Source organism: Rhamphochromis longiceps, linkage group LG22 (genome assembly GCF_057381845.1).
Source record: "Rhamphochromis longiceps isolate RC_006_pf linkage group LG22, R_longiceps_female_GT1.1, whole genome shotgun sequence".
Classification (NCBI taxonomy): domain Eukaryota; kingdom Metazoa; phylum Chordata; class Actinopteri; order Cichliformes; family Cichlidae; genus Rhamphochromis; species Rhamphochromis longiceps.
The window spans coordinates 25,387,908-25,532,086 of NC_140577.1; the positions used below are offsets into that span (position 1 = coordinate 25,387,908).

The 144,179-nt window shown below is 42.0% G+C and overlaps 5 protein-coding genes across 6 annotated transcripts; 1 reads left to right on the forward strand and 4 right to left on the reverse strand.

The window, feature by feature from the left end:
- Window positions 1-10,655: 10,655 nt before the first annotated feature.
- trim71 (tripartite motif containing 71, E3 ubiquitin protein ligase) lies at window positions 10,656-49,589 on the reverse strand. The gene is made up of 7 exons (XM_085395149.1): window positions 47,725-49,589; window positions 27,693-27,860; window positions 24,185-24,319; window positions 18,831-19,073; window positions 18,210-18,707; window positions 17,826-17,966; window positions 10,656-17,630 (listed from the first exon to the last, which is right to left on the reverse strand). Exons 1-7 carry the CDS (start codon window positions 48,484-48,486, stop codon window positions 17,058-17,060), a joined length of 2,520 nt encoding a protein of 839 aa, XP_085251275.1. The 5' UTR covers window positions 48,487-49,589; the 3' UTR covers window positions 10,656-17,057.
- A 4,572-nt stretch (window positions 49,590-54,161) lies between these two features.
- On the reverse strand, window positions 54,162-68,716 carry topaz1 (testis and ovary specific TOPAZ 1). Its single transcript, XM_085395150.1, has 21 exons — window positions 68,315-68,716; window positions 62,853-65,358; window positions 62,718-62,767; window positions 60,882-60,985; window positions 60,504-60,550; window positions 60,345-60,409; window positions 60,136-60,197; window positions 59,463-59,549; window positions 59,205-59,262; window positions 58,915-59,066; window positions 58,728-58,820; window positions 58,520-58,632; window positions 58,379-58,442; window positions 58,114-58,285; window positions 57,879-57,979; window positions 57,609-57,774; window positions 56,441-56,593; window positions 56,002-56,205; window positions 55,617-55,800; window positions 55,204-55,387; window positions 54,162-54,293 (listed from the first exon to the last, which is right to left on the reverse strand). The coding sequence occupies exons 1-21, from the start codon at window positions 68,607-68,609 to the stop codon at window positions 54,162-54,164; spliced, it is 4,992 nt and encodes a 1,663-aa protein (XP_085251276.1). The 5' UTR covers window positions 68,610-68,716.
- A 29,499-nt stretch (window positions 68,717-98,215) lies between these two features.
- abhd5b (abhydrolase domain containing 5, lysophosphatidic acid acyltransferase b) lies at window positions 98,216-102,633 on the forward strand. Its single transcript, XM_085396542.1, has 7 exons — window positions 98,216-98,312; window positions 99,140-99,222; window positions 99,333-99,744; window positions 99,967-100,118; window positions 101,039-101,150; window positions 101,246-101,426; window positions 101,617-102,633. The coding sequence occupies exons 1-7, from the start codon at window positions 98,269-98,271 to the stop codon at window positions 101,728-101,730; spliced, it is 1,098 nt and encodes a 365-aa protein (XP_085252668.1). The 5' UTR covers window positions 98,216-98,268; the 3' UTR covers window positions 101,731-102,633.
- Window positions 102,634-118,162: 15,529 nt separating this feature from the next.
- Window positions 118,163-137,517, reverse strand: LOC146644169 (SNF-related serine/threonine-protein kinase-like). Of its 2 annotated transcripts, XM_085395504.1 has the most exons (9): window positions 136,511-137,517; window positions 132,816-132,878; window positions 132,513-132,720; window positions 131,955-132,173; window positions 130,691-130,937; window positions 123,947-124,088; window positions 122,574-122,786; window positions 122,122-122,256; window positions 118,163-120,854 (listed from the first exon to the last, which is right to left on the reverse strand). In XM_085395504.1, exons 3-9 carry the CDS (start codon window positions 132,633-132,635, stop codon window positions 119,537-119,539), a joined length of 2,397 nt encoding a protein of 798 aa, XP_085251630.1. In that variant the 5' UTR covers window positions 132,636-132,720; window positions 132,816-132,878; window positions 136,511-137,517; the 3' UTR covers window positions 118,163-119,536. The 2 variants fall into 2 exon arrangements, with proteins under 2 accessions (XP_085251630.1, XP_085251629.1); XM_085395503.1 differs by having other exon boundaries at window positions 132,513-132,878.
- A 1,909-nt stretch (window positions 137,518-139,426) lies between these two features.
- Window positions 139,427-143,225, reverse strand: rpl14 (ribosomal protein L14). The gene is made up of 6 exons (XM_085395505.1): window positions 143,172-143,225; window positions 142,439-142,540; window positions 142,259-142,353; window positions 141,984-142,083; window positions 139,825-139,878; window positions 139,427-139,522 (listed from the first exon to the last, which is right to left on the reverse strand). The coding sequence occupies exons 1-6, from the start codon at window positions 143,172-143,174 to the stop codon at window positions 139,463-139,465; spliced, it is 414 nt and encodes a 137-aa protein (XP_085251631.1). The 5' UTR covers window positions 143,175-143,225; the 3' UTR covers window positions 139,427-139,462.
- Between the last annotated feature and the right edge of the window lie 954 nt (window positions 143,226-144,179).

A 144,179-nucleotide genomic window follows, 5' to 3' on the forward strand; every position in this document is an offset into this window, starting at 1 on the left:
CCAGGTGATCCAGGAGAGAAGAAGGACAGCTCCTTCCTAAGCGAAAATCCTTAGTGATCCTTTATGTGTCAGGAGTGTCAGAACAGCTGAGACAAAATTTCTCCAAACGTGGCATTTTAAAACAAGAAATGCCGAAAATTGGTCCACCCTAAGGATCGGATCCCCGGCACAAACAGAGTATTATAGTGTACGCTGTTAAGTGCCAGGAGGATTGCCATGATTTATACATCGGGAAACCAAACAACTGTTGGGGAGGCGGATGGCACAACACAACGGGTGGCTGTAGCTCAGGTGGTAGAGCAGGTCATCTACTGATCGGAAGGTTGGTGGTTCGATTCCCGGCTTCCCCCTAGTCTGCATGCCAAATATCCTTGGGCAAGATACTAACCCGAAATTGCTCTCCGATGCATTCATCGGAGTATGAATGTGTGTGAATGTCAGTTGTGCTTGTGCAAATGGGTGTGAATGGGTGAATGCACAAGTTGTGTAAAGCACTTTGAGTGCTCAGAAGAGTGGAAAAGCGCTATATTAGAATTAGTCCATTTACCAAAAGAGCTAACTCGTCAGGCCAGGACTCCGCAGTCTTTTTACACCTACAGGCCAGTGGACACTCTTTGAGGCATGAGGATGTACACATCCTGGACAGGGAGGAACGCTGGTTTGAGCGCGGAGTCAAGGAGGCCATTTACGTGAAAAGGGAAAGACCATCGAGGAGGGGGCTGATGTTTACCTTCAGGGGACCGTCATATGAATTTTTCGGTCACTTGGATTCTGACACCACATGAACAAACTTTTAAACACTTCAGTTTTGAGATTCTCATATGACATCATGCACACATTAGAGTTGTCCGCCATATTGAATGTGATGCAACCACCAGTTGCTAGGGAAACATTTGCTTTTGGAGGCGGTTCCTGGAGGCTGGTGGTGGACCAAAAAACCTTGTGGTCATTGCTTTGGTCGCTAGCAGAACAATCGCCTGTAATTTTTCCTTTCAGGGCAAGCAGGGCTTACCAATTATCAATTAAAAAGTGAAAGTGATATTTCCCATCCTCTTATAAAGCTTCTTGCCTATTTGCTTCCATTCTTTGCATCGCTGCCATCTTGTGACCGCAGTTCGCTTTTGTCTCTGAAAGTTGTTCTCGCCTTGGATCCTGCTGAAAACTGTAGCATGTCTCCATTTCACAGGTGCGGTAACAATGCCTGGTGCTCTCCGAGCTAACAGTTTAGCAGCTTTTCTGTTTGTTTGCACATGCACATTATGGATAAGCCTGTGGTGTTTGACACAAACTAATGGGAGGTGCGCGATGAAAGCTGCCTCTGGCTCTACTTTTACTGCTCTGAGATCAGTTACAAGTTGCACTTTGGAAACAGAAAGCATTTCCTGGTAAACAACCTTCTATGATTTGTCATCATGACATGGGTTTCTTCTCGCCAACCACCTTGGCAAACATCTTTGATGTAGAAAAGATGGAGTGTGAAAAGGTTATTAGTAACTACTTTAGAAGGAAACTTCGACGATCAAGAGGAGACATCAAATTTGAAAAAAACAAAAACAAAACAGGCGTGCTGAATAGGTCAAACCTCAGCTAGCACTTTCAGCATCTCTGCGTAATCACTCAAGTTAAAACAACTGTTTTGCCAACACAGAGATATAGATTTAGAGATATGTGGTCCTCACAGGAGAGTCACACAAACATTATTTTATAGAATATGATGTACTATAGTAGATTATACAGTTTAGTTTGTGTGTTTCAGTAGTAGTATTAATCCATATAACACTGATTTGGAACATATTCCTGCAGAATCATGTTTTTATTCTTACATTTATGTACAACACAGATCTGTGTGTGGTGAGGTTTAACAGGATTTAGATATATTTTCATTCCTATGCTTCCTCTGTGACTTTACTGCTCATAAACACAAATGAAAGAAGCCTAATCTCTGGAAAGGAGGGGGTTACATCTGTGAAGGAAAGTCAGTCATCCAAAGTCAGTCTCCTTGTGCTAAGAGGGTACGTGGGATGGATGGACAGGTAATTTGCACCGAAGAATAACTGTGCCCAGAACAGCAGGGGTCAGTGGGCTCCAACATGACTCTATGTTGCACCGGTCACTTCATGTGGTTGTCAGTGCACTGCTTTCTATGAAGGCTTGCTCAAATGTGTGTGTGTGTGTGTGTGTGTGTGTGTGTGTGTGTGTGTGTGTGTGTGTGTGTGTGTGTGTGTGTGTGTGTGTGTGTGTGTGTGTGTGTGATGCACGATGACCACGTAGAGAAGTGGTCAGCCTAGGCAAACTTTGAGGTTACAAGGCTGCTGTGAGTCTGTATTGATTTATGTCCCGCCTCACATTACTCACATTGTGTCTGACAATGGTGCAATTGTGGAGTTGCCATGACTCCCTGACAGGATGGGAGAAAGATGAAGATGTCATGATGAAATCAACATGGGAAGAAATAAAGTTCATTGTATACGTCTATAATTTACCCTATGGCTCCAGCTGCTACAGCAGCACAGTGTCTTCCACACGGCTCTATCCCATCTTCTGAAAAGAGGGGTTACCAAAAAAAAACCCAAACTACCAGGAAGGAAAATGAGCGAAAGCATGACTCAACATGTCACTTCAATCTTCCTCACTAGAAAAGGGGGCATGAACTTCTTAGGTTAGCATTCATTGAGTATTGTTGTCATCTGTGTAGAAGAGTTGGGTGAGTAAGTGTGCTCAGGATGTATGAGAGTGGGTTTGTGTGTGAGAGTGAAACTCATGGACTGTCCTGAAAATGGGTCTTTGCTTCCGTTAAGAAGGTTAGCTTGTATACATGAAATATTTCAGAGGTGGTCCAGTGCCAGTGAGTACTGACACTGTATTTAAAAGATATGAAGTCTCAAGTTTGGCATTATGGCCATCTTTGTTTTTTGGAGGGGGGAGTGAGTACATTTGGAAGAAAAGATGTCAGTTATGAACTAAGACTAGCAAGCTCGATTGGGAGTCTGTAGCAAAACTTTCTTGAATGCCTTGTGGCAATATTAACCACACAGCGAGCCCTGTTATCACATATTTGAATTAAAAACACAAATAGTCTTGAGAGATCTTAAGAGTCTTAAGTGTGGGTGACAGCAGACTGTAAGCACTTTCCTCGTAATCCAGGCAGCTAGCAGCCTCTAACAATGCAATAATGCTAAGCCACAATACTAATAAGAGCTAGCTCAAGCAGGCTTGGAGACCAGTTGCAGACCTGCTGGCAATCTGATTGCAAAGGAAAAATGTATGTTCCCCAACTGTTTGGCAAGTAGTTACTGGGGGTCGTTGGGTGAAATTAGTTAGAATAAGGGCCAAAAACCTCCTTGGGATTGCTATGGTTGCTAGCTATTTGCCAGTGTCACCTTTACTTTGTATGGAAATTGCAGATTTGTTCGCAAACAATCATAAACTAACCACTGAATTGTAAATGGACTGGTTCTTATGTAGTGCTTTTCTACTCTACCCGAGCACTCAAAGCACTTCATACAGCATGCCTCATTTACCAATTCATACAAGCTATTTTATCTGTGCTTCCTTTCTAACATTCACACAGATGGACAAGGATATTTAGCATGCAGACTGGAGCAGGTAGGGATCAAACTGTCAATTTTCTGTAGTAGATGATCTGCTCTACCTCCTGACTTGCAGGCACCCCACTGGGATTGAAACTCTGTTTCCAAAACTGGAAAAGGTGAACATTCAGCATTGTGTAACTGAGGACTGGCAATCAACTTTAATGTCAGCAACCAATCACAAAGGGCTTAAAACTTTTTGGGTATTTCAAAAATTGAGTCTTTGGGGGACTTACTCACTTTTGGAGCCAGACTCAAGTGGTTACTCAGTGAATGACAGTTTTTGATGTTTTAGCTTCCTTTTTTAAACTGCTTGTTCCTTATAGATGAGGTGGATGAGGTAAAGTCTTGGCCTGACACAAACGGTCCCAGAAGCAACCACAGAGAACTAACAGTTGCTGCATCTGGACATAAGGATGACTTTAACACCTTATTTTTAGCTCCCTGCTGAGCAAAATCTGTCTGTGCATTTCTGTCCACAGCTCTGTTCAGCAGGCATGAAAAGAGCCAACAGAGAAAAATCCAACTGCACACATTACATGACACCGCGCACAGTAAAAGATGGAGCAGACATTAGCAACTTAAGACAACGCATGAGAGCTAAATGAAAAATAAAATGGGGGGAAATGCATAAAATGTTTTTATGTCAGTCCGGTCAGGAGAAGTTTTTTGATTTTTTTTGTTTTTCCCTGCCTTCACTGTGTGTGTCTTGTTATCTGTCTGAGTGGAAAGCCTCATTATCTCATGGGCAGGCTTGTTTTCTGGTTGTCTCTGTGATGAGGCGGAGCGTAAACATTTCTTGGCTGTGAGTTGGGGTCAATGTGCTTGAAAAGTCTTTGAAGACTGTGAAATACAAGACAAAATCGATGTGCATCTTTCTCTCTCTGTGGTTTCCTCTCCCTGCCACTCGTGCCACACATCTGCCCCCTCTTTACCGCCTTCCTGACACCACCTCAACTCAGAGGCTTCAATTGGATGTGAAGGCACATAAAGGGTGGGGGGGAGGGTGGAAGGGATGGTCACATTCCTCTGGAGCCTCGAGGACGTCACGCCCGTCATCGCCTCAACGTCAAGACTGCGTCAGCTGCCAGCTCCGCTCCGTACGAATGGGGTCGGCCAAATCCGCCCACGCCTCGGAGTATCAGGTGAAAAATCAGGTCCCTCCAAGAAGAAAGAAAGAAACTTCTTAACTCATTCACAGCAAACGTAGCAGCGCATAGATGACTCAAAATGACTTTTTACCCAGTAAAGTGTATTGGAGTTATGATGCACTTTCTTCCCTTCTCCTTCCCTTTTGCCCCCACTTGAGATCATCATGACTGAGATTTGATCTGATTTGACACCGCAATATACATGCAATGTGTCTCTGAGGGTAGCCCTATGAAGCTATATAAACTTGCAGTATTGCACAGCACTACTGTGTAGTGCTGTAATGCTCACCCTCGCCCAGCCATGTGACAGAAACTGCTCATTTCAGAAAACAGAAACCAGGGTTTCCTAAAGTAGGTGTCAGAGGGGGAAAGGGTTAAAAAGAATCATTTTTAATGGGACCGTAATGGGAATGTGCTGTTGAACCTCACGTTAAACCTCCATTTTTAACTTGTTAGTGGTTTTAATGGAGCTAGCTAGCTATCTGAAAGGTCCTCATGCATTTTAATCATTACTTCAATTTCTTCATGATTTCTTGATTCGGTTATTTTTCATTTTTTCCCTCTTATTAACTACTAAAAACTGTGAAACTATCTTTCAGCTCTTTGGTGGCTAAAGGTGACTGAAGCTTTCGGCGGATTCTGGCAGAACAGTCGAGTTTGTGCCGCCACCAAGGCGAAGCAGTCTGGATCTCGGTGCTCTGCGGGGCCTTCTCAGTCTGCTGCAGCTAATTGGCTCCTCTGAGAGCCGTGTACAGTCACTCATAAACACAGTGGATGCAGAAATCCACACGAAAAACACTGACACACCAACTCAGGACCTCCCAGCCATCTGCTGGGGGCTCGCACATACAGGTGCTCCTGTTTTCCCAACTCTGAGCTCAGGAGACGCTCGGGGTCCCAGCAGCCTGCTGTTGTGTTTGATCAGTGACGCCGCGCCGCTCCTTGTCATTGTGATTCTGCAAACCTGCGGTTCACAACTCATGTCTGTCCAAACAGCTGTTTCTTTTGTAAGAATCCCCCTCTCTCTGCTCGAGGACCAGAAGAGCACTTTACACAACAAGAGAGCTCATCATCATCATCATCACTTTTATGGCCCACAGAAGACCTGCATTTCACACAGCTTGCAAACCTCATCTTGATCAGAGCGCAGTCACTGCATCAACACGGTATCATACCACAAATCCACTGTGTCATAATTAACCCACAGTGGAGCACTTAGGAAGTGAGGTGTAGCACTGCTGACATCAAGTTGTAGAGAAAGGGAACTGCATTCGACTGCATTGGATGCACTTTTTTCCATCCTCGAGGGCGAGAGAGTGGCAGTCAGAAAAACACTCCAGCTCACGGGAACTGTAGAAGAAAAGAGCCGCTCAATACAGACGTCAAAACACAATCAGATTTAGAAATGGAAAAACTTGAGAGGATTAAAATACCCTCCATTATACAGCTCACATTTAAAACAGCTGCCTTCAGGTTCAGTGGTTCCACCCTCCCAGTGCTGCACAGTGGACCTCCATGTCTATTTTTGATTGATCTGCACCATCGTTGATCAATTTTGCTTTCAGAGAAACGGCCAAAAAAGTTTAATGCTATTGTCAGACGAAGATTTTAGGCAGTTTTGTACTTAATTATACTAATAGGTTTGCTTTCCTTGCTTTTATCAGTAGTCGGGAAATTTTATCAGGTATAGTAATGTTAGGGTTTCGTTTTTTAAGGCCACAGAATAGGATCCCAGATCCAAGAAATGAAAACGAGCCTTGTCCAAAGGATGGCTGGGCTACTCTTAGTGATAAGAGGCAGGGGTGCCACCAGGGATCAGAAATATAACACTGTGCAGACATGGATCAATATTCTGCTTAGATAAATAATTTTTTTGATTAGATTGATGAGAGATGTGAAGCCATTTTTCTTCATTTTAATCAACATTATCAGGGTTTGTTTGTTTTGTTTTTAACATTGATTGGTTCCTTACACCAAAATAAACATTAACTTTTTGGAATGAAATAAATAAAATAATAATTATAATAATAATTCAATAAAATTGTGTAAAATTGTTTAAAGATTTTAATTTATAATATTTAGTATTGGTAAATATAACCTAAATAATCTTGGAGAGAAAGGTGTCTGGACCCTTTTAGGTTTCTTGAAGACGTTTCACCTTTCATCCGAGAAGCTTTTTCTGTCACGATCCTGGGTCTTATGACCCAGTGTTTTGAGTTTTAGTTCATTTTTGATGTTTTAGTTTATGTAAGCCCTTCAGGTTCCTAAGTTCATTTGTTATCATGCTTAAGTGTTTCTAGTTATTATTTCCCCCTCGTGCTTCCACCATGTTAAGTCTCCCCTGCTTTTCATGCATTTCATGTCTGTGGCTTATGTTGTCAAGTTCAGGTTGTCATGTCTATATCTCACTCTGTTTCCTGTTTTATTGTGAAGAGGTCTGGCGTTTCTGTGTTCATCGTGTTCAGTTTTACTCTCCCACTGTGACGTCATTATGTTCATGTGTGCCAGCTGTTTCCCCAGGTGTTGCCACTTCCCCTAATCACCTCCTGTGTATTTAAGTCCTCTGTTTTCAGTGTGTGATTGTCAGGTCGTCTGTTGTCCACGCCATGTTTCCTATGCCATGCTTCCAAGTTTCTTGTCTAGGTTTTTCTTATTGTTTGTTTAGATTTCCCAGTTTAGGTTTGTGTTAATTTTGCTTCAGTTTGCCTTGCCCTTTGTTTGTACCTTTTTTACCAGCCATATTAAACGGCTCGCTTTTTGTTAACATTCAAGTTTTGTTCCCTGTTCCTTGGAGTCTGCATTTTGGGTCCTTTTTCAATTCATACAGTCTGCCCTCGCCAGACTGTGACATTTTCAGTTTTAAGAGCAACTGGTGGAGAGTCCCAGATTTTGACTTTGGTGACCCACACCCGTTTTTACACCTTGGCTCATGTCGTGTGATTAGGTAGACTCACTAGAGGATCAATAGGGATTCGAAGGCCCTTCAGATATCAGTGGGCCTGGTTAAGGGTCAGGAGTGTGGGGAGATGGGAGTGGGACTGAGCCTGAGCCAGAGGGTTGATCGGTTTAGCCGGGCAGCAGGTCGGCAGATTAGTTATTTAACACTCAAATGTCCAAAGTGTCTGCGTGCTGGCTAAAATAACACAAACGTTATCTTCTGTTAGGAATGAAGCTAACTAATAAGCAGTTTCTTTCATGTGGACTTCTCTAGGAGTTTATTTTCCACCTGTCTCTCTTTTCTTTTTTGAAGCCCAACGAGCCGTCTAGGGTTTAGTGCTCGTCATCAGCTAGGAGTGCGTGCACCTGGACCAAACCAAATCGTGAAATAAGGAGGGGGTGTTAGCAGCTAACTGAATTTTATTATTTGTTGCCAAAAAAGAAAATAAAGCTAATGATAGCAAAAAAAAAAAAAAACAACACCTTTATAAGTTGAGACAGTTTTAACGCCGTCAATGTAATGGTTCTCAAATGTAACTTGATATCTGAGTCTTCCTTGTCTAATGTCCGCCCTCCCCCTGTTTACTCAACTAAGAAATGAGTCACCAGCAACATACCTAGATAAACAAGCTTGCTAGCCGTTTGCTGTCAGCGCTCCACTGTCACCCAAATATGCTTTCCATTTCTTTCTAATGAAAAAACAAACAACAAACAACAACAAACAAAAATAGCGGCTGCCAAATTGGGCTATGTATGGGCAGTCTATGCATGCATCACCCAACCCTGGATTACCTTAGTACCTAAAGGTTTTCTTAATGACTCCTTTTCTCTAAAACAGTGATTGTTTTTTGTGTACAGTCCTTTCAAAGCCTTTTCATATATTTTACTTAAATTCACGAAACCCCATCTGCTGTTTTTGGAGATAAGAGTCCAGCAGAGAGGATGTGAAGGTGTGGACTATTACATTAAAGACTAATCTAAATCTGCTTTAAGGTCTTTAATTCAAATAGACTCTAAAATGTAGTCATCTTTAGGTTTCCCCTGAGAGCCCTTAAACACAAATATAGACCATCAGCACCCTGGAGAATATGCTTAACCAGCTTATACCAGCTTTCTAAATTATTAATTTCATTTTTCTTGCTATGTGATAAAGAAAACTAAATGAGACACCCACTTGATGCACATAGGAGCTCTGTAAGAAGTAATGATGTAGCGAGACATTTCACTGAAAAGCAACATTAGAGAGAAGCTTTTTGCATTACTGATGTTTAATGTAAACTTCCAGTGGGGTGAATGAGGTTTTCGCTCTACATTATGCAATTTTGCATTAGTTTAAATGATGTATCTCAAGGAGATGGTGATTTTAGTACCATATCTTGTTGCTATTCTGACACTTCAGCTGTGAGGTCTTTTACAAAATAAAAATAATCATTGTGTGTAGATGGGGCTGCGGTCTCACTAGATGCAGTTTTCAAAATTCCACACAACACCTTAAAAAGTTCATTATGAGTTTTCCCTAGACTCTTCTTCTTTTAGCCTATTGCACATGTTTTGTAGCTATAGCTGACTGATTTAAAAGTCAGAGGCGAGTGCTTTTTGCTGTATAAAATCCAGAAACATGTTGGGAGTGTTGGTCTGTGCACGACAAAATTACTAAGATGTGGTTACTAAGAAGGTTTAAATGTTTACAACCTACCCCAGCAGTAGGCCAGGTTGTAACAAAGGATATAGTCGAACAGGTTAAAAACTTTGCAGTGCACAAATAGTCTGTGAAGTGCTGACACGATCATCGCCGGTCTGGAGTTCAGTCCTGCATGTGAGCTTGTCTCGTGATCTTGTAACTTTGAACAAAGATTTTTACCCATCGTGTCCACTAGATGGCGATGACAGCCCAGAATGCGCTAATCAAGGACCATCAACATGAGTTCCATGAGACTTTTATAACTTAATGCACAATTTTAATCAAACAATACTGCTCCATTTCTTCACATATTTTTAAACTTCTCATTGTTTCCTTACAGTGGGGACTGTAAAGCTGTTAGCAAAGAAAGGATGATTGCCTAATAGGATGAAGTGCTTGCTTCCCTCCCCCAGTGAAACCAGTGTCTGTCCAATCCAGTTAAATAGTAAGCTTGGGTGGGGCCGGGGGGGGGAATCCAGCCTAGGGCAGGTTTACCCGTTTACTCAGTTATTCCTGGAATCTTTAACTGAAACTTAAGAAACTTAACACAGACCCTTACATTCAGTTATTTAGGCTCTAAATGTCTGCTTTAATACACAGTATTATGTTGTTTACCAGCTAAAGATTTTCCAGTTTCATGACCCAGCTCGGGACAGCGACCCCAAACAAATCAAGGTGCAACAGTGGTTCAAAGTCCAGACCTCAATCTGACTGATAAACCACAAATATCAACACTGTAAAGAAGAGAGGGCCAAAACTCATCCACAACAATGTGATGGACAGATAAAGTCATGCAGAAGATTAGTTGATGTTATTGCTGATAAAGTGGTGCTACAAGCTACTGAATTGTTGGGTGTGCTTAGTTTTTCCACTGGACTGCATACACTGTAAATACCAATATACTGTCTGGGGAAGTAAGCCAGGATTGGTCGACAAAAGGCTCAGTGGACGTCTGAGCCACACCGTTTGAGAACTGCACAGAACTGGGCATGAATATTGTGTTTTTTCATTAGGAAGCAGTTGTTAGCTGTAGTGTTATCAGAGTGAGGTCTCGGTTGCAGTACTAACAGTGGTTGTGTCAAGGTTTCACTGATTATTGAATGTGTAGTGTCAAGCTTTGAAAATGGGTGGCTCACTAAACAAAAACCAAAAATCTCAAAAGGAAAAAAAATTATTTTAAAAGAATTTCACTGGGCCGGCCCACATGTGATGAAACAGGGCTGTGTGAAGCAATCCTCAAGTGTTTTAGCGTGGCCTAAGAGCCAAAAAACAAAACAAAAAACCACTCACAGGAGATTTAAGTCAAAGAAACACAACTTTATTTAAGTGTAATCAAAGAAAACCCCCAAAAAAAACTGCATAGGAAATGTTTAAAGTCCACAGAGTGCAGAGAGAGCAGCACGTGGCCGTTATCTTATAGTCTCCGATGCCTTATTTAGACTGAAGACCTGACATTTGCACTTCCATCCATTACAACGTGCATGTGTGTGCACACATGTGTAAAAACACACACACTGAGATTGAACTGATAACAACACACACTGCAGCGTGGATGAGAAAGCACCAGCAGCACCCATCTAAACTCAGCTGGCCACGCTGGCTCACCCCAGCTCTTGGACTGCGAGGAGGATACATTCAGTGGATTTCTGCACAGACGACACAGATGCAGCGCAAACATGCAGACACACGCACATGGCGCCCACTTGACACGCAACAACCAGCTGCTGGAAGAACAGGATACAGCTGACAGGACGAGACGGCTCCCACCTCGGCCGGTGGTAACACAGATTTTCTGTGGTCTCTGCCGTGTCGTGTATCTGCCACCAGCAGATGGCGCCGGCGAGTGAGCAGCAAGATGCCATTTAAGCCTTTTCTTCACAAAATACATTCTAAAAGGGCCAATGAGCATCAAGTGGTGTGAATAGTTGTACTTTTTGTTAAAGATAAAAATAAACAAACCAAAACTTGAACCAGAGGGGAAAGAAAAATAAAATCAGGGTACAAATTGAAAGCATTATTTTCAAATTGAGAAATTATTTGTTTTATATATGCAAGTGGACACACAAAAAGAATCAGACTAGTACAGAGATCATAACAGTGGGGGGTGGGGAGAAAAAAGTCACTACATTATCACTACACGATTCAATGAGACACCTGCAGCACAGCGCTGCTGAGAACTACCTGAGTTTTGTCTTTTTCCTTTCTAAACACATCCCAACCCCTTTTTTTCCCCCTCGTTCTTTTCTTAAGCGTATACAATCATTTAAAAGCAGGTCTATGACCTCGCACACCTGGCTTTGCTTTGTTCTCTCCTGTTAAATTGTGGGAGGCCAGAAATAAAATGGTAGCACAAAGAAACAAAAAAACAAAACAAAAAGCAACGCAGAGCAGGGACACAGTCGACTGATCATGTGCTCAGCGGCCATCCCTGCACGCTGTCGGGTTCGAATTCAAGAAGGGGAGGCGATTTTTTTAGTTTGTGCTGTTCCTCACACCTACTAAAAGGATTTCTCATCTTAAATTTGAGCAGGGAAGGTTTTTACATCACTTCAGCATGAAAGGACAGCATTCCTATATGCCCGCTCATATAAAGCATTTTAGAGGGAGTTGAGGAAAATTCATTACTAACGGTCGAGGGTCACGCTAGTCAAAACTCTGCCGGTTGTTTCTGTGGATTCAAAGTATGGCTACCCAAACAGTGGGTGCTTTGCAGAGCCTCTAGAGAACAGGAAATACAATCACAAAAGTCAACGGTTAATTCCATCCAACGCAATCCTAACACACACTCGCGCGCTCAAACACACACGCATTTTTGGGTATCCATTTTGGAAACACCACCCCAATAATCAGCTACCCACTCCATCTCAGTTTATCATCTATCTAAAGAGACATCAGTATAATACATAGACTTTTTAAAGCATGCAACAAAATTAAAAAAAAAAAAAAAGGTTTAAAATACATTTTTTTCCTCTTTAAGAGTGAAGACCTAAGGATCTTAAAGATAGAATTCTGTAATCTTAATTAAAAAATAAAACCCGATGCAACATGAACAAACATGTCAAAGAGTAATACTGAGAAGAAGAGGAAAAAAAATGTTCTACTTTACTGGTTGAAACTGGGTGTTGTAGTCAAAGCAGCAGTGGTTAAATGTGCTAATAGCTACATCCACAATCCTGTCATGCATTTGTTTAAACCAGTGATTCCAACCTATTTCACGATGTTCCCGCCATTCATTCGCTACCTGTAGCTATTACTACTACTATTACTACTACTACATTTTAATTTTTTTGACATTCCATCTGGCTATTTTAACTATTCAATCCAAGCTATTAGCTAACAATTTATCTGCTACCTGTACTTTTAGTCAAATAACAGATGTTTTATAAAAATTGGAAAAATAATTTTAGCTAGCAGTTTAAGGTGTCCTTTACATCCTTTGTTTACCCATTCAGTTTTATTTGTTTATCCATACTGCCATTCAACTGTTTGGCTATGGTTTTGGCAAACAATTTAACAGTTCATCCATCATGTACTACAGCCTGGTCTCGCACCAAACCAGAAACTGTCAAAGAAAAATCCCAAAAAACATAGCGGCTAATTTTTGTCTTCTTGATCGATTGTGTTTTTTTACATTTTTATTCATAGACATGAATTGTGACCGAGCGCAAATTTGTGAGTCATTTGTCAGAAGCAGAATTTTCACCACAGAGTATAATGAAACATGGACGTAGCTTTTGAATGGAAAAACGAAGCAGATACGTCAGTGCCTTAAACCTGCATTCTATCCAAAGGCCACTAGATGGCGATAGCTATAGTTCTAAAAAAGGCTTCTGGTCCTTCAGAAATATGTGAGGAAATGGCTGTCTTGTCTTTCCTCCTAAGTTTGTGCTCAGCCACCTGTCTCAAGTCATACTAAAGTCCATTTTATAAATCTTGTACATACCATGTTTTTAAATGGAGGCCTATCCGTGGTACGCTCATTGGCTAATGATTTATGATTAACTACTCGTTAGCCAAATAGTAAGATTCACAATCTGACCTGCCCCTCATCAAAAATGTGGTTTTTGCGAGATTCACATAACAGTGGATGCCATCATGTTAGCCAAGTCTATCTTTTGTATACAGTCTACGATTTTATCCAGAGAAAGTGGGTACGTGTCACCATGGAAACCAAGAAAACAAAGATTTAAAAAGGAGGTGACAACTGTGATATTCTAACCCAAATTAAATGAAATCCCATCTTGAAATGATACAAATGATGTTGAAAATCTGAAATGCAAGACTGTCTCTGGTGACTCCACCATTGATTCCTCAGAATATCCTCAGATATTTTACCCCCCCCCCCCCCCCCCCCCCATCACCACCACCACCACCACCACCTTTTAAAAAGTGGGGGAAAAAAAAAAAATCTATTTCATACAAAAATTAGTACAAGGGTAGTGAACAGTTTAAATGTGATTTTCAGGGACATCATATAACATTTAAATTATAAGTATTCATTTAAATTTGTGTAGAAACAACAGATTAAAGTTGTAACTACATTGCATGCCATTGGCCTACCATCAAGCTTTCCAACCATTTTCTCACTTTGATACTAGTTAATCATTTTGCAGCTTTTTCCGGATTTATTTTTTGTTAACTTTACACCTCACATTTCTTCATCTTCACTCGATCTTTATTGGGGAACAGGTTTTGCTCAGTTGGGAATCACTGCTTTAAACCACCAGTCTGAAAGGCTACTCCCAGAGGCTACTCCTCTGGAAGAGCCAACACCAAGCATCCTGAAAATCCACGCGGCAATATTGTGCTGAAATAAGAGGTAATTCATGTGCAGTCAAAAAAGGCGGACATGTGATGGTAACGCTTTAAAAGAGGACATTTCCTCTTGCCCTCACCCCCGGCTCACTAGAACAACTTACAAGTGGAATGGACATGTCCATTATCATCATGAGGTAAAGGTAAACGGGGCCCAGCCCTCTTAAATGCATCCAGTCAGAGGAAGAGGATTTATCCTCAGGTGCTCTGATTTAACATTTGTATCTTTGATAATAGTCCAGTGACATTAGTCGCCTACAAAGGCATGGTCCAAAAAATTTTAACTCTGCTTGGCACAGAACTATCACAAATCATTTTGGCACAATGCTTTCGTCTGAATCATTTGGTTTCTTGGTGAGAAAAAGCATAAACATACCCCGACATTTACAGTAGATGCAACAAACCAAGGGCTGTTCAGGTTTACGAGCATGGAGCGATGACCATAAAGCGCATTTCATTCAAACTTTGAACAGTACCGTGGATCTTTGGTCCTAGAACTATGGGGCATGTACTGTATTGTGCGGTATGTGAATGAGGTATAAATATCCTAGGAGGTATGCATAAATAAAAGAGTAAACATGATCTATTCAGAATGAATAACAAAAGTAGAGGTATTTGAAGGTTTACATGCACAGTAGCAACGAGTGACAAACTTGAGGTATTTTTTAAGAGTTGAGGTATATGAAACAGTTCTGAGGTAAAGGAAATGTGAGATGAGAGGATGGAAATCCTGATCACGTGCAGACAGACCTCACCTCAGAGGTGAGAGCCAGTCAGCCAATATTTAATAGTTCAAGAACTTTGCAAGGCTAAGGAAGTGGTTAACAAAACTGCAATAGTCTGGTGTTTGTGGTGAGAGGTAGATTGAAGGACAAGGGGATTCCCATAGTGCTTTCACCACAAATGAGTCTCCATCACTTTATGGGAATCTGGATATGTGCGAGGATGACCAAAGACGCTACTTTGAGCCTATGGTAAAACTGTGGCACTGCTCGATGAGCTGGGGGTGATAAATGTGAGGGGGGAGGGAGAATTTCTCTTTGGTGCAAGTATCTCCTGTACTCTATGACAAGGATCTAATTTAAAAATGCACTCACACAGGCAGTGCCTGTGTCTTAGTGGGAAGTGGAAGTACTTGTGCACCCAAGCACGTGTTCTTCTTCAAAACCCACAACTCATTTCAATGAGTGTTATCAACTTTTAGACTTCTCAACAACAATGATTATTTGAGAAATGTTTTACAATTGAGATTCTGATTTGCTTTAAAATCGCCAAATCTTCCGTTGGCCATTGTGCAGGATTTCTAACTTTGGTTGACTCTAGTAGTTATTCTGTAGACCTCCATCTTTAGAGGAATTGATCTACTAGCGTTCAGTCTGGAGGCATCTCAACTCCAAGCATCAATAAGTAGGGCCGGGCTTTGGAGGTCGTCCTCTCTCATTGGACAGGACTGAATACTTGGCCCCTGGAGCCAAAGAAAGTGGCTTTGAACCACAATGTGAATGCAGAGGATTGTAATGTTAGGCCTTTAATCTGATGTCATTAATGTCATCTGAATGGCCAAATGAGGTGTCCATTTCCGAGGCTTTCGTCACACAGCACGCCTCATCATAAGGGTGTCATTCGATTACTTAAATAACCATTTTAATTTATTTTCTTAATTAAACGTTCAGACAAATCTATTAGGTACAGATCTTGGAAGATTCAATTCTAAAATCCTTTATCTAGTCCTCCTATTGGGAGACCACACAAAGGATGCTGCTTTCCTTGCATATTACTCTCTCTTTAACTGACTGGGTAGTAATTACTAATCCAGTCAGTGGGTTAGAGGTGAGGCCGGGGTTTATGGGGTATTATTCAAAGAATTCATATCATTAGAGGGGCTATGTAAAATCTGACCTCCTGAACTTTATATTTCTACACATCAGTAAATTCATCATAAAAGCCTTAGCCAGTAAAGCTAGAGGGAGAGCCTGAGGTTACAGTTAATTAATGACCTGAGCTCATTTTAAGTCTATCAAGTTTGGCATTGCTTCACACAGACTTCTTAGGCTATCATGACACTAACACCACCACAGAGCCACACAAAGACAACGTTAAATGCGAGAGCAAAAAAAAAAAAAAAAAAAAAGAAACAAAAACAAAACAAAGAAAAAAGCAAAACTACAAACATCAAAAGACGCTATTCTACGAGTTTCCTCTCAGCCAAGCCTTCTAATTAGGGCGAATCATGCAACCTCTACAGCGGTCTGAGTATTGTCTCAGCAACAACATTCAGGAGGTTTACTCAAATTTCCAAATGCACAGAAAGAATTCTATTAATCCTGTGCAAATATTAAATGTAGAGTCTATTGTTTTTTTGTCTCTCTTAAATAACAAAGTATAGAGGTAGACTTTTCTTCTTTGTAAAACTTCACGGACAAAAACCTCTGCTTGGAGACTGTGTACATTCATAAGGTAAATGAGGTAGGTACGGAGCAGAGAGTACAAGATTTGAACAAGTGAGAAATTCCCTGAGATGTTTCCTTAAGGAGAGCCGACAGAGGATTCGGAACAGCTGAGGCAGAGGAAGGGAAATATGGCTCTTTTTCTATTGATTATCAATTTTTAGAGGTCCCCCTTTGATGTATATATCACAGGTATCAGATTTTTTTTAAAGAATAGAAATGAAAATGACAAAAATAATCTATAGTTTCAATTTCCCTTCTTTTCAGCATGCTCCCAATCATCTTTGAGCTCTCCTCCTTTCTGCCGATCCATTCTCTCTCCACCGTTTCCTTCATCGGAAAAACTGCAAAAAAAAAAAAAAAACTGCAAAAAAAAAAAAAAAAAAAAAAAGGCAAAGGTAGGGAGAGAATACAAAAAAAGGTCGTTTTTTTCCTTTTAGAACTTGAGGATGCGATTATTTCCAAAGTCAACGACCACAATGGCTCCATCGGGCGACACGGCCACACCGGAGGGGCGATCCATCTGTCCGAAGCTGCTCCCCTGCGATCCGAATTTGCATAAGAAGTTTCCGTTGGGCTCGAATATTTGGATTCGGTGGTTGCGGGAGTCGGCCACGATGATGCGGTTCTCTTGGTCCACGGCGACGCCCTGGGGACGCAGAAACTGTCCGTTCCCGGTGCCCTCGGAGCCCAGGAAGCGAGCAGACTGGCAATCTGGTCGAATAACCAAGAGGCGGTGGTTGTTGAAGTCGGTCACCACCAGGTGGTCTTCGTGGTTAAAGGCTACACCTCTGGGAGAGTCGAAGTGTTTCCACAGGGCCCCTTCAAACCCGTACTTGTTGAGGAAAGAACCGTCAGGGGCAAAGAGCTGCACACGATGGTTTCGGGTGTCTGAGACCAGGATCTTACCCTCAGAGTTGACAGCCACATCCCAGGGATAATTAAACTGCCCATTCTTGGTACCCTTTTCCCCAAACTTCAGCAGGAACTGGCCTTCGAAAGTAAACACCTGTCAGAGAGAGCAAACATTTTAGAGCCTCTTATGTTTACATGAGGAGTAGACAGAAAGTAAGCGTGAGGAGCTATGTTTTATCAAAAGCTGACTTTTTAAAGGGCTTTACCCTCCCACCTAATTTTTCTGTGAATAATGGAAAGTCAAAGGCAATTCCAGCTGTGTTGATCATCTCTAACGGGGCTTTCATACCTGCACACGGTGATTGTCCTTATCAGCCACAACAATTCGCCTCTGAGAGTCACATGCAACCCCAGCCGGACGATCAAACTGACCAGGTCGAGAACCCAGAGAGCCAAACTTATGGTGGAAGGCACCGCAAGGCTTGAATATCTGGAGAGAAAACACCGTTTTATTACTCTTTAAAAGTTTCACAGCGCTCCATACTGCAAGACTCATTCATGCACTCACGCTAATGTAAACACAGCTAATGCTTTCATGCTAAGCATCACTCAAACACCTCAAACCAAGCTGTTCCTTGTATTTTATATCTAAAATTCATGCTCACTCTTTAATTCAATAAAGTGCTATTTCTAAGTCTTTCCGTTAGTGATGACATCACAATAACAAACCTACCTGTATACGGTTGTTGCTGCGATCAGCCACCACCACGTATCCCTCCTTGTCCACACAGATGCCCCAGGGTCGACAAAGTTGACCGTCTCCCTCGCCCTCACAGCCAAAGGATGACACTTGGGTGCCGAGTGACCCATAGCTCCGCCCAGACTTCACAATCACCTTGAAGGGGCTGCCCTGGATGTGCTGGTTGCACACCAGCACGGACAGGAGATGCTCCCCCTCACATTTTGGCAGGTAGCCGACGGTGTACGAGCCATTCTGGTGATCCGTTACATCAGCTGTGGACACGTTACCATCTGTAACCGACATGACTATTGCAGACAGCGCGTCCCCACCTGAAAGACGTGGCTCGCCATCGTGATCGTATCCAACCACAGTGAAGGAGGTAGGCTTACTGCGAAGGGCACTTTTCAGACCCTCACCGTGGGCTTTGGTCACGGGGGCAAAAGCCCCACTGCTAATCAGGCCCATGGACTGGATGGCAATGTAGAGAGCCTGCAGGGACCATTGATGCAGTTAATTGAGCTTCTGTGTTATAACATTTATTTGTAAATGTGAAAATACTGAACAGTGAAATGAGGTAAGCTAAGACTGGCTTGCGATCGTTCTAATGCTGACCTGGTCTGGAGGAGTGAACATGAAGCGGTCGTCCTCTTGTGGCTGCAGCAAGCCTCTGAGGGCCTTGAGTTCATGGATCTGAGTGAGCATTCGCTCCCTCGCCAGCAACACATCCAGGTGGTGGCCCTCATCCAACACCTGGCTTACAGCAGCAATGGTGCTGTCCAGCTTGGTGAGACTCTGGTGGAGTTTCTCCACCTGCAGGTACAGAGACTTGGCCTTCACCTGGCGGATCTTCTCCACCTGCAAGGAGTTGGTATGGGTGATTAGGAAGACAGCTACAGCGAATGTTTACCCACATTCAAGAGCATCCTGTTCGACAAGATTCAACTCATTAGAAATGCACTTTGACTCACAATAGCAAAGTAGAGTCTTGCAAAAATAAATGCACCCATCAACACACACAGTTAGCAGACTTATTTTGTTTCATGGTGTCACCCCCTCTTGTTCAAAAGAACTTAAAGGCTGAAAATGAAAAAGATCATTAAGAGAAATTTTCATTTTCACCCAAAGTCCTGCCGCTCACTCGATATTTTCCCCTTTTTCAGACCGTTCCCTGTGAACTCCAGAGATGTTTCCGTGGGAAATTCCCAGAACATCAGCAGCTTCTGAAATACTCCAAAGACCATCAACCATGCCACGTTAAGTCACTTAAATCACCTTCCTTCCCCATTCCTATGCCATTTGATCTGCAGCAGATCATCCTGACCATGTCTACTAAATAGCACTGCATAACTGCCATGTGATTGATTGATTAGATGTGTGTTTTAACAAGCAGTTAGCGAGCCTAATGATGTGCCTAATGAAGTGGCCGGTGAATAGTTTCTGCCATGTGGATCAGGTCACACACCAATAATGTCTATAAATACTAAACCACTAAGTTTAATGAAGGCTAGTAATGTTACTGTTATAAGTTACTTTCAATAATTTTATCAAACTGCTAAAACTACGACTAGAAGGAAACAGATTACGCACCTTCTTATTTTCTATCATATACATACGCAGTGAAAATATCAGGTCAGTGTACGTTTTACCCTGAACCAAAAAGCTCAGTCATCAAATGCTCTAAATGTGCCGTTTCAGACAGTTTTTTCTACTGTTAGCCCTGTATGTCAGATAGGATATATAACCGTCTCAGGTACGCATCATCAGCTGTGACCAAAGAACAGTCATCTGCCTTTTAAATTTTCCATTTGTGAAGGCCAGTCAATCCAAAGAAAGTTGGCCTTAAGTCAGAGCAGCTAAACAGCTCGTTTCAAGAGCATGAACTGAGCCCCAGCATAACATACAAGATGATTATTCTGAACTGTCAAGCAAAGAGAAAACAGTCTCCTCTTTTATGAACTGAAAAACATTTTCTTTATCCAAGTAATAAAATCATGATGTAGCACATATTCTTAATACCTTTTTAGAAGACCTTTGCAAGTGAAAAACACTGATAAAGATTTGTTTAAATGTTCTAAATAGTTGCTTATATATTTCTGTTATATTTTAAATACAACATTCACAAAACATCATCATCTATGCAAAAAGACGACTCTAGTCAAGATTTCCTAACCAATGTCCAGAGACCTTTTTCCTTTGTTGAACAACAGAACACAATAAAGTGCGTAACACTGTATCAAAGACACCAGGACTGGAGATGAAAAGCTGAGAGGGGAAGAACCAAAATGATTTATTAGTTTAAAAAAAAAAATGGTGTGGTTTTTTCCACCTCTTTTTAAGTACTTTGACTCTCGTTTAACTGTAACACTGCTCCTGTTAGAAGTCATATTAGGTTCCATTAGAGTCAGAGAGTATAAAGCATTAAAGAGGGTGGTATAACCTGAGAAGCACCGACTGGGCTCTTACTTACTGCAACCCAACAAAAAAGAAAAAAAAAAAAAGAAGTAAAACACAATAGCCCGACTGCCTCTGTGGTTAGAAGGACTTCTGATAGCGGGGAGGGACCCAAAAGAAACAAAGACTCCAGAAGAGAGGGATTCTTTGTTAACCCGTGGCATAGGTGAAACTGTAATTTGCATCTGTGAGACTAGAGTTACACTTAAGAGTCGCCGAGGACAAAGACTCAAGTTGGGCTTTCTGATGAACAGACAACTAGTTTTAGTCCCTCGGCTGAATGTGGTGAAGAGAGGAATGGCTGAGGTGGTGTGCATTTCAACGAGACAGAGCAAAGCAGGACCAGCTCCTGTCCTAGTTATTCAAGTGCACACCGACTCAGTCACGTATGCAGCATGTTTACCCTCAACTCAGAATCATGAAACTGTCCACTTTCAGATATACAGTGCTGGGTGACTGAAGAGCACCTGACTGGAGACTGTTTCCTTTATTCTAGCACCACTGGGCCGGGCCCACCAGTAACCCTCACAGTGGCCAGCAGAAGACAGCATCCCTGTCCTGTTTTACGTGTGGTACGACCGGTCTGTTGGCGAATCATCCTTATGCTCAAGTTGGTTGTCGGAGCATTTGGAGAGATGTGCAACTGGTATATTGGAAGACAGCACAGGAGCCCGTTTGCATTGGTTTAAAATGCAGTAAGTCAAACATGAGGAGCTGCTCAGTGCACCCAGCAAGTTCCCCATAGTATGAGAGCAAAGTCCGGAAACAGTCCTCATAGATAACACTGGTTACATTGTTACACTGCATTTAGGTTGATGCTCATCGTGTTTTACTCCAATTAGCCATTATAAAAACCTCTTTAAATTGTGTTTTTACTGAAAAATAGTTACAAATAACCCAAATACCATTTTGTTTAAATTAACAGACACATAATGGAACAAAACTAGCTTGCAAAACTCATAGCACATCAATATTATGCTAAGGACTTCCAAAGTGTTGTGAGGATGAAAGGCTGCTATTACTGTGGTGAGGATTCAAAAAGAGAAAAATGAAAAACCACAAGAATGACTAAAACAATAGAAGAGTTTGGAGGAGCACTGTGTCACGCTCCATCAGGTCAAAATATCAGACTTAGTCATATTTCCTAAACTCGCGACATACGGACTATTTTCATGTGATTCAAATAATGATACGCATGTTGGAGAATTGGAAGCAGAGTTATCCCAGGGTGATGGATCTTCCTGTAAACCTGGGTGGCCCTGCGTCTTCTGTAGGCTTTAGGCCAAACTGTCAGCGTAACAGCTGATTTTGTTTAATTAACCAATCTCGACATGTATGCTTTCAAGCACTGCGTATTCCCCTTAACTATGATTTACAGCCCCGTGTTTAATCCCCACGGAGACTCCGCCCCAATGGGTGCTATCATTTGCATTTTCACTCCTGCACTGGTGTGCGTGAACGCTAAAGCTGAGATGATTACATTGGATATGAACCACTTAAATAACAGTTATTTTACTGAAAGGTAAAAGGAAAGGAGAAAGAAAATGGATGGAGCAAACCAGATTTTAAAAAAAACAAAAAAAAACTCCATCCTGAAGTCCTTTAAAGACTGGATGTCTAAAGTGATTGTGAATATGTCCTGCGTTAAAATATTTCTGGACTATTTTTGAACCAAGCTCCATTTTTCACATGCAAATAAACAGGTCCAGCCAATCACATTACTGCATTTCCCAACAAATGCACTCACAGCTCAAGACATGCACAGATGCTGGATATATAATGATATAGAAATGGTAACAACCTGAAATATGTAAGCGGTCATGATACAGCTTCAACTTGAAAATGGATTAATCCAGAATCTCTGTTTCTGTTTAGAAACGTCAGGACCAGCTCATCGTCACTTGATGCTGACTTCAGTGCATTTTTGAGGAAATTTTTTTATACGTTTTGTTTATACGTTACAACAAGTTTGAATCCAAAAAAATCCTGAAGTGTGGGGTGTTTTTCTTCTGTGTGTAATGTCCTTTATCCTTGTTGCTGTGGTGTTGTTGCTACAACATGACCTGTAGTTGCTTTTCCTATAGGAAGGTGTAACTCTGCGACACTGGAGGCAACATCTGAGTCTAGTTTGCTTTGTTTAAGTCCCACTTTCACAGGAAAAAAACAAAACAAAAAAACATACACTCCACACAGAAAGACCCAAGCCGGTCAGTAGATTAAAACCCAGGATGTTCTTAATGTGAGGACAGTGCTAACTAGTGGTGCAACAGATCAAAAATCTCACGGTTCGGATCGGATCACGGTTTTAAGTCACGGATGGGATCAATTTTCGGATCAGCAAAAAAAGACAAAAATTTAACATTTACTTCTTGAGGTATTTTTTGCCTGTTAAAAACATTTAACTCTAGACTCATTCCACGCAATTAAAAAAAACCCCAATATGGTACAATATAGTTCAGTACAGTCTTTGTATCTACCACTCAATTCAATTTTATTTATAAAGTGCCAAATCACAACAACAGTCGCCTCAAGGCGCTTTATATTGTAAGGTAGACCCTAGAATAATACATATCGCTCATTATATCGCACTCTGCTGTGATATAATGAGCTGTCACGGTCACGTAGCTTTTCGTTGCCCTGGAGGTCCACCCATTTGTAGTAGTTAGGGCAACAGAAGATGCCTGGGACAGTTCAGCCACAACTTAAATCTTTTCCTGCTCATACATGCTTGGAACAATCTTGCCACTAAAGTGGACGCGAACGGGATATCATAGCGTGGCTCAAGCACGTTCATCATAGTTTAAACCCCTTGTTTTGCACAACAGAATACGGCCTCCCGTCTGCAGCTAAACACCCTAGCAGCTTTTGTAATAGCTTTAGTCTGGTCGGACTGGGCAGCAAAGGGCTGCTTAAATACTGTAAACTCCTCTGCTCCTCCACTTGGACCGCTAGCGCTGGCAATAACTATCGCTGGCCATAACTATCGCTTGACAGACCCACCACACGCACCATACACACACTTTTTTTTTTCTCCCCTCGTTTTTAAATCTTCGGATCACGTGCCAAACCGTGGAGTGGGATCGGTTTGGATTACGGATCAACCGTGATCCGTTGCCCCACTAGTGCTAACCCACCACACCACCATGCTGACCATGAACAGTGACCAGTAGTATACCTTTTAGACATCCAATATTTAGTAAAGAAGTGTTATCAGTCAAACGTAGTGACATTTGGACTAATATTTCAGCTATAATAAGACAATGCACTACCGCCAATCCATTTAAAACTCAATGGCTAAAGAGGAATCAGATCCGTGAGCATTCATTTTGGACTGATTTGTTATCTTTGATGGTGTGTGTTTTTAAAGGACTTTAAAGGACTACAGATAAAAAGGTAGCCGTTTGGCTAACTCTGGCACATTGACACTAATATGTCCCTTTTGAATAAAATGAGTTCAAAGTCAGGTGTAAAAATGTTTCACTAAAGGCTGATAAATACACAAAGTAGCAGCTCACCTTCCATAGAAGCTCACACTCCCTCTCCTCCAGCGCTTTCTTGTGTCTCAGGACAAGAGCCTTCACTTCTGTTTGCACCACTTTAGCCTTGATCTCCACCTGCTCGGACATGGCCTGGACCTTGTCCATGCTTAGCTAGAGACACACAACACAAAATTGTAAGATGTGACATAGAAATGCTGTCAACTTTGGAGACAATCAGAACAGAAAAGAAAACCCAGGCTGCTATTTAAAAATTAAAAATTAAAATAAAAAAAATAAAAAAATACCACTAGCAATGGAAAGGCACAAAGAGAGGACTATAATGTGCAAATGTAGCTGTCACTCTGTAGTGTGACAAAGGGCGGGAACGTATAAAGACTGGCCTGTTTTATTAGCCATATGGGACCCAGAAACAGGACGCAGAGGATCAGGAAACATAAAAGGACACTGTATGTGACATCCAAATCAGTGCACGAGCACCTGCAGAGATTTTGTGATCTATTCTTTTGTCACATTTGGTGGTACTTTTAGAAGGGAAGAGGAAACATGAGCCAGGAATAGGAAGTCACTTCACACTGCCCAAAAATGATGCAACTTCCTACTAGAAGGGACAGACTTTGGGGAAGAAAAAAAAAAAAAAAAAAAAAAATCACATGAAGATCATGTTTGACGTGGATTTCTCCATTTGTTGAGACACTGAGGATTTAAAGTCCACAGAATGGATACTGAAAAGTATTGGAAGATGCCATTGCATGGTTAGACTGGTTAGATTAGACTAAAGTATTTACAGTGTGAATCTCTGTGAACTTAAAAGCAGTCTCATTTTACAGTCGGGCTCAACAGAAAGAGCACGTTTATAACCTGGATCAATACAAGCACTGAAAAGCAATAGCACCAAACAAAAGGTCTTAGCTTTTACAACACTGAGTTTCCCTTTGCCTCCCCCTGCCTCTCAGTTTTATCTGGCCTTTCCTCTGGCAGTTTCTGGGGGGTCAGAGGGTGATCAGGACCTCACAGGGACGAAGGGGAGGAGGGTTTAAGTCTTCCTTTGTGATATCGGCCGCAAGGATCAAAGGTCAGCTAAACCACCGCTCGCGCTCTGCAGCCCCGGTCTTAAGACACATAACACCCCCAATGCATCCCTGCAGCAATAAAGCCTGGCAGCAGGGCTCTTTTCTCTTTGGCCTGGCTATTTGAAACAGCCAGCTAAAGGGACAACTAAATCAGGCCCCCAGAGAAGAAACAGCAGGACGGGAATTCTGAAGGAATCAGAGGGGCCGACTGTTGTCAAAGTTAATAAGGAGCCACGTTGAAATTAAAATGCTACCACCTTTTTCTCACCATCTGTACATTTCTACAAGACTGATTTTTTGATACTGATAGGAAATCTATTTAACGATTTCTTTCACCCTCTCCTCTCTTAACCATCTCTGTTTCCCTCCCTGTGATTTTTTTTTTTGCATCTCCTGCTTCCACCCCTCCATCTCTCTCTCCCTCGCAGTCTCTGTGTCGCCATCATCTTCCGCATTTCTCTTCACATTCCCAGAGGAGCACAGCTTGCAGCACAAAGAGAGTCAAACTAACCAATCAAACCTTCTGAGGCATAGAGCTCCGGCCAACCAGGAGGTCACAAGTCCAGGGTTAGGGGTCAACGAAGATAATGGGTATAGAGTGGGCGGAAATTTCCTACCTCAGGGGACAGCAGAGTGTGTGCGTGTGTGTTGCCTATGCCTACGTTTCTGTTTGCACATTATCTGGCGTCAGTATTTACTCCCGCGGTGACCTGGACAAAAGTGGACAGACACACAAACACACACACAAAGCCCAAGGTGCTGCCAGACGACAGGTGGTATATCTTATGACTCAGCTACTCGTACCCCAGTGCTTCTCATGAAACCAAGTGTGTGGTGTTTGTTGTTGTTGATGATAATGATGATCCCAGTGTGTGCTGTGGGACATGACTTTTATTTCTGGCCAGGAGTTTGGCAATCTATGTGGTGACATTTCTGAATTTGTTGACATAAGCGCTGCTCACGCACCAATAAATCAGCCAAGCAGCACAAAGATACAGAGAGTGTGACAAAGGCCAAGGGTTAAAACAAACAACAAAACGAACACACGAAAAAGCCACATTTGTTAACTTGCTATTTTAAACACTGGTATCGGCTGAGAATTTCACAATCAGTGCATCCCTACAACTACCCATCCATTAAGGTACAAAGCAAGGCGCGGTCACACAGAGGTTAAGCTGGGAAATGGATAGGCGAGGCACATGCTCTACTGAATAGATAGTACGTGCCAGCAAGTCGTGTGACCTCAGCGCAATGAGCTAGTGTTTCATGTTTTGGGTGAGAGTTTACCAAAGTCACAACCACCACCCCGCCTTTGAGGCAACTTAGATAACACTCGTGTGTCTGACGTATCCCTGTGAGCCAGTTACCATTTCAAACTAACAACTAATCCATTACCCGACTTTACGATTGGCTGAGTGTTTGACCACAAGGCATTCAAAAAGGAATTTATAAACTTTCTTTTTTTTTCTTTTTTTTTTTTTTTAAACTGCTCATTGCAATTTATCCATTCTTCCCCCTACCTTAATCAAAATTTAGACTGACATGTGAATAACTGAAGATTCCACTATTACTCACAGAAAATCCTTCTGCTCATTGTTTGGAATTTTTAATGTGACAAAAAAACAAAACAAAACAAAAAAAACAAAAAACACAAAAACCCAAAACATGACCAGGCAGACTAAAGTGTTAATAAAACTCACATTTTTTCCTCCAACTTATTCATGTGTCACTGTATAAGCAGGAATTTCGGTTGGGGGTGGGGGGGCTTAGGAAGCTGCCACCCAATCTATAATTATGTAAATGAAGAGAGGTGTTGTGTGTTTGTGTGGGAGTGGGAGAAAGAGGTGGAGGGGGAGCGAGTGAATACAGGGGGGCAAAGTGCTGCACTTCTGTGAAAGAAGAGGGGAGTTTTCCTTTCTCTGAAATCCTTTAAATACCTCATCTACCCTCCCCCATACTCCTTTCCACTCCTCCTCCCCTTTGACCTTCAGCCTTATCCCCCCCACCCTCACCCCCACTCAAAAGAACTCATTCCATACAGCCCCACCCCCCCTTCTTTTAGGGCCAGCTGGAGACCTCTAACCCCTAAGGCTTCCCAGCACCAGGGACTGGTCACTCTCAAACATATTGAAGCTGATTGTCTCCCATAGGTGGTCACTCTGTCCTGAAGGGGGGGGGGGGGGGGGGGGGGGGGCACGCACAGCTGCTCTAGTTTCCACTCAGCCTCATTAGGCAGTGATAAAGGTTCATTTGGATATTTTAATCTTGGCAAGAACCTTGTTTTTGTCAGAAGTAGGACAACCTTACCTGTAAGTCCTTGAATTGTTTGGGTTTGTTGAGTTAGCACTCAAATCACGTTCTTCTGATTCTTCTCCAACACAGTGTGTTGAGTCACCTCACCAGCACCAACATACAAACAACAGAATTTATCATCAGTGAGGTTGCGGTCCTACCTGCACCGCCTGTCGTCCCTGCTGTGCATCTGCCAGCAGCTGGATGGTGATGGCCCGGCAGTCCTGAACGGCGTCTTGCAGGTAAACGAAAGTGTGGCCCATGTGACGGCCCATGCTGCACTCTCTGCAGATAGGCACCGTGCAGGTTTCACAGAAGAACAGAAACACCTGAGAAAACAGGTAGCACACGCATCGTTTCAGCTGTGCGTTCAGACATCAACATCAAGCTCAAAGGGGCCAAAGTCTGGGTGCTGACCACAGCAACTCCAGTCTCAGAGGCATGCATCAGAGTTTGAATGTGTGTGAATGTTAGATAGCTATATAGCACTTACATAAAAAAGGAAAAAAAAAAAAAGTGCTTATATGAATGGGTGAGTGAGGCATATTGTACAAAGCGCTTTGAGTACTTGGGTAGAGTAGAAAAGTGCTATATAAGAACAGTTTAACATAGGGCTTAATGCTACACACATGCTGACACATGAACCTCATCTCCAAATAATAAAATCAAGTCTTCTCTTTCGGATACTGCTAATATGGTTGTGTCTGGCAAAGAAAGCCCCACCCATCTGCTTCTCGAACCGTCGGTTTATGTGGAGCAACCAAACAGAAGAAAGCTGGCTTAAAGGGAGGGCGGGACCTAAAGCAGCTCGTTTTAGAGAGTGGATACAATGAGGGCGATGCACTGAGGTCCAGCGTAAGATAAACGAGTCTGGTTTGACTGGATGACTTCCATCTATGCTGTATTTTGTTTTTTTGCATTTTAAATCGCTACTAGCACGAGCAGCAAATGTTCAGGTGATATGCGTTTTCACGCCTGTTACTGATGGATGTTATTTCTGAAACGGTGCCCGACTCCTCATCTCAACTATAATCTGGATGCAGCGTCGGCGTTGTGTTTTGCTGCTGTGAGTCAACAAAAGGTCGACGGTAAAATGAGACAAGCAGCATGAATAAATTAAGCACCACAATAAGAGTTAGTCTCCCTCCCACACACACACACACACACACACACACACACCTAATTTAAGAGAAAAGGCTTTGAATGATAAAGAAGTTATCCATATGCATGTCCTAGCAGGGAGGCTCAAACAGAGCTCAAAACCCCTGAGCGCACTTCTCTTCTTAAACATGGCGGCCAAGAGGCCACCAAAACTCAATCAATACTCAATCTGGAAAGAAGTCTTGGGCTTGTTGAGATTTTAACACAAATATTGCTAATATGCTCCCATGTTTATCAGGATGCACCACATACAGGAGATGAGGTAAAAGCTGCACTGATCATCGTGGACAAAAATGTCCCTCAGGACAGAAATGGAAGATGTCATTTAACCTTTGCTGCTAAACGCTGAGCTTTGCTTTAAACCCTCCTGCTTGAATACCGATCGCTTGTAATGGAGGGCTAATTAAATATGCACAGGGCGTCATATCCCAAAGAGACACCAGATCAGTGGCACCCAATAGCAGGAGACCTGAGTGGATGGGGAGGGGCCTGCAATCAATTCATCAATATTGGCTGTTCCCCTGGGGAGCAGGATAATCTAATAGGACGCACACCTCCCCCTTTATCAGACTTCCTCCTCTTTCTGCCTCTGGCTGTTGGATCCTTTTCTTCTTGTGCTTTTCTTACAATCTCTCCTTCTGTTAACGTCAGTGCTTCACTTCGATCTCGGCACCACTTTGTCACTCAGTGCCTTCCTCTTCCCGGCTTTCCTGTCCCATCCCTCCCCCGATGACTTCTCACAAATTCCAGGAGCACAGGACACACAACAGCGAGGAATGCAGCTGGTTTGGAGAGGAGGGGGTGAGGAGGATGAGGAAGGTGATGTGGGGTGGGGTGGGGTTGAGCGATTGACGAATAGCTGCAAATCAGCAGTACAGGGATCAAACGCAACTCCTCCAAGTGACTACTGCATGACCAGTTATTTAATGAAATCCATGTTTAAGGCGGGTGGGAAAATAATTTTAGATGAAGACTCTTCTTATAATCATTTAGGGTGACAAATAGAGGGAATCAATTCCACTGAACACCTCTATCATCACTAAAGTTTAATATGGGTCATTCAGAAACCAATACCTCAAAGCTGTGTTATTTCAGGCTGCCATTTGTGCATGCTGTAACATGGCCAAGAGAAAAACAACAGGAGTCTTCTTTCACGGTAGCAGATCTTCGCTGCAAGGCCCTTCACACATTTTTAATCCTATCTGCTCCACACATGTCATCAACGGTCCTTGAGGTGAATCATACTCTCTCATACACACAGTGTTGGAGATTACATAACACCACCAGGCCTCTAGGAGCAAGGATCGATATTATTGACTTGCACAGAATACAGTCTCTTTAAGGCAGTGCTCTCTCTCAGCCTGCCTCTGTCTTCAGTACCTCTTTCAGTCTGAGGCAGGTTCTTTCTAGGAGATCGGTTGAAGTGGATTTGCAAGTTTTAAACTGTATAAGGACTGTGTTTTTATTAGAAATAGGAGAATCATGCCTGAGAGTTGTGGCTTTAAGTTAGGACCACAGATTGTACATGAAAGAGAGACACTGCCATCCTGTCGTTGCCCAGAGGTTAAATGCTAACATTTAATGAAACAGTGATGTGTCAAGTTATTTGCAAAGGACGGGGGTATTACACAGTCACTGATTTTAAAATTTAAAGGGGGAAAAAAAAAAATGTCAAAAATTGAATCTGCCCGAGTCCTTTTACTGCTTGTCTTCCCCCTGCTGTCTCACATTTTTCATGTCTTCTCTCTAATACCCTATATTAATAAAGGTTCAAAATTCTTCCCCTGGAGCTGTTATGGAGGAAACCAGTTTTTGTAAAAGACTATTTACTTTCTTTTTAAAAAGGAGTTTAGTTAAAAAAAAAAAATATTTACAGATGCAGCCCACAGGCTTTTGGACAGTGAGACACTCTGTAATTGTGTTTATGTACCACCACAACTTTGCATTACCTGTTTAGGACTTATGGTCATTTTTAAGTAAACAGTGCCCCAATTTCAGAGGCTCAAAAGTAACTGGCCAATTTATTGATGAGCAGTGTCATGGTCAGGTGAAGCCTGTTCCCTGGTCACCCCATTACAAATTACATAAATATTCTGAGATGACTACAGGTGTTGGACTTGTATTTGAAAGCGTCTGACTAGAACTTCAATTGCCAAATCAAAATAACATTTGCCTCGAGGCGCTTTATAACTGTAAGATAAAGGTTCTACAATAATACAGCAACCTCCAAATAGCAGACACCCCCCTATCAGCAAACACTTGGCAACAGTGGGAAGGAAAAAACATGCTTTTAACGGGAAGAAACCTCTGGTAGAGCCAGGCTAAGAGAGAGGCCATCACTAGGATGGAAAACAAAAAACAAAGCTATCAAAGAGATAGCAAAGCTTTAACAGTCTGCAGACTTTGAAAGACCCAACTGTAACATTCACTTTTCAAACTTAACATGTGCACTGGTGTTGAAAATTGTTAATAGTTGACGCGTCGTTTGAAGCTTTGTAAGATCCCAAAACATGCAGGAATAAGTAGTAGGAATTAAGCGTGTAATAACGGACTGAAACAGAAGATGGCAGCACTGCATGTACAAGGATGCCAGCTGCCGTTAAACCCCGAAAAAGAAGAAGCAGTGTCCGGTATCGTAGCTGTGTCCAAATTCAGGAACCGCATCCTCCTGTGCCCACTTTTGTAGGCCGATTACGTTACAGCGACACGACGAAGACTGTCCAAATTTGAAGACTCCGACAAATGCGCCCTTCATTTTCCCAGATTTGAAGGATAGGTCGGGTGTATACTTCGTGGCCCAACCTATCCCAGAATTCATAGCGCGGCCCTGCTCAGTTTCCAACAATGGCGGCGGCTAGTTAGTTTTAATATTACTCTTATTTTTCTTTCTGGGTCACAAAATAAATGTTTAACATATTTTCAGGCGAGAATGTAGCTGTGTAAACTTCAAATATCTGCTCAGTTTATCAAGACACCAGATATTTTCAAAAGCGCTCAAACGTTTTCGGAGACGTCTGTTACCCACTAGCTCGATAGCTAGCTGGGGTTCAAGGCTCACTAGAGCCGGTGAGAACACCGGACTCCCGGCAAATAATTTTCAAACCCACCTCCGTCTTTCGCTACTCAGGTTAAACATGATAAAAGTTACTTAGATAACTTAAAAATGTTATTGTTTGGCTTTTTTCAGTATTTTATTTGTTCCTGAGTAAATCGGTTTGGCTGAGATTAAAGTTATAGTTTTTACACAGCTGAATAAACGTCAAGCAGGCAACTGATTATCAGAAGTGTGAGATGCTCGAGAATATACTCCGGTGTCCTGTTATATTTTAGATAGCAACGAGCACACGGCTGAGTTTATCAAACTCCACCGAAACAATCAGCAAATGTCATTAAAATTTAATAAACTACCATCTTGTCTTTATTTTTAGTTAGCACATACCTTAAACACTTAAAGCTGTAAGCTAATGATAGTTATATAAGAGCAGATGCTGCTGGCGCAATAAGCTGTACGTTTTACGTCCAATGGATGCATGATCTGATTAGTCGACTAATCGCAAAAATAATCAATGACTAGTCGACTATCAAAATAATCGTTTGTGGCAGCCCTAGAGACAATTCTGACATGTCCAAAATATTGTAGATGTCACATCAGGCAGCACCATGTGCTTGCCATGAAGAAATGAGAACAACATGAAAAGATGTGAAATGTGGGTAATGCCATCAAAGTTGTAAATTCCACAGAGAACAGCCTGGAGGGGAGGCCTCGAGGCAGAGCAGACTCACCAACATTATTTATTACACACTAATGCGTGGCACGAGCAAAGGCTTCAGGCAGAGGGACATTCTGCTCGTCTACATCCAAAAGGCATGGTGACACAGAGGGTCAAGTACCAATCACGTCCAGACTGCTGGATCTTTGCACACTTTTATTGCTTGAATGTTATTTTGCTCCTATACCTTCTTGGTTCTTCTGCATTCGGCTCCACAGTTCACAAAAGCCTTGTGCTGTAATGAGAATGTTAAATGAAATGACGATTTCATGAAAATGGTAAACACCTTAGCTAACACATCATAAATACTATTATTGGGTAATTCATAATAGCAAAAGGACTAACATCAATACGCGTTAATATTAGCCATTTAATCATTAAACAACTTTAACTTTTTAACATTTATGATAACCTATGTTTACCACTTTAATGTTGTTCAAACAGGAGGTCTGACCCCTGAAATTTGCCCCAAAATCATTGTTCAGTGTTGTGAACTTCAATTTTAGCTGTTAGTATTGCTAACAGCAACAGAGGCAATCGTGGCTCAAAGAGTTGGCAGTTCGTCTTGTAACCGGAAGGTTGCCGGTTCGAGCTCGGACAGTCTCGGTCGTTGTGTCCTTGGGCAAGACACTTCACCTGCCGCCTACTGGTGAAGGCCAGAGGGGCCGATGGCGCAATATGGCAGCCTCGCCTCTGTCAGTCTGCCCCAGGGCAGCTGTGGCTACACCTGTAGCTTGCCTCCACCAGTGTGTGAATGTGAGAGTGAATGAATAGTGGAATTGTAAAGCGCTTTTCGAGACCCTCAAAGCGCTATATAAATGCAATCCATTATTATTACTGTATGAAATGTAGGCATCCTAAATCTTAAAATTATAAAACTAAAAACAAAGAGGAGAAGCTGGAGAGGAAGAGGAGTAAACAGAAACTGATTCAATGACAAAAATAAATACATAAAAAAAATTTAGTGTTGATCTTTGTAACCTCAAAATCATGAATTGATTAATACACTGATGAGTTAGGGTGTGCATTTTCACCCGAATCTGACGTTGTGTTGCATTTTTGTCTTTTTAAATAAATGCCAATAGTTTCACGCCGCAGCACCGTCACAAAGCAAAAAGGTTAACTCCTGAGGGAAATAACAGCGATGCACAATGGCTGCAAGTTCCCCGTATTTGTATTCACACAGCAGCAGGATCAATCCTGTTTCCCCTTTCCCACCATGCAATGCACTGGGAATGGGGGGAGGGGGGGGGGCACAAACTTCAATAGCCAATTTAAAAAAAAAAAAAAAAATAAAAAAAAAAAAAAAAATCACTGCATGCAGCATGCATGCGCTCCCTGCGTGCACAGCCGAGTGGGGGGAAGGGACGAGGGCCATGTAATGTCACACAGTGGTGCCACAGAAACAGGGCTGCTTGGGAAACTGAAAACAAGTTTGCTCAAAAAACAAAACAAAAAACTAATCGCGCACGCATTGCAGCAGTGAATTTCTACAGCTGCCCACTGGTACCAGACAATGAATAGACGTTAACCTGCTGGATTACTTTTACAAAGCATAGTAGTGTCAATAAAGCAGTTTACCATCACATCATTTGACCAGCCCGCAACACGCTTTATCCACAAACCAACACAAGAAAAAAAAAAAAACCTGAGTTTTTCCTGCTGCCAAGATTGCCGGGCAGAGACACTTGGATATCTGTAAACTTACGGCTTAATTCAGCTTGTTACCAGTTAAGAGACTCTTGTTAACACGACCTTTAAACTAGATTGAGATTTGAAAAGGAAAAAAAATTGTAAGAATTTATTAAATTGCACAAAAAACCAAGCAATTTTCAGACCTGGCAACCATATTTCTGTCAGCCCCTACAAAGCACTTATGTTTGACAGCTGAAATTTGTAGGTATTTGTCTACAAAGGGTGACTGTCTATGTAGACACTTTGTATATCAGAACCTCGTCTCCTCCAAAGCCGACTCAATGATCAACAGCAGCACAAGCAGAAGATTGTTGTCTCCAGTGTTGTTGACAGTAAGCAGCTCCAGCATCTAGAAGGCCGACTCACAGCCCTGCTAGCAACTGCATGTCCGCATGTGCAGCCTCCTCTAATTTGTACAAATACTATCATTTTAAACTCAACTGAAGTAAATTGAAGTAAGCTGAAGCCAGCAAGATTTAGCAAGTTTACACTTTAATTTCATAATTTTAAAAAACAGCTGTGATCCAAACGCGTTTCCTCCTGTATTTTATTTTTCCACCAACAGTGTGTAAGAGCTCTGTGAGAAAACTCATGAACATTTTAACCCAGAATGAATCTGTTTAAAGTTGAATTCATTTAAAACATCTTTTAAATGGAAATGGTTTCCAAAGTTCAAAAAGTGACGCATGAGTACAACAGGACTTGCTTGAATCATTTAAATAGAGACCTTCTGTTAATCTGTGTCATCGCCTCAGGTCTCTGTGCTCTTTTCTTCAACTGCCTGTCAACACAACGACAGAAAAGGTCAGAGCGAAAAGGAAAATTCCTAGAAGCTGATGTCACATGTCAGTGTGAATTTGTGAAAGGCAGTTTTATTCACCAGTGGAAAAAATAAAGCTTCAAGTAACCAAGTGATTAAGTAACTCACTTTATGTAATTACTATACTCAGACTGCTCATCTCTTTTTTGAAGACAACAACAAAACTTCAAACACTGCTTTTAAAGATAGTTATACTGGACTTCACTTGAAAGATGTTTTTATGTAAAACAAAGTTCAGCAATAAATATATTTCACACAATCACAAAGAGGCAAAAAAAGCTAAATAAATACTGTTGTTATCATTTTTAGAAAGTGTGTCGGTTTTAAACTTCCAAACACTTGATTACCAGTCCAGAATTGCAGCACACCCCATTGCAACACTTCAGGCAGGAGCAGACGTCAGGACATAAGGTTAAGCATGTGCACGTACACACACGAAACCTTCCTTTACTAAGACATGACTTAGAGGCCACAATGTGAAGTGCAAAAAAAAAAAGCTGTCTCAGCTACAGCAGAGGTCCTTTTTCTTCAAACAGGCTGTTACACCAGGCAGATTTTATGCATCAGTCATCCTTCAGTGAGCAAACTAACTTCAGCATGTGCTGGAGTTAAATTAGAAAACTAGAGGAAGATCAGCAGAGTTACTCCACTTATGAAAGCTTAACCAGCCAGCATCAGCACTAAGCCACTTTGGTATGTTCGGGCTGGATAATCTGAGGAATAACTGATCCTAACATTCCCAGCAATCCTTGGAAAGCCATCTGGCAGACAAAGGTCCTTCGATGCAAATCACAGACACCTACTCTTATCTTTTGAGAAAACGCTCTGCATATCTTGTTCACAAAGTTTCTCCCTCCCCTCTTTGTTCCCACCATTGCTGTCTCTCTCTCTCTCCTCTCCTCATTCTCAACACCTCGCCCCCACCCCCACCGGCCGCTGCTCCGCCCTCTTGTGGCAACCCCGGTGGCTCGCTGCCACGAACACAACATGCACACGGACACTCCTGCCGATGTTTTGAAACTTAGCCAGCTACAACACGCGGAGGGCGGTGGCTGTAATACAACGATCTGATTGGACAGCCCCGCTGAAGGAAAAACCCACAGTCAGCTGGCCTCCTTTGCATGGACAGCATGTGAGTGATTGTGATGCGCTCACTGGAGCAGTGAAGTTTAAAAATAAATAAATAAATAAACTGAAGTAATGACACAGAGACGGGGCAGATAAAAGGAATAATCGCAACAATACAATTATGAAACGCAAGCCGGCAGAAAAGAGGAATTAAATGAATAGGATGTAATGTGCAGCAGCGTTCTGCCTAATAAACAACCCACATGCTCCATGAGCCTCAGCTCGTCACAGCCACCTCTTCCCCTCTTTTTCTTAACATAAGGCTTCAACTGTTATCTTGAAAGCTCATTTGCTGGAAAATATTCACAACGTATTTAATAAACTCTGACACTGGTTACAAAAACACAATGTTCACAGTCAGCCCGCCATCCTAGCTGTTATTCAGCATTTACTTTCTGTACTTTTGTAGCCAGTTCTCTGCACATTACTTATGCTCTGATGTTGCCACCTTTCTTTGCAGTCACCCTTCTTTGGTCTCACGTCCATCATCTGATTTGTCACACACCACAACATCAGCCCTGAAAGCTGAGAGATTCATTGTGAGTGAGGCTGCAAATAATGTCACAAAGTGAAGTGGCAGTAAGACCTGAAGTGTGAGTTGCATCAAAAACTGGTGCACGTGTTCCTCAAGCACAGAGCCATCACTCAAAAACTGAAGAAGCCCTAGCAATCACCACAAATCAGGCAATTAGCTACTCTTACGTATGAAAGGCTAAGATACTAATACAGACTAGCCCAAAACTAATATTATGAAGGAAGGATTAAGACTTATTTTTCTATTTTCTTTTAAAGCTACAGCTTCCCTGCTACACATATTCTTAATATAAAACATTCAAATGACTGAAAGAAAGTCTTGGGTTATTCTGAATGTTTGTGGGGGGGGGGGTTTTCTTAAGTTCTCTTAATTTTTACAACTAATGTGTATATCAGCTTTTTTCTAACTTATTGGAAAAAGAAAGCACGTTAGTCACTGGTCAAATCCAGTTGGTACAGTACAAAGATTACTTCTTCATGTTAGCGTTGCTTCTGTTTTGGAGGCATGGAGGAGGAGGACACTTAACATCTTAATGATTAATAAACGTTCTCTTTTGTTGGAAGAGGAAACCTTTAATGTTGGAATGTGAGCCAGAGTAAGTAGCAAATGTGATTGGTTTGCCTTTTGTGTTGAACAACTCAGCGTTATCACACAGTGTTTCACTTGCACAAATGTGCAATCTTTCAGAAAAAGCAGGTCATGGAAAACACATCCAAAAGTAACAACAAAGCATGCAAACTACCGCAACTGCATCAAACACCTGCTTAAAGCCTAAAGACTAAATAAAGTGAGGTGGACAAATTATGACTGGAAGCTGTGCAGTGTTACCCAAATAAAGTCAAATGTGTTAACAACACAATCCCACCGAGTGAGGTCAAATAATGGCCAATTAAAACCCCATTTGGACACAGCCACGGAGGAGGAAGTGGCAGGCTCCAGGTTTTGAATGGGTTTTAAATCCAGTTGTCAGAGAGAATGTGATAAATGCCTTCCTTTCTATCCATTAAATTTATATGGCCCAAAGTCCTCGAATGGACTTCAAAGTCAACACACACACACTTCCCTTTAGCCTACATGAAACACAGTCACAACACACAGGAAACAAGGAATGCTTTCTAATTACTAGGCACATGTTGCACATTAAAACTCTGGAAGTCCAACTTCATATAATCCAACTCTGGTGGCTGTGTGGAAACACACACAGAAACACTAAAATCCTCTTCAGAGGATAACTACCTACAGATGGGAGATGCTCTTGGATGAAAATGCTGCTGCCACACTCGTACAGATACTTTGAGTGATGAAAAGAAATCACTCGCTCCTCAACAGCAACAGCTGCTACATCACGCCGAGGAGACTTTCTGCATCTATAATGGTCATCGTCTCTGACACAGAACAGAGTGCTGATGAGAAAGACAGGAGTCGACAGAGGAAATACCCGGTGTGTGTGTGAGTGAGAGAGAGGGGGGAGAAAGAGAACCCAGGAGGTATAAACTCAAGTTACAGGAATTCCTCTGGCCTTGTATCAGCGTCAGTGTTGGGTTAGGTTTCCTTACAAACATTCTGTGTTAGCGAGCTCTGGGAGAGGGGGGAGTAGCGCTCAGGATCACAGAGCCGAGCATGCATGTGTTTTAAGTGACCACATTCCTTGGCAGAACATGACAATGGTTCAGTAAAGTTTAACAAATAACAAGATGAACTGTGGAAAAGCCTGACAAACGCTCCTCACCAGTACTGACTTTAAATCCTGACCCAACTGGTCCCTGAGCAGATACGAGAGCACCGTCAAAGTAATTAGTTCAACTTCACCTCATCCTCATACCGCTGCACAATTTAGGTACTCACTGCCCAGCATCCACTTTGTGCCTGCTCTCAGGCTGCTCCACCAACCCCCGAGACTATTTGGGCGTGTGCTGCTGAAAAACCACGCACGTGCACAACCACCCACGTAGCTATGGCGACAACAATTTAATTTGAAGCACAGGGTGACATTCTGTGGGATTATCATACCATTATCCCTCTCTCAGACCAGGATCCATATGTATTTGGGTATTGGAGGGTGACACCACAGCAAGCAGAGGGCACTCCTTCGATGTAATCCAATTTTCCATTGCTGCTTCACACTAACACACAGACGCAGCGTGGGACACTCTCTGCACAGTCCAGATTAGGAGCAGGGGCATTTATGCTGCTAAAGTAGACCAACATATTCACTTGGCCGTCATCTATAGTGCAGCAATACCAGCTCTCCAGCCAGAAGCATTAAGAGCAATTTAAAACTCAAGTTTTAAAGTTAGATTTCTTTTAGAGGAAGAGAATAAAGTCATAGAAAGCTTCAGCCATAAAAAAAGAACTCTGGATGACCACAGTTCATTAACCCAAGTTTCTCCACCATCTTCTTGACAAGAGGATAGCATACACAAAGTCACAAATTTAAATCTTTACATCCTCATTTCGCATTTTATTTTTTTTCCTCATAAATCAATCAATATCAGCATGCTGCAGCATTTGCGAGCAAAAAGTTGATGGACATTACTGATGCAGTAACAGTGAAAGAACAGAGCTGGTTAAAAAGCTTCACCCAAGATATGACCTCCCAGGCAGAAAATATTCATATATCAGTGCATTCCTGACTGGTAACAAGATTGTGTTCTTTTAGCTGTGGAACAGCCATGTTGTACTTTTATTTGAGGTTTTCAGCCAGAACACTACAACTACAGGCGTAGTTGACAGTGCTGTGTCACTGGATATAATGCTGAGTCACTACTATTGCAATGTGATACTGCTGTTGGCACTGTTTGAGAAGATTCACACCTCAAATTAGACGGTGTGTCATCAGCACCTGAAGCTACCTGGAAAGGGAGGATGGAAAGTGCTCTTGATTTGCTCACACTCACAAGTGCTGCTGCCTGCAAACATGAATAAAATGATATTCCCTTTTTTTTTTTTTACATTTTAAATGATAACTAAATTTAAATAAAATGTTAATATTACCACATGTTTTCTTGAAATGTGGAATATCTGCAGTGCAAACCAGTTAACATTAGCCATTTGACGATTGATCAGTATCGTCATTTATAACAGCCGGTAGAAGTCAAGAAGAGTCGAGAGAAACACCCTTCAGCAATGTTGTGACAGTTGACGTTGTACAGAAGGTGCTCTTCAACTTCCTTATTGGACACATGCTTTTGGAACGCCACAAAGCGCCTTTTAAATTACAACCTACTCAGATCGACTCTTTTTCCATAACAATCGAGTACCACATGCATAATGTGCGTGGTCGTCATCATAGTAATGCAGCCGAGCGTCCTGTGATGCAATTAATATGTAACGCGAACGCGACAACAAAGGTGGACATCAAGGCGATGATATATCTGCTGCTCAGTCTGTGGCTTTTTGTCACTGTGGTGTTGTTTTTGTAGCCATTTCCCTTGTTGCCAGATTTCAAAAAAAGCTGTTTTGATTTTTGTGAACAATTCTTAGCGAGTATGCATGGACCGGTCTATCACATCTTATACTGTGTGGCCAGTTTCCATTACGGCCTACAGAGCTTTGTCTCCCATCCACAACTCTTCACTGGCAATTCCACCAGTTGGAAATCAATCAAATCCAAGCTGTAGCCAAAATACCTTAAACGAGTCATCTGTAGATTAAACCAGTAGGGTAAATATGCAAACGGCAAGAAAACTCAAGCCAGAGCAAATTAAGATTCATTATACGGATTCTTTAAAGGGGGAGAGGGGTGGCTTTCTCCATTACAGCTAATGAGGTTAAACATGAGTGAGGGTTTCAGCACGTCTCTCCAACACCATCACATCTTTTCTTACAATGCTTGAAGAGGCTGAAAAACCTGATCATGCACAGAGTATCAACAGACAGGATTCCCACTGCACGTCAGCAGCTGCCAGTACAAACAGTCGAAATAAGAAGCATCAGCTGCTTACAATTAACACCAAACCTTTACACGTCTGCAGACTGCACTGCATCATTTCTTTTAGTGTTTCTCCAAACCAAACCGCTGCCTGAACCAGTGTTCTTCAGAATGTTTTCTGGGGGAGTTTGGAAGTTCAGCACATATTATCAGAAGTCCTTCTGGAGTCAAGTTTTGCCTCTTAATGGCCATCTTGAATCTCAGAACAGCTCAAAACAGTACCTCAGTGGGCTTGCTTAACTCTTCAGATGGAACAGCTCCTAGAAAAACTCTTGAGGGCCCTCGCAGACCAAGCCAGCCTCGAAGAACTAGCCCAGGCAAAAGCCGCACATAACACCTCTCGACTTCTGCTAAGAGTTACACCTGAATACACACAGAGCCTACAGCTGATGGCCAGCTGAACGCCAGACAAACATGAATATCTGGATTTACATGAGAGGGAGCAACTAGTCAGAATATATTCTGCAGACGGTCAAGCAGAAAACCTTTATTGCTCTAGTACATGTCTATTTATAAAGGATAATTCAAATATAGAGCCCCGTGATCAGTAACTAGCTCCCATGATGCACACAATTACAGTACATAAACATCTGATTAAAACTTTGCTGTATAAGAGTATTGAGAGGCCTTTACATTCTCATACCCAGAACTGTACGAGACTATATGTGGTTTATGAAGAAGCTATACTGACTCACTGTGCACAAGTGAAGCCGTAAATGTCAGTAACTGGATGACAGAAAAAAAGATGTGAAATTTATCACTTCAGCGATTACATCAAATTATCTCCTATTGATACTTTGTTGCCAGATATTAAAATCATGTTGTCACTCTTAAAAAGGTTTCCAACTCTTAATAGATCAGCAATGATAATATGGAGCAAAGAAACCAATCCCCTACCTCAGACAACCTAAGAAATTGTCTTTCAAATGGGTTTCGTGTAAACTATAAGGCAGACTAGTATACAGGATTTAGTATAACACAAGAAACTGATTTTGATGAAAAACGACCAACTATAAAAAAGCTAAAATTGTTTCTCCCGTCAGTCAGAAAGACTAGGCAGTTGATGAAAGTTTAAGATATGATAGACACAGTCCTGGATGCTGGACAATGTCTCAGCTTTCTCAGTGCTTGCAGGCAAAGAAAGACTCGCCTGCTCCTGTGTCATTCCCTCCCCCAGGGCTGAAGCTCTGAGTAAGTGAATGGGAAATGAAGCCCTTACTGGAAAACTGAACCCACCTACTTACTGGCAATGGACAGGGGGTATGCGGGGGTAGGGGTTATTCTAATTAAAAAAAAAAAAAAAAAAAACTTAAAAAAAAAAAACTTAAATTGGAAAATTAAATTGGAAATTTGAACTGGGCTTTAGTGATTAGTTGGGTTACGTTTTTAAACACTGCCCCATTTACTTAAATTTCACACATTTTAACGAACACCGGGTAACTGAACCCCACTCACGCCAGTAAACAGCTAAAAGTAAAGCAAGAGGAAGCTGAGCTAAACAGCGCTAATGGTGGGGAGGCAAAGTCATTAAACTGATACTTTACTTGGGAGACATTACCTGTGTTGTTACATTATTGTTGGCAAAATTAAATGGCAACATTTGACTTTCCTAACATCTGTTTCAAACAGAGAGGGTTAAGGCTGTTTGTTCTCTTTTTTACCCTTCACAAGCCTCCGCCTTGTGGGTGCTTTAAGGCTGAGCACTTAACACACCCTGAGAAGTTTTTGAGCACTAATGACAGGCTTTCCCCTTAGGTATCTGGGGGGCCTCAGGCACAGCACGTAGAGGGTGAGCATTTTCAGGCTGTTTTTGCAATCATCTGTGACAGCCACCATTTCTCCCTGCTTGTCATGGATTTATTTCCTGTGACACACTAACACACAGCACAGGAGCCTTCATCACCTCCGGCAAATAAAACTGGGCTAACCACCCTAATGCTCCAAAGGCACCAACAGCACAAATACAGCTGATACGTGCAGGTCATTGGCTCAAATTAGGCAAGCCGAGAACTGGGAAAACAGCCACACCCCTAACTTTAAGCCTTAGCAAATTCTAAATATCCCCCTCCTACATTTGTTATTAAGGGTTAAACCACTCATAGAGACCAAACATGTGTTTTAAGCCAGACTATAAACAGGTTTATATTTGCTTTAAATGCATTTTAACATGAGACTCTATGAAGAGAGACTTATTTTTGGAGCTGGCCTCAAATGGCCAATCAAGGAACTGCAGTTGGGTTTTTCGTGTGTGAAATGATGGTAGATTTGTGTGTGTTTTGCTCATAAAAAGGTTCATCTTGGAAACAATGGAAACAACAGTCCCCAATGCATTTCTGTTCTTATACTCACAATTAGGGGCCAATAACTATAGAGATTGACAGACCACGTGACTTTCGCGCATTGCATGCCGGGAACTCGTGGCAAAACAATCCAAGTACCGCATCAAATGCGAGCATTTGCAGCACCGCAAAACGTTCATTCTCCGGTTCCAATACCTTCTTGCTTTTTCTTTGCTCCCCAAAAAAGTTATGTACAAAATGAAGAAGAGCAACAATGCCGGTCCGTACAAAGACAGACTTGATGAAAAGTCAAAGAAAGACACGAGGAAAAAAAAAAAAAAGAAAAAAAATCAAAGGAGTGAAAGGGTTAGACCCTTACGAGCACACAGAGTGGACAAAATACGTTAGCGTGCTGCCCAACTTTCACCACGCTAATTATACGGTTCTTGGAGTGAGTGCATACACTCATGAAGTTTAGTAACTTCAGGTCACTGCAACAAGCCCAGGTACAGTTTACCGACGGATGGGTACAGGACCTTGAAATGCACCGTGTAGAACGAAAGACCATTTTCATTTCATTTTCATTTATTTATTTAACACTTGGTACAACAAATCAAACAAACCAACCACACTTTCTATCAATAAAGCACTACAACCATGTGTGAAAAGGAGCAGGAAGAAGAAAATATTCTTATTAAACCCTGCCCCCTATCTACATTCCAACTTATATTACAAGTGGGCACCAAAAATCAGGGAACAAACTAATATTAACATTTATCTCCGGTCCTAACCCAAACCAAATGACCAATTTACAATCAGAATATACCACTCCACATAGTAACAAGGAGAAAATAAAATTAAAATAAATAAAACAAAAAATTATAATGGATCCATTTTCAATGAACTCCAATTTCATTCGCATTCTTCATATTGAGTTATCGTTTTAAGCATGTAACACTTTAAAACAATGTAAACTTATACAATTCTTTAAATTATAATGAAGAGAGTTCCACAGTCGTATACCCCTAACCGTTGGACTCATTAATCTTTGTGTAGTCCTAGCTAACTGTATAATTTTAATAATTTTGATTTTATAAATAATTTATTTGTATGTTCTCTATATTTAACATTATGAATCATTCGTATCACTTTCTTCTGTAATAAGTTTAGAGGTTTTATAGTATTCTCATATGTTTTCCCCCAAACTGCAACACAGTAACTAAAATATGAGAAAAACAATGAAAAATATAAAATGCGCATTGTTTTATAATCTAATAAATCTCTTACATTTCCCAAAATATAAATGCTTTTAACCATCTTCTTTCTAATATAGTCAATATGTGATTTCCACGTCAAATTTCCATCTACTATTACACCCAAAAAACGAAATTCAGTAACTCTTTCAATCAATTCTCCATCAATGGACATAATGACTTCATCCTCCTTTAGACGATTGCCAAATATCATGAATTTTGTTTTTGTCAGATTCAAAGATAATTTATTTACATCAAACCATTTTTTAATCTTAACATCTCAGAAGTCATAATTTCAACCAAATCTTTCAAATTCTCTCCAGAGCAATAAAAATTTGTGTCATCTGCAAATAAAATAGAATTTAACCTTTTTGATACGTCACAGATATCATTAATATATAAATATATAAGTTTAGGTCCCAAAATTGAACCTTGAGGAACGCCACATACAATCTTCAATCTTTCAGAGGTATTGCTGAGATAATGTACATATTGCAACCTATTTTCTAAATAACTCCTTAACCAATTCAATGCCACTCCTCTCACACCATAGTTATACAATTTAGAAATCAAAATAGAATGTTGTAACGTATCAAAAGCTTTTTTTTTTAAATCAACAAATACCCCCACTGTATATTTATTATTATTATGGGTTGCAGATGAAATATCGTCAATGAAAGTCAACAATGCTAATGCCGTTGATCTATTTTTACGAAATCAAAATTGATTTTCATTTATTAGTTGATATTTTTCAATAAAACTATCAAGTCTTTGCGCAAAGAGTTTTTCAAGCACTTTTGAAAACTGTGACAAAAGAGACACTGGCCTATAATTGTTAAAACTATGCTTATCTCCTGATTTATATAAGGGTATCACTTTTGCCACTTTCATTTGATCAGGAAATACTCCTGATTGTAGCGAAAGATTAAAAATATAGCAAAGAGGAATCCTTATACAATCTAAAGTCTTTTTAATTATAACCATGTCTATACCATCACAGTCAGTAGATTTTTTATTTTTAAAATTTTCTACAATTGCTACCATTTCTTTTATGGTAATATCAGCCAAGAATATGGAATTAACCATTCTATTATCTCCTTTCCAGGCTTCCTCATATTCTGGATCGTCATTTTTCCTAATTAAATTTGCTAAAGTAGGTCCAACATTTACAAAAAAGGAATTGAATTTGTTTACTACTTCAGTCTTGTCTTCGACAACTTGATTATTCTTAATAAAATAATTAGGCCGATCTAAGGGTGTGTTCTTGTTACCCAATACCTCCTTAAAAATATTCCAAATGCCCTTAATATTATTCTTGTTTTCCTGAAAAGGTTTTTTATAGTAGTCTTTCTTGGCTTTCCTCAATATTAATACCAACTTATTTTTATAAACTTTATATTTCATTTCCGCATTCTTTGTTCTATGTGTTATATAATCCCTATATAAATTATTTTTCTTTTTACACGCATTTGCAAGACCCTTAGTTATCCAAGGTTTCATATTCTTATTCTTTTTCTTATGCTTAAATGCTACCAATGGACAATCATCGTACGTATCATAAGTTTACCAGTCTCACAAATCGTCTTCATAAATACACATTCGTTAACAGTTTATTAATGGGAACTTTGAGCTAAACAGTAATTAATTAATAGTGGAAATACCTTCTGGTACACGTTACAGATATGTAGCAGTGACAATAATATTGTATGCTGTAATCGTACTGGGCAATTAGTGATACAAAAAACCTGTTTTATCCTGTGAATAAAAGTATATGTTTTTGTCAATGTACCATGGTAATAACAGAAGCGAAACCCAATATTGTGTCCAGACAATTTACTATTTATGCACAATAAACACAGGAGCATAGCGCGACAATTTCTGTTCAGCGCCAGACTAGCTTGTAACCTATATCACCAATTATGTTAAGAAAAATTACGTATTAACTGCTAAAAAACACTGACCTTTGTGGGAATGCTTGGAGCAGACTAACCTGTGAGCTGGAGTGTTATGGGACGTTATATTTGGTCGTTGAATGGCTGCAATCCAGGCCATCCGTCGGCTCTTTGTTACTTCGGAAACATGGCTCGAACAATTTCTCTTCAACGACGTAATCCGATAACAATTGATCTCTTTACCCGTCGGCTTCCCGTGGCTGACATGCGACCGCTAGTTAATAATACAACAGCTTCTTGCCATTTTTTGTTTCTTTTTATCGCTGTGTAACCAATTTCAATTGAAAGCCTGCGTGCGCTAGTACCTCTTGCCATGAGTTCCCAGAATCCTTTGCGGTTTTACCCCTGAATGACGTCACATTTTCAATCTCTATTGGCCGATACTGGCCTTATAGACCGATATTGACAAATAACCTTTACTGATGTTAGCTGCATCACATCAATCCCATATTAGTTAAAACTTGTCTCATGGCAAGTTCAAACCATAAAACAAGTCAATTACTTTTGTTATTTAACAAAAATCAGCAACAAATGACGACAAAAACAAAGATAAAAAGACATCACCATCACCTTCTGGCTGATGGTGATGACAATTTGCTTCAGTTTAGAACAAAGCAAATAGCCGTCTGGTCATGAAAGGGCACATTTTCATAAAGTCAAACCCTTTATTTCTCAGCGTTGTATTCTCAGTGTGCACAGCGAGCCTTAAGTCATTGCAAGGTTCTGTTAACAATGAATGGCATCCTGCGGCGTCTACAGCGTTTAACTGCTGGGACAAGGCTACACATGCTGCTGCAACTTAAAAGATTGATGTGCAACCCACGTCTGTTATTGGTTATGTGAAAAAATTAGCTCTGCTTTAACATTTGCAGTCTATTATTCTGTTTGATTAAGTGACTTACTAGAATGCAGGTAAATGTACCGGGTGATATTCTGCACTGGTCTGCATCTGCTGACCACTCTCGATCAACCGGTTTGCTGACCTGCTCGGGCAAAACTGCGTTTTGTTTCTAGAAGATGCGGTGAGAACTATTTGGAAGCAACTCAACAGAAACCAGAAGTGGGTCAAAAATGACATTCCAAGACCTCCTGCTGGTGCTATTTGTTATTCTTCCTGACCATATGACTCTACCAAGAAAAAGCTGTTTTCCTGTTTGACGGGCCTTTGTAGTTCTGCCCAGATCACACAGCGCACAAGGAGAGAATTCCAACTTGTCTTTCCCATTACCAGAGCAAAAGTAGATCTCCACAGCATGTCCAAAGCCAAGAACTTCTAACAGTCAGAGAAACATGTGTGCACTTACTACAGGGGCCTCTGTCTGCCCTGAATGGATGGTGTGGTACAGATTAACCAGACTCTGTGTACACACAGAGCGAGAGAGAGAGTGTGTGTGTGTGTGTGTGTGTGTGTGTGTGTGTGTGTGTGTGTGTGTGTGTGTGTGTGTGTGTGTGTGTGTGTGAGAGAGAGAGAGAAAGAAAATCCAGCTTAACACACGTGCCTGTTCATCTCCAGGGTACTAGGTGAAGAGCCAGTTAGCTCCCTTTGAATCCAAGGCCATATGGCCCCCCAGTATGACTCCATACTACATACTGAGACTAAAAACTAGCCAGTATCTATAACATACTGGTACTATGAATGAGTGTTTGTCCTCCCCAGTGCTGGACTTACCTCGCTGTCGTGGTGCTGGCAGTAGCTCATGCGATCCTGGAACAGGGACAGCAGCGCGAAATTGTTCTGCAGGGACTGGGCGAGGGACACTGACATCCCTGGCTGGCTGGCGTTGCTGTTAGCGTTGACCCTGCTCAGATGGAGGTTCTCTCCCAGGCGCTCGATGAAGTGGTCTTTGGTGAGTCGCACCCGCTGGTGTGCTCGCACGCAGTTATCACACAGGTACTCCTGGCAGTCAAGGCAGTGGGATGTGGCCAGGTTCTCCTCGTCGCAGGAGCTGCACTGAGGCTCTCCCAGGTGGTGCGAGTGCAACAGGCTTCCACGTGACGGATGACTGAAGCCAGAGGAGCCTCCACCCAGACCTCCCCGGGAGTGGTGGTGGTGGTGGTGGTGGTGGTGGTGGCCATTCTTGTTCTGGATCTGCTCCTCTGAGCTCACCACCACATCCAGCAGGTTGCTGAAGAGGAAATTGGAGGAAGGCAGGGAGTCCACTCCGGCCTCTGAGATGGACACCTTCTGGTCGCAGGTGGGGCACCGCAGCTTCAGCGGGTCCCCGGGACTGCGCTGTCCCTCCAGGCACTGCCTGCAGAAGGCGTGCAGGCACGGCAGAACGTGGAGCCTCTTGGTGGTTTGGCTGGAGGAAGACGAGGTGTGAGATGAAGACGATGAGGTAGAAGAGCTGGAGGAAATGGGAGCAGAAGAGCCGCACAGCTCCTTGCAGAGCGGGCACGTCTGCAGGTCCGAGTCGGGAAACGAAGCCATCTGCAGCGTCACCAAAACTGGGCTCAGTTTACAACATGCACGACGACGAGGCTGAGGTATTCATTTGGAGACACATCAGCCCGTTTGGGGTGTGTAGAAGATAATTATCTCTCCGCGTTAATGTGGTGTTTGAGGTAGATTCAACGATTTAAAAAATGAAAAAGGAAGAAAGATTTGCCACAAAAAACAAAACAAGGAGGTAGCCACTTATTCATAAAGTTATTCAAAAACAGTTGTGAGATCAGATGAAAAATCAGAATACTTAAATCAGTTGTGTGAGGCGTTTTTTTCTCTCTTTAGCAGAACCGACAGTCCTCCTTTTAAATACAGCATTCAGCAACAGACGACGCTGGTGCTTCCGTGGAGAAAAATAGTGCGATGCTGTTCGGGATAGCTCATAACATAAACCCGAAAATGGAAAGATACTGGGTCGGCTGGGGGGCTCGGTCTCTCCTCCCCCACCAGATCGGCAACATGACTACAGGACAGAGCTACAAAGCAGCACCCGGACGAGTAGCTACCTCAAATTTTTTCCCTTTAGTTCTCCGTTATCGCTAAGCCTCCAAATTCAGACCGGTGTGGCTGACCGTCGGGATCCGTTCAGGCGGCCAACGGTCGTATGGTTGTCGCAGCGCGAGCCTTGGACCGCGAGAGCTTGAATTATTCATCAAAGCAAGGGTATCATAGCGTGCCTCTGGTCACCGAGGGTTCACCAACAACCACAGCGAGCCTCCAACAAAGCCAGACCACAAGACAGCGCGTCTATCCCCAGTGTGGGAGAATTCACCGGCCCACCTTGTGAGGAGGCCCCCTTCCAGCTCACCTTTCCCCGCTGCTGGTCGCTCCCTCCGGGTTCTGCGTGGAGGAATGCGCAGGGTTTTCTCCCCGGCTCGGTGTATGGGGGTGGGGGTGGGAACGGTGGCTTACAACCAGGTGAAACTCGGTACAGCGACAGTTTGGACCTTTAATGTGCTGCTGCTGGTTTTTCTTTTATTCTCGGATGAATTTTTTTTTTAAAAAAAAAGTCAAATTAAAAACAAGCTGTGCGCTCTCATGCGCGTGCTGCTGGGCTTGCAGCTCCTCGAGCTGCTCTTATCGGACTGAGGAGGAGAAATGGAGCCAGCTACTTCCGCCCTAGGGGAGGAGAGAAGGGTGTGAGCCAAACGCACGCTCCCGATAGCTGGGGGTATGTGGTCACGTGCGCGTGAGTGCGAATTTAAAGGGATTCGCTGTCATCAATTTACCTTCCCTTCATAATATACTGCGCGTATATTTTATTATAAAAGAGTATAGTTGTTGTTTTTAGTTTAGACTAGCTAATGGCTGCCGAAGTCGAGAATCTGGGCCTGAAAATGTCAATTTTACTAAGTAACCTCAATGGTGTTCTTGTACATGCACGAAATATCACGATCCGCGTGTACTGACGACAACTGTAAAGGTCTGGGGTTCGAACCCTGCCTGATCCAAAATGTAACTCAAAATGTCCTCTGGTGAGATATTATCGCTGTGCAATAGTCCACATTTTGATATTGATCTGTTACCAAGTGAATACAGTCAGTATTGCTGAAAACAATACCGATACTTTTAATTTACAAACCATCTTATGTAGGGAACAGGAGTTTGTCATATTTTAAAGACCTGTAAATCACTGTAATTTTTTAAGTTCAGCAATAATTAGTTAACACAGCAAAAAAACTCAACTTTGTGTATTTTTAAATAGTTTTTTGTGTGTGTGTGGGGGGGGGGGGCGATTTGAAATGTAAATGTGCCTGTCTCTTTGGGCCAGCTTCTCTCGTTTAACTGTGTTATAGGCTATATTGTGCATGTTTGAGATTTTTTTTCACTTCCAAAATAATAATTAATTTCACACAATTCAGTGGGCTGCATACTGAACTTGGAGGACAGCATTAATAATATCATGCTAGTGTTGAACCGACATCAATACCATCGATATTTTGATCAGTCTCTACAAGATACTGAACCCCGAGTTTCCCCTGACGCATCTCTGTATGTGGATGATGGATGGATGTTTTACAGATGTAGTTACAGACTCACTCTCTTTTTTTTTAAGTTTAATCCATTGTATCAAGCAAAGAATTTTCTGTTTTCTCTAAAATAACAGTAGATGCTCTGCTAAGCTAATGCCACAGGGTTCACCAACACAGGGGTGTGGCTAAAGTGGGCTAAACGGTGGCATCCTCCCTCAGTTTTGTCATATCAACGCAATCATGGGTGGAAATGATCAAAGTGAGAGAACATTGCACTCAACTGTCCACGAAGCACGATGTGTTACACTGTTCCTCGAATAAGCTACTGCAGGCACAGCGGATGATTGCTCGTGGCACTGACTGCAGAATTAGTGTATTCTTTAAAGCTGAAGAAGAAGAATTCCCTGTTTGTCAGATGACACGGGCCAAAGTGCAAAGGGTTGTTTTGAGAGACTGAAGAAGGCGCTCATTAAGACCACTGCTCTGAGTGAAAATGAGTCAGACAAACGGCCATCCTGGAATGACACATGCACATGCACAGGCGCCCGTTTTCCTGCTCGCTGTATCATCTGACTTCGTGATCTCTTGACAGAGTTCACATAAAGTGTCGTCTCTACAGATATTCATAGTCCACAGACACGTGAGGGCATATTTTGACTCTCATTGTTAAAGACATATCTCCTTATTACTTGAGCGTCTCTCAAAATGAAGCTCTAAAAGGCAGTGAAGCTTGTGAGTTCAAAAGTGATTTCACCATCACATACTGACATATTGTAAGAAACCGAGGGGTCAGTAAAGGGACCATTAAAGCCTGTATTGTACTCCACTTGCCTTTTTAAATGGCAGCATTTGTCTCATTGCTGACCCTACCTTAACACAATACTTCCCCCTGGTGGGTATGAAGCTCTGCCACACCTTCACAGTGCTGTTTAATCAGTGCAGAGTAGACACACATGCATGTAAAGAATGACCCATCTGGACAGTCTTGATGCATGCTCAACCATCCAGGTAAGGAAATCCCAGAAAGTTGATTCTGTTCATCTGGATGAAGAGTTTTCAGTGGGAGAAACCTTTCCCAGTCTCAGCTGACTGCAGGTTTTACCCACCTTATAAACAGTACAGTGGGGCAAAAAAGTATTTAGTCAGCCACCGATTGTGCAAGTTCCCCCACCTAAAATGATGACAGAGGTCAGTAATTTGCACCAGAGGTACACTTCAACTGTGAGAGACAGAATGTGAAAAAAAAAAAATCTATGAATCCACATGGTAGGATTTGTAAAGAATTTATTCGTAAACCAGGGTGGAAAATAAGTATTTGGTCAATAACAAAAATACAACTCAATACTTTGTAACATAACCTTTGTTGGCAATAACAGAGGTCAAACGTTTACTATAGGTCTTTACCAGGTTTGCACACACAGTAGCTGGTATTTTGGCCCATTCCTCCATGCAGATCTTCTCGAGAGCAGTGATGTTTTGGGGCTGTCGCCGAGCAACACGGACTTTCAACTCCCGCCACAGATTTTCTATGGGGTTGAGGTCTGGAGACTGGCTAGGCCACTCCAGGACTTTCAAATGCTTCTTACGGAGCCACTCCTTTGTTGCCCGGGCGGTGTGTTTTGGATCATTGTCATGTTGGAAGACCCAGCCTCGTTTCATCTTCAAAGTTCTCACTGATGGAAGGAGGTTTTGGCTCAAAATCTCACGATACATGGCCCCATTCATTCTGTCCTTAACACGGATCAGTCGTCCTGTCCCCTTGGCAGAAAAACAGCCCCATAGCATGATGTTTCCACCCCCATGCTTCACAGTAGGTATGGTGTTCTTGGGATGCAACTCAGTATTCTTCTTCCTCCAAACACGACGAGTTGAGTTTATACCAAAAAGTTCTACTTTGGTTTCATCTGACCACATGACATTCTCCCAATCCTCTGCTGTATCATCCATGTGCTCTCTGGCAAACTTCAGACGGGCCTGGACATGCACTGGCTTCAGCAGCGGAACACGTCTGGCACTGCGGGATTTGATTCCCTGCCGTTGTAGTGTGTTACTGATGGTGACCTTTGTTACTTTGGTCCCAGCTCTCTGCAGGTCATTCACCAGGTCCCTCCGTGTGGTTCTGGGATCTTTGCTCACCGTTCTCATGATCATTTTGACCCCACGGGATGAGATCTTGCGTGGAGCCCCAGATCGTGGGAGATTATCAGTGGTCTTGTATGTCTTCCATTTTCTGATGATTGCTCCCACAGTTGATTTTTTCACACCAAGCTGCTTGCCTATTGTAGATTCACTCTTCCCAGTCTGGTGCAGGTCTACAATACTTTTCCTGGTGTCCTTCGAAAGCTCTTTGGTCTTGGCCATGGCGGAGTTTGGAGTCTGACTGTTTGAGGCTGTGGACAGGTGTCTTTTATACAGATGATGAGTTCAAACAGGTGCCATTCATACAGGTAACGAGTGGGGGGACAGAAAAGCTTCTTACAGAAGACGTTACAGGTCTGTGAGAGCCAGAGATTTTCCTTGTTTGAGGTGACCAAATACTTATTTTCCACCCTGATTTACGAATAAATTCTTTACAAATCCTACCATGTGGATTCATGGATTTTTTTTTCCACATTCTGTCTCTCACAGTTGAAGTGTACCTCTGGTGCAAATTACTGACCTCTGTCATCATTTTAAGTGGGGGAACTTGCACAATCGGTGGCTGACTAAATACTTTTTTTGCCCCACTGTACATTTGCATAATAACTGAAATAAGCACCACTGAATGAACAATGAGCTGTGAGGTCAGTTTCTTGATCATTTATAGGCAAATTGTCTTGTACAGTGAAGAAGTGGAAAAAAGGGCTCTGTTATCCTGCCCTGAAACACCAAGTCATTGGTTCAGGTATGTGATGACACCTGGGTGAAAATCAAATTTCAAGACGTACCACAGTTCACTGATCACAGTAACTCGGTGGACCACCGCATTAAGATCATGGGGAAGGATATGAAAAATGACACGGGTAGCCTTCTTAGACTGTGAGACTCCCATCAGTAATGGGGGACATTTAAAATCATCTACTTGAGCTCAAACCGAGTGTCATCAGGATGCTACAACACAGAGCAAACACCATCCCCACAGAAACGGCGGCCAAATGTATATTATACATTTGTTTTGTATAATATTAAAAGAGGAGGACAACTGCTCCCTGAGCGAAAACCTTCAGTGATCCTTTATGTGTCAGGAGTATCAGAACAGCTGAGAAACATCTTCTCTAAACACCGGTCTCTGTGGCTTTCAAACCATGTGTCAGCAAATGTGTTTATTTTATGGTCTGCTCATGTCAAAGTTCGCCATCTAGTGGCTGAATAGCAGAAACACCACGTAAGGGCCACAGCAGGGCTTTTATTCCAAGCACTGAAGGGAAAGTCAAGTCAGTGAGTTCTGGATAGAAGCAACTAAATTACATTAAATTATTTAGCTGTTCTGCCACAAAGTAAAAAAATCAAATAAAAACCTCACCAAATAGTATGCAAAAACTTTTATTGTCAATCAGCACTTTGATATTTTTGTGACAGACATTTCAACCTATGCTGCAAAGACTCTGCAACAATATTAAATCCACCTTTCTGTCACGCACGATCAGACATGTCAGTCAGCCAGGGTTGTGCTTTTTAACCAAGACACTGCGTCAAATGCTTCACGCCTCAACTGATGTTCCAGTAATCAAGCTCCTCAAACATGTCGCAGTCACAGATAACTGATTTTTTTCTTTCATGAGGAACCCGTCTTCTACTACAGGGACCATAAAATGAGACCCGTACAGTGAGCGATGCTGGCTGCGAAAAGAAGAGGAAAACATGCCTGAAAGAATTTTGAATAGGAAAGTTCTCTGGAACAGAAATTATAAGTAATGTTGTGTATTGTAAAGTGGCCAGAATCTGAGATTCCAGTAACGCTGCATTTACCCGCTACATCATTGCTGGAGGAGAAATGTTAAAGACTGCAGGGAAGCAACTGTGGTCAAATCCAAAAATCACTTTTTAGAGAAATGTCCTTTCTCATTTGAAAGAAGAAGAAGAAGAAAAAAAAAGAGCCTTTTTTTTTTTTTAAGTAGAACCTTTTTTTATTTTTATATATATATATATATATATATATATATATATATATATATATATATATATATATATATATATATATATATATATAAACTTCATACAAAGAAAAGGTAAATCACAGCTCCTTAACTGGCAACAATTGAGGTTTTGACATTAATATAACAACATAATACTGTCAAAGACTAAACACCATTATAAATATATACCTATTTACACTCAGATGTTATTTACAATGAAGTAAACACAATCGTGCAACAAACATGCTGGACTCTGTTCCTAAACAGAGTTTTTGCTTTCAAAGAGTCAATCTCACAAACAGATTGACAAATCAGCTAAAAGAACTCAGGAAACAACCTCTTAACCTATTTTAAAACTACTCTGAACCAAAAAAAAATAAAGATAGAAAGAAAGAAAGAAAAGAATAGTAGTTTTTGGTCTTTGTGTTTTTCTGCTCCTCAGTTCAAGTCAATTGAAACATGACCAAGAAATATGCAATCTTTCATATTCCTGATTTCATTGGTTGTTTTCCTGAGAGTCAGCGGCTGTTGAGCACAAGCAGTTTCTAAAGGAAAGAGAAGGAGTTCTGTAGACAGCAAAGAAATAAACAGCTGGTGGTTTAGTGTGTCCACACCTCATGGGCCCACAGATGATTGTGGCGGAGCCAGCGGCGGGCAGAGGGAACGTCCAGCATGAACACTTGTTCTTGTTCTGAGTTGACTGCTGTGTAATGGACTATTAGTTTGGGCTGAGGGATACAAGCTGCAGAGAGGAGGCGGCTGCCAGCAGAGAGGTACTCGCTCTCACAGCTTTGAGTCCTGGAAGAGGAGAAAGCACGAACATCACGTACCACTGCAGTCGAATCTTTACACACACTAACCATGGACAATCTTTTTTTTATAATTTTGAATGCAAAGAGTTCTTTATTTCTGGGTGAAATTATCACATATCAAAGTTAATTGACATCAATCCAGCCCCCCCCCCCCCATGCCAATATTTCACTGATTCCATCTGAACAGACTCCTTATACACAAAAACACAATTTACCTTTTGAGAGTAATGGTGAGAGAAGTAATGGGCTCTGATAGGTGGTGAATGACTGTTGCGTTGACAGTGATGAACATCTCGAAGGTGAGAGCCAGCTCCACCTCCCCCAGTCGACAGGGGACAATCAGTGTCATGAAACCAGGGGGAGCTGAGACTCCAGGGTAGTAGCCCACACTCAGAGAATCTAATGAACATGAACGCAGCGAGCACACCTCAGAGTCTAATCTAATCCAAATCTTTGACCATTTGTAAACGTTAGCTGAGACTGATCAGACTCAACATCTGGTGCCGTAATAGAATCTGCAGCTGTTTCCTGCCTTCGACAACTCACATTTATGATGCAATGATGTAAGTGTAGCAGTAAAAACCAGAGTGTGGTACTTACGTTTGAAGACTTCCCGAGCCCGGAGCCAGAGGTTTTGCTTGCCCAGTTTCTGTAAAAGTATCCGAAGCACTGTGTGGTCAACAGCCAGGTTTTTAGAGAGCATAAAGTCCACCGTGTCTGAAGCCACAGGAAGTATCTGCCTGTCCACACACACTTGAAGGTGAGAGTTAAACAAGGGGCTGTACCTGGAGATATCCATCGAGTCTGGAGAAAAAAGAAAAACCTCTTTATCAACTAAATTTTTCTCACAGCTGAGCATCTATTAGCGCTAGCAAACACTGTACAAAATTAAACCAGCACTTTCTAATCAGAGTGTAGCGAGTCAGTTAAACTTGTGGGATACTGATCTGGCCAGTTTAGTAGCAAAGCTGACTAACCTGCTGTATCATTGTTTGTTTGTTTTTTTAACTTTAATTTCAGCTCTCTGTAGGTTACTCACCACTTGACTCTTTAACTCCAGGAAGATTACAGAGAAGCTCCAGCGTGTCTCTGTGAGAGGTTTTTTCAGCCAGACGTATCAGCACACGAGTCCTACTCTCCAGATCGGCAGGCTCACACGGCCATGAGGACGAACTCAGGAACCACTTGTTTTCTGGATTAACAGATGTATAAACAAAATTTAAACAATTCAGCAAATAACTGGTTTCACAGTTCTACAACATTACCTACAAGACTATGAAAGCTAGCATTTCTCAGGGCAGCGAGACGACTATCACTTTTAAGGTTTCCACATAAAGTCTGAGGACATAAAACCAAATTTGCTTTTACTGATTTACAGGGAAAGAACTTTAAGTTTGTGAGTGTTAAGAAAAGACATTAATGGAAACCTATTATTGAGGATTGTGCAAAGTCTTGAGTCATTTTTTACACTTTCCTCGCAAGAAGCCAGACTTGTCTTTGTTACACAACTGATCCTGAGCAGCAGCTCTCAGCACTTTCTGATGGTCATTCAAATCTGTCTTTTAGACATTGGTTGCTTTTCCCCTCATCTTCAGCGCAGTCCTTGCACCTGACCACTTTCTTGTTTGCAGAGCTACTTAACACTGACATAGAACTCATCCAAGCATAAAATGATTCATAATGGCCCATACATATCAGACAATTTCTGACATTGATTCTTCAGGCACTTTGTTTTTAGCAGCCAGTCACAAAAACAAAAGAAATCATGTTTTCATCTTAAGAGCTCAGAAAAAGAAGAAAACTTCAGTTCTGATCCGAAAAAGCCTCTTGGATCAAATGTCTTGACAAACGTAATGAAGTCTCCTTTTTTCCAAGCTCTTAAGACTACCATGAATGAGAAACTACACAGACATAATTTGTTCCCATTTCTTTATGCCAAAGATGACACAGTTTAGACAGGCGCAAAATAAAATCTTTGGGATTCAGCTTGTTGACACAAACAGCTATTAGCTGTAAAGTTGACATATCTCAGCACCAGTTAAAAGTTGGCCCTTTAGTTGACTTTGCTTTGCTAATGCAGCATAAATCCCATTTTTATTCGAGCTGTGAAACTCTGCACTTATAAACCATGAAAATAAAACGCTGGTTACATTTTAAGCATGACGACATTAGCTAAATAAACATCGATCAGCTTCACGAGTCACTACCTCGGAGTGTGTTCAGAGCTCCCTCCACGCTGCCACTCAGGAGGAAGACCTCTGCAGCCACAGTGATCAGGCAGCATCGTGACGCTCCGTCCTCGTTCCCAAACAGACCTTTCAGAGTTGAGAAGCCGACTTTTAAAACAGACAGCGTCTCGACCACCCTGCGACCCTGCATCAGTAAACATGACACAGACAAACAATGACATCCTAAATTCGAAGATGCTGCTCAGATGTGACGAGGAGAGTGTGATGCGAGCTGCACGGCCTGATTACCTTGGCCCACTGATGCGTTTTGTGGTACCGTAACATCAGAGAGACTCCAATTCTGCCTACGAAACTCCTCACCATGCTGTCCTCACTTTCATTCTGACACACTAAAGAACATTTGAATGAATAAATAAATGAACAGCTACTTTTTTCCCCTCCAGATTGGAATCTGGAAGGTGCTAGTACACAGAACCACACTGGGAGAAGAAAACTGATGTTTATCTCTACTTAGAGCTTTTACCTGTCTCAGCAAATACAGAAAAGGGCAGTGACAGCTTGTCTTTGCCCTCAGACAGGAGCGCGACAGCAATGCGACCACTGATGCGCTCCACTTGGCTGGGGTGCTGGTTGGACTGGCAGATCCCTCTAAAAACCTCACCTATCCTCCTCCAGTCCTCTTGTTTCATACAAAGCTGACACAGACAACAAATACAACAAATACACACATGAGCACAACGCACCACCATCTTTACAGACAAAGCTGTCAAAAGATGTGAAGCTCTTACCTCCATTTCCACAATGGAATGGGCTAAATTCAGGTACTCTGGAAACGGTGCACCAGAGGAAACCCTTTAAGAGTGAAAATAAGAATTATAAGAGTTATGATTAACAAATGAAAACAATTGTGAACTTTGTGGCTCACTCACTTGTTGTTGCCGGACACCGAAGGCGAGTTTGGATGAATCATTTGCTGGAAAAGAGGAGTGTTCCTTACACAGTCGAGGCAGTCCAAACTCAGCTCTAGTCCAGCGTTGGCCATCTGTAAACATACAGACAGGTAGTCTAAATTCTTCCAGAGGCACATAAAGCAAATGAGCTAAACTCAGAGCATAATGAAAGGCAAACAACTGATACCTTGAAAGTGAGCTGCATGAGTTCAGGCACAAAGCCCATCACACCCTTTTCTCTCACGCAGTTAAAAAGGGAGAGGAGGAACTCGTGGCTGGGCTAAAAAGAAAACAAGATCAACGTCTAATCTCATGTCAGCATCAATCAGTTGTTTAGTTTTCTCCGTGGTTAATGTCAGGACTGCTACACTGACCACTATGTTGTGAGCCAAGCCAACACTGAGGACGGAAAAGACCTCGGACAACATGCCAGCTTTCAGCAGAGCCCAGAGGAGGGAGAAAAATATCGGCAAAGAGAAATACACTCCTGGCGGGTTTTTCTGGTAATATCCTGTAAACACAGCTCCTGAGGAGAACAGGGGTAGAGCAGGAGAGGAGAAAGGAGACCGATGACGCAGCAAAGATGGGCAATCAGTTTAGCATGCAGCGTGCACAAAGGCTGTGGGAGAAAAAGAGAAGTGGGAAGGAAAGGAAGGAAACTCACCTGCTTTCTGAAGGCACGTTGGATTTTTGATGAATCTTGTCACGTTTTCAATACAAAACTAGCAAATGAAAAAGAAAGTGTGCAATTACAGCGATGTCACAACAGAGGGTGATGTTGGCCCTGCAATCTCCAACAATTCGATTTGATTTTTTAAATTCAAGATTAAAAACATAAAATGTACACAATACACAAACAATTTACTGTCTTTGGTGAAATCAAGAAAAAATAAATAAATAAAGTAAAAACCACAGAGTGTACCTTTTCATCCCCCTCCATAGGCAGATGTTGGAAGCGACACATTTTGAACCCACAGGTCAGTGATTCACTGAAGTACAGCCTGCAGTACTGGGCATTTAGACAGCATCACACAGTCAAGTTATAGCAATGCAATTCACCCACAGTGCAAAACATATTTATTGTACAGAAGAACGAACTGTACATCTACAGTAACCACGGCGACATTAGTTTAATTCTTTTGGGAAACCTCAAGCTGAAACCGAATGATTGTCAGAGCAGACCGTGAAACTGAGGCCATTTCTGTTCATGGTTTAGAAAATGGAAATCGTGCTGTATTCAGCAAGGATTCATTAGTTTTAGAGACCACAAACTCATCAGTGAGTTGTTTACTGAGGTCAGAGATTTAAAGGTATTTAAGATTCATTTTCAAAAAGGCCACATCCATCTTTATACACAGACTATGGAAAGGACCCTCATATCTCCAGATACTGTATATATGACAGTAATTTCTTTATAAGTTTAAAATTAGTTGTCCTACTAGAACTTCCAAAACCAGTTCTGACTTTTCCAGATTTATTTCAGTTATATTCTATTAAATAACTGGAAAGTCCAATCTATGCTAACGCCACCGAACATGTATTTAAACTGAGCATTTTTTCAGTAGCAACATGGTAATATACAAAGGAACACTTACAGAACTTGATTTCAGGCGCCTAAAATCCATCATGTTTGCGGAGTTTGTGATCCATGCCCCTGCTTGGAGACCAGAAGAGCCAAAGAATAAAGTAACGCTGAGCACTCACATTGGCAATTAAGTTATAAAATGAGGAGTTATTAGTGAGAACAAGATAAACGCAACAGCAATTAAAGTTCATTGTCTGAGCCCTTTTCATTCTCCCTCACCGGTTCCCATGGACATGAGTGGGGGGATGTTTTGAAAGGAGTTCACCGTCTTGATGGGCTGGCTCCTGTTACAGAACATAAACAATATGATGATCGCGAGACTGAAAGATTAATGTGACAAATCAAAGATCAGGTCATGTGCACTAAGCAAACTGGTACCTTTCTGGGCCACTATTTACATGATTGCTGTTGGTATCAGATTGAACCTATTGGAGAAAAAAAAAAACAACAACACATGACAGATACACTATTGTGCATTTATTATACTTTAGAAGCAGGATAACGTATGAAACACCCATTCCTTTGAAAATAAAATTATTTAAATTCAGTATTTGATGTGTCAGATCTTTAAACATTGTCGCTGTAATACATCAGACTCAGTGCTCTCTAAAATGCACAGAGAGCATTTATGCAGAAGAAGCCCTATTAAAAGCCCTGCCATGTTTTTCTACAAAACCTCAGGGAAGTTAAAACCACTGACGTGCACGCTGCTCCTTTCTCTATCTATCTGATTGTGCAGAGGACCCATTACTTTACCACATGTTTGCTTTGCTTCTCAGTGGAGGTAGGGCATGTGTCGCTCTGTGTTCCAGTATGGGTGCTGCTAGAATGAGGTCTCCATGGCCTGCTGTTACTCTCCTCTATAGGATTTGAAGAAGAAAAAAAAACAATCACAAGTTAATCTCTGGTCTACTGAAGTCTGTTCCAATCATAGAGGGGAATTTTTTTTAAAGTATGTCAAAGTTTTGGGTCATTTCAGGCCATTGTCTCCATTATAATGGCCATTATCAAAGTTAGTTGAGTTAGGCATCTTAAAATTTCCACTTACTAACTAAAACGTCTGAGACAATAACTTGAAATTTTGAACAAACATCTGTACTGGACAAAATATAATCACATTTACCACATTTCATCTCTCACAAAAGGACCACAAGCTTTGAAACTCGTGTAAGAAAATCAACTTACTGCACAATATTAACCAGAAAATCAATCCTTTAAAGCTTAATGGCGATAAACAACTTAGACATGTTGGTATTTTCATGTGGGACATCATAAGCAGTCAGTTAAATATAAAATGCAAAAAAATTTAATTTCCTTTTAAAAGCAGTGAGTTTCTCATTTAGGAGCTGTTGGGATTTTCAGTAAGCTCCGTAAAACCAGTTTACATGTCTCTCTAATCTTTGAATTAAAAACAGTTTGAGATATTAGGAGCAATGCAAGAACTAAGTAACTTAGTAATGTACTGCTGCAGAGGTGCCAAAGTGGATTTTAGCCACATAAAAGAATCAACCAGGACATTTTTATTGCTTTAACTGCAGTCGGACTGCTCTTTCCAGCAAGTAAGTGAATCCATAAAACTCCAGACTCACGCTGTTTATCTATATCTGTAAAAAACAAAAAAAAACAAGCAGCTTTCTCCATTTCTTTCACAGCAACTAGGGCTGTGTGATATGACCAAAATCTCATTTCCCGATATAAGACATTTATCATCCCAACAATGATAAATATCACAAAAATTTTACATTTTCTGTGAATTTCGGGCAACTTGACTTGCGTGAAGTGGCTTCAGCTGGGCACCGATGCATTAAACTACATTTTAAGGCACAAGTTGAAACAGCCACAGTTTTATTTGTGAGCATTTATTACACGGCGCGCTGCAGGCAAAATCCTGTTCTAAGGTTTATTTTTTAGCACCTGACGGCTCTTTTTAGCTTCTTGTCCGTAAACACTCTGCATACTATTTCATGTGATTCGGTTTATTTTGAAAAATCTTAACAGGATCTTCAGCTTTATTGTGAAAGGTTTATTTGGAAAATAAGCGGACGGCGGAGCCACGCGATAGTTTTACTGTCATTGTTGCTAATGACAACACATAAAAGCAGTCGCTTGTCCGTCCGTAGTGTGGTTATATTAAATATAAGAGAAAGAGAGAACTTAATTAAAATTAATTCTACAGTGACCATCAAAACCATGAAAAAAATATTACCGTAAACAATTTATTTTGTGACACCACGAAACAAATGATAGCGTAAAATGAAACAATAGATGTTTTCATATGGTCATCTGATATATATCATTATATCGAACAGCCCTAACAGCAACCCTGTTACTTTAGATCATAACAGGTAAAAATCACAGACTCTGGCTGTCAGACGAGCACTGCGTCCCATCCATGTGGCAGAACTTTAGGTTGAGTCACAAACACTGACATGCCTTTACTTTTACCGAGCGTTCTACTGTTTTTACTTATTTTCCTTTTTTTAAAATGTTTAGCTTCTTTTGTCTTATTTTCACTTTATACATATCGAAGGAAACAATAAAATATAGAAGACACTGTCATCATGGCTCAGTTTCTCTGCGCACTGATCGTACCTGTGTTATTGGGACTGTCACAAGGCAAATCCACAGTAACTGGAGCCAATCTAGAACAAAAGTAACTTTTATTTATAAAGCATTCAACAATTAATCTGTCACTTGCAGGACTTAATGTTAAATATAAGACCTTACCTCTCTTGCAGCTCCTGTGACGCTCCATCTCTTCTTGGAGTATTCACCACAGCAGCAGGTTTGGTTCCCGGAGCCTCGGCAGCTCGGGTAGGACCCAGCTTCAGCAAACTTTGATCAGGCAGGTTGTCAAACAGTTCTGGGTCGTCCTGGATCACGTCAACAAGCAGGATGTCCTGTTCGTAGGCTGTTAACTCGTCCAAAATGCCAGGCTGAGAATCACCAGCTGCTTCTCCTTGGGTTTTATCCTCTTCGCTGTTTGCTATTTTAGACGGGCTTGATCCCTCTTCTGTGTCTGAGTGTGATTCTCCATCACTCAAGGCCGCACCGTTCTTTTCGTCGCTGCAGGAAGAAGAGCAGGGCTCTGTCAGAACACCTGAGCTAAGGCTCGGCTTTATTTTACGATGTAAGGAAACTTGTTCTGAAATTCGGTTACCCTGCTCCACATCATCCTCGTCATCACTTTCTTCTTCACTGCTGGGAGAAGACTGAGGTTCCCTTGGTGTCTCAGGAGTTGTAAAGTCTGACAAGTCTCTTTCCAACTCTTCAATATGGTGCTCAAGACAATCCTTGCAATTATCATTTTGTGGCAAGTTGCTCACATCTTTGTTCATTTCTTCCTCATCTGTACTGCTTGAGCTGCAGCACGAGAAGCTTCTCTGGCACAACTGCCGTTGTGGTGAATGGACAGGGGAGAGCAAAGGTGGAAGCATGAATTCATTCAAGTCTGACTCTACGCAGTGTTCCTGGGAGATGCTGCACAATAGTGAACCCACTGAAGCATTGCCCCTAAACGAACTTGCACAATAATATGGGTCCAGTCTGGGGGGGCTCCTGCATGGGAATGGTTCCTTGTCATTTTCATATTCATCTTGAGGAAGGACAAAGGATTCACATGTATGAAAGGAGTCAGGGCTGTGCAGAGGAACATTGGGAGAGGAAGAAGCTGTTTGGGCTTCTTCACAGGAGGACAATATTTTGTCAGCAACATTGACTCTCTTGGGAATAAGCGATGAAGGTGGGAGAGAAGATGTTGTGGCTGAGAGGCTGCTCATGCTGCCCTGTGTGAATGGAGATGACATAAGAGACAGAGTGGTGGCAGTGTCCCAGTCACTCAGGCCGAGGACTGAGGGGGAAGGGGTCGATATGGAGGTGACAGTTTCTGGTCCATTAACTAGCAAAGCCGAGGCTGAGACTCCATCAGTGCCACGCTCCCTTCCACACTGAGCTGGAGGGGGGAATGATGCCGTATCTGAATTAGGCCTGGTTTCTAACTCTTCAGGCTGGTTAAACAGCGGTGAGGTCTCCATGTCTTTTCTGTGCCTTTTCTCATTTCCCTGAGCAAAAGCGCTTTCTCCATCCTCTTCCCATTTCTCTGTAGGTGCCTTCGGGGGAATGTCCTTGAACAGGTTACTGGATGAACCTGGCATACTTTGATTAGCTGTTGCAGAGTCAATCCCATCCTTTGCTGATGGATCAATAGTCCCTGCTGTGGTAGAAGCATTTGCTGTGCAAGTCTTTGAGAAAGGCCAGGCCATGTAAGTGCGTGCACATGAAAAATGTATTTTTCTCAAATACGCCCTTACTCTCTGGCAAGTGTACGACTCTGGTGCATCTGTATCCTCGTCACTAACATGATCGATGAGATCTGACAACACGTGTGATCCATCAGCATTTGTGGGATCGCCTTTCTGACCACCTGAAGCGCTACACTTATCGGTGGGCGCGAAGTCCAAAGTGCTGCTGCACTCAATGCTATCCCCTACCTTTCCTTTTTCTCTACAAGTCTCTGGGCTTACTGGATCTGATCCTGGACCAAGGTCCACTTCAGCATCTCTGTCACGCATGCCACCTCTGCAGTTGCCTGTCTTTGTATGCTCATCTAGTAAAAAAGAAGCAGAACAAGTTGCAGAGTCTTCGCCTGTCTGACTCCGGTGGAAAGGACTCACGGTATGATGGGATAATGGCTGTGAATGCATGCCTTCATCCAGGTGGTTCTGGCGGATCAGACTTTGAGACTGACAGACGGTCTTCTCATCCTGAGCACTTGGACAGCACTTGCTACTTTTAAACAGAGCCTTTTTCTCAGTTTCTGATTCATTATGCCTTAAACAAGTAGGCCAAAACCGTATTGAAGCTCTCATCTCCTGCTGGAAGCAACGCACAACCTTGTTCTCGAGAGCATCCGGTAACACATACCCACAATCGTGACCGCAAGCTTCACATTTTTTGGCAACGTCACAAAGGATCACTTTGGGATACTGGTTTATCCACACGATAATCTTCTTAGAGCTCTGAGTGATTGTGTTTTCTTTTTCGATTTCTGACTGAGTAGCAGGTGGCTCTGACCCTGGGCTAGCTCTTTTTAGCTTACCCGGCGCCTTGCGCTGAGGGGAAGTGTATTTACATTCCCCACAGACACCACAGTGGGAGGCTCCGACGGCTCTTCTTAGTAACACTTCTGAACCAGTAAGACCGGAGAGGTTTGGCTCTTTATGTCTACCAACATCTGCAAGTGGAAACAAAACACTTGTCAGAGAGTGCAAAACGAAATAACAATGATTTACCTAAGCATCAGAAAGAAACATCACCGTAGCTTTCTTTCCTTTTTTCTTTTTCTTTTTAATAACTGCTTTTCAACCAGCATCGATTCCAATCAATATCGGCACCATTTGGGATCATCTCATTCACCATCTTGAACAAAGGCTTAGAGCAATGACTGATTTCATTAGAGGCAGGAAAGTCAAACAGACCAGTTAATCACAGAGGCATCAAACGAAAAAAACCTGAACAGAAATCAAGAAAATCAATCAAAATTTTAAAACTGTATATATACTGTATATTCTGTGTATTTATTATCTCACTCTTATTGCCTGTTTATGCCCCGTCCTTACCCTCAACGTCATTCAGCTCTGGTGTACCTTAATTGCACCTTGAGGATAAATAAAGTCTTTCTGATTCTGATTTTGAAAAGCCAAACCAGGAGATATACGAACCAATCGTGTTGCTGCACTGAGGAACGTGGATGACGTCCTCACATATATCGCGGTGGATATATTTACTCATGGATCAATTAAATCAACAGTGTCTATTCAAATGAACTAGAATGGCATTTGCTCAGTGTTCTGTCAGGATGAGCAGGGACCTTTTTTTCCCCCCCGCATATAATTTTAAATTCTGATGACAACTCAAAGTTAAGGTGCTCTCTTTGTTCATTTAGGTATAGGCTTCAAAATCAGCTGAGATGGCTTCTGAGTCGCGGAGACTTGCTTCTTGAAGAACTTTGTTAGGATTTGTCCTTCTTAACGTCTCACCCTTGAGAAAATAAATAAAATAAAAATCGATTTTCATATCAGTTTAATTTACCGAATCTACCCAGGCACAACCTTTTTTTGAAGGCTAACCCATAACTGATTATAATTGTGACTGGTACAACAAAAAGGCAGAGAGGTTTTGAATTATGTCAGAAAATAAGCTCCATAGGAAATAAATGAAGACACTAAATTATAACACTTTTGTTAGGCCATAAATGTTCTGTGTTCAGTGCAATGACACTGTACACATAATTTACCAGACAACACCTTCTCTGGGACAATGGACATCATTAAAAAATGTAAAAAAAAAAAAAAAAAGATTCACAATTGGGGCACTATTTACTGAAGTATTTCATATTGCAGGAAAAAAATGTCTAGAGCTTGTGTTAACCAGAGATCTTATTTCAGACATCTAACCAAAATATCACTCAAAAGATTGACTTTAGGGAACATGAAATACAAAAATGTAAATGTGTGTTAAGGTTTAGAGAAAGAAAAAAAAAGCTCTTACTTTATAACTGGTTATGATTTAGTAACAACGACTGACTGAGCCTGGAAAACATACATTTGGTTAACGTTCCCACTTCTAATAAAGAACTGTAAAGAGTAGGTTCACTAAGCTTGAGTGGCAGCTATGTGGAACAGCTTCCCAGGCTGTGAATGAGACAATCCCCAAATTACCCAACTGAGGTTTTGTCGATATGTGAAGCACTAACCAGGTGATATTAAACTGCCTGCCATTTGGACGTTTGACTATCACGAGCAAGTGAATAAGGCCTCAGTCACACAGGCCCGCAACCATCAGTAATGAGGGAAAATTGAGTACTCCAGCCAGTTTTGACTGGATGCTAGAGGTTAATGGCATTCACTAAAGGATTGCTGATAAACCGGTGCGAGACCCCCTGGCAACCACCTGCTACTAGGGAAAAAGGTGTATTCCCCAAACATTTGGATGAAACATACTTTTGACTGCTTTGGTCACTGACATAGTACCGGGATTTTGGTTTAAATGATAGCGAATGACTTGCATAGGCTGAACTTTTACTTTCAAGACCATCTTCAGGTTTTACTTCAGCTGGGAGAGCAGTATTTGCAGACAAACATGAAAAACTACAGGCAAGTGCACCATCTTTTTGAGCAACGTTCAAGAACATAAGAACCACTCCCAAAAAGTGTGGGAATAGGCATGTTTCCCTAGCAACCGGTGGTACTATCACGTCCAATATGGGGACAAATCTGTAACAACATTGTTTTTATACACTTTATAAAATAAATAGATTATATTAAAAAACCTTAATAGGAATATACAGCCGGGGATTTATTTAGTCAATCTAGCTCATGTTCAGCAAGTAAGACGAGTGCCAGCTATATGAACAGGAAATGTATCTGCTATTAGCAGGCTGCTAGTTAGTGTATAATTAAACTCCATCAGCTCCAATCCGGGCAAGTAATAGCTAAGAAGATCCTTCATGTCAGGTTCAACCATGAACTGCATGATATCCACTAAAACTGGATCGTGTTCAGTAGGACTTTACCACATTGTTAGCTTAGCATCTGACACAATTTGGCACAAATTAGCAAAGAGTTAGCTAAAAGCATAAACCTATCACAAAACGCCCAATTGTAAAATCAATTTAAAGGCAGTGCAATTTAACCAACCTTAAAACCTTTAACCTTAAAAACTCTAACTTATAATCCAGCTAAAGTGCACCTTACTTGGGATTCCCTTCGCACTCCTCCCGATTTTGCAGAAGCAGCAGCGGGCTGAGGATCACACCCGGCGGACGTGGCCTTCACTGAACTCCGTCCCTCTCTAACACCGACCCTCACGCTTTTAGCCCGGCGTGCCACACCACTTTTACCATTAACGTCGCACTGTCTGAAAGGACATCTACCCGACGTTAAATCGGTCTGTCTCCTCCTCCTGGCCAGAGTCGCCTGGCTTGTCAGCTTCATTTGATATTTGGACCTTTCACTCCTTGGATTCGTCCTACCGTGGAGCCGTTTGAAAACACACCAAATAAACCGCGGTCTGAGGCACGTGTTTCTGACCCCCCCTGCTCTGTTGATACTTGCCTCTAGTGTTCGGCCCGTCTTGTTTATCAGCGCCTCGTGACTCAGAGTCTACTTTACTCTTTGTTTTCTGCGTACCTGAGCCATTCTCCTCCGGCTCCTCCTCGTCGTGAGTGCTCGGCGGCTGTGTCTTCTTTTCGGAACCCATTGTGTGCGTTAAGTTTTGGTCGGGTTCATTGCTGCCCGGAGGTGACACCATATCTTTCTCTGAAATTAGCTGCACGGAATCAAAGTTTTTCTCTTGTTTTTTGCTTTCAGCCTTAATTCTATTCAGTAACTTTGGGACTCGTCTCCGCCGCGGGGTCAGCTTTAACCCAACAACGTCTTTTAGCGCAACTCTGTTGAGTTTCACCCTGCTAGAAGATGGAAACATGCTAACAGTTAAAACTGTGCCTTCCAAAACTTATTAAATAATTTACCAGGCTGCTATAAAAGTATTTTTCAGAGTAACGCTGGAACTTGTTCTTCTTAAACCATCATTACGTTACTATTCGGGGCCCTCGCACTCGTGTTGCTGCCGCTCACTGTTAATTTGAGATTGACATGGGGAGCTAAGGTGTGCCCGAATCATTGCGCATGCGCAGATCATTTTGCGTTTCTTAGCCGTCCTACGCACATTGCCAAATAGCTTCTATAACTATACTAACTTTTAACCAGAGGTGGCCCAACTATAGATATTCTGTACTCAATTAGAAGTGCACATACTTGTATTAAAATACTCTTGTAATACTCTTGTTAATGATTTAACCTATTCACTCAAGTAAAAGCAACAAAGTACAGGCTCTGGAATGTACTCAAGGGAAAAGTAACAATTGAGTACGCTTCTACCAGGAATTTTGGTCTAAAGCCAACAGAATCTCGCACTATGTTAATATAATAAAATCATATAAATTGCTGTGAACACAAACTTATTTCAAAGAGAATTTTAATTCTAATGATTGTGCATTAGTTCTCCAGGCTTTGGTCTTTCAAAGTCTTCTCTGGACATTGGCTGCTTTTTCACTCATTTTCATTCTTGTCCCTGTATTGGACTATTTTCAGAGGAATATTTTCATGTGCTAAATGACTAAAACTTGACCCATGAATCATTGAAGAGTTAAGAAAAATGGTACCAAAAAGCCTGCCAAAAACTCTCCACAGCAGACGAACAACAACTGAAAGTCATGTATGTAAGAAACAGGAAAAAAACCCAGCAATGACCTGACACAGGACGTGAGACATGCATCTGGCCCTTCAGATGATCCATCTACTGTTCCCCACTCGCTGTCTGAGGAGGGTGCACAGTATCCTGCGGGACCAACATCACCCTGCGCGCCACCTTTTCCATCTGCTGCCCTCAGGGAGAAGGTACAGGTCTATACAGGCCAGAACATCCAGACTGGCCAACAGCCTGTATCCACAGGCTGTGAGGCTCCTGAACTCTGCCCCCCTCTCACGGACAATAACCATATCCAACTTCTTAATAGCAATGAACTGGTCTGCATTGGTGCATCATATCTTTATTCTCTTCCCCCTCCTGCCCCCCCCCCTCTTTCTTAAATAGATAACTATCATATCTGATATCATATCTCACAGTACAATAATATTGAATGGGTTGCATTGTTGTATTTTGTCATGTTTCTCAGGTCTTTGTCTGAATTTCTACGAACATTATTGCTAAGGATTGTCTTATTGCATTGGAGTCACACTGGGTTAAATATGTACACTTGGGTTTTAAGGGGTATTTATTATTTTCTTCTTTTTTTTGGGTTGTATGGAAGCCCCAAACGCAATTTCATTGTTCTTGACAATGACAATAAATAAATAAATACTAAAATACTACTAAATACTAAAGCCTCGTCAGAAATGTTGCAAGTGAAAGGTTGGCTGTAAAGAAGCCGTACCTAATAAAGGGAACTGGGAAGAAAAGGCTTATGTATGCCAAATTACAAAAGAAGTGGACTGAACAACATTTCTGATCACGTAAGGAACCCAAAATTCTTTGGTTCACATCACTGTATGTACAGACTAATGTACAGGTTGCTGTTCAGGTTATACCCTGCTTTTCACCCTATCCCTAGCACATCTGCAACCCTGAATGGAATGGATGGTCATCAGTAAGTACATAGGAGGACAGAAGAGAAACACAACAGTGAGTTTCTACAGTCATCAGTAAAAGATGGTGGAAACTTTGTCTTGGTTTGGGGTTACATGAGCTAGTTACGATGAGGATCTTGTTGAAAATATAATATGTGTTTATAATTTCAATCACTGATGAAATTATAAACAGAGAAAAGTACCATCAGACATTGATCTCTGTGCAATACCATCTGCAATGTATGGTTTGGCAGCAGATTTATTTTTCAGTATGACAGTGATCCCAAACAGACTGTCAATGAAGCATACCTGGATATAAAAACACACAATGGAGCACTATAAGTCATGGACTGGCCTCCCCAGAGCCTGAATCTCAGCATTAGTGTGGGATCATCTTGATCATCTTAATAGAGAATGGAAGAAAAGGCAGCCAACATCCAAAGAGCTTTGATTGTCTAAGAAGCCTCGAACTATTCCTTGACTCTTTAAATAAATTATGAGCAAGCTTGCCTAAGAGAGTTCAGGTAGTGTTGAAGGTGGTCATACCAAATATTGACTTTCAAGCTTGTTAGATTTGTACAATCTCCGATTTTGCCTTGTATACTGTATTTCCTTTTATATTTGCACATATCAATAAATCACCTCACATATTTCCACATTTCCAAGAAATATATAAAGAAATAAATGGTGGCTTGAGACTTTTGCACAGTACTGTAAATAATAAATAAATTAGCCGGCATTTTGCTGGTTGTCTGATATGCACCACTACCTGAATGAGTGATGAAATACATGTCACTGGAGTAGAGTTCCACCGGGAGGAGGCCCCGGGGCAGACCCAGGACACGCTGGAGAGATTATATCTCTCGGCTGGCCTGGGAACGCCTTGGTATTCCCCCGGACAAGCTGGAGGAGGTGGCTGGGGAGAGGGAGGTCTGGGCCTCTTTGCTTAGGCTGCTGCCCCCGCGACCCGACCCCGGACAAAGCGGATGACGATGGATGGATGGATGGATGGATGGAGTAGAGTTCAGTAGCAGTGCAGTGTTAGAACAGTCATAAACCTTGAGATTCCCCTGCATAACCCTTCCCATTTTCATTTTTAAGGGTTCTTTAATTCTCTTAAGGATATTACTGACTGGAGTGAGATAGTCCAAGGATCACATTCCAGCCCTCAGGCCATATTTAGATGATATAGCTGCATATTCTCATGTGAGTGTAATAAGTACATTAATGGGATGAAATAGAAAACTGTTTTTATCCAAGGTCTAAAACTAAGACATGAACTAGAGTGGTGCAGCAAATACTGTGTGTAGATGTGCGAGTGAACCGAAACTGTAATTGTTTGATATTAGTGTGTGGTGGAGGTGTGGTCCCGGGCTCGGCTGCAGGGGTGGAGTGGTGCAGTGGGCTCAACGGGGCGGTGCTGGGGAGGCAGGTGAGAACACAGCTGGTGGCGTTTGGACTGATAACAGTCTTCTTTCCGTTTTTTTAGTGAGGCGGGAGAGGTGTGCTTAAAAAAAGCTGAGACCGGCACTGCATCAAACTGTGTGTGTGTGGAGTGCATTCTACGTAGTTCTTTTCTGAATTGACTGAAAATGCCCAATTATGGCTATAGCATCCTGAAAGCGGGGCTTAATTTTAGAGGTGTTTTATATACTTCTTTCCATCAACCACACTTGTGCCAGCTATTCATGCAGATGTCTGAAAAAAGTATGCTATGTATTTTGTGCATAGTTTTCAAGTAGATCATGCATCTCTTGAAACGGGGAAACGAGATGAATGCAGCATAATGATGGATGCAGATTAATAAGAAGGAGGTAAAACTGATGTGCCATATATTCATCACATTTTATAATGTTAAGTTTCACATGTGTTGGGGCTTATGTGATTCAGTCAGTGTGCACTAAAGTTCAAGAGCGCTGGCACCACAGTAAGCCCTTTCCTTGGGCTTATCACACAAAACCATAAATGTCCAGATGTCCAGTCATAAATTAAGTTTATTTACATCACTGAAACTTTCAGATCGTGAGGCAGGGTACAACCTGGACAGGTCAAAAAGTCAAATATAAAGGCCCCAAAATAGAGCCCTGTGGGATCCCATTACTGTTTGATTCCTATTTAATATGGATGGAACTAGTGAGGAGTATTGGCAACTCTGACATTTTATTACAAATTATAATTGGGACAACAACAAAAAAACTGACAAATGTTCTCAGAAATATTTTGACGACTTTATTTAATTACCCTACTAAAACGACAGATAATTTATAGTCTCATTTTTTCCATATTTTTTGGAAGATTTACTCTCACAATGGCACTTCAACTGGGTTTTTTGTTGTATTTTTTCAGGTATTATAGTGTGTAATTTACAACACAGGCAATTTTACTTTCAGTCAAGTGAGAAGTAGTTTTTACAAAAAACAAACAAGTAACAACATGAACGAATGTAAGAGACTACAACAACAACCAAACTAGAACATTAGCTGACAAATACACGCAGAATGAGATGTGAGGGGTGATGGTGAGACCCTGGTGTTGGGAAGTAGCCGGTCCCTGGACTGTGGCGGCCTGATTCACAACACCAGCTGTCCCGCCCCACCGTGTCCGTGTCAGCAGATGGCGCTCTGATGGGTAAAGTTTTTTTTTCCAGTGGGAAACTGAGAGGCAGTTCCACCTCATTGCATCCTCCCTGGGTGCACAGAGTCAGCTATGCCTCTTCTTCTCTCTCCTAATCTTCGCTACATCTGTGGCAGCTGTGAAAAAAGAAAAAAAGGAAGAAGAAGATGCAAATTAGAATCCGAGGAAACCATCTGAGGTGAGCAGAGAGAGAGACGCCGAGACACGAGGGAACTTTCTCTGGGTTCCTCTTGTTGGGTTATCGTAAATCCAGACGTGAGCGAGATTCTGGGAGTCTCTGTCCCACCTCTCTACACCTGCCAGACATTAGACCACCCACAACCCCCGCTTTAGCTCTCCACAGCTCCGAAAACATCCTCTATGCAAATTTTATAATCACGCCACAGCGATGAAGTGCGTGTGTGTACGTACAGTGAAGAGGGGATATAAGCTTTTACTTAGCATATGAAATGAGTTGGGATTAGAGTGAGATAAAGAGCAGAGTGAAGAGCGGAGCGAGTATTACGAGCGGAGGGAGTGTTACGAGAGAGGTCACTCATAATTTTGCTTCTATGAAGCACTTTAAATCTTCCTGACTGCTCTCACAGGCTTTGGAACAGCACGCTGGGCTCGACTCAGTGATAAAGAACACCAGTGGTTTTATCCGTTATTGTGCACTTCAAATTAAAATGGTGGTGAATATCAGCATGATAAAAGAACATTAATGAGAGAGGAAGAATCACCTATCCACCCAGTGATCCCAAACCGGCGAGTCTGATTCCTCCAAAGTGTTAAACGTTTTCACTTTTCTAGCTGATGCTAATTTGTTCTGGAACAGACCCATTAAAGTAAGTCTGCAACTAGCTGTCATGTTTAATATAAATTAACCTTCCCATTATTTTCTTAATTAAACCATTAACAGTTTAGGAAACTGTGTAAACGTCACACAAATACCTACAATTAAGGTCGAAAATGAAGTGCTGTCTGGACTCCTCCCCCTTGATTAATAAACATCACTGTTTCACTCCTGGATCGCCCAGGCTGCTGCAGCTTATTTGATCTCTGCCTTAATTTGCTGACTTGGGAAAACTAACTTTTATATCCTGAATACTGTGCTCATAACAGCTTCCTGTGGGGGCTTATTTGGTGTAAAGCTGAGATGGAGAAGTAAAAGAAAAATAAAGCACTGCCTCTCATTCATCAGTTAAATGTTGCGACACATGGGAGGCTAAGCTAAAATCCAATTTCCTCAAGAGGGCAATAGGAAATATATGTACGCTTTCCTTCAAGTCTGCATCTTCAAATGACTATACTGACAGAGAAAGCGGTGTACGAGGAGTGTGTTCCCTTTGTGCGCGCTCTCTGCTTTCCTGTGTGTGTGTGTGTGTGTGTGTGTGTGTGTGTGTGTGTGTGTGTGTGTGTGTGTGTGTGTGTGTGTGTGTGTGCACAGCAGTTGTTCTTCGTCTCGCACTTGTTTCCTCGTGTGCTGCTGCTGTCCACTGAGAAATACCTCTCTGGAGGAAAAGTATGGGTTTATTTGTCATGAATAATTTGAGACATTACACAGTACAGTGGCCCCTTCTGCAGATAATTCAAGCATATACACATCAATGTAAAATAAAGAAAATGCCACAAACATCAAGCTTTAACTACATTTTATATTTTAACAGAAAACAGGAAGTGCATTCGTTTTTTTGCAGTTAGAAGCTGGATGCGAGATTTGCCGGGAAGGCTGCGATTAAAGCTGATTTATTAAAAACACTTCAAATGGTGCTTGGAGAATACATCCTGAGGAGTTGTAGACAACAACAAAAAAACAAACAAAACAGAATATTTCAGTATTGTACGTATTGTAAGTTGTTTAAGGGGAGTACGTCTACATTTAGACGTTCCCTTTGTCACATTTTCTCCATTTTGTCACCGAGCCATTAGATCGGAGGGCTCGGAAAGACGGGGATCTATTTCTTTGTCTTTCGCTGGACCGGTTTGAAGCTGACGGGAACGCGAGCAGCAGCTGAATTCCTTTAAATAGCCCTGCCTGCTTCATCATATGGTTGCTATGGCAGCCAGCCCCTCGTTTCAAGATAACGTCAAGACCCCCCCTCCACTACCCCTCCTCCTCACTTCCCCACCTCCACCTGAGCACTATGGATCTACACAGCTGCTCGGCAGACAAAAAAAAAAAAAGCCATTTAACAGCATATACAAATAACGCTTTGTGTGCTCGCCGAGTGAGAAATAATCAATATTGGCGCTATACATGTGAGCGAGTTCTCAGAGGGCGATTCAGGAGAAGTGCTTATTGAAGAAAAGTGAGTGTTTAAGGCTTATAAGAGAGGGAGGAAAAAAAATTGTTAAGGAGGCAGAGAGAAAGAGTGTGATGCAAAAATGAGCAGATCAAAAGTGAAACAGATGAGTGAACAGCTGGTACAAGAAATGGGGTGATGCTGCGAGAAATGGAGGGTGAAAAAAGAGGCTGAATGATCTGTGACATTTGTGCGAGAACGCAGGAACCGAAAGATAAGGCGGCGTAATGGCAGATCTATTCAAACGTGTCTCTTTCTTCTCTTTCAACCGCCGCTTTCTCCATCTCTTCCTCTGATTTCTGCCGCTGCCGGCCCTCCTCCTTTGTCTGCTCCTGCCTCTTCAGTTTTTTGCTTTTTTTTTTATTACCTTGAGCTCGCAATTAGTCATATGTTTAGCTAAGGGTCAAACAGGATGTTGCACGTTGCAGGATTGTAGGCATTGCAACTGGAACTACGTGGATAGAGTGGACTTTGTTCTGAGTGTCTCCACTAAGCACACTCACAAAACTACTGCGAAGCTTAAACGTGTGAAATCAATTACAGAGACAGAGAGAATCTGCTGGTTTCACGAAGCCAGGTTTAAAGAGTGCTTCTTTATTTATATCAGGATCTGAGATCAACAGAAACAAAACTGTCAAACTAGCTTATTTTTGGTAATTAAGTAAGTATGTGGTGGGCTGCATTTAACATTTAGCCCTGCATTTAATTTTAGATGGGCCCTTTGTAAAAAAAAAAAGAAGCTTAGAAATAACATTAACTGAAATAAAACTGTGAGATTGATTGAAAAACCTCTTTTCAGGAGACGTGAGGCCTTAAATCTTAGGACTTAAAGGGCTTTGTTGTTCTTCGGCACCTAAAAATAATCAAAAATTTGCAAAACGTGCTCAGATGAATGAACATTAACCAAGCAGCTAAAGACAGACCTGATTTTTTGAAATCTAAAGAGCAGTGATATTTTGAACCTACCACAGCATAAATGATGACTACATCTAAAGCTTTGACAGAATGGTTTCAGCACACACGTGCTCAGATTTTCATGTAAAAGGAAGTCGAATTAGGAAAGGTTGGCTGTGAATAAAGTCTGCATGCAGAAAAAGAAAAACAGCGAGTCTCCAGAAGACGAGAGGAGAAGTCAAAAAGGAGTCGATAAAGAAGGCACCCTCAATTTCCTCTTAAAACACACAGGCGGGCTGATTGCATTTGAGAGAGTTGGGCGCGTCTCAGCATCTCCTAATGCGTCTGTAAATTGAGTTGGAAAATGACGATGTCTGTTGTCTTGGGAAGGAAGCCAGGGAGGCAAAAAGCTTTGCTGTGGAGAACATCCTCCCCTCTCTGCATTTTAGACCCACATTATTAACCGCAATACCCACTTCTGTCAAACTCTCCTCCTCTTTATTTATTTATTTTTTTTAGCAAATCATCACACGCTGGGGAAAACGAAGAAAAAAATGGTCACAATGATGATTTCTTTAGTTTCCCGTTTCCTTCCTCTTCCTCTTTAAATCAGATGATAACTGTCTGCGTTAATGGAGCCGAGCGGTCCGCTGTATGGCGGCACATCTTATATATTATCTCTAGAAAGGTACTGACAGGCTGCGAGGTGTTATTGCGAGTATAAATAGACGTGACTCTGTGTTTTGTGTGTCTGTTATTAAGGAGCTGTGGTGGTCAGCTCTGAGAGCAGCAGCGATAAAGATGCTGGCTGAGCATTTGCCAAGCATCCATTTCCTTTTTACTCAGGTCTGAAAGGCCGTCTGCCAAACACAGGTACACACACACACACACACTCATGTCCTCATATTACCTTTTAGTCCAAAGTGAGCATCCATATAATTCCATTCAAACAGTTTAAGAAAACAAGATTATGTCTTTACTTCGGCTTCTTTAACTTTACCTCTTGTATGGCCCGATTTTTAAATTGTCCTTAGGTTAGCACCGAAAACCAGAAGCTCTTTTAAGTGAGTCTCTACTTGTACTGCTCTGTAACAGCACGTATAATTATCAGATATTATGACGGATAAAATATCGCAGGATGTGCGTTTGTCTCATTTAGAAAACAACACGGTGCGTTTACGGTTATCTGGTCCCCATTAAGAGTAGAAGGTAATTTCAGAGATCATATTCGACGTTTTCTTAAATTCTTCTATTTTTTTTTTTTTTAAAGCCAAGCTGCCTTTTTTTTCTCCCCTGGAGCCTCTATTGTATTTATAGGCATTAAGCTAATGGCTCCTTTGTATTGATATTACAGTAGTTGGCAGCGAGAGCGTAGGGGAGACAATTATACACTCAATCAATAGCAGATAGCAGAGGTATCTCACGTTCACACGCATACTCTCTTTATGTCACACACACCTATACATACACATCCACAGACACACCCCATCAGCAGGCCCGTCTCATGTGAACGTACGGCGGCGCGTTACTCGTCTCCGTCTTTCCTCGCCGCTATTCGACAGGACGTTGTGTCCATGCCATCGCTTGACAAATGCACTGGAAGCGGCGGCAGAGATCTATATGTGTACGCCCGACCTTTGGCGTGCGCACGCGCACACACGCCGTCGCTCTCTCTTACACATGAGCACACAAGCCGCACACCCACACAGTCGCGATAAGGCCCGAGCGCTGGTAGTCATTTAGTTCAGCTTTGTCTTTTTAGAGCGTCTCCCTGATGAACTGCAGAAAAGGCGAGCACTTGCAGTATTTGAATTATTAGCAAAACGGCACAGCTTTAGCTTAATCCAGTGATGCTTATAATCTGTGTGTGTGTGTGTGTGTGTGTGTAGGCTAATAAGAGCAGAAAAAAGTGGGTATGTAAATGAAAGAATGCTGCTTATCTCTGTACAAAAGCGTGTGCGACTACATGTGTGCGTGTGTACTTAAGCAGGCAGCCACCTCTGGAAGCTGCTCTTTCTTAGATAATGTATCGAGCTGCTGTCAGAAGAGAACTGATGAGGAAAATGAACTCTGTGCTCTTTGTGTAAACGCATGAAGAGATCCGAGGATGTCAACAAACAAAATGGCCGTCAGTAAACCCCCACCCCCCTTAAGATGACAAGGATACGCCGCTTTTCGTCGCTCGGATTGTGACTGCGAGAAGCAGCCTTGTTTTATTAGCGGCTCTTTGTTCATTCACCCGCTTCGGCTTTTCCTCCATATTATCTGATTGTCTGGCCTTTGGGTTTAAGTGCAGATCTATAGGTTTACGATATGATTTTGGCACGGAGGCGTGCCAATGGAGCACTAACCCTGATGACTCCTGCGAGTTGCCAGTTCTGCGCAGGGCTGGGCTGGCTGTTTGGGCGGATGGATGGGTGGGTGGGTAGCTGGACGTGGTGCTGGCCGTGCATTTGGGTCCTGGACTGGCCAAGGCAGAGAGCTGTAAAGAAACAACAAAGTCAGCTTTTCGGCAGAACACATTCAGCACCTTAATGGCGATCTTGTGATAACGCAGACGTTTTGAAGATGGCCGCCGTGAAGCCGAAAGCCAAAAAAATAAAAATAAAAAAACGGAGATGTTGAGTCTTCTTCTCAAAGCTAAACGTCTGCGCTTTTTTACCGAAGCCAGGAAACATAATCATCAACTGTTACAGTAAGATGGTTTGACATAATGGCTCCTACAGTCTAGGTATACTGAGGTGGGTAATTATGGATTAGCAGAGCTCTCCGGCGAGCGGAGACTTCCCCTGACACAAAGCAAACGAAAAAAAAAAAAAAAGCAAACGCAGGATTACTCTCATATAGACTTATCGCACACACACACACACATTTATATACAATCAGGCATACAGACAGACAAATACACACACGCAGCTATACACGCCTCAAACCTACACACTCTTGTCGGCCATCACAGACGACATGCCGGCTCGGCAGCCATTTTGCAGGACTGTTCTGGAATCTTCAATTAGGGTAATTGTTGCTTACGCCGTCATTTTGCAGCGTTCGAGCCGTCACACGAACAAACCGCGCTGTGCCACTTACCTCATATTATCCAAAATATATAAGAGGACGCCTTAATTGTGGGTCTTCGACGTCTTTTTTGAAGTGTGTCTCTGCGTGGGGGGCCTCTCAGTGGAAACCCACGACACGTATGACGGCCGGCGTGTCAGTTGAGTGTGCAGCCGTGTGTGAACTCCACATGGCGTGGATGTATGTACGCTGCATGGCTCGCTGTAAACGTACATTACGGTGTTGGGTGTGTGTGTGTGTGTGTGTGTGGGGAGGGGGCACGCCCTACAGCTTGTCAGTGCTCACATATGGAGGAGGAGGAGGAGGAGGAGGGGGAATGAGTGTGTGCATATGAGCTCGGAGAAAAGAGGAAATGGAAGAGTGAGAAATGGAATAAATTGAAAGGAGGGAGAGAGAAGAAAAGGACACTGAAAGAGAAACGTACAGCTCGTTCTTGTCACCACCATTTTCCCTCGCAGACTGTGCAGTTTGGACACCGAAAGCTTCATTTTTTGGGGAGGATATGGATGACTCAGATCTTACGATGTATAGAATAGCACTGAGTGACAGCCCACACCTGTCATGCAATTAATAAACCTCCATCTGTTTGACTTCGATGCATCGTTCCTTGTGTTCAGAATATGGGTCCCGTGCACTTGTGTGTCACGGGTCTGAGCCCGGTTCTTCCACCCTCGTAGACCCTTAACTTTCTTGTCTCACCCACACTGCGCGATCCACCACAAACCTGATGTGGGAAAAAGATGGAATAGTCTCTTCTTACGTAAGAGATATTTTTGTCCAAAGTAAACGGGTCCTTCTGAATGCAAAAACCTTCATTAATTCAAGCGTCCAACTGTCTGATACAGCATTCCCCCCCTTTTTAAAATAAAAGCCCATAAAATGCTAATCAAGAGGACTATAAACTTCCCCAGACTGCACTCCCTCTACAAAGATCTGCAGTCACATGGGCAGAATTTAACAAAGGCCACCTAAGGATATGAGAACATCTATTACAGTAGCTGACACAAAGAGAGGATTGATAATTTAGTGTCATATGGACGGGGTTGAACCAGTTCACAGCCTTGTTAGAGGGAGGCTCTGCTGCTGGTGCCGCTGCTGCTGCAAGACGGCGGAGGGTTAGGGTGGGATGACGACCGGCTGTCAAATGGGACGGGTTGAACGAGGGTGTCAGAGAGGACCACGCGCACAGCGGCGCAATGCAACTCACACGTGTGACGAACAACACCATACTCATACGTGGCGCTCACGCGTTACAGTTTGCAGGCGTTTATGGAGCGTATACCATTCAATGTACGGACCCAACCCCCATCACCCCCACCCACACATCCACCCACGACACGAGACTGCACATATGATCCAACGCCCCTTTGTCTGGGATCATCGGTCAGTAACGGATTGGCACATTTATGTTCCTCATCTCTCTCTCTGTTCTATTTTTTCCCTGCCTGCTCGAACTCTGTCACATGCATGCATGTAGTCATGTGAACGGTTGATAACCCACTGCCCCCCCCCCCCCCCCCCCCTCCCAGCCCGGACACACAGATTTTAACCCCGTTCTGTACGTCTATTACACATTACAGTAGTGTCATGACCGCCAACCACCCTCCCTCCCGCTTCCTCTCAGCCTCCGTGTCCTCAGAGCGCACCCCCACCCCCACCGACCGGCTGATCATCTGCTGTGACCGTGTCCTCCTATCACCGTGAGTCAGGAGTGTTCGACGAGGATGGGGTGGGAGGTGGTGGTGGTGGGCATCCTATTTGACTTCTTTTTTTTTGGGGCTTTTTCTGATCACATATGATTGCTGACAGGGAGAACTTTCCCACCCATTGGCGGAGGTGTGAGCAGTGGTGCTACAGCGCCAGACAGAGGGGACCCTTTGTCTCCCACCACCACAGGGAGGGATGGCGTACATACGCACACACACATATACGCATATACTGTACATTCTGGCATGGCTACAAACACACACAAATCCACACACTCCACTCAGCTCCACTATTGTGTTAACAGCATCCCAAAAAGTGACACATGCCAGAGCACATCAGCAGCTGAACACCTGTGCATGTAACTCTGCCAATTCAACACATTCCTGCATGTGCAGTCACTTCATGTGTACAGCATGTGTATCAAAGTGTGTGTGTGTGTGTCCTCAGACTCACCTGGAGGCACCCCCGGAGTTGGTTGTCGTGGTAATGCAGCTTCAACTGGGGTTGCAGATCTGTGACACCTGATGTCCCTCCTCCTCCTCCCTTTCACTCTCTCTCTCTCGCTGCTGTACCATGGGATCAGCAGCTACACCCTAGCACTGACAGAAGAGGGGGAGACAGAGAGGAGGGGGTTCTTATCGAGCCACTGGTGGATCGTACCACCAGCCGCACCGAGCCAAGGGGACGTAAGGGGCCAGAGCTGACAGGGAGGGCCCGGCCGACTGCCTCCAAACCTCCCTGCTGTCTGCTCCGAGATGGTCTCTCCCCGCTCTGATTGGACGACGTGCTTCCTCCTTCATCAAAATGTAAAATTCCAAGACAGAGAGAGTAGTGCATCGTTTGTGTGTGTGTCTGTGTGTGTGTGAGAAAGAGAAAAAGAGAGAGTGTGCATGTGAGAGAGAGACAGACAATGCAAGAGAAAAGAAGATGTGCATTTGAGAAATACTTGTCATGCAGACTAGTATGACTGTGGGCATGAATTTAAGTGTGTGAGTGTGTGTGTTGATTCGAATGTGTGTGTGCGAGTGTTTGCGCCTTTGCGTCAGGGAGACAATATACAGGATGCCATTGTCTGTGTGGGCGTGTGATAGAGGAAGAGGTAGTCGAGGGAGAGAGACACAAGACAAAGAGAGTGAGGGATAGGAAGACATCGTGAGTGTGAGTGTTTCAGTGTGTGTGTGTGTGTGTGAGAGATGGAGGGGGAGAAAAAGAAAGCAGTGTGTATGGCCTGAGAGATGTCATCATTAGTCTCTCTGCAGTGGTTGGTGTTGAGCTGCAAAGAGCTTGTCAGTCAGTTTCTGTCACAACATGTCACTGAGTGGACGCGTGTACACACACACACTTTCCCAGAGGGAGATCATGTCAAGATGGGGGCCAGGCTGCTCTGACAAGCACATCCAAAACCTCCCCGGTAACCTTTCACCCCCCCCACTCCTCTGCCACACGCAGGATCAATCCCCAGATTCATATTCATATGAAGTGCAAACATCTGATTTTTGCAGGGGGGAGGGGGGCAGGTAGAGGCAGTAAAAAGGGCGAGAGAGTGGCAAGAGGCAGATGGCAGCCGGCGCTCACATACAGCCGAGTCTCATGAGAACCAACCGCTGAAATAGTGCTGACTCACTGCGCTCTGAAGGCCCTGAAACACACGCAGTCCAACCGCCATATCTCGTGTGTGTGCGTGCACGCAAATCTACCCCGAAAATGACAAAATCGACAGAGCGAGTTTGAGGAAAATGAGGCCACACAACGAATGGCGTTTTGCTGGCGTTCAATCGATCCTCGCGATCCCCTGCAGAGGGGAGTTTTACCCTCGCACATAAAGCAGACCTTTCCTTTTTCCCTGGCTTTTCTCTGCCTCTTTCTCCTGCTGCCGATTTAATTACCTTCTATATTTATCGGAGCTCAAGATGCTATTTTGGTTTCGAGACTCTTGTCACTGATATCGGGAGGCTACATTATTCAGAGTGAGAGCACTGGGGGCCATCAGACAGAGCAAGAGCACTGCTGTTAACCCTATGGAGAAGGATGTGTCGCACGATGTGTGTGTTTGCGTGTTTGTTCCCTTTTGCTCATAACATAAGGTGTGGTCTGTGTTTCTCCTGTCTCCATTTTGTGACTACTTCATCTCAGATCTCTGCTTCAACCAGAGCATCGAGAGAAAGAAGACGACTGTTTCGCACGGGACGCACTAACACTGTCACCGACGAGTTACCACAGACAAAAACAAAGAGCCGCGTCCATCCTTGTGCACACGCGTGCACACAGGCAGGCACGCACGCAGCGACAAACTCAGTAGGTATAGATCGCTGTCCTCCATATTTGGTTGTGATTTATGATTGCTCTTCAGCAGAGGCCACAGTCATCTGGGAGATGATGGCCATATTGATCTGATAAACAGTTTCATTTACTGCCAAAGCCTGCCATTTATACTCTCACACACACACACACACACACACACACACACACACACACACACACACACCGAGCAAAGACACATAGGTTCACAGCAGGAATAACCCAGCTTTCTGCTTCATCAATTCCTCACCTCCTCCTCCACGTCTGCTTTTCTGTTTCTCTGCTCTTCTTCTTCTTCTTCTCCTCCCCCCCAGGCCACCTCGCCCTCTCCTCTGCTCTCAGCACGCTTTAACCCGTTCCACTTCGGCCCTCGCTCTCGCTCTTTCTATCAGCACCGACTGTCGTTCACCTGGCAGCAGATGCCACGCTCCATGGCCTCTTTGTTTCTCCTATAAATTCCACAAGGCTTCACGTTAAGCTTACGTTATGGTTTGCCGATGTTTATCAGCAAACACAAGAAGACCAGACGGTTAAGGTTGGGTTAAGTTTACCATTACACGAAACAATGCACAGAATATGATCACAAATCAAGGAATAGATTTTAAGTCTATTCTACTGCAAAAAAGAGGCAGTGTAACTGTAACCCTTTGCACAGGTCGCACAAACACCATAAACCTGAAGATTTTCAAGATACTATATCCAATGCAGATGCATGTAAAGGCACCAATGTCCTTTAATTTGCCACTTTTCCGGTACAGCGTCTGCTGATGATGTCTGATTGCTCCAATTTTTGCAGCGCTGATACTAGTACAGTGTACTGACAGCTAATGAGCAGCCGTCCTGTCTCCTGCACACTCTACCCAGGCAATACCCTCACCTAAACCAAACTAAGTATTCTCGGCATTTCTCTGCATCCACAAAAGCACAACTTCACACAATGTGCTAATCTGACTTTCTGACTCTTTGGTTTGTGTGTCAAAACAATTCTAGTCGCACAGACCAGCAGTGCTATTTAATACAACATGAAATTTATCCTCTAAGTTATGGTCACCATCAGTGTCCAGATCCAGAACATCTGGAACTCAAAATACTCAAAAGCCAACACACCAAGATCAGAATCTTGAACACCAATTGTGAAATCTGTGTTGCTCTATGATGCAGAATTAATAAGATACCGATGTTGATCAACAGCTGGCTGAGGAAAGTTTTAAAGGTCTACTGGCTCAACAAGATCTGCAATTACGACCTGTGGGGAAAAAAGTGAAGCAAGTACCTGTAGAGGGAGAGATGGGAAGAAGATGATGAAGATGGACAGGAAGAAACCAACCAACAACATCACCACCAGACAAGCCCTGATGTGGAAGCTCCAAGGGAGGAGAAAAAGAGGAAGGCCAAAGAATGCAATGCATCGCAACAAGACCTTCGAAAGAATACAAGAAATTGATACACACCTGACATCAGATTAAGACTATAACTCAAAACTGAACACCTTGGAGGATCCCTTGTTGATGGCCTACATCCCAGGAGGAATGCTGGGCATAAGTAAACTGATTGGTTTACTTATGTCAAAGTGCCGAGTACGGTACGACAAAAGTACAACTTTAGTGTGTAACATTACTCTAAAAAAATAACAAGGCACTTTGTGAAGTCTCCAAGTGGCATCCTAACTAGTTAACCTTTATACAGTAAGAAGCTCTGAGAAGAAAGCACACCACGGCCTCCCATCATTACCCACTGAAGTGAAGCGGAGACTCTGCTATGCCTCGGCGTTTTGTAGTCTCTGTTGTTGTGCTAGCTGTTACATTTGGTGCAGAATCACCTGCGTCAGATTTACCTGATTTACATGCCCACGCCTCACCAGCAGCACAGAACCAAGACTCCTTTTTATGTAGGCCTGCCACAACATCCCCAGTTATAACTCCCCGGTGTTTGAGCTGCTGTTTTATGATATTCACTTCATCTTAACCAACTTGACTCGTCTTCATGAATGCATTTCATTTTATAGTACTTTTGCATTAACATAACAGGTTTTGCTGTCTCTGTGACGACTTGCTCTTCTACCTGCTTTCTGAGTGGTGTTTGGAACTGCTATTCACACTTTTTATGCACATTAAAGTCTAAAAAGTTGGGTTTTTTTTAAAATTTCATTTGCATTTGTATGCAGCTGTTATCAGCAACTGATGTTAAAAACTGCACATGTTCAGTCTGCGTCGCTTTGAACTGAGGCCCGCTGTGAAATGAAATAGGGACTGATCTATCTAATTTAATTTTTTTAAAACTGATGTCAGGAATTAATCCAACATTAGAAGGACTAATGTTTTCCTGAGATTCACCACCATTTAATTGGTGTGAGGGGTCAGGCTGCCTTAATTAGACCTTCTGTTATGGCTAAAATTAGTAGGAGAGTTTAAGTGTCTGATGACAGCCAAAACATTTGTGCTGAGGCTTTGACGCTCTGAAAAGAATAAAACTGTGGCATGAAACTCTGCATATATGTAAACATTATACATCATCACTGAACAGCCTTCATTAAAACTGGTAAAACGCCTTCATTTTTTTTATAAATAATGCCAAAACGAGTGGAACTGAAGAAAAAACACCACTGAGTGTACAATATATTCCCCCCACAAGCACATATACACAAGCACTAACCCATACACACACTAGAAGGCTTTCAGTTTCTAAATCAATCCCACATCCGTAGCTAATGCAGTGCTGGGCCCTCTTCAGGAAGCATTAGGCCTATTAGTCAAAGTGTGTACGCATTCCTGTGTGTGTGTGTGTGTGTGTGTGTGTGTGTGTGTGTGTGTGTGTGTGTGTGTGTGTGTGTGTGTGTGTGTGTGTGTGTGTATACAAGCCGCACATTCAGCAGTAGCAGATCTCGGTGGATCCTGTGGGGTCAGCAGGTGCAACAGGGAATGAGGGACCATCTTGTTGTGTGTGCGTGTGCGCGTTCCCTCCCCTCGATATCCTCCGGGCTCTTTATCGCTCTAAAATTATCCTCCATTTACTGGAAGACAGTGGACGGACGGAGAGAGAGAGAGAGAAAGAGAGATGTGGACACTCTAGTTTGAATGTCTTCCTGGATCACTTATGGGCGCAGAATGAAGAGAATAACAGGCTAGCTGCTTTATCGAATAAACTTATTTCATAAGTGCAGATGAGTTAAGAAGCCAGACTGGAAGGGTGGTAATGCCACAGCTAACCGGGTGAGACATTTCAGCTTCACAGAATAACTCATTTGTCAGATCAGACACAGCAGGGAAGCATGAACCTACTGTAGCTACACTGAAACGTCATAGCTGCTACAGCTAAGCATACTCCCCACGGAACAACTCTGGTTCTCTTTTCACCAACACGTTGCTAACCCCAGTGGGATTGTTACGATTGAATTGTTTTAAATACCTAAAAATGAGAGTGACAGTACACTCTGCAAAGTGACTTGTGTCGTTGTTCTTCCACTGTAACGCCACAGTGAACAGAAGGAGTGAATACTGAAGTGAAAAGACTGTCAGTAACAGAGATACCACCTTGACCTGCGTAACAAAGCGTGTATATTTGCACAGAATGATGACCGTGGATTTTGTTCCCTGGTCTGTTATTGCTTTAGGGAGGGATCTCCTCACAGTCAGTATGGACAGGAGGAATGATTACAGTGACCTGAAACTGTCACTGTGTATAGGCGTGTGAGCACTGTTAGACAGGCTTGAAAAATGTGAAACCATCCTTTAAGGAAGTGAAACTAAAACTAAGAAGACTTCTAAGTAACAAATTTAAAGGACATTTATTTGATGCTCTGCAAATAATAATCCTATAAACTAATCCTTAATAGTCTCACAAGCAAAAACCACCTATGACTTTTGCTAGTAAGACTAGTAAAAACTGTCTGTAGTAAATTTATCTTTATCTTATTTCTATTTGTTGTATCACTGTATATAACAACAGAATGATCAGAATTATACACACATACACACAAAACCTAAACTGTAAACCTCAGGTCGCACATAACCTGTAGTTTTAGGAGACATGTAATAAACTATATCTATATATCTTGTTTGTAAGTCTAAATTTACACAGACTGATCGTTTAACCTCAAACTGCTGCCGTTATACCAGTGTTAACTTTGTTGCCCAATAATTTTCATCATTTATTTTTCATCGTTTTTCTTCTTACAAATACAAGATGGAAGCTAAATAAAAACTATGATTAGGTGTATCGGTGCTTTCGTCATTAAATAAAAATGAGATGAAAAAATTCCTGAGAGATGAGATCCAGTCAGAACTGATTAAGTTGTGTAGAAAGGTGGATGATCCAATCAGAAGTAATCTTTTTGTGCAGTAAGGTTAGACACGCACGTTTAATTTGCCCCCCTGGCTTTTTTTGGTTTTATTTTCTGAGGCGGTACGACGAGCTCCGTGTTTCTCATGAAAATGCAACGAATTGTGAAAGCTTGGGAGGAAGGGAAGAGCAGACGTACGGACACATTTCACACTTAATGTCAAAGAAAATAAGATGCACTGCAAACTGCGTGAAGCAACTCTCACCGGTAAAAACACGACGAGCCTTTACACTTTGTATTTTAACTGAACCCACTCCAGATTTAGTCTGTTATAAAAAACATATTAAACATTACATTTAAAAACAGTTTTACATTAAATTTTGCAAAACATGCCGTAGGGTTCATGAAACAAACACAAATGGAGCATAGAACATAATGCAGCATTCATGGGAGAGTGGGATGAAATTAAGATGATAAAACAAAAAATCAAAAGAATTGGGATTTTGTTTTTAAAAGAAAATATATAGATGCTAATAATCAACGTATGTGTGACGATGTTAGTGCAAAGTCTCGTTCAGATCAGCCCACCCATGAAGGAGGAGCTAGGGCACAGACAGACATATATACTGACGTATGCTGTGGTCGTTACAGTAAGATACTGGGCCTCGTCTCAAGCCCTCAGGTCATCCTGTCTGAAACCAGCTGCTTTAGCTGCGATCCACTCTACTTTAATCACCTCCATCTCTGTGCACACGCACACACACACACACACACACACATATGGCAAAAATAAAGAAAACAGTATAACAGGTGCCTTATAAACAAGCCATGGCCTGCAGTTGAGATGCCGTGCAATCTGTTGAAATAAAAGACCGACAGCCGCAGTATCTCAAAATAAAACTCATCTAAAGCGAGCTCCAGTTACGCTCGTGTGCAGCTAAATGTTGATTTATATAAGAAATAAAGCAGAAGAATAAACACATGCTTACTGCGAGGATCTTAATTAAAGTGTAACATAATCTGGTTATGTAGAAAACGTGTGTCTAGCCTGGGTGCTCTTTAGGGTTCACAGGAACTACAGCTACCTGCAGCAGGCCTCCCATTAACCCCAGTTCAGATGGTTTGGATGCTCTCGAAGGCTTCATGTTGAATTAATAGAAATTCTGAAAAAAAATAAAAAATAAAATAAAATAGTGGTCTCTCTCGTAGGGATGCACGGATATATGCGCCTATAGCCCAGCACTGAGCTGAGTACAATTTTGATTGCGGTGCCCCGACCTTTTGAAAAATTCAAGGACAACATGTCTCTGCTGGACTGTTCCTAATGGAATGGGAAGCCGTTTCTGGAGAACCACACTGTTGTTGACTTTTTTAATTTTTTTCTTTTCGCTGTGAAGTTTTTGTAATTTGATTGAGGTGCTGTGAGAAATCTGAAAACTTCAGCAGATGAGACGTGCATGAAAATCAAACAGAAATCAGTGTCATCTGCCCCTGATTTAAAAATAAACATCAAAGTCTGTCTGTAAAAACCTGTGTCACTCCACTTGGAGGAGTCACTAAGCAAAGAGTAATCATGTTAGTCTGTGTTTTAGTGGAAACTTGCAGAGCCTGGTGATATGGCTGAATGCTGCTCTGAGGCAAATCCCAAACCAAATGCCTTTTTTTCCTGAGAAATACGATTTTTTAACAACAAAAATATCTTTCAAGAGCGCTAATTAGACTCAACGTCACAATCGAACACTCAAGATCCATCCTTATGTGCTTTCATCTTACATGCAGACCTCCATTTCCCCTTGTGACCCTCCATCAAGTGTCCTTGTACACCCTCTTCCTCTCTGTATTTGTCCCTGAGGGTTCTACCATCCTGAGCTGGATCAAGTCTCAGTAAAATCAATAGTATCCATGCATGCAGCTTTTGCATGACCACTTGAACATGCACAGACACTGGCGTTGCTTCACCTTCATATACAGTGGGGCAAAAAAGTATTTAGTCAGCTACCGATTGTGCAAGTTCCCCCACTTAAAATGATGACAGAGGTCAGTAATTTGCACCAGAGGTACACTTCAACTGTGAGAGACAGAATGTGAAAAAAAAAATCCATGAATCCACATGGTAGGATTTGTAAAGAATTCATTCGTAAATCAGGGTGGAAAATAAGTATTCGGTCAATAACAAAAATACAACCCAATACTTTGTAACATAACCTTTGTTGGCAATAACAGAGGTCAAATGTTTACTATAGGTCTTTACCAGGTTTGCACACACAGTAGCTGGTATTTTGGCCCATTCCTCCATGCAGATCTTCTCGAGAGCAGTGATGTTTTGGGGCTGTCGCCGAGCAACACGGACTTTCAACTCCCGCCACAGATTTTCTATGGGGTTGAGGTCTGGAGACTGGCTAGGCCACTCCAGGACTTTCAAATGCTTCTTACGGAGCCACTCCTTTGTTGCCCGGGCGGTGTGTTTTGGATCATTGTCATGTTGGAAGACCCAGCCTCGTTTCATCTTCAAAGTTCTCACTGATGGAAGGAGGTTTTGGCTCAAAATCTCACGATACATGGCCCCATTCATTCTGTCCTTAACACGGATCAGTCGTCCTGTCCCCTTGGCAGAAAAACAGCCCCATAGCATGATGTTTCCACCCCCATGCTTCACAGTAGGTATGGTGTTCTTGGGATGCAACTCAGTATTCTTCTTCCTCCAAACACGACGAGTTGAGTTTATACCAAAAAGTTCTACTTTGGTTTCATCTGACCACATGACATTCTCCCAATCCTCTGCTGTATCATCCATGTGCTCTCTGGCAAACTTCAGACGGGCCTGGACATGCACTGGCTTCAGCAGCGGAACACGTCTGGCACTGCGGGATTTGATTCCCTGCCGTTGTAGTGTGTTACTGATGGTGACCTTTGTTACTTTGGTCCCAGCTCTCTGCAGGTCATTCACCAGGTCCCCCCGTGTGGTTCTGGGATCTTTGCTCACCGTTCTCATGATCATTTTGACCCCACGGGATGAGATCTTGCGTGGAGCCCCAGATCGAGGGAGATTATCAGTGGTCTTGTATGTCTTCCATTTTCTGATGATTGCTCCCACAGTTGATTTTTTCACACCAAGCTGCTTGCCTATTGTAGATTCACTCTTCCCAGTCTGGTGCAGGTCTACAATACTTTTCCTGGTGTCCTTCGAAAGCTCTTTGGTCTTGGCCATGGCGGAGTTTGGAGTCTGACTGTTTGAGGCTGTGGACAGGTGTCTTTTATACAGATGATGAGTTCAAACAGGTGCCATTCATACAGGTAACGAGTGGGGGACAGAAAAGCTTCTTACAGAAGATGTTACAGGTCTGTGAGAGCCAGAGATTTTCCTTGTTTGAGGTGACCAAATACTTATTTTCCACCCTAATTTACGAATAAATTCTTTACAAATCCTACCATGTGAATTCATGGATTTTTTTTTCACATTCTGTCTCTCACAGTTGAAGTGTACCTCTGGTGCAAACTACTGACCTCTGTCATCATTTTAAGTGGGGGAACTTGCACAATCGGTGGCTGACTAAATACTTTTTTGCCCCACTGTATATATAATTAGAAAAGTCTCTACATGATTATTGTCATTATCCCCAGACAAATTAAAGTTTCTTTACATTATCTCATGATGGACACAGGTGTTAATATCAGGAACATCCATAGTAACCCCTGTGGTGGCTGACACAGAGTTTTTTGATAGTCTGAGGATAGAAATGAGGATGGAAGACGGAGAGTGTCAGTGGAAAAGTGAGCGAGAGGAGAGGAAGAAGGAAACAAGTGCAGAAAGCGAGACAGTCAGACTGGCCATTATAAATCATATCCGCTGTTGGCGCCGGCCACGTATCCTAGCAACCAGACAGACCCTCCGCCTCTCCTCCATCCCCATCTCTTTCTTCTGCTAACAGCCTGGTCACTGTTATTACCCATACTGCACTGGGCTATGGCCCATAAACTCATGGCAGAGTTTGGTTTGTGCTTACAGTTTGCAGACTGATGTAAGGAGGGCTTGTACTGAGCAAAGCTGCACACAGTGCTCTCTCACTCTAACGTACACACAACATGTGACTGAAAATATTACGGTACCTTCAATCACTGTATGCTGTATGGTTTTATTCATTCATTGATTTGCAATATAATCCACAAAAGAGCACAAAACTATGGACAGGTTTAAGAAATAGATGAGAAATGACTCGTAACAAATTACATTAAGAAAAGCATACAATGTCACACACAAGCCTGTGTGGACAATAGCTATGCTGAACGTCAACTCTTTGGCTACATTTATATAAATACAATGTTGCTAACTCTGCCGTCTGTAAAACATGGAGGAGGCTCTGTCGTGGTTTTGGGGGCTACATTTGAACCAGTGGTGAAAATCAAAATTTATGGAATTATGAACACAGGAAAGTACAATCAGATCACTGATCCACCATGCAATGCAATGTGGTCGCATCTGATCAGCAACAGCTTCGTGTTTCTGCATAACAATAACCTCAAACACAAAGCCACTGCAGTAAAAGCATACCTGGAAAAACACACAACAGTCATGGATTTTTTCCCCAGAGCTCATACCTCAACATTTTTGAAGCGGTGTGGGATCATCCTGACATAGAACGGAGCAAAACGCACCCAACATCCAGACAAGAGCTTTGAATGTCCTTCAAGAAGCCTGGAGAACTATTCCTGAAGACGACTTAAAGAAATACGAGTAAGCTTGCTTAAAAGAGTTCAGGCTGTGTTAAAGAATAAAGGCGATCCATAACAAATACTTCAAGCTCATCAGAATTGTGCCTTAGATGTTGTATTTCCATGTATGTTTACATATATTTATATGAACTACTGAAATTTCTAAGCACTATATAAAGAAATGGTGGGTGGCTTGAGAGTTTTGCAAAGGTCTGTAATTAATAAATCAACATTTAAATTATCCTGCAATAAAAAAAAGCTGTAAAAGAGCAGAATAGTGCTCCTTTTGTATGTAACCTGGTAGTGTATCTTACTGGGACATAATTTAGCCTTTGTGCTCTTTTGTGTGAAAATTCAATAGCCTTTCTAACAGGAAACGATGCCACACATGTAAAGATGGACTTTAACCTGACACGTCATTAAGTCAACTGCAACTGAACAAAAATAATAATCAGAATTGTTCCTTTTATGTTGCTTTTAAAGATTTTTTCACACGTGTCTCAGCACTAAATATTTTACAGTAGTTAGCAACGCTTTGGTGTTTCTCCTGTTTTTGTACATTCTATTTTGGGACAATAGCGCACCTCTACAGCACAGGCTTCTTTATGCTTTAAGTACTCTGTTTTGGGGAAGTACACTTAATTGTATGCCCTTTCCAGTATAAACACATAACATACTCAAAACCTGCTTAGCATTACAATGTCGTATTGATTGGGGACTCAGCTTCAGCTTACCTGACTCCTGTGGTTACTTGACATCTAAATGCAGTGTTTTGGGATTTTTTAGCAGTATTTTTGTCAGGTAATTTAAATAATGGGTGGAAACTGGAGGAATTTTTTTGCTAAACCTTAACATACAGAATAAAACTTGACTTAAAGACGCATCTAAATATCAGTGTAAAGATCTCTGGGAAACTGTCTAAATCTGATGCATCCACTCTGATGTCACAATAAAGCCGCACACCTGCAGCGATTTTACACTGAATTGTAAAGGTTTTGCCATATTTTCTGAAATTTCCTCTTGATTGTCCCAGGACTGGTGATACTGAACAGACTCTTTGTTTAAGTCAGTCTGGTGCCAGACCACGGGTTACTGATTTTGATCCTCAGATAAAACAAAAGGCTCGAGCTAGCATGACTAGCACTTGGCTGTGATGCTCGACGAGCAGGCCGGCTCTCTGCTGCAGCTTTATGCAGTCTCCTCACTAAAAGCTTCACCCAGTTACTGGTCTCCAGACAGTTACGGGCTTACCTCTTCTCTTTGGGCTTGGCTACTGCCTCATTGTCTACTGGCTTATGAAATTCTGAGTACTCAGCAGAGTGAACGGACAGTAACACACAGGGAGAATGAGTGTGCGCATCTATGGGAGCAAAGGAAATGAAGCACTCAGGAACCACTCAGTCAACCCATAGTCTGAGAGCAATCACAAGTGGGTGGTATGAGAGGAAAATTGTGTTTGAGGAATGAAGGACAAAGTTGCCAGAGAGTGTGTGTCTAACTGTGCATGTGTGTGTGCTCGGACGTATGTGTGTGTAAAGGAAGTACGCCACCTTGTGGACCAGGATTGACAGGAACCTCCTGCTATTGTCCATCTGTGAGAGAGAAAATCAAAGCACAGGTAGTCAAATGTTGGTTCTTCCTTATATAATGTACTGTATTTAACATGGGCAATTTGCTGGTGGGGGATCAGGGGTGGGTTTCCATTCTTTGGTCTACATATCTTTGCCTCAGGCTGCTTAAACAACAGCTAAACCTAAACTAAAATTACTTTAGCACTGCAATGCTATACTGCAAACAAGGCTAAAATAAGAATTCAGCTTGCACCGAAAATAAAGACAATACTGTCTGGGGACCAAATACACTTCGATCCATGAGAGAAAAGAAATGAAAACAATCCAGAGCAGAGGACAGCAGTCGACCAGCAAACCAAACTGTTTTCTTACTCTGACACGTAGGAAAATACTGTAACGACCAACTTATTTATTCATTTTACTGGTGATGGCATGTTGCACTGTTGCATTTTAAGATGTATGTTAAATGTTGAAGTGGTATGCGTGGACAAATGGCGCTACAGTAAATAAAGATTTGACATGTTAAAATAGCATTTAGCCCTTTTCATTGTGCTTGACTGTGTGTACGAAAGGCCAGTCACACAGGCATAGAGACCACTCCATGACCGTGTGGCAACTGCTGCCTGTGAGGGAAAAATCTCCATTTTTCAACTGGTTGGTGACTGGTTCCTGGAGGTTGCTGGCTGTTGTTAAAACTGCACTCACAGGCCTAGAGACCAGTCAGTGACCCTCCTGGCAGCCATTGTCGGTAGATGAAATCAGACACAAAGAAGGTGTTGCACCAAAAAAACCTTTTGGAATTGCTTTGGTCACTAGCAGATTGATGGAGTTACCTGTAGGTTGCATGTTTGTATGTGAACACTCACAAACTACTCTTGGAGCTGTAGTGAAACTATGAAAACGGGAAACAGAGATCGTTTGCTTTCAAAGTAAAAGTTGTGCCTTTTGAAAAGTGTTGGGTGCTGAGCTGAGGCACAACTTTTACTTGAAAGGTAAACCTTTTCAGTCTCGTTTGCACTTTTCACAGCTTGACTAAAGCTCGGAAAGTAGTTTGCAAGTTTTTGCAGAGAAGTTGGCGTCTTCCATGTAAACTACAGGTAACTGTGGTAACCTTACAGTGACCAAAGCATTTACAAGGAGGTTTTAGGTGCAGCACCCTTTTTGCAAGTGATTTCACACAGTGACACCCACCTACCTCCAGGAACCATTCACCAATGTTTTAGGGAATCTACAGTTTTTCTCTAGTGACCAGTGGCTATGTAACGTCTGATATAGTGGATAACTCTTGAGCTACGTCGACATGACATTCTGCGTGAAAACTGAGATACCTGAACTATTTTCATTTTTAAAAACTGGTTTTGTATCATTCAGTATTAATGGTGCCCTCGCACATGTGCAAGTTACCCATGCCATGTGCACCAATGCTGCTTCCAAACCATCATGTTGATATCTGTTTGATCATTTTTTTAATCTCTTTTTTTTAAGGTATTCTAGTCTTAACCTTCATTTATGACTGTATTCACAAATTGTGCTTTAGAGGTGTTCCTGAGCCTTTGCAGTGATTTCACATGTAGAATAATGGTGCTACCTGAGGGGCTGAAGATAACGGTCATTCAGTATGCATTTTATGGCTTATCTTTTGCTTGCATGGACCACTCCTGAATCCTTGAATGATATAATGTACTGTAAATAATTAAATCCTTTGTCATTTTACATCCAGAAACTTTGCACTTTAAATACATGCCCACACATGCTTTCACAGAGTGTTGTCCCTCAGTTATCTTTACACGTGAAAGAGTCAGCCTGCCTAGGACACTCTTTTTAAAACCAATTATGTTACTGACTTGCTTCTAATCAAGCTAATTAGTTGAGATGGTATCACACATATATTTCAGTCTTTTTGTTGTCCCTTTAGAACTTTTTACTTACATTTTACTCAACATCGGATAACATTTTGCTGAATTCATTAGCAGACTGTTACTCGATGAGGCTTTGCAAAACACACAAATAACCTTTAAATGTGCAGCTAGAACACACTAACTGCGGGATAATTTCTTGAAGGACACTCATGAGCTTTTCAAGGCTAGCACGCCTATAAATCTATAACGCCCTCCCTTTAAGAATTAATGAGAATCACAGTAAGAGTAGAAAAGATAGTGAAGGGACTATTCCTGCAAAAACATAATCATACTTTACAGTCACATCCTTGAAGATAATGAACTTTTCATGTAATCTGCCTTATCTTAAATTATACTAAGAAAAAAGGATTAGAAAAAAGTTCGATAGGGATCCAACGTGACTGATTTTCTCTGTCCATTTTAGCCTGCATGTAAGCTTGAAAGGGGAAAGAATATCCTTGGGTTTGTCACTACAATACCTAAAAAACAGATGTATTTAAATTTTATATACAGACAAAAAAAGGCCTCTGGCTAAAAGGGGGCCTGCTGTTTGATGTAATTTAAATAAACTACTTTTTACAGGATTACTTTTGTCATAGTAGCGATAATGCAGATAATAGTTTAATATTTAAAACAGGCTTTAAACAGTTGTTTCTAGAATTTTTTTACAACCTAATATAATATTATATAATATTATAATATTATGCAAGTGGCATTAGTATAAACTTTTAAGGGAACAATACATATTTTTGGAAATGTATGTAATTAAGGTAAACAGTTCAAACACTCTCGTGCAGGCATCTCATTATTTGCAACTTATGCTAATTAGCATGCTAATTAGCATGCCAAAGCTAGCTCTAACAAAATCCGAGTGTCGCTGGCAATTCTTTAAAAACGTTTCTTCCTTGGATTAAGCGTTTTATAGCCTTCATTAGTTCGGTTGTATTAAACTATATGAGATGCTGTGCGAAAGAAGCACATTAACAATATAAGTTACACAATAGTGATGGGACTTCCGGCTCTTTTTACAGATCCGGCTCTTTCGGTTCGGCTCACTAAAAAGAGCCGGCTCTTTCGGCTCCGAACCGGCTCTTCAGGTTGTTTTGTTGCTTTAATTAATTTATTATTAACAATAATATAAAATTATGCACAAAAGGAATTACTAACGTAAAAAAAGTGGTTTTATTTATATATGTTTATATATAAATATATGCGGTGGCCCCTAGAGACAAAACACGTACAAACTCCAAAACACATTTCTAGCATGAACTGAACTTCCAAAGCAGAGCTACTAGATCACTTAAATTACACAATTGAAAGAATGTGTGTATTGTTTGTGTATTTATACACAGGCACTCATATATATTCAAATAATTTAAAAAAAAGTTCATTTACCTGTTATTACCACACACCAAATCTGGTCGTTGGTACTTGCTGGCTTGTGTAGCCACAAGATAACAAAGGCTCAACACTGCGCCCAGCATCCTGGAGCACTTCTGTTGTCTTTTGTACGTGTTTTGAGTTTTTATGTGCTTCTGAGTTTTTATATGCTTCTGAGTTTTTACGTGCTTCGGAGTTTGTACGTGTTTTTACGTGTTTTGGAGTTTTTACGTGTTTTGGAGTTTTTACGTGTTTTGGAGTTTGTACATGCTTCAGAGTTCGTACGTGATTTGAAGTTTGTATGTGCTTTGTCTCTAGGGGCCACCGTAAATATACTTTTATTTATTCACTCCACATAAAATGTAATAAATAAATCACATAATACAAAAATCAACTATTCACATTTCAAGTTTTAACTATTTAAATTTTCAGCTTTTTTCTTTTACAAATTTAAAGTGAAAACAACACAAAACACTGCAAACCACAACACAATTAAATATAAATTATAATATGAAAACAAAAAGAACATGCATATTCTCTGTCATATGGGCCTGCATGAATAAACTTTCTGAATCCTTTATCATCTGCAACCGAAAATAGTTGTGGATGATTACTATACCTTTCTAATGTTGTTGTCCCTGCCTCTCTTTCTCTCTCTCTGGCTCTGTTCCTGTGTTACTGAGTGTAACTACCGCCCCTCCCCCCCTCTGCCCAGCGTAAAGCACAAGGCTCGCTTGCAGAGTGCAGCGGAAAAAAAGTGCGAGAGAGAGGCTGAGAGAAAGAAAAAAAACAAAAAACAAAACACGTGACGGCTCGCGATAAGGAGCCGGCTCGCGTCGTTCACGTCAAAGAACCGGCTCTAAGAGCCATTTCGTTCGCGAACGACCCATCACTATTACACAAAGCCAAGAAGGTGACGTAGCCAACCTGAGTACAGAGGTTAAAATCATGATGTTACCTTCAATACAGTTGGAAAAAACAAATACGAAGCGCTGAAAATGCCAACTCCAAAGAATTAAATAACCCCAAGAATTAAATGAGCGGAGGGATAGCTGAACTCTAACTTATTATGAAATGTACAGCATTCTAATTAAGCAGCATGTCGTTATTATGTTAGGCAGCTATTTTTATTTTCCGTCCGAATGTACTTGAACGCAGCACCACAGACCGTAGTTTTTCAACAGGTTCGTAAGCTCGGGAGGAGACCCTCACTGCAGGCTACACAATGCGAAGGATGGCGGAGGAGCTACAACCTGCCAAGGAGCAGAGGTGAGTTGTTTTCGTTTCTTTCTTTCTTCCTTTCTTCTTCACGTTGGACATGCTAGTTGTTTTTGTCGTTTTGTTTCTTCTCAGCGTGAATGCTGTTCATTTGTGTGACAACAAACACAACTTTGTTCTCTTCGTGTGAACCCGCATTAGTGTATTCACAGGTAGATTAAAAAAAATAGATCCACCCACACTAAACCTATAGGAAAACGGTGTCGTGTAAATATACAGGCCACCCGCTTGCTGGCAAACGTCCAAAGTGAAAAGTTTTCGAGCCCGAATCTTCCTGTTAATTCTGGCTGCTGTGTGAGTGACTTCCTATACAAAACTTTATTGTAGAAAAAATACTTTAAATCTTAGGGTGACCAAACGTTTTGCACTTGTTGAGTTGTAAAACCCTATATGACTTATTTTTTTATTTTTTTATTTCACCATTCATTAACTGCACAGAGAAGGCATCGTTAAATATGTCAAAGTTTTCTTTAAGCAAACAGTATTATTAAAGTTCTTCATGACTCGGCCAAGTGTCCTCTGTTTTTGAAATCAAAATATGGTCACCCTATCTTATCGGCGTCTGCCTTTGTCCTCCAAATGTTAAAATCGTGCTGATTTACAGTGCATTTGACCATAAGTGACCCAAAATACACAGAACAAAGACATGTTTGGGCTTCTTTCTGGACATTGATTGCATGTTGTTGTCAAGTACTGCATACCAGCAGCACTGATTACAAAAATATCATATAGCCAAAGGTCAGTTTATTGTTGGGTTTGCACGTGCTTTATGTGTCTTTCATGCATGTTTTTGTGTATCCTTTCTGTCTGAGTCACAGTTCCTGGATATCAAGTTGGCTTCCCTCCTGGTGTCCCACCTCTCCTTCTCAACTAAAAGATGCCGAGGAAAAAATCCTCAAGAGTGAGTGTGTCTGATGTAGCTGTTTCCGATCTGTAGTTTATGTGTTTCATAAAGTCAGAGTTAAAACAGTTTCTCTATCCCTGCCCTATAATCTTTTCTGTCTGCCGCAGCTGTGAAGCGGCCTTTCTCCAGGCAGCATGTTCGGATATCGAGTGGCAACTACCTGTGGACCTTAGCTTTCTCCACGCAGCAGCAGCAGTCAGCAGCCCCGTGTGTCCCACAGCCCCCAACCCCGCCCACCACTCCTTTGGTTCTGCTGCACGGCTTCGGAGGTGGTGTCGCCCTCTGGGCTCTTAACCTGGATTCTCTCTCCAGCAGTGGACCGGTCTACGCTCTAGACCTGCTGGGCTTTGGCAGGAGCAGCCGTCCCCAGTTCAGCACCGACCCCAGGGAGGCCGAGGATCAGTTTGTGGCATCCCTGGAGGAGTGGAGGGAGAAGGTGGGGCTTCAGGAGATGGTGCTGCTGGGACACAACCTCGGAGGATACCTGTCTGCAGCCTACACGCTGAAATACCCACACAGGTGCTTTGTGTCTGTGTGAGAGTGTGTGTGAGAGGACACAGTTCCAGGTGGTTTTCTAGTTTAGCCATCTCTTTTTTTTTTTCTTTTTTTTTTTTTTGCACCACTTGCCAAATAAACTACAAGCCCATATATAAAAAAAGAAGTAAATGTGTGGAGTTTTAATTGAATTTCTACATTTTAGTTTGTACATTTGATCAGGTAACTGCATGTGTGTGTATGCAGGGTAAAGCATCTGCTGCTGGTGGAGCCGTGGGGATTCCCAGCACGCCCAGAGAACCCCAACCACAACTCCATCCCAATGTGGATCAGAGCAATTGGCGCCGTCATGAGCCCCTTCAACCCTCTGGCCGGTCTCAGACTGGCTGGACCTCTAGGTTAGCACACACAAACACACATTGAACACACACTGAACAAACACATATTTGTTTCTCTTACGCATCTGTGTATTTTGAATGTTTTCAACTTCTAAGTGACAAATTATTATCAGCAGCGATGGGGGTTGGCTTAAAATGTCCCAGTTATCTAAACCATGCCATACCACTGTTCTTGCATCATTTCAAAATTAATCCCCCAGGAAAGAAAATAATTCCTATAAAAACAATACGCTTTTAAAAAAATACAGTAAGTATTTTAAATACTTCCATCCACCATGCACTTCCATCTTTATGCTTACATAAGCTCAGGTCTATTGGTAGAAGGCTATGGAGGTATTGCCAGATGTTCATTTTGCTAGCAGTGTTTTCCAATTCTCGCAGGGAATTCTGAGACGGTTCCAGGCCAGATGAGATGTATAGTCTTAACTTTCGAGTTCTGGGTCTATCCCAGTGTCTTCTGGCTGGGAACGACCCGAAAAAAAGGAATTTGCACAGGAGGCATCGTAATTTAAATACACATATACCTTCTTTTACAAGAAGCCCCACCCACCTGCTGTTATATATTGGTAAATATTCTGTCTGTGTGGGGCAGCCAATCAGAAGATAGCTGGGCTAAAGAGAGAGGATGGATGAACTCTGATCAAAATGACATAAATATAGATTACTTTGAACTGTGAATAATGCAGTAATTACTCTGGAAAAGTCAAAGAGCAAAAAATATGAGGATAAAATTGGCAGTAACGCCACCTTAAATGCCTTTAATTAATTCTATGGCAACACCCCCCCACCCCCACCCCCCCACCCCAGCTTCTTCTGAGTCGGGGGAGCACCAAACATCAAACGTCTGCTTGAGGTGCCATTGTTCTATTCAAAGGTCTGAACTGTAACTAAATCTCCTTCTTTTCTTGTGCGTCTCTTAGGCCCGATGCTCGTCCAGACCATCAGGTCAGACTTCAAGCAGAAATACTCCTCTGTGTTCAGTGACTACACTGTGTGTGACTACATCTATCATCTGAATGCCCAGACTCCGAGGTGACGAACATTTTAAACCATCCGTGCACAAATATGTCCATTCTCAGAAGATCTTAGGAGCTTGTGCATTTTTCTTTTCTATTTTTTCATTTCAGTGGCGAGACAGCCTTTAAGAACATGACCGTTCCCTACGGCTGGGCTAAGAGGCCCATGCTAGACAGGATCGGCCAGATCCAGGTTGAAATTCCTATTTCTTTCATTTATGGATCCCGGTCCAGTATTGACAGCCACTCTGGATATGCATTCAAGAAAACCAGGCCAGATGTGGAAATCCGAGTAGGTTCTCTATTTTACATTTTGCACCTTTAACAGTACAAGGTTCAAAATACATTTTAAGCAAGATTTTAAGCATTTTTTTGTGCCTAAATCTGCCTGAATGTATGTCAAGTTACTTTTATTTGCCTTGTGGAACGGTGGCACCTTTATCTCAAAACTATTTCGCATCCACTGTGTGTGCGCTTGTCAGGTGATCAGAGGAGCGGGCCATTATGTTTTCGCAGACCAGCCTGAGGACTTCAACCAGACGGTGCTTCAGATTCTCGCCAGGACGGAGGAGAAAGGGGAAGGAACAGAGCAGTGAGAAAACACACAGGAGAGCCAGAGAAGTGTTATACTGTAAGACTCTTCATCAGTGCTGGATTGAGGATTCCTCATTATCTGTCTAATACTCCATGAGGCCCGGCGTCTGAAGTCAGACGGTGCCACAGGTTTATTTATCCTGCCTCAAGCACATACAACAATTTTGTAAATAATTGTGAAATGCAGCCAGTGTTGCATTTGTTGCTAAATGTTTTTGAGATTGTGGGAAGAGGAGCTGGGTCTAACATTTTTCCTAGAACTTGTTGGGAAACTCTTATCAAAAAAATGAAGAAATGTCATCTCAAGGGAATTAGTTGTTTTCTGTATGGATCTAGACAAAGTAAACAGACTGTTCCTTTTCTGACCCCTCACCCGCTCTGTGAGAGATATGAGGGAGAAGTAAGTGGGGCAAAGGGCTGGATGGGATTTTTAGGAAACCTTTTCACTTCTAAGAAGAGCTGCTGTGACTGTGTGGGAAGTGACCAGCAGGTGGCAGCACAGTAACAGCGTGCGTGCATCAGCGCCTCTCTGTTTTGCACACTCGTGCCAGCGAATCCCACACAAAGTAACCTCACATGCATATTGAGTTGAGTGACCTACTCAGGAGACCTGGACAGTGATGCTCTAAGAGCAGTACGTCGCTCGGCTTGCTGCTAAGTCACAACTGCAGTGACAGAATAGGGTCAGAGATGAGTGCTGGACTAAAAATAGGACTTCTGTTCAAAGACCCATCAGCATGAAGGAAACATGTTACTGTGAGACATTAAATTTGTGAATGTGTGAGTGTGCAAAAATACTATTATCTGTCCTTTTGTTTGCTCTTTTTCCGGTCGTATTGTACACTCCATTTAAATCCATTTTTAACCCTGTTTATTGTATAACTCAGTAAATTGGAGAAATTCAAGCTTCATCTTCTTTTGTAATTTTCTGCATCAAAATACACACTACACAATTCAAAACACACACATCAGCCGCAACATTAAAACCACTGACAGGCGCAGTGAACAGCACTGATTATTTCAGTTTGCCTGGAAACCTTAGGTCCTGGCATATATTTGGATGTTACATGCACAACCTGCCAAAACACTGCTACAGACCCAGCTATGGCAAAGAGATATTCTCCCCAGCAGGAAAATACACCCTGCTGCACCTTAAGAAGTATTCAGGAAATGCACTGAGAAACAGCACAAAGTAAAATAAAATTGCACTGAGCTAAATTGAGGGATTTTATTTATCAACTTGCTTTATATTGAAACATACAGATCCTACAGTGTAAGGAAGGGAAGAAGATTTCCATTTTAAGATGGGAGAGTGAAAGAAGAGAAGAAAAAAAGCACAGCGATCAGAAAAAAATACAAATTATGAGAGAGAAAAGTCATCATTTTGATAGGCAGACGATGGGATACCATATAAATGCACCGAGAGTGGAGTTCAAGTGCTTAGTGCATCATGGGAAGTCCCCAGGAAGCCTGAGTCTACAGGGAGTGCAGAATTATTAGGCAAATGAGTATTTTGTCCACATCATCCTCTTCATGCATGTTGTCTTACTCCAAGCTGTATAGGCTCGAAAGCCTACTACCAATTAAGCATATTAGGTGATGTGCATCTCTGTAATGAGAAGGGGTGTGGTCTAATGACATCAACACCCTATATCAGGTGTGCATAATTATTAGGCAACGTCCTTTCCTTTGGCAAAATGGGTCAAAAGAAGAACTTGACAGGCTCAGAAAAGTCAAAAATAGTGAGATATCTTGCAGAGGGATGCAGCAGTCTCAAAATTGCAAAGCTTCTGAAGCGTGATCAGAATCAGAATCAGAATGGGGTTTATTGCCAAATGTTGAGCAGGTTTACAACATTAGGAAATTGCTACGGTGCTTCAGTGCAAACATGCTGTCATAAATAGCACTTAAATAGACATGGAAAGAAATAAAAGTAGGGATAAGAATTAAAAGTGCTACGTGGAAAGATATGTGCATGAGATATACATGAGATATATACATGAGAATAAGAATTAAGAGTGCTACGTTGAAAGATATATACATGAGTGCAGGTGGTGATCAGTGCCAAACATAGAATGATGCAGTGACACAGCGTAGGGTCATGTGTTAATGGCGGGTACAGTCATATGGTTATTGTTCATGTGTCCAACAGCAGAGGGGAAGAAACTGTTCTTATGGCGAGAGGTTCTGGTGCGAATGGACCGGAGCCTCCTGCCTGAGGGGAGCAGGTCAAACAGACTGTGTCCAGGGTGATCATCGAACAATCAAGCGTTTCATTCAAAATAGTCAACAGGGTCGCAAGAAGCGTGTGGAAAAACCAAGGCGCAAAATAACTGCCCATGAACTGAGAAAAGTCAAGCGTGCAGCTGCCAAGATGCCACTTGCCACCAGTTTGGCCATATTTCAGAGCTGCAACATCACTGGAGTGCCCAAAAGCAAAAGGTGTGCAATACTCAGAGACATGGCCAAGGTAAGAAAGGCTGAAAGACGACCACCACCGAACAAGACACACAAGCTGAAACGTCAAGACTGGGCCAAGAAATATCTCAAGACTGATTTTTCTAAGGTTTTATGGACTGATGAAATGAGAGTGAGTCTTGATGGGCCAGATGGATGGGCCCGTGGCTGGATTGGTAAAGGGCAGAGAGCTCCAGTCTGACTCAGACGCCAGCAAGGTGGAGGTGGAGTACTGGTTTGGGCTGGTATCATTAAAGATGAGCTTGTGGGGCCTTTTCGGGTTGAGGATGGAGTCAAGCTCAACTCCCAGTCCTACTGCCAGTTTCTGGAAGACACCTTCTTCAAGCAGTGGTACAGGAAGAAGTCTGCATCCTTCAAGAAAAACATGATTTTCATGCAGGACAATGCTCCATCACACGCGTCCAAGTACTCCACAGCGTGGCTGGCAAGAAAGGGTATAAAAGAAGAAAAACTAATGACATGGCCACCTTGTTCACCTGATCTGAACCCCATTGAGAACCTGTGGTCCATCATCAAATGTGAGATTTACAAGGAGGGAAAACAGTACACCTCTCTGAACAGTGTCTGGGAGGCTGTGGTTGCTGCTGCACGCAATGTTGATGGTGAACAGATCCAAACACTGACAGAATCCATGGATGGCAGGCTTTTGAGTGTCCTTGCAAAGAAAGGTGGCTATATTGGTCGCTGATTTGTTTTTGTTTTGTTTTTGAATGTCAGAAATGTATATTTGTGAATGTGGAGATGTTATATTGGTTTCACTGGTAAAAATAAATAAATGAAATGGGTATATATTTGTTTTTTGTTAAGTTGCCTAATAATCATGCACAGTAATAGTCACCTGCACACACAGATATCCCCCTAAAATAGCTCAAACTAAAAACAAACTAAAAACTACTTCCAAAAACATTCAGCTTTGATATTAATGAGTTTTTTGGGTTCATTGAGAACATGGTTGTTGTTCAATAATAAAATTATTCCTCAGAAATACAACTTGCCTAATAATTCTGCACTCCCTGTATACAAGCATGATTAATCATTCAGTTTTATTTATATAGCTATAAGTCACAACAGCAGTCACCTCAGGCTGCTTTATATTGTAAGGTAAAGACCCTACAATAATACAGAGAAAGCCCTATGAGTAAGCACTTGGCAACAGTGGAAAGGAAAAACTCCCTTTTAACAGGAAGAAACCAGCAGCAGAACCAGGCTCAAGGAGGAGCAGCCACCTGCCACCACCAGTTATTTTCAATTAATATGGTTCTGTGAGAGCTTTAAGATATAATGATGTCTGGTTATTCAAGACTTTTTATAGAAGGAGAAAGTCCTTGTTAGGACTCATCACTCTTCAGGGAGCTTTTTGGACGACCTGATAACAAGGAAGTACACATCGAATTTAGAAGTAAGAAATGCATTGACTAGTTTTCCGCATCACTAATTTGGGTGATATTTTATCAGATGGAAAAGGCGGCTTCATAAAGGCTTGTTTAACACTGAAATTAAAGGACAAAGAATCAAGATGTCCCCCAAACTCCACAGATCTTATTAAGCATAAGCAACGTTGTGCAAAGATGATTCACGGAGGCGCCATCTACCACCCCACAGAGGTCTGGTGTCCGTGCCCTGATGAGTCAGGGTTGTTTTGGTGACCCCGTATCTTTGATTAGAAGCTAAATATAAAGTATAGCCTGAGTTTTGTTTACAAGAAAACTTTAATGCTGTAGCGGCATGCTGAAGGTGAAAGTTGGCACTTTCACCTTCAGCATGGGAAAGGGAAGAAGATTTCCCTGCTCAGTAACTTCACTAGACTGAGCAGGAGATTATTTGAATGTTATTTCTGAGCTTTGAGCACCGTGGCCTTTACCGATGTAACCCCTCTGTTAGCTCTGCCCGTCTCCATCATTACTAAGACATCAACCCGGCCCACCCGAACTGTCTCCTGGCAACAGGGTAGCCACAGAGACGGAGTCGTTTAGATTGTGGACCTGCAGGAAGCGATGCTGTGGTTGGACGGGGTGATTATGGGTTGTTTGTTTTTCTTGAAGACGTCGGATGGCTCATCATCAAAGAAGCGAGGACCGTTCAGCAGGGGCTCCACGTGCACTGCTTTTTTTTTGAGGACACACACACACACACACACACACACACACACACACACACACACACACACACACACACACACACACACACCATGAGCACAGACCACTGTCCTCACTTGCTTAATAGACCTGGAGGCTTACTCATCGTGTCTCTGTCTCTCTCTGTCACCCACTCAGTCACATGGACATGAAATCATTTCATTACAAAAAAGGGAAACAAGTGAGAGAAGTGACAGGAGCTTTCATACTGGGTTTGGATATAATTGAAAGCCTGAGGGCCTGAAATAACAGGTGTGCGCCTACAGAAGTGCACACTGTGCCACTGCTGCCGCCAGCCATCGGCTCTCGGTGTCGCTTTAATCAGCAGAAACACACACAGGCTGGAGCTGCCAAAGCATCAGGAAAATTGGTGTTTCATTTATTTACAAGACTGCAGTAATGTTGCATATTATTCTGACTATTTCCGGGTCGCACAGCTGTAAGTTTGCTCAATGCTCGAACACTTTTCTGCATACATTTCTTTTTTTTTTATGTGCAGTTAATCCATCAGACAGTTTTCCAGGAGTCCAAAACATCTGCTTAGCTAAATGCATCAATCACCACTTTGACAGACAATTAAGTTAATTTTTCATGTGGCAATCAAACAATGTAATTAGATGCATGCATCATTCACAGGCAGCTCCACTCCCCTCCGAACAATCCGAACAATAATAGTTAGCTCATCGGTGACTGATGATATTTACAGTCCGGGCGTTTATTTTTAGCCACAGAAGTAGCAGCCAGACAGACATTTGCACAACAGAAAAGATTGTGCGGAGTGAAATCAGTGTAGAATAAAAAAAGGTAATATCTTCCTTCCTTTCTTTCTATCTGGCTGTCTAGGGAGTTGAAATATCAAAGATCTGAAGAGTGCTCTGATTTTTTCCCCAGAACTCCATAATGTTCTCAGCCTTTATGCAGCGAGAGCACTTCACAGCACATCGCGGCTCTCACGTTACATGGAAAGCGCCAGAGCTTAATGATCTCAGCACTTAAATTCTGACTGAGCGCTTCAGGGAAGACTAACAGAGCCAGAGCCCCGAGTTTGCCATCTGGATGGTTGTTCTCTGCACGCGTGTGGCACAAAAGCTGGTGATGTGATGACTTCTCTTCATCTCGCAGAAGGACTGAATAGAATCCAAAGAGGCATTAAAACTTTTTATATTAAGGATCATCAGCAGTGACATCACTGGGACTGCTGCTGAAGTAGCAGTGCTACTGATTCATAAAATCCTGTAGAGGTGGTAATTTATCTCTCTTCACCGAAACTATTGATCCTGCAGAACTAAATTTGGACTCAGAGCTACTTCCTGTCACCAAGCAGATTTCCACACCCGTCCCAGCTGCTGGTTTACTTTGATTTTAAAGCACAGCTAAGCTTTCTTTACCCACCCTGATAAATAACAGCAAATCACATACTTCAGAGGGATATACACTGGTCACCGTTTGCTTTCTTGGGTACATCTTGCTACAGTTAACAGGTTGGACTCTCTTTTTAGCTCAAGAACAGATTCAACAAGGTGCTGGAAACATTTCTTAAATATTTAGGTCCATGTTGAAATGGTAGCATCAAGTCAAAGGTAATGTGTCTAAGGATTGAGATCTGGTGACTGTGGAGGCCTTTAAGTACAGTGAAGTCACTGTCATGTTCAGTAAACCAGTGTGAGATGATCTGAGCTTTCAGACATGGTGTGTTATCCTGCTGGAAACAGCCATTAGAACATGGTCAGCCACAATACTTGGGTAGGCTGTGGTTTATAAACGATGCTTAGCTGATACTAAAGGGCCCACAGTGTGCCAATAAAATATCCCCCACACCATTACACCACCATTAACAGCCTGAACCTTTGATGTGGGGTGGGATGGCTTCATGATTTCAAGTGATTTACTTCAAATGCTGACCCTACTTTTTAAATGTGGCCGCAGAACTCGAGACTCGTCAGACCAGTCAGTGCTTTTCCAATCTTCTGTTGTCCAATTTTGGTGAACCAGTGCGAAATGTGGCCTCAGATTTCTGTTCTTAGCTGACAGGAGAGGAAGGCTGCACACCTTGAAGTTATTTGAGTTACTGCTGCTTTCCAATCAGCTTGAAGCAGTCTGTCCATTCTCCTCACCTCTGACATCCACAAGGTATTTTCACTGCTGCTCACTGGATATTTTCTGCAGTAGATCAGCAGTTATTGAAATACTCAGACCGACCCATCAGCCATCAACAACAAGACTATGTTCAAAGTCTTCTTTCTTTCCCTTTCTGATGTTCAGTTTGATGTTTAGCAATGACAATGTCAGTTTTATTTATATACATTTCATCAAACTCAATGTGTTTAACACAGAAGATAAAAACCTATGCAGGTGTACAGTGTCCTTAGGCAGTGAAAAGGGCAAAATAAAACTTTGAAAAGTAGTAAAATAGAAGTTAACATAAACACTCATAATATTGAGTGTAAGCCTGTGAAATCAAAACTGGTTTTTGGAGTCATCTTGACCATGTCTACATGTCTAAATTGCTGGCATGCTGACATTGGCTTTAGATATTAGATAATAGGTATGGCTAACACAGTGGGAAGTAAACGTATATACACTTTAAAATGCCCTTGACTTGCATAAGGGGACTGATCATGCCCAATTCCAGTTCCATATTTTTATACTTTGACTCTAGTGGAGTATTTTTTCCTGATACCTGGTTCAAACAAGCTTTCTTCTGATTGGCAGTAGGTGGGTGGGGCCTCTGGGCTCAGGTTTAATCCATGTTTATTATGAACATCGACCATTGCAACCGCAAAGCCATTTAACCTTTACATACTGTTTGGGTCAAATGTGTCCATTTATGACATTGGATTGCTGTAACAATAACAAATCTTTTTGCTGTTCCAGCTCTTCCAGGTCAAATTTCATCCATGTCAGTGTGTGATTCATTTGTCCTGGATTTTATTCACAATTACAGGTCAAAACGAGAAAAACTGTGATTTTAGTAAAACTTGAAACTGTGAAACTGCATGTGTCATGTCTGTGATATGCTCTATTGGACAGTAGTGACACAGTTCAGGGGAACTTTTGACACTGTCGTGTGAACTGCCTGTGTTCCCGCCCCATGTGCCCAGGTTCCCATGGAGACAGGCACTTGATGGTCTTTGAAGGATCATGGAGAAATCTCAAAACACAGGAAGAGTAAAACAGCACACTAGCGATCATGTATGGTGAACATGAGGAAAAGCAGTTCTGTGGAGGTCAGAAGATGCCACGGTCGAGAGGCAGATGAACTGTTTAAACCTTGACTTGTAAAAAGCTATTTGAGAGGCCACTAAGACTAAAAAACACTATATGAATGCAAATATATTTAAAAACGTAATCTATTTACGCTGAGCCAACTGAGATTAAAACACATATTTAAAGAGGAGTCGGGAAAGTCATGAGATTATAATGAGGGTGGAAAACACATGTGAAAATCCCACACATGCTAGGTTTCCTACCACTGCTCAGAAAGCAGACTATTTAAACATTGTAAATCAACCTATAGTTCAAACTTTGGCATAGATTTTGACCGGAGCTACACTGTGAAGGCATGAATAGTATAGTATGTAAGGGTTTATAGTGCACTTGTCAACTGATGCAAGAAAAGTTTCAATCTCTTTAATGCAATTTTACTTTAAATTAATGCTTTGATGAAGAAACAGTTTTGAACTCTTCTATATTTTTTTAGTTTTAGCGATCATTTCACCATCTTTCAGTCACACTGCTCTCGTTTGTCTCTTCACTGTCCACAGACACTCTGTCTTCAATAAAGATCTAAAAGCAAGTCAACAACTACAACAAATGGCAGGGTTATCATTTATCATTTAGGGCATGCCTTGGAGTTGGTAATTTTTCAATTACCAGTTGCATGCAGCGTCCTCCGGTGTTTCTCAATCAGATCAGCCTTTAAATGGCACATCCACTTGCAAAGCAGCAATGGTCAAAATGCAGAACTTGAGGCCTCAAATGAGTCCACAACAAACAGGTAACCCTGAGTGGCTACAGCCGTCACAGTCTATGAATTTGCTTCCAAACATCATACCTAAAAATAAAGTTTTATATTTTTAAAAATAGCTTGATTCTTAGCACGAGCTGCACTCCTCTCTGGTGCACATGAGACTTTATATATCTGTTTTATGCACAGCTTAGTTCTCACCATGACTAATAAATTGGCCTGGGTTTGTAAAATGAGTGGAGTTCTACTTTAAAACTGAACAATGAGTGTTTATCATTCCCCTGCAGGTTCTTTATACCATGTGTGAAAACAGACCACAGGCTACTATTGTTAATTATGTTCAGACACAAAGGGCTTTCTTGCCAGAATTTCTGCCTTCGGGTTGAGAATTCTCTGTGGGTTTGGGTAACATCCAACAGGCCTTTGTCATAGTTAAGATCAATTAAAACAGCTTTCATAACCAACAGGATGTGGCTCTAGTGGAGGTCTGCCATCCCCACTGATGTCCTTGCAAACAGTAACATCTGCATCGTCAACCCAACTCTAAGCATCTTTGGACTGCTCTTCCAACACTTAGAGCCTTATCTCTGCTTCCAATGTAGCTTCCCCCACATAAATTTCCTGGATCCTGTTAGCGCCTCTGTTTCTTGCTCATAAAATTTGAGTTTCACAGGTTTATTTGTTGTTAAATTGCGAGAATGCCTGTGGCACCTTCTGTGTAATATCTGTGATAGGTTTTCTTTCTCAGTAGCGATTTCCTCCTGTTTCCCCTTTTCCATGCTGTCACGGCTAATGAAATTTGCCTTTAATTGATTCAGATTGAATTTTCCCCTCTCGCTCTCCCTCCTGCCTGTCCTGCCTGGCAGTCCTTGAATTTGCATGGTTGACATGAGCAAACAAAACTGCTAAACTATGAATACACTTATCAAATGAACACACACAAACACGATTGCGTGGTTAGTTTTGTGACGACATTAACTGTATAAGACTGTAAAATTATGTCATGTAAGACATTCTCTAGCCCAAACCTTTGGCTTAACTCTAACCTAAATCCCACTGCTCAGTGCTGTAGAAAACTGAAACTGGTCCCCACAAAGATAGCTGAGCAAGTATACACACACACATATACACAAACACAAACACATCACTCTCAATGTCAGATAAAAAAAGATGGCAAAACAGCGTGTGTGTACTCAGAGATTAACTGCTATGTGTGTGTGTGTGTGTGTGTGTGTGTGTGTGTGTGTGTGTGTGTGTGTGTGTGTGTGTGTGTGTGTGTGTGTGCTGCTGGTTGGAAATAGTCACAAAGAAATTAAGTTTCAAAATAACAGAGGAGTGCAGTGTCTCAGCAGGCTGCACTTAGCCTAAGAGGTGTCCGTCTGGCTCACAGAAATTGTGTGCTGCGTTGTGCGTCTGTGCATGTGTGTGTACTGAGGGACTTTGTTTCTTGCAGCAGTTTTATCAGCCGCTCCGCTGACAGCTCGGTGGCAGGAGTTCAGCCTCACCATTCAGCTCCTCTGACAGTCAGATTAAATGTTGCGCTGACAGATACAGCTTTCAGTCTGCAGCTTAAGCCGCACAGAGACCGTACATCGTAAAAACACACGGCCACACCCATACCGAACGACTCGTTTAGTAATCAATTGACTGCTGTGTTTTGTTGTTGCTTTGAATCAAGACTTTACACACTTAGCTCCATAATTGTTTTGTTCAAAATCACATTCAACAAAGGGCAGACTTTCAGCTTAAATTCAATGTGTTTAACAAAACATTTACATTATGATGGACATACTGTTTAGCCATTTTCATACACAGTCCTCCAGAGACACAAAATAATTTGATAAGCTAACATACGTAAGGATTTTTAAAATAATATTTAGATGAAAACCCTTTGCTGGCAATGACTCCCTGAAGTGTAGATCTAACAGACGTCACCAAATGTCTGGGTTTTACTCTTTGAGATGCTCTTCCAGGCCTTTATTCGACCCCTCTTTATTTGCTGCTTGTTTGGGGGTCTCTCTGCTTTCGGGTTTGTATTTAATAACTGAAAAGGATGTGCTGTTGGATTGAGATTGACTTGGCCATTGAAGAACATCCCAATTCTTTGATTTGAGAATCTCTTTAGTTGTTTTTGCAGTGCAGGCTTCTTGCTCTCGAGTATAACCAGTGGTTTGTACCTTGCTGTGAATGACCTCACTCCTAACATACTCCTATGTCCTAGAAAGTGTTCTTGAATTGGTTTGATGTTGTGAAGTTGCTTTTCTTCTCCATGGAAATGATTCTGTCACCATGCCCTTTCGTTAAGTCATTCTGGCCTTTTGATGTTGCTTTGTGGCCATTCTTTTTGAGATTGTGCCAGATTGCTGATTTGGCCTCTACTAAGGTTTTTACTCTTTTTCTGATGGGTTTATTTTGGTTTTTCAGTCTCATTTGCACTCAAATGTCTTTCAGCTTCATAAGTGAAATGAAGGTAAAAAACTATAAAATAAAAAATCAACTTCAGGTATTATGTCTGGTCCCGCTGTCATGAAATAAAAAAGGAACAAGCCTCAGCTGGCTGTGAAACTGCTCTTTGGTGAATTGTCCAATTACTTTGAGCCTCTGAAAATGGAGACTGTGTACAGTAACTGTAAATTCCTAAATTGTTAATGCAAAAATATTTGTAAAACCTCCTTAATTAAACCCGAAAGTGTGCATTTCAGACACTTCTTGAGTGATCACATGTGCAGAAAGCTAACAAGAGAGTGTAGAAACAAACATACGAAGGTGTGAATGAGCTGTTGGCTGTGTCAGCTTGTGTGATGTATTACACCACTCAAACTACAGTTCATGTTAGAAGTGCAATGATGTATTTTTAATACTAATGAAACAATAAGCTGGAAGCGCCTCGATGTATTGCACCCCAGATGTGGAGGCAGTTATAACACCCCAGCAGTTATAGACCCACATCTGATGGTTATAAATTCAATAATTACTCCCTTTTAGCTCTGTATTGTTGAGAAATATCTGTCTCTTTAGTAGCTGCATGCTCCACTAAGTTAACACTGTTCACAAGCTGGTGGCTAACTGAGTTTGACTGCTGTTTAGTGCTGGGCAGGTAAAGTACAGTTGGCGCTTAGAGTGCTTGCTGCAGCCAAGAAATGACACTGTGAGCTGTGAAAGAAATGTGCTACAAAAAAAAAGGGGGGGGGGGGGGGGGGGGGTGTATTCTGGCAATGCTGTTCATCATTAGGAGCAGACCCTTTCAGTCTTTTTTCCATTCTAAATGTTTAGCATTTCAGCTTCAAGGATGGGGAATACTCTCATTACAAAGAGTCACAGGTTATCACCAGATAATCTATCTGCTGCTGTTAGTGTAGATAGTTCCTCTCAGCAAGTCAGCCTGGCTGATCCCCGATATACTCTTGAAAAACTCATTCAAGTTTGGCCTCTACATCATGATTATCATATTCTAGATGTTTAGTGATTTCAGTATATTAAAACAAACTAGTGAAGGAACTAATAGAGTTTGAATATACAGAAAGATATTGAGAGAAATCAGATGGCAGTGACGTCTCTCACTGCTGAGAACGATGTGGGTGGATGATAGGAATGAATCCGGCACGTGCCTCGGTGCACACGTGACATCCTCACTCTGGCACACTCTCCTCGTCGATCCATTCACTCTTTTAAAAAAAAAACCCGTATGACATTTTTGTCACCTGCTCATTTGCGTGTACGTTGTCCTACATGGCTGCTGTGGCAGCTTGTTCGTGTGTCACTGTTGCTGTGCTTGGCATCACTGCGTGAGTGTATGAGTGTCTGTGTGTCTGAGCCTGTGGGTCGCACGGGTTCATCGACCCGAAAGCTCATCTGGTCTGATCTGATTTCCTCACAGCTGGCTGATGTGGAACAGTAGCCCAGATGTTGCAGAGATTACAACTCCCTGCTGTGTTTGTGGAGGGGTTGTGGCCGTTCAGGAAAATAAACACAATGGGACAATTTTTAGCGCACACAGGCCTACTCTGATGAATCAAGCCTCTTCCACAGAGACAGAACTCCCTGTTCTTTCTGTTTCTAGACATCAGATAACAAGCACAAAACATGTCGCATCAATTGTGCACGTCCTATGGTGTGGCACTTTAGGCTATATCACCTACCTTGGAGAAATTATGTGTGAAAAGTGGAACACGTGCTAAAACTGAACGATTAAACCACAGTCGACTTGGTTTGGCAGCTTTGGAGGCAAAAGTCATAAAAATAAGTACTACGTGAAGCACAGCGCTGGCCAAACAGTGCATTCACCATTGATTTTTATCGCATCTTTTGACCTTAATTAGCAAACAACATGGCTGCATAGTAGTTATTTAATACTTACTGTATTGTAAAAGATGAGCACAAAGCCGAAATGGAAGTGTCTAAAATCTCCAAAAGTTGATTCTGTTCATCTGGACGTAGCGCTTTGTGGGAGAAACGTTTCGTCACTCATCCAAGTGACTTCTTCAGTCTCAGCTCAGGGAGGTCAGCTCCTTAATCGTAATTATTCAAATTCTCATGACCATTGATCAACAACCACTGACCAAAACCCACTGATCAAAGACCACTGATCAATGGCCATGAGTACCATTCACAGAGAGTTGGGGAATGGCTGCAATCACAGCATTGTAAGATGGCGAAAGATGTACCCTTAGGCCCCTCCTCGATTCAGAGATGGTCTTTCCCTTTTCACATAAATGGCCTCCTTGACTCTGCGCTCAAACCAGCGTTCCTCCCTGTCCAGGATGTGTACATCCTCATCCTTGAAAGAGTGTCCACTGGCCTGTAGGTGTAAATAGACTGCAGAGTCCTGGCCTGACGAGGTAGCTCTTCTGTGTTGTGCCATCCGCTTTGCCAGAGGTTGTTTGGTTTCCCCGATGTATAAATCCTGGCAATCCTCCTGGCACTTAACAGCGTACACTATGTTACTCTGTTTGTGTCGGGGACCCGATCCTTGGGGTGGACCAATTTTTGGCGCAGCGTGTTTTGGGGTTTAAAAGCCGCAGAGACCCGGTGTTTAGAAAAAATGCGTCTCAACTGCTCCGATACTCCTGACACATACGGGATCACTACAGGTTTTCGCTTAGGCAGCAGTTGTCCTTCTCTGCTGGATCGGCTGGAGCTTTCTTTAGGTGCCTTTCCCGCTTTGACAAAAGTCCAGCTGGGAAACCACATTTACTCAGGGCTTTCTTGATGTGATGTTCTTCTGCTTCTATGTCTGTGGGGATGGTGTTCGCTCTGTGTTGTAGCATCCTGATGACACCCAGTTTGTGCTCCAGTGGATGATGAGAGTCAAACCTTAGATACTGATGTGTATGTGTAGGTTTACGGTACATGTCAGCTTTTAGATGTCCCCCATTCCTGATGGAAATCGCACAGTCTAAGAAGGCCAACTTGCCATTTTTCATATCCTCCCTGGTGAACGTGATGTGTTGGTCCACCGAGTTAATGTGATCCGTGAAATGTGGAACGTCCTGAGACCTGATTTTCACCCAGGTGACATCCACATATCTGAACCAATGGCTTGGTGGTGTTCCAGGGTAGGATAGCAAAGCCCTCTTTTCTACTTCTTCCATGTACAAATTGGCCACAATGGGTGAAACTGGGGAGCCCATGGCACACCCATGTTTCTGCCTGTAGAACTGACCCTTGTATGTGAAGTAGGTGGAATGAAGACAATGTTATAGGTGACAGAGTTGATCAACTCTGTCACCTATAACATCTCCAAGTTTCTGGCTTCAATCCTCAACCCGCTGGTGGGCAGCTCTGAAAACCACATCCAGAACACCCTGGATTTTGTTGAGAAGGTGAGAGATGTCATTATGGAGGCAGATGTAACCATGGTCTCGTACAACGTTACATCTCTCTTCACTTGCATCCCAGTCACGGAAGCGTTGGAGGTAGTCCATAAGAGATTACAGGATGACACCAACCTCAGCAACAGGACCACTCTCAGCATCGACCAAGTGTGTTTGCTTTTGGAACTGTGTCTTCATTCCACCTACTTCACATAGGGAGTGTTCGCCCAGGGCGGCAAACAGGCTAGGACCGCCTCTGCTCCCAGCCCATTGTTCCTTCAGTGGGCTGGTTTCAGTCATTATGCAAATGTACTGTTTATAAGATTGGGGAAACCTGCAGTCAGCTGAGACTGAAGAAGTCACTTGGATGAGTGATGAAACGTTTCTCCCACAAAACGCTACGTCCAGATGAACAGAATCAACTTTTGGAGATTTACTTTCCTGGATGATTGAGAATGCATCAAGAAGTGTCTAAAATATTCATTCTTCTGATGACCAGCAGAGGTCGCCAATTCTTATAATAAAAAAAAGAAGCAACGCTGTACAGAAGCATGAACTGTATCTAAAAGATGGAGATCAGTCATTGGCTTTTTCAGTCTGCATTTTTGAAGCATCAGTCTTATCATTCTGGCTGGGGGCATGTTTATTTCTGGGACCCAGAAATGACCATATTTGGACAAAGGGTGGCCGAGATAAGTTATCACCTAGGGCTAGTGAGCTTTCCTAAAAAACAAAATATTCATAAAAAATATGCAATAATTTGACTGACTGAAACCCAGACTTCCTGGACGGGCTATACCACCTATACCACAAAGCTAGCCATGTAATTTGTCAGATAATTTCGTTTAAAATGCCCCATGGCAGAGAGATCCAAGTGAGTGACTGAAATAAAACAAATAAATAAAATGTCATATTTAATCCATGTAACTTTATGGCTCATCAGTAGCCAAGCCTTTATACCAGGCAGTAAACACAAGCTTTCAAGCTTTATTTGGTCATTTTTAACACAGGTTGTCTCCCTTTTGGAGTGAGACTCAAGTGGTCATTAGAAGAACTGCAGTTTTGCCACAACCTTGTTGGCTTCATTGTTCAGCATTGGAGGCTGATGCTTGTACAGAGGCCAAGTGGAAAATTTCCCTATTGTTCGCATGATTTATTGCATGTATACACACTTTGCTCAAGACTTTGTCAAATTTTTGTTTCAAGTCCTGCTTCACACAAGTGTTTATTTTTACTGGCCCACTGGGAGTACATTTGATAGGGATTATGCTTGAGAAAATGCAGGAGGCTATATATACAATGGATGAGTAGTATTCTTTTAATATTTAAAATTAAAGCCGGATAGTCAGCCTGAAAGAGTCTGCAGTCATTTGGAGGGCACAAGAAATCTCCGCAGAGAGCCTTGTGTTCACTGTGAGGAGAAAATGTCTGCCACATGGACCCAAGTGGATCCTCACATATATTATATGAAAAGAAACAATGTTTCACAGGACTTTATGCAGTCTGCTGAAAAACTAAGTCCGTCCTTACTAGCCAGGTGCTGCTAATCAAATTTACTTGACTAACAGATCATCGGCAAGTGTGAGCATAATCATAAAAGAGGTTTTAGCAGTTTGCATGTCTGGAGCATTCAGGTGTGTTAACACAATGTCACAGTCTTCCCACGAGTGGATGTCCCAGCAAATTCAGCCCAAGATCACACAGTGCAATGCTCAGAGTCTGCAGGCTTCAGTTAGCATGTTAAATGTTAAAGTCGATGACAATAAAATTAGAAAAAGACTGAAAATCATGGCTTGTTTGGCTGTGCATAGACAACTTATTTTAAAAACTTTACTTCAGAAACTACATTCAACCACACTTGCTGAATCAGGTTTATAGTAACTGCCATTAGGCAATAAAGACAATATCTTTTAGACCTCATTAACCAACGGGTGACATCACCATGGCTATTATATATAGAACCTGTGCTTTAAACCTCTGATACACTGATGGCAAAAGAGAAAACATTTACAACATTCGAGAAACAGACATGAGACTCCATTCACATCATTTTATTTTAATAGATCTCTATCATATACATACAGTACAATATGCTCAAGACAGATCTTATGGCACATATATTATTGTTGTACATTTTGCAGTCGCTGGTATTGCTGTGAGGTTACAGTAAAGTGACCATTTGAATCTGTTACTTAGGTAGATACAATAGGTGGCTTGACCTCAGTGGGTTAAGAGTAAGGTTGCTACAGCAAAAACACATGCACTGTCAAGTTATATATTCCGCTAGGGGTGGGTCACACATCCAGTTACACAGGCTGACACTTTAAGGGGCGGTGTTGTTGTTTTCCATTTAAACCCCTCGATTGTTGTTGTTGTTGTCTTGGAATACGCTACAACAGTGGCTACTGTGATCCTGGACAGCTACGGGATGAACATGGTTTGGGTTTGCCCCAGTTTTAAATTTTTCTTCCTTCCACTGGACATAGAAACAGGGCCACTTCACTTTAAAAAGCTGCCATTGCACATTTAATAATTTGATTATGTGGCGGTGGAGATTTCTGATCTCTTTAAACAGCTTTAGAGCTCTGGGTTCAACCAAAACCTTGGATATCCAGTAGGAATGACGAACAATGGTGTGTTAGGATCTAGTATTCAGGTTTCTACCGCAATACAACATTACCGTTAATACTACAGGTACAGAGTACTGCTAGGTATATTCACATATGTACAAACTCTGCCGTTCACCTGCAGAGACTTGACGAGCGAGTGTGCATTTCCTTTTCTATAGAGCATGTTCGAGATAGAAAAATAAAACAGTGATAAGACTACAAAATATTGTGTGCCACCGTCATCATTTTCACCCTGTATTGGTCCTTGTTTCAGTGAAAACACTTAACTCTTTCAGTCAAAGCATTAAAATAAAAAAAAGATAAAATGTCCAAAATATAATTTAAAAATTATATTAAAAAACAGCATCAAAACACAACAAAAAGATGATATGTAACATGATACTTTAAAAAAAATCTACAGCTTTCCCTTCGGCTTACCAGAGTGCTGACGGTGTGAATGTTGTGCGCATACGGTATTTAAGAGTGTGAAAGTGTGAGCACCTTCGGTATCATCATTTAAACACACCTGCCGGTTAGGACCTCCCCCCCTTCCATGTTTTGTTGAATCTGCTGAAAGTGCTTCACATACTTGGCATTGCACCCAGTGTCCTCCGTGGAGACTTATTGTCTCTAAATGTGCAATTTTTGGCATTTGGACCTCCCAGTTATTCACCAATGCGTGTCAAAACAAAAGGGAAGAAATAGAAATGCAAAAACAATGCGCATTCATGTGGTGACATCACTGAAATGAAAGCAGAATAATAATGGTCGCAGGAATATGAGCGGAGGAACATGGGAGGTGTGCTCTAGATGACCTGGCAGCAGCTGTGTGGGGTTGGCGTGCAGAGCAGACCCTCCTTGGGGCTCCGGTGAATGTTGACGGACAGAGTCTTGTCGCTCAGAGGCATCTGCAGCACACGGTTCTTCATGTTTCTGTGGTTTTCCCGGGCCAGGTCCAGCTCTCCCAGCCTCAATCGGCCTGAGCAGGGTCCCTCCAGCAGTGGATCTGCCAGTGCGTCTCCCAGCGGGGGCTGGTGGTACAGGTTGCCCCTGGGCGAGGGGCCACCCAGGAGCGAGACCTTATCTAAACTACCAGTGGATCCGCCCATGCACATTCTCCACATGGGACGGTCCTGGGCATCTCCACCAGCACTGCCGGCACTGCCAGCAGCAACACCTCCGCCACCTCCCCCTCCTCCCCCCGTTAAGTTGTGGAACTGAGAGCTTAGGCACAGGCTCATCAGCTTTAGGCTTTCCACCAGACCGCTGGCAGCCTTGGCTGTGCCTTTACCTTGGCCTGACCCTGATCCAGGACTGGCACAGTTGGAAGGACTGTCCTGTCCTGCCCCCGTTTTCTCTCCATCCTCTTTCCTCCCTCCTCTCTCAACCCCATGTTCATCTAGACTTGCTGTGTCAGGTTTATAGTGACTTTCTGTATCATCATCGCTAGTCTCTGAGCTAGGAGTGAACGTGGCAACTGGTGCCAGTGCACCAACAGTTTTAGGTGAGGACATGAGTGTTGAAGGTGAAGGTATCCTAGAGTTCAGATTGAGGCTGAGGCTGGGTTTGGGCGGGCCAAGTCCCTGCAACTCCCTGCTCTCTTCCTCTTCCTCCTCGTCCTCCTTATCCTCCTCGTGGATCTGGTTGAGAATTGGAGCACTCATACGAGATGTCAGCCGATTACCGGACAAAGACGACGATGAGGAGGAAGCTTTGCAACGAAGCACCACTTGAGAAGGCAGTGTACAGGGGGGCAAACATTTGTCTTCTGCCCCATCTTCTTCCTCATCCTCTTCCACGCTGAAAAGGCTGGGACTCCGAGGTTTTCCAGGACCCACTGAAGAAAGAGAGCCCAACCTAAGGGGGTTGGAGTGGGGCTTTGCCAGAGGTCTGAGCCCTCTCTCCTGGTTTTGTTGTGGCGCCTGCTGCTGCTGGCTGGATGCTAGAGTGTGATTTTCCTGCCGCTGGCTGACATCTAGAAGAGCTGTTTTAGGCCTGGGGCCTTTGTGGAGGCTCTCAGCACTACGGGCAGGGGACTGCGGCCCTCCAGGGTGGGAGATAGCTGGACCCCCTAAACCATCGCTGACATCCTGGTGAACATCCACTCTGGTGGGCCAAGACTGCCTGCAAAGGGCCAAATACAATGTTGAGAATTAATAAATTACATACGATTCTTAAGTTATTTCAATGGTGGCAAAAAAATGACATTTACTTTTTTTTTTCAAGAGACAAAAAAACTGATAAATAAATAGAGTAAATACCTAGCTGTAATCAGCTAGAAAGGTTAGCATAAAAACTTATAGCAGCTAGCCTGGTTCTGTATAACATAACTAAAAATATAAAGCTAAATAAAACACTGAAGATTCCTAATAAACCCCCTTATAGCATATATAAGATATATGAAGTACACAAATATACCGTAAGCTACCAATTTATCAAAAGTTAGCAATTGTCTATATTTATAATCTCAAACCAAAGCTATCTGCTAACTGGCTCCAGGCTCTGTGCATTAATTAAAACCTGTGCATGCATTAAAACCATATAAATGTAAAAAAGTGATACCATGTATAAAATGTTGATCTTCAGGTGTTTGTTAATGACTCTCTTCCACCTCGTGTTACTCACTATTTTACGTATTTTAACAGTTTACACCAAGCTAAGCTAACAAGCCGCTAGCTATGCTTCACTGATTTGTTCTGAGACTCAAAGAAAATTTCTCAAAATGCTGAATTATTTACTTCTCTAATGGTAACAGCCACATTATTTTCTCCATTTATCCTACATTAGAATAAGAGTGGTAAATGGCCATGCTGTTAATATTTAATTCTGTTGGAGTGGTTGAATTTAAGTTCAGTGCTATATTGCTAGGAATTTATGAGAGATGGTTGAAGGCACTTTGGGAAATATGATGCTCCTCTCCAACTCTGACTGGCCTTAAAATTGTGATGCAAGACAATAGAGCTAAATATGTCGAATCCACAAAACAAGCAGTGAGATTATTCTTTAATCTATATTACTTTTTTCTTCTAATCTCATTTACTTAATATTTTCATAGAATTATATAAAATTATCTTTATTTTAGAGGTTTAGTGTAACTTCATAGTTAAATCTTCAATGTTAGATTCAGTCTCTCAGAAGAGAAAATAAAAAGACGCTGCTTTTGTTCTGTTGCAGGATATTTCTGGTAGCACATCCCTCACAGTGTTGCTGATCTGCAGCCTCTCTTCTATTCTCAGTGTGTCCTTCAATCCCTGCTGGAAAAAAAAGGGCTCCGTCTGTCCATCCTCTGTCAGACTTGTTTTGCGTAAACTGACAGTACGCAGCACTGCAGAGGCAGCATTCTGTCTGTCTCAGGAAATGTTTGTGTATGTGCGCTGGGGTGTGTGTGTACCTGAATTGGGCCTTGCTGGGGCTGGGTGATCGTGTCTGGCTGTGTTGCTCCTTCTCTTGTCTCTCCCTCAGCATCCTCTCGGCCAGCAGGAAGTAGGTAGCTGTGATGTGATTGTACTGGTTAGACTCCAGAGCCCTGTGATGGAGGAGACAGAAATCAAATTGAGGTCCAAAATGCACAAAAGTATGCACGCGCACACACATATATGGAACACAGATCAATGCCTCACCCCACCCGTGAGTGGAAAAGGGAAGTGACGGGAGTGGAGATTTAATTTGACAGCTCAGGATTGACTGCCAGCTGCTTGTTAATGCCAATTAAACTGCTGAAGACACTCAATTACACTTCAGTGGGACGAGTGAACCATGACGAATTTTCGGAGATTACACAAGATAGAACAGCTTTGCATTGATTTTTACTTATGTGTGATTGTACGAGAGAGGGACACATACTCAGTTATGGCGTCTCTGTCTGCGATGCCCCCGAGCACCATGCGTTGGATGATGGAGCCATGCTCCTCCTCCGACAAGCTGCGATGGGACACCAGAGGAGTAGACAGCTTTGTGGCTGGGGAGGGGTCGACACCTTGAAGCCACTGATGGCTCTCAATCTGCTCTAGGGTCGCTCTCTTCTTGGGGTCTCTCTGCAGCATGTGGCCTATAAGACTGGAGGGAATCACAGTGGAGGTAAGTACTCCTGACACACCAGAGAAACAGCTGGTCGTTGATGTAGGAATGTTTAAAAGGCAGAAACTGGTGTTACGAATGAAATAAGAATGGATGGTAATAGAAAATTTTAATTTATTACAGTTGCAGGGTTTTGTCCAAACCTGGCCATGTTACCGAACAGACTTACAGATGGGACAGAACTAAGGTATCTCATTTGTCTGGTTCTTTATTCTTTTTCTAAGTACTTATTGTTTTTATATGTGTAAAATAGCTCATAGCAACAGTAGGCTATTAATCTTTATCAGCTAACCTAACAGCTAACCTCCTGGCACGAGTTCAAGCCTCCAGGCCTGTAATACAAGTAGGTGTACAGCATGCAGAGCTTCCAACAAACTGTGCATGCTGTACACCTACACACGAGTGGAACAGGGTGTTGCCTATTCAGCTGCTAGCCGCACAGCTAACAAACGAGCCAGGATTATGAAGCGATGCGTTTTCTCTTGCAAATTATCAATGCACCTAATCTAGACTGATTAGAAGTTAGCGCTTATGATATCTGACTGCACGCGTTTCTCCTCCAAACAGTAGCAGTACTGAAAGAACCCTGTTTGGGTCTGCATACAAGCTATTTATTTTTTGCACTCTGGCTTAGCAAGATATACTAAATCCACTGGCTAAATCCCCCAAACAAATAGGTAGAAGTGCTGTTTTATCAGGCCCACGTTGGCAATAGATTTGGATGAGGGTTCAAATAAACATCACAAAAACTGGGCTACGTGCCAATATTTGGGGTGCTTTGTGAAAGTCAACCTGACCCAATGAAGCCATGTTCACTAACAGTATGTGTCTGCAAAGCTTCAGCCGTTCAAAATGTATTCTGCAACTATTTCGCCCAGCTCTGCTTTGACTCATCGTTAAACCCTCACAATGTTAAAAATAGAAGTCCAATTTTAAAGGGTGCATTAGATACACTTAACGCAGCACTGCATCTCTGGTGGAGCAGCTGACTGCAGCACTGAGTGAAAGCAGGACAACGAAGGGAGACCGCACCTCTCTCTTTGCTCTCTTTTCTTCACACATCTACAAACATGAAATATGCAGCACCTGCAGAGTACTCTGTCCATCTTTGCAGCTATGTGCGTGCGCTTGTTACTTACTCTCTGCATGCATGGGAGATGTGCGACGGCACCGTGTATTTGCAGTCCATGATCATAGTGAGCGTTTCGCTGTCATTAGCCTCCTGAAAGGGGGGCTGACCACAGACCAGCATGAAGAGGATCACGCCCAGACTCCAGATATCTGCAGAGACACAGAGAGAGAATGTGGTCAGTTTATAATGAACAAGTCATTACGGTCAGAAAAAAGCTGTTGTTTTTGTAAGAAGGCCAGAAAATAAAGATGACTGATCAACTAAGTGAAGCCCGCATGTTCTGTCTGCTTAGCGACCTAGATAAAGAAGAACCCCCCCCCCCCCCCCAAAAAAAAAACAAAAAACAAGAGCTGTCTCTTCCCCAAGTTCAAATGAAGCATGAATCATATTCGATCAGAGCCATTTCCATGAATGTGTGCCAGCTTAGGACACATCTGTCTAACCGAGGATGAAGCTCAGTGCTGCTGCCTGCCGCCAGCGTCATGCTCACACTTACACTGGTGCACGCGCTTCCACACAAACGCGCCGTCCAGGGAAAGTGGGTTAACGTGTTCATCCCTCAAAGCTTCATACAAATGCTAATTTTATGGAACGCTTCTCTTGGTCTGATTCAAAAGAGCAACTTTATTGCTCAGGGCTTCCACTGCTGCTCGGGTCAGCAGGATGGTCCACTGACACACATTCTGCTGTCATATACAGACTGCGAGCAGAGGCTGTGACATAAAAGCAAGCAGACTCGGTCTTAGTCACGGTTTTGACCCATTTTCAGCAAATTTCATAGTAAGCTTTGTCTGCTCTTAAGATTGACTTAAGTAAAAAACACAAAATCCAGTTTTAATTTAGCACCTGTATCATTTCTTAACCATAAAATGATTTAATCACACATCTATAAAATGCATTTGACCATTAAACTAGTGGTGTGCGACACTTCAAATTTTGACATTAATCCGATACCCACAAAATACAGGGCCAGTATTGCCAACACCAAAACTGATACTGATATTTTTAACTTATAAAGTCAGCTTATGTAGGTGAGACCATTGTGTCATGATTAGATGAATCATCATCAATTTGCAATTTTACTGAGGTTTTTACTTTTTACAATAATTCGTTTAAACAACAAAATACACATTTCTGCTTTTCATGCATTTTGAAACTGTGTTTTTTTGGACCTGAAATGTAAATGTGCTGTCTTTAAAGCACTTCGGGTCGACATGTGTTGTTTAAATGTGCAATCAATAGGTTGTAAGTAAAATAGATGTGACAGTCAACACAAAAAGGCATCTTCTCATTTCCAGAAAAAACAAATTTATTAGGTAAACCAAATACTGAACTTGGAGGATAGGATATCAATATGATATCAGTACAATATCGACAGTATTGATACTGTGGATATTTGGATCGATCTGCCCACATCTACATTAAACCCCACAAACATGTTCCATTTTACTTTGAAATAAGTCACATTATGAAAGCTAAAGAGATGCTAGTTAGCATCTGGTTTTCAAACTGAAATAAATTATTTTATGTCACTAGCAACTGTGGAACAAGCTGCAAGCTGTTCACTCCTTTTAGATTACTTTTTAGACTTTCCTGAGATAAATTTGGGCCCTTGTCAGCTATGAGATACTCTTTGTTCATTAGCTAGTTCATTGTGTTTGTTAGCTAGCTAGGTGCTAATTTTCACTATTAGTGTTTAGGCATTACATCAGTGTTTAGAAGAGTGGTGACCTAAGGAACTTGGAAAGAAAGCAGCTAGGCTTCTTTAAGTTTTGAAGACATTTCACTGCTCAGCCAAGAGACCTCTTCGGTTCTAAAACCAAAAGGTGGAGAGTCTCAGGTATTTAAATCCTAGCAGAGGTCGAAGATGCTATGCAATGTTTCCATTTTTGACCGAGAAGACAAATGGTTTGAAAGAGGAGTAAAGGAGGCTATTTATGACCACTGTGAACAACCATCATTCATCAGTGGGCATGGCTTACAACACCAACTGTCTCCCACCTACAATGGAGTCTTAAAATTCCTTCTCAGGTGCCTCAACCCCCACTCACATCTTGCATTAGCTGATCTAGCTGATCTGTGGTAAAGACCCACAGCTTTTTTCACACCTTGGTTAATGTGATGGCACACATGACTAATAGCGGGACAACCACCACCTAAGGGACAGCCCCCACTAGGGTTTTAATACCTGGGACTCTCCACCATTTGGTTTTAGAACTGAAGAAGCTTCTTGGACAAAACTTAAAGAAGTCCAGTCGTTTTCTTCCCAAGTTCCTTAGACTATCATGACCTGCATGACTGAGAACTTAGACAAGAGTGGTGATGATAAATGTAATAAAACCAGCTTTTGCAGTGCAGTCATTTTGTGAGTTCCTGTGTGACTATATAGCAGGTAGCTAGGTCCTAAACGAGCTTGCTAGCACTCAATCCTCGCGCCCAAATATGCCAATTTCTAGCTAAAAAAAAAGACAAAAAAGCAAACCGTAAAAAGATAATAATTAAAAAAAATTAAAATGGGAGTGCAAAAGCAATGGGTGATGTCGCTGTAGCTATGTCCACCTTTTATATACAGTCCATGGTTTTCTCAAAGGAACAGCACATGGTACAGCATGCTACAATTACTATCTGAACAAAACCTGTGCTCTTCTAACTCGGAAGTTTGAGAAGACCCAAAAAAAGGAGGTAAACAGATTGGAAGTGGGTTTACAGTGCTCGGGACCCCTGGTGATACGTCTTCATATCACTCCAGTTTGCCAGGATACGCAGGAGAGTTCAATCTGGTGGAGTAAATGTGGCAGTTTACTGTGGGTGGTGAGGATTTATTGCTTTGAGGCAGTGAAAGAGTGCTCCATACTGCTGATGGAGGGAGCAAATGCTGCTGCAGCCCCCACTGCCACCTTACCCCCAACCAACGTATCCTAGCAACCGCGACCCTGCTCCCTCATTACTTGCGTCAGCGGTCGGCCAAACTTCCTTCCTCGATAACTTTATTTATAAACCAGATGGCTCACACATCTCTGGATAACACTGTTCGCGTCAGCGCACATCAGCATCTCTCTCGCTAACAACGCCGACTCTTTATTGGTGACAGCTGGCAGTGTAAACGTCCTTTCTGCTGCCCTGAACACCGTTTTAACAATGATAACCAACAGGATAACCAGTCCTGTCTTCACCGGGTTAACCCTGAACACTGAGTGGGCCAACTCAAGCATCCTGTCCTACTCATCTTTATACAACATCTTCTTCTAAATCAATCAATCAATCAATCAATCAATAAACATTTCCATTTATGTATGGTCATTAAGCATAGATATGCTTTGAAGTATGCATGTACCCAGAATAATCACTATTAGGTAAGTTATTTCTTTTTTAGGTGTAGGTTGTGCTTCATGAAGAGGAAGAGGAAATCTATATTTAACTTTCCATTTACTGAAGACAAAAAGGAGGGAGCCCACACACCGAAGAATATTTACAGAGAGGACTCATTTGTCCAACAAAATCATTTTAAGTTTTTCATAGAAGAATACAGTTTCGCGCACATATCTGGGTCTCAATTTTCCTTTTAATTTCACTTCTAGTCTGCCATGACCCATTCATTTTTCAACTTAAGGCTGAAATCGCTACACTGAGTGACAAAAACAAGTATTTTAAATACAGAGTGATTGTTAGTTACATTTATACAGCAGTAGGGCTGAACGATATATCGCATTTGCGATAATATCGCGACATGATCAAGTGCAATTTTCTAACCGCAAAGGCTGCGATTATACTGCGATTATATTATACAATTCATGGGCTGCATCCTCCTGAGGCCGCATTTGTAGACCGATTACGTCACAGCGACGCGCCGAAGGCTGTCCAAATTACTACCATATCCCAGAATTCATAGCGCGGCCCAGCCAAACTCCAGTTTCCAGCAATGGCGGCCGCTACTAAGTTTTAAAATTACTCATACTAATCTTTCTGGGTCACAAAATAAACTTTTAACATATTTTCAGGCGAGAAAGTAGTTGTGTAAACATCAAATATCTGCTCGGTTTATCAAGATATCCCATATTTGCAAAAGTGCTTCGACGTTTTCAGAGGCGTCTGCTACCCACCAGCTCGACAGCTAGCCGGGAGCTCGAGGGTTACTGATGCGGCCGAGAACGGCACAACTCCCGGCACATCATTTTCAGATCACCGCGGAGTTTCGCTGCTCGGGTTAAACGTAATATATAAGTCACTTAGACAACCTAAAAATGTTATTGTTGGGTTTTTTTCAGTGTTTTGTTTGTTCGTGAGTAAATCGGTTTGGCTGAGATTAAAGTTATTAGATTAGATAAAATAAAACTTTATTAATCCCCCGGGTGGGTTCCTCCTTGGTTTTCACACAGCTGACTAAACGTCAAACAGAAAACTTATTAAACAGAAGTATGAGACAGTCGAGAATTTACACCAGTGTCTGGTTATATTTTAGATAGCAAGAAGCAGACGGCCGAGTTTATTAAACTCCACCGAGACAGCGGTGACGCTAATCAGAAGGCTAGACCGTCCAATTTCACGCCTTTAAACTTTAAAGGCGTGTTTGTGTGTGTGTTTATACAATTGCTATTATGTTTGCACTTTATGTGTAATGTTACTGACTGCAGAGATCAGTAAGATGTGTGTATTTTTTATTTATTAGTTTTATTTATTTAATATTATTTTTTAATTGAATGACTGTCTAGTAGTTCACAGATGTCGAAAAACTGTGTGGTAAAGCCACTGATTTTTTTTATGTATATTTCTGCAATCTGCACATTGTACTGACTTTCATTTTAATGTTTACACCAGGGTTCCTTGTCAGCACTTTATGCTCAGATGTTTGTAAGCTAAAAATAAACTATTGTGTATGTTCAAATATACTGTTGTGATTGAAGAAGTTAAATAAAAATGTCAGTCATCAATTCATGCATCACCTCATGTCATCATAACAGAGGTCTGTCTTCCAGGAAAGAACAGTTTAAAATTAATGTAATATAGTATTGGCCATACTATATGATGTATTGCTTGTCTTTGTTTAATAATACAGAAGACAAAGACCTTAAAAAATAATCGCATATCGCATCGCAATCGCAATATTGGGGCAAAAAAAATCGCAATTAGATTATTTTCCATAATCGTTCAGCCCTATACAGCAGTAAGGTTTGATGGGCATTTTCACTATGTTCTGATATTTCATTAAGTGACAAGCAACAATAAACAGCATACTAACCTCTAATGAAAAACTGTGAGAGCTAAGAGATGAAGAAGTTAAATTTGAAGCAATGTGACACCATTTATAAATAATTATAGTTTTTGTGTGGTTTGCTTGAAGCTTGGAGTGTTTGCCTCCTGCAAATTGGCTCCTTCTGCACAATCTGCAGGACTGACTCATGTTTAATCTCAAAATATTTTCAGCACTTCCTGAAAAAAAAACAAAAACCAATGCCAAGCAGGCCCGAAGTGAGAAAGCCAGGCGAGGACAGCTTCTTATCTCTGCAACAAACTGGGGCGACCGCCACATGGCAAGTCACCGGAAAAGCTCAGTTGCCCTACAGACTGTCAGCAGGTAGCCTGGCAGCAGTGTAATCCCAGCCCAGGTTTCCTCAAAGACCTGAACGTCAGGACTGCTGGCCTCCATTTAGCCTGTTCGCCCATCAGACAGCACTGCTGATACAATCACACAATATTACATCCCGGCTGGGTGGATAATCCCTGCAATCAAAACATCATCATCTCAGCTGAATGAGCAATAGTGCACAGGCAGTATGCACGGTCCAGAGAACAAACGCACACACGCCGCAAAATGTCCACTAACAAGTGCTCAGACAGGCCCCACACATTCAGCAACTCACACATCATCCATACGAAAACACACACGCGCAGTCAAATAAGACTATTATTGCTTTCAAAATATGGACGCCGCTTGGCACAAAAGAGAGTGAGAGGCAGTGAAGGCAGACAGAAGAAAATAGCCACTGCAAATCCACTCAGTCAGAAAAACAGAAAATGCTTTTCTCCTGCTCCTGACAGAGAGGCATCTGTAGACAGAGGGACTCCTGATGCCTTTTTCTCGCTCTGTCAGTTTCCCTCTTACTTCCCTTTCTTTCTCTTGCCCTCTTTTCCCTCACTCTGCACAATTATGTTTGATTTGTTTTCCGTTACAATATAATTCAATATCTTAACTGCACCTCAGCAGCAAGAACTGGAAGCACCATTGATGGGAGAGACGATGTTGGGGTGGGGTGTTGGGGGGTGGTGGTGGTGACACTGAGGTGAGTGCGCGCTCCAATTACAGAAGAAGAGAGTGCTGAGAAACCAATTTCAGCCCGATCTGATATCAGATTTTGTTATTCACAGAGAGGCAAATGAAAGCAAACTGCAGACAGAAATAAACTGCAGGTGCAGGACTGCAGGGCTGTGGATCATCTCATTTCCAGGCTTCAAGGTATGCTATCATGCTCTGAACTTTGAACAGCTCCTCTCCTTCTATCAGCTGCCTGATAATACCGGCAGTGTGCCAAGCAGGTCTACAGGTTCCTTACAAACCATTGCAGGCCATATAGCTTGGTCAGAGCTATCACAGCTGAGACAGTGATTGAATGTGAATGTGAGCTGCTGCTTGATACAACACTGCACTAACAACTCAGATGGTGTCCTGTTTTAGTAAAGCTAAAGCTGTAGGAACTAAAATAAATCACCACAGATGTACCCCAGCAGCTACTCTCTGTCACTTCTTCAGACTTACCCACAGCAGGAGCGTCGTATTCATCCCCCAGCAGTATTTCAGGCGCTGAGTAGGCCAGTGAGCCGCAGGAGGTGTTTAGTTTTTTCCCAGGTTGAAACCGGTTGCTGAACCCGAAGTCAGTGAGCTTGACGACACCCTGCTTCTCGAAGAACACCACGTTTTCAGGCTTCAGGTCCCTGTGCACCACATGTAGCCGGTGGCAGTAGGAGATGGCATGGACGATTTGGGCAAAGTAACACTTGGCCACCTTAAAGAGGAGAGACAAATGTAAAAAAATACAATAAAAATGCTCCAAAACCCAGAAAACAAACAGCAAACTAAAAAGAAGTTAGCAAGAGTTAGCTTGAGAAAAGTTTGGAATAGATAAAGAGTCAGGATCTGCAGAATTAGAGCGGGAAAATTTGACTCGAACTTGAATATTTAACTCCAACAGAATGCTAATGTTAGTGTGGTGTTTGCAACTTGTTCCTGTTTTTCTGAAGTGGCCAGAAAGTACATGTAGCTAGCTAGCTTAGCAAGAAGACCGGAATAGCTAATCAACGATCGCAGAAACATGGCAAATACTTTGTTTTTCCACTTTTGTTTTCTGATAAAACAGACAACATAACTATTATGCAGTTAGTGAGTTTTAGAGGTGCTTGTATGAAGAATTTTTATTTCCTTTAGGCACGACCCCATCTCTTCTTAAACACGTAAGAAAATATGAAGGGAACTTTGAACAACCAGTGTCAAACATACAGTGATTATTAACAACTATATGTTTTTATAAAAGATTTATTACAAATGTGATTATCATCTTTCTTTCACATGTCACATTGAACATATGTTGCCTGTATGCAATGTTGTGATAAACAAAATTTGCATCTGCAAAGGAATTTTGTTCAACTCGCCGCTAAATATGGAATAAAGACCCCTTTTGCCCTCCTTTAGTTACAGTGTTATTGCTTTCAGCATCACTGTTGCTTACTTATGTCTAGAATTTATTAACTTCCAAGTATCTGCATATATAATGCTTCTGGCTACCATTGAACTGTTCTTCACTATATTTCCTCACATTTTTATACTAGCTAGAAATAAACCAAACCAATGCAACCAAATTCTGTTCTTTTAAAAAATGCTTCCCTTCCCATCTCCAGATAAACTAAATTAATGTGTTAAGGTTCTTTCTTCAAGTACCCAAGATCAAGTACAGAAACAAAGAAGTAACTCAAGGTTTGGTAGACTGCATGAAGGACACCTCTGCATGTTCATTAGCCCCACTAACCTCCTCGCTGAGGCCTCCTTCATGTTTCATGATGCAGTCATACATGTCTCCTCCGTCGCCCAGCTCCAAGATGAGGTAGAGCTTTGTGGCTGTATCGATGACCTCGTAGAGGCGTACCACGTTGGGGTGTTGCACCATCTTCATGCATCGCACCTCCTGAAAAAGGTGACCCCGTGCAACCGGGTCCAGCTTCGTCTTATCGATCACCTTCACCGCAACCTGAAAGACAGAAGTTAGAACTGATCAGAACAATAGCAGCGCTGGTAACGTCAGCAGCTGTTGAAGCACTTGCACAGAAACAGTGAGACTGTATTATCTTCACTTAGAGGTGCTTAGTAGAGCTAGTACAGATGTTCTGATGTCCACCAAGAACAGAATCACACTATCAGAAATATTTAGTCTCATCAGTGCTCCCAGTCACCCTTCTTTGGTATGCCTGTTTCTAAGAACAAGGGTGACGTCTTTAAAAGTATTTTTAAACTTTTTTTTCAAAGTGAAGAAATCTAGTAACTGCCAACAAATGATTGAACTTGCATATACGGACTTGGATGAGCATACCTTTTCTCCAGTGAATACATGGCGGGCCAGTTTGACCACAGCAAAGTGTCCACGACCCAACGTCTTGTCCAGGTCGTACAGCCCTGCAATCTTCCCATCATGATGGCGCTTCAGCCCCGCCATGGCGGTTGGCGGATGGGGAGGTCGGAGCTGCCTTCTGTCACCTGCCGGTCTTCGGCTGTCAGTCCTTCATCTTCTCCTGATTAGGCTGAACGTACGTGAGGTTGGTGGTGGTGGTGTTTGAGCTAATTCTGGGCTAACTGTTGATCTCCTTGTGGTAGATTTGATAGCAAGATACTCAACTGGTTGTGGCAAATATTTCGGGTTTTGAGTGCTCCACTCAGTTCAGTCCCACTTCGCTATGATCTGAGGGTGAGAACGGGGAAAACAGTAAGAGATACAAGAAACCAAAACACAGCCACTCATGATAATAGTCACTTACTCTGCTAAACAATGGATCATGAACCTGTCTGATGAACTAATATTTGCTCACCATTACTGCTCATTACTTTGGCATTAGCTGGACCAAGGCACAGTATCATAATAATAATAGCTCGAATTGCAGAGAGTGAGCCAAGAGTCTAAAGTCCAGTTGTTATGTAAGGTTATCTTTAACAGTGCTTGGAGAAAACTTGAAGAGTCGTGGTTTGTCATGCTCAGCATCTCATTGTGCAAAAAAAACAAAACAAAGCATAACTAAAACCAATATCATTAGCTTTGTAGGTATTTGTTCATAAACTAGTGTTGGATAAATTATAACTCTGAACTAAGAGTAACATCAGGGAACAGCAAGCAGAGACCATGAGTGTTCAACAGCCCATCCTATCCAAAACTCTATATTCTATTATAGACTATGGGATTGCTGTCTGCCAGAGTCAGAAAAAAAACTAACAGACTGACATATTTTAAGGTATAACTAAACAGCAAAATCAACTACATTTATAATATCAATTTTTTTTAAAGTGTCTTTATTTGCTATGAAATTTTTAAAAATGAAAACAGAAAATAGCAATAAAATATGGAGAACCCAACACAGTACATTAGGAAATATAGTGACAAGTTTATATTCAGAGAGGATATTTGGAGATTGACTTTTGATCATGTTTTGACTCACATTTGTATGTTACATTCATACATGTAGTTTTTGGCCAACAGACAAACACTACACCTACTCTGAGTTGCATTTACTGTCTCAGTGCTGTGCAGGATAAAAGGCTAGGACATATGCACTGTTATTTTAAGGGCTCAAAAAACTTGTATTATTTTTTATAATTAGGTTATTTCTTTGTTTTGTTTTTCCTTTTACATATTGTAAGAAATTGTGCCTAAAAAGCCAACAAGGAAGTGCCTTAAAGTGGCATTTAATAACCACCAGGGGGGAAACCCAGTGGTTGCAAAAAGACTTCTGGTCCTACAGCAGTCAATGGGGGAAAACTCCCTGAGCCCTGACTTGTGGAAACACTTTTCCTGATTAGTTTAGAGTCTCATTCAAATCCAAATGATCATTAAAATGATCTCATTTTGGTTTTTATCGAGCAACTCCAATGAGAGACTGGACTACAGTAAGTTCATTTTGGAAATCATGATCACAACGGAGGATTGCACATATGTTCTGGGCTGGGTTTCCCAGTCAGATCTTCCAATCCCTAAATTAAAAAACCCAACATGGTTATAGCAAAAATGCTTATTTTGAGACTTTCATTATTTTTCAAACAATATGTTAATTGAGTTTTATATTACAGAACAAGCAAAGAAGAGACTTTAAATTTTAATGGGTTACCTCACGGTAGCGGTGTCCATCTGTTATACTAACCACCAAATTTTTTTTTTTTACAATTTTACAAACTTCATTAAAGATTAAAGCATCTGCCACATCATTTTCCGTCACTCTAGCAAGCCACTCAATTATTTCTCCTGATTCACATTAGCTCAGGAATGATACTGTACAGGCTACATTTTGATTTTCTATCTGTCACCTTTTGCCTGCCCAAGATGACAAACTAAACTAGTTCATCTCAAATTCTGATACGCTTATGTCAGACGCCCCTGCTCCGATTGCCACAAGCTTCTCTCGTCATGCAGTGTGTTGCTTCACGGCCCTGGGTTACGAAACAATGCCTGCAGGGGAGGCATGCCATTCCGCTTCCAAGAACCTGCATACCAGGAGCATGGCGACGACACAAAACACACAATTTGCAGGCCAAGAACATTCCTGTGTACTGATCCTCGCCTAGGTGTGTCCAACTCACCTGAATTTAAAAGACAACACATTTCCAAACAGGTGTTGTCAGGGGACACACCTATCAACTAAATACAGTAAGAAAAGCAAAATAAAAGCCGCTCTAACCTAGTAGCAGTCTGCGGTTGCTTAAATCAGACTATGAAAGCCTAAAACGCTCTTTGGGCTTTTTGGGAGAAATGTACCTGTGAGAAAAGAGTGAGTCATGTTTCTTATAATAGGAGGCTGACATCTTCATCTTTCTGATTTTTCTTTCACTCACACACACAGACGCAAAGTAATATCAACAGAGCTGAACTCTTTGCCTCTTTGACAACGACAACATGTAGGTGTTAATGCTTCAAGACACTGAAGAAAAGAAAGGAGACACACAGACACACACACAGTCCTCTCAAGAGCGCACACACTGATGCACTCGTCTGATGATAGGGCAAGTTAGGTGAGGTCAATGTGCGTTGATGTGTGCTGATAAGCAAACCTGGGCGTTGACATTAGCCCATCTAAATCTAGACCTCATGTTTATCTCAGCAGACTGAGACCAGTCTAACGCCTGGTGATGGAAACAACAACAAGGTACAAAAATGCACTTTTGGTGAAGTTTGCTCTCTTTTTTTTTTAATTTTGTTTGTTTTTTTTTAACAACAAAGCCAGCCATCCCTCTAGTCTCTGCGACATGTGAACATACTGTACAACTGTATACCAGTCATGCATGCAAAGACATTGGTTGTGTAACCGGTCCAAGGTGATGGTGGAGTATTGATTTACAAGGTTTGCGTGCGCGTGTGTACTTGCGTGCAGAAAAGTACACATACGCAGATTATGAGGCCAAGGACCTGTTATAATTGCTGCTCCAGACTCCCAGCCTGTGAGACTTGAGATAAACTGGAAGAGGGTGTGGGGTCATCAAATCTATGGTTAATAGTAAAATCAGTTTCCTGGTACATTTGATTAAAGTATAGACCAATAGGCTAAATATAAGCACCATTGTTCACATGCAAACTCTTTGATAGTAAACAGTTCCTGCTTCAGGGTCAAAGACACGCAATTTAACCTCCAACGCGGCTCAGATAAATCCCTGACCCTGATGCTCTACTTTATCTGCATTAATTTTCGTTTTTATGTTCCTGCTGTGCCAGTAAATGACAGTGGTTTTATAACAAACTAATACAGAAATAACAGGAACATTAGAGTGCCAGCAATCCCCCATGCATATAAGAAGTACACTACAACACCATGAGCCTCCTTCAGCTCTGTAACCCGCACTTCCATGTCTCCTCTGTATGTTATTGAAGGTGTATAATAAAGTTCCATCCCTGTAAACTAGCTTCCCTATACCACGGGAAACACTTCATGCGCCCCTCACACCGGATTCATCAATCTCAGCGGTTTTCTGTGTTAAAGCTGTTAGATGACCACCCTGCCTTTTATCTCTCACATTTTTATTTTTTTCCTACACCCGCATAGGTGCTACTGCCCATATGGGACCAGCCAACTGTCAACATGCCTGCTGGCTGCATCCACAACAACATGACAGTGCGGAGAAGAGCAGCCTGCGCAAACGGCGCACATAAGAGAGGCGAGCGGACACGGGCAGCATGCTAAAATGATACCCGAAAGATGCGCAGTGAGGGGAAAGTGCCCCCCAGCTCAAACCCAAAGGAGGCCCAGCTGACTTAACACACCTTTACTACACAAGACCCCCCCCCCTCCTCAAAACACCACCAGCATGCATGCACGCAACTACAGCAGTCCTACTCACCACAGAGGAATCTCAAGCAGCGTCCATTCTGGCACATTTACACCTGCGGGAGCGCGCGGGGCTCCGGACGGTGAGCCGCAAGGTTTTAACGAGACCGCAGTTCAGTGAAAATCCCGGTACCGAAGACAGCACACCGGCCACGGATCATTCCAGCGAGTCCCCGTGTTAATGTGTCACACTGTGAACTCAGGATCTCTCTCCCTCCCCGAGCTTTCAGCTGCGTGAAGTAAACACAGAGGGCAGGCCGATCGAGGGCGTGTGGCTTTCAAAATAAAAGCGTAAAGGAACTAGTGTGGGAAATGTGCGAAAATAGATAAACAAATAATACAGAATTTAAAAAACATATTCAAAAACTGCGGGAAAATAATAATCACTCGGATACATGTATTTAAAATACATTTAATAGTTTCATTAGTTCATTCTCTGACTCTCCCCAGAGATTAATGTGTTTTTTTAATCCCGTCTCATCTTCCCTGAGTCTGGTTCTGCCTGAGGTTTCTTCCTGTTAAACACTGTCCCTTCCCAAGTCCCTTCTGCAAGGGGGTCGTTTGATTTTAGGGGTTTCTCACTATTATTGTACCTTACAGTATAAAATACCTCGAGGTGTGTGTTGTTGTGGTTTGGCGCCATATAAGTCAATCTGATTTGAATTGAACTTTCTGGATTTGGCACAGTTTGGGGCTCGAGTGTTTGCAGGTTTTTCTCGCTATTTTTTTTTAATTTAAATTTTTTCAAAATCTTACAAAGTTTGATAATATTTTGAGGAAGAAATCTGTATCAGGGCAACTAAACTAGTATATTCACACGGACAAGTCAGCAAACGTGCTTAATCCTTTTGCATTATAGATATGTGACGTACTAAAATGCATGACAACAAAAAATATGTTTTTTTCTTTAAAATTTCACAAAGTATTAAAGAAAAAAAAATACCATTAACAGAAATCTTTCTTTTTTATTGTCTCCCTTCAGATGTTGAACATTGCCTCCGATTTTTGTTGTTCTAATGGAAATAAAGAGGAAACCTGACGTAAAATGGAGCTTTACTTTGGTTTTATTTTGAAAGACATTAGAGAGCGTTTCCGGTCTTGTTACGGGTAAATGACGGCTCCATGATCACTGCGCATTGGTACCATTCATCTCTGACGTCAGAGCTACGCTCAGAGAAAAGCGTGTTTATCGGGCCCACGATAACAACACTAAATATACTTTATCTCATTTCTTATTAACTGACCTGTGCTCCTGCTCTACAGCCCGGCATTAGTCATTTAACGCTTTCAGGGTGAAATATATCCCGGGATGTTTAATGCGGCTCGGCCCCAAAACAGAACAAAGGCTCGTTATCATCGTTATTTGTGTTTTAATGATACTGTAAAAACCAGAGCAGCTGTGAATCGGACCTCCGATTGCAGGCCTCCTCCAGTCCTCGGGCGCATTATCTCCGTGTCCCTGCTCTGTGCACCCAACCAGCTGGGAGACGTTCAAGCGCGCTGTTATGTAATATTTACAAGCTCCTCTCTGAGGTTTGAAGAGGAACCTGTTTGGCTGATGACAGCATCTCCCAAAATGGTGGCTTATTTCAGCTAGGACTGGGGAGCGCTATAAAAAAGCTCTTTAAAAATAAAAGTAGGGAATCTGTTTCAAAGAATTGGTGCAAAGCTGCTCTGTGCTTTACCACATAATTACCATACTAAACATCTCACAGCTAACAGTTATTTAAACAAATGATTTACTGAGCAAAATGACGCACGTCAGCTTTGCATTTAGTGGCTCAGATTTAAACATCTGAAAAACTATCACTTGTTTTTAAGTAAATATGAAGAGACAAAGAGGCTATGCTCCACTACATCAGCCAAGATTAACCAAGACTGCCATCTAGTGGCCAAGTGACAAAATGGTTCTTGGCGCTCGGTTTTTATGTTTGTTTGGGTTTTTTTTGCCTTACACTCCAACGATCACTTTAGCGACACGTTGAGGCTAAATTAGGAAGCACAGAGTAATTAAAAACGGAAGTATTTACGTTAAATGATTAATTGACTGTCAGTTGTCATATTAAGTGTGGTTGGATAGGTTAACCTTGATCCCAGGTATAATAGATAGCCTATAAGTAAGACATATACAGATTAAAGTACACTGGGCAGAAATGACCTTTTGTACATTTATTACTCTTATAGTGATTACACCAGTGTCGCTGGAATGTTTATAGTTTGTAATACATTGACAGGGATTGTGATGGGCTCCTTATGAGTTATTACACAAACACTTCATTTCCTGCTTTCTGCTTCATTTTTATGCACCACTGTGTATTACAAGTATGTTCCTGCATCAGCTTAATGTAAAACAAACTTAGGCATTGCTCACAGGTCCATATATATTTGACTGTAACAGTTATAGTCCTGCACATCCTGCATTTTGCTCATGTTAACAGTGTTATGACTCCAGCTTGGTTACAGACACAAGCCTGGATATTATGGATCTTTGATCTTTAAAAAAAACATTTTATTTTGAATTCTTAAGTTTAAAGTTTGGTTGTTCATTTCAGTACTTTAAGCATTACTGTAAAGGAGGCCATATGCCCAGATGAAATATTTAATTTAAGGTGGTCAGCACAGATATTAGAATGACAAAAAAAATAACTTTATGAAAGCAGCCAACTCTGTGTTGTAGACATCCCGTCTCAAAGTTTCAAATAAGCTGTGATTACAAATTTTACCCAATACTTTAAGAACATTTACTCTATTACTTTGCTCTATGTTTTTACATCAGTTACTTTTCTGAGTTCACAGAAGCTTTGGAAACTTTAGGGATAATGTCCTCATATCAAAATTTGGGTTTTGGTATTTCTATGTACCAGCAGCTCAGGTTTAAAGGTCTAAAGCAGTTTCAATCTGATGATAAAAGAAGAGAAGACAACAGGAGAACAATTGAACAGGACATTTATTTTGTAGAAACTGTTCACTTCTTTGCAGCCTCCTTCTGCAGCTTCTTCACCTCATGCTTGATGATCTTGTTCCTCTGCAAAGGAAAAAACAAAACAGAATGCATTAAAAAATATTCAGTGACTGCTGGAGGATAAACACTACTGACCTGCACCCTGCTTACTGGCACAATCACTAACTAAATCACTATCCACTAACCTCAGAAGCTCTAACCATGTGTGTATATAGTGACAGTGCAGCCTCAAAGAGCATGTTTAACAGGCAGGAAATATCAGAGCTGAGGGTTCCAGTGTTTGAACCTCAGGAATAATCTGAAGCCACTCTGCTTGCTTACTTGGCTCACATATTTGAGGCATTTTGTGTTTTTGCCACACTTACCATTCTCTTGGCCTTCATCACCTTGTAGCGGTCGAAGTCAGACATCTTGGCCTTCTGCAAAGAAATCCAAGAGGCAAGGGTCAGAGAGCGCCTGGGGGTGGTTTGCTTTTTTGTGTCTGACTAGAATCCATTCAGCTGTGGCAGACGGCCAAACAGGTGAAAGTAAAACACAAGTACCAACACTGAATCTCCATCACAACAACTTCCACCAGGCTCGAAACCTTTCCCATCACAGGCTCCGGGGTCTAAGAAAGTAAGGGCAGATACTTTCCACAACCCTTCTCAGGCTCACCGAGACATCCTTGTTCTGGATCTGAGACTTCATGAACTTTGGTTAAGGTGTGAATACTCTGCTCGCCACATTTGATTCATCGTACTGTCGATTATTTTAAGCATTTGAAGTAATTCCAATCTGCACTGAAGATATTTGTCCTAGTAATGAACCCATTTTATATATGTCGCCATATATATATAATCTTCTGCATTGCTGTGACCAACTAGACTAGAACAATCTGTTACACAGTCACGCAAAAATGAAGTGTACACAGCAATTTTGTTTAACTTTTGTTTAGTAATGACAGATCCGACCTTAACCTCTAAGGTGCACACTAAGTGAGCTACAAGGTAGGGCTGGGCTATATCATACCGTTCACGGTAATACCAGTGTAATTTTGGGCAACGATAGGAAAATGAAATATCGCGATAGAACATGGGTAAAACGCGCATGCGCAGTTCCTATGTTTACATGGCGGCGACGGAGAATAAGAAGGGCGAAAGCGGATCGTTGAATGAAACCGATGAACCAGAATTTGTTTGTAAAAATTCTGCAGCTTCAGTGGTGTGGAACTGGTTTAGCTTTCGTCCGTCAGATACACAACAAAGCACTATTTTTGGTACAGCATGCTAGCGGGCCGTCGTTATTACCGTGTTGTTTGGAAAATACGGCACACTTAAAATCAATCCTTTGATTTTTCTGAAAATCGACAGTGCCCCTTATTATCCCGTGTGCCTTATGTATGAACTCTGGTTGTGTTTACTGACCTCGAAACGATTTCATGTCGTACACACGGCGCTCGAAAATCTGTCAAATGTTTCAGTACGACTTTGCTAAGCTACGAACCCGCACCGCTTGATGGAATGTCAGAGCATTACAGCTATATTAGGCAGGCGCCTCGCGGAGTGATACGTACTGTGCTTCAACATAATATTACCGTATTGTGTGTGTATAACCTCTTTTTAAGTTTTGTGGATATTATACATGGTTATGCTGAGGATATGTCGGCCAGTTTCCACTCGAAATGCATTTTGGTTAAACTGTCAGCAAGGAATTTGCATTGTTACGTTTTTATATAACTTTAATGCACATAAAAAACAGCTGCTTGTTTATGTGAAAATACAGTGATGGGGTTTTTTGCACTAATAAAGTTGTGGAGTTGTAAAGTATTTTGTCTGGTGTCAATTATATCGTCAGTTATATCGTTATCGCAAATTTTCAAATGTATATCGTGATAAATATTTTTGGTCATATCGCCCTGCTCTACTACAAGGTATCACAACATTGCTGTTAAACCCTCAGAGGCATTTGTGTAATCTTATGTCTTCAGACGTGAACCTTTTGGAAACAGTTCTGTAAGTACCACCCAAAATACTGTGATAGTTTTTCTTTGTGTATTGTATGTGGTATAGCTTCATTTGACTGAAAAAAAGTTTTGTATGAAACTGGTGCTGGCAGACTGGTCTATGTGAACTATGTGGTAACCAGTTCAGTATTTTCTACAGCTATTGATAAGGTGGTGAGCTTCCACCACCAACTGAAGTCATTACCACTGCAAACATCAGAACAGACAAGTACAACAAACAACTGGAATCATATTGCAAGAAAGCAGCATCTTAGACCACACTGGTCACACGTTTAATGAGATTATGTCTTCACCATCAATAAATCACAAATAATGAAATCACATCTATCAACCCAGCAGACAGACGTGAGATGTTTAATGATGGGTTTTCACATCCGCGTCCTCCTTTCCCCCCCCTCCAAAACTATTTTGGATTTGCCATTAAAACAATATTAAAGACTATTTAATTCAGTGTTTAAGTGTCCCCCTTTCTCCCATAACACTAATTTAAAAACTTTAGAAAGTGAAACACGGCCTTACCTTCTGTCTTGCCTCGATCTTCTTGGCCCAGCTGCTCTCCGTCCACTTCTCGTTGACTTGGGCCTTCTCCCAGGCTTTCCTCACAAACTTCTGGCGAGCACTGTGGACCACCACAAATGTTAAGTACTGATAACATGGGTGATCATTACTGTTTCACATTATATACACCTAAAGCAGCACCAAAACACAACCAGATTCTTGCTCCCATCGGCGCTCTACAGCCCTGTTCATAGCTGGAATATCCATTACTAAATATGATCACTATCCACACTCACCTGTGGGGAATTTTGATGACATAGTCTGTGAGGTGCATGCACTTGAAGGGCATGGACTGCCTCCTCACCCCTGTGCAGGGACCATCAACAAGAGCCTAGAAACCACAAAAGACAGTTCACATCAATAAGTCAAATGTAGGGGCCCACACTGACCTACCAGCTATAATCCAGAGCACTCACTCTGTTTTGGTCAATGACATCCACGATGGCCACCAGCTTGCCAGCATGGGGTCCGAACGAGACGTAGGCCACACGGCCGATCTCAACGAAGCGCTTGAACACCTGGAGCAGAAAAAGAGAGCAGAGCACTGCTCACCAGAGTGCCGAGAGGCTGAGGAGGAAGCTGGGCACCTTTTGTTTGGTTAGATAGGTGCTTTACAAGCTTTGTTAAATAAATTTAACGTTAAAAACAGAACATACGAAAACCTTTATATATATATATATATATATATATATATATATATATATAAGGGGCATTTAAGGAGACTGTGTGACTACCCGGCGATGCATTGTACCAATTAGCTAACGTCAGCTAGCCACTGTTTCTGCTAACTACGATAGGCACCGAACACAAGGGTGCGTTTAACAGTTTTTTATAAGTTACCTAAAAATCACACTACGCCCAACCAGCGAGATTTATGTTACGCGATTTAAGTCTACGAACTGAGCGTGCTTCCCCTCTCAGCTCTCAGGCCCACTCAGCCTGATAGACCACGTTGTGTTGCGGGGAACTGCCGACATCTTACAAATACCTCATTAAAAACGCAAAACTGACACAGTACTGTACAAAAACCTCATAGATGTGTGTATTAGTGCCTTAAAAGTACACACGGCCCCATTTTTTCCCACAGCAATTACATATTTACATTAAAAAAAAGATATTAAATCTCTGACACTTTCATGGCGAACTCACCATGATGGCAGTCCGGGAGCAGAAAGGACGTTAGAGCTTCCGCCTGGCGCACATACGGCTTCCGGTTCATTCTGGCACATGCGCAGTGACGGAGTCACTTGGAAGTGACAGAGAAACTTTCATGCGTTTTCCGAAATGCAGACATAGACTACAATGTTATAAAAAGCGTAACAGAAGAGCATCAGATTAAGGAGCTTCATCCCTTTGAAGATTTTCGGAATTGTTACGGTGTTTGCTTTACCCGCGTATCATTCTCCTACTTAGAAAAGAATAGAACAGAATAGAATATAATAAAATAGACCTTTATTGTCATTGTACATGTACAACCAAATGTTGGGTGCTCCACACCACCTCTGCCGGATTAAAATATAAATACTAGGTGCAAGAATAAATAGCACACAGGAGAAATTTATTCAAAACAAAACAAAAAAATATACATAAATACAAAATCAATCGAAAGGCACACATTAGACAACAAGTTGTAAAGTGCTTGGAAGTAGTAGAATAGTGTTTATTGACATCTGCCTATGGACCACCATGACACACACCTGTCCTAGATATCAGAGGCGGCTCTACTGTGTTGGCATGGGGTGGCATGTGCCACCCCTAGTGCCACTCTACTTTGTTATATGACAGCTGTGTTTATTAAAATAAGCTAGCATTAACACACTGATTTTGACATTTTTTTTTGTAAATTTAAACATGTAACAATTTGATTATTTATAATAAAAGGAGTGTGAAACGTAACTGATCCCCTTCATGTTGTGTGGCATTCTCGGCCTGTAGATGGATAAAGTCCTATTTAATAAAATGTTTAGAGTTAAAAATAAAAGAAGAGCATGTTTACTTTGTGACTGACAAGACACACAAATTCTTTTAATTCATTAAACCCCCATTCTTGAAAAGCAGGGAACTGAGGCCTACTCATAATGACATGAGTAGAGAAAACAATTTTTTTGAGGCAATGAGTTTCCTTTTTTTTTTTTAAGTTCAGGGAATTAGATTTTA

What these genes read in the sequence shown, in the direction of transcription:
- trim71 (XM_085395149.1), bottom strand. Translation starts at nt 48,486, where the DNA reads ATGGCTTCGTTTCCCGACTCGGACCTGCAGACGTGCCCGCTCTGCAAG. An exon ending in GCCAGCACCACGACAGCGAG is followed by an intron (nt 27,861 to 47,724) that starts GTAAGTCCAGCA and finishes CTGTTTTCTCAG; the next exon opens with GTGTTTCTGTTCTTCTGTGA. An exon ending in GCAGCAACAACCGTATACAG is followed by an intron (nt 17,967 to 18,209) that starts GTAGGTTTGTTA and finishes TTTTCTCTCCAG; the next exon opens with ATATTCAAGCCTTGCGGTGC.
- topaz1 (XM_085395150.1), bottom strand. Translation starts at nt 68,609, where the DNA reads ATGTTTCCATCTTCTAGCAGGGTGAAACTCAACAGAGTTGCGCTAAAA. An exon ending in TCACAGGAGCTGCAAGAGAG is followed by an intron (nt 62,768 to 62,852) that starts GTAAGGTCTTAT and finishes CTTTTGTTCTAG; the next exon opens with ATTGGCTCCAGTTACTGTGG. An exon ending in ATCATCTGTGGGCCCATGAG is followed by an intron (nt 54,294 to 55,203) that starts GTGTGGACACAC and finishes TTCTTTTCGCAG; the next exon opens with CCAGCATCGCTCACTGTACG.
- abhd5b (XM_085396542.1), top strand. Translation starts at nt 98,269, where the DNA reads ATGCGAAGGATGGCGGAGGAGCTACAACCTGCCAAGGAGCAGAG. An exon ending in CAACCTGCCAAGGAGCAGAG is followed by an intron (nt 98,313 to 99,139) that starts GTGAGTTGTTTT and finishes TCTGAGTCACAG; the next exon opens with TTCCTGGATATCAAGTTGGC. An exon ending in CGAGGAAAAAATCCTCAAGA is followed by an intron (nt 99,223 to 99,332) that starts GTGAGTGTGTCT and finishes TGTCTGCCGCAG; the next exon opens with CTGTGAAGCGGCCTTTCTCC.
- LOC146644169 (XM_085395504.1), bottom strand. Translation starts at nt 132,635, where the DNA reads ATGGCGGGGCTGAAGCGCCATCATGATGGGAAGATTGCAGGGCTGTAC. An exon ending in AAGGAGGCCTCAGCGAGGAG is followed by an intron (nt 130,938 to 131,954) that starts GTTAGTGGGGCT and finishes CTCCTCTTTAAG; the next exon opens with GTGGCCAAGTGTTACTTTGC. An exon ending in GACAGAGACGCCATAACTGA is followed by an intron (nt 122,257 to 122,573) that starts GTATGTGTCCCT and finishes CCTCCATCACAG; the next exon opens with GGCTCTGGAGTCTAACCAGT.
- rpl14 (XM_085395505.1), bottom strand. An exon ending in ATGTCATTGACCAAAACAGA is followed by an intron (nt 142,354 to 142,438) that starts GTGAGTGCTCTG and finishes TGTGGTTTCTAG; the next exon opens with GCTCTTGTTGATGGTCCCTG. An exon ending in GTCATCAAAATTCCCCACAG is followed by an intron (nt 142,084 to 142,258) that starts GTGAGTGTGGAT and finishes GGTGGTCCACAG; the next exon opens with TGCTCGCCAGAAGTTTGTGA.